This window comes from Budorcas taxicolor, chromosome X (assembly GCF_023091745.1).
Source record: "Budorcas taxicolor isolate Tak-1 chromosome X, Takin1.1, whole genome shotgun sequence".
Taxonomy (NCBI): domain Eukaryota; kingdom Metazoa; phylum Chordata; class Mammalia; order Artiodactyla; family Bovidae; genus Budorcas; species Budorcas taxicolor.
In genome coordinates this window covers 66,390,595-66,534,773 of record NC_068935.1, presented here as the reverse complement: position 1 = coordinate 66,534,773, position 144,179 = coordinate 66,390,595, and the positions used below count along the sequence as shown (strand labels likewise).

Here is a 144,179-nt window from a genome sequence, read left to right as displayed (position 1 = left end):
AAACTTGGCATGGTCGTGGGAAAGGGAGACTGATGCGGGAAGAGGGTTGCGTCCAAAGCTGCAATACTGCTAGTTGCCAGGGCTCCTTTGTCTCCTATCTCTGCTTATACTACTTTCACATTGTCTTTTTCTGCCGCCTTAGTATTTTTCTCCTGTCCCTCACCCTATTTACATCATCTAGAAGCTAGGCCCTGAAGAATCTGTTTAGAGGAGACGAATGAGAGTAAAATGTGTGTGTGTTGGGGGGGGGGGTTGTTTTTTATTTTTGTCTTGCTTTGATTTTTGTTTTGTGATTTCTGCTCCACATAAACTGAGGGAAAGATGTTTTCTTGAAGAGTATTTGGTGGTTACTTCCATTCAATAAGGATGTGAAATATACTCTTCAGAATACTGAGAAGCCTAGCTATATTGGCTACTGAATCCTTAACACACTGCTGTTCTCATACCCCATTCGTTATTGATCTTATTGAAACTTTCTATATGGGGAAAAAAAGGTGCTCCAGTTTATTTGATATTCTTACAGTGTGATAATTCCTGTAAGAGTTGCGCTATGTGTTAAAATTTTTACACTTCATTGAGCACTAGTGCAGATTTTTTTCCTATGGATTTGGCAAGAATAACGCTTGCCCTTGGTTGGTTCTCTTTTACTTTCCAAAATAAAATGTTGCTAGTGATTTTTTAAATATGCTTTAGGAAAGATTTTGGTTTAATCAGATGGTCGGATTCTAAGTGAAGTAACGTTGTAGGTAGTTATTTCTGTTGGAATCCCTTTGGTTGCTTTTTAGGTTAACAGTTTTGAGCCAATCTCATCCTGTACATTAAAGTGTAAAGAAAAATTCTTAAGTTGTGTCAGAGATTTGGTTTAAAATGTTTTAAGATATCTAATTGTGAATGTATTTTTACAATAGGTAAAAAGAACGTTCTTCCAAAGAAAATAACGTAGTTCAGAAGGAAAAATAACAAAAACAAAATGCTGCAGATTTTATTTTACAATATGTAAGAAAATCTACAGTTTCTTCAGGATACTCATATTAAGGTGATTAACAAATTACTTCATGTTTTATTTAATAATTAAGCAAAATTAACTGTTTAAAACATTTTAAAGACATTTGTAATTGTTCTGTTGGTTATGTGATAAAGCAGTTATTCTAATTAAATTTAAAATAGTACACTGTTTTAAATGTTTGAAATAAGTCATTATGGCATTTTAATTTATCTCTCTGAAGACCCAGGTAGTTTGTGAACTCTCTTGACTTCATTTTGAAGGCAGAAAACAATGTGGTGTTTAAAAAAGATAACAAAAATACAGCTCAGAATGTGCTCACACATAAAGTAATTTTGTTTGAATCATTGTAATATACAGAGATGTCACCTACTGCTGTAGGATTTTGAGATACATGACTCAAATGTTGATAAAGATTACTCTGTGAGACTTTCCTGCCTTCTGTACACCTATAGAACTTTGAGGCAAGGAAAAAAAAAATCTTAGTGGAGCTGTACTTAAGAATAGATTAAGCCAAATCTATTAAACATTTCTAATTAAAAATGAGGAAATGTTCTATAAAATTGACAGTTTTTTGGTTGATTTGCTTAGAAGCTTGTATCTGAGAGTAAAGTATACATATAATTTTAAGAAATAACATTAAGGTACAACCTAATTTTAGGTTCCATATTATTTGGTGATCTTAAATATAGTATAAGTCATTTGAAATGAAATAGGTTGAGCCCTTGCTTCCAAAACTAGCATGAGGCTAACATGGCTTTATTAATTATTAATGAAAAAATTTACAAGTTACAGTTACAAGTAAAAGCTATTCTGAAAGAACCAATTTGCTAAATGTTTGTATGTGATTGATCTTATCTCTACTACATTTAGGAAGCAGTCATGTTTCATGAGCCCTCAAAACTGTGAGCCAAGAGATTGTAGTAGAGTAAGGCAAGAAGTCCTTACTGGCTCAAAGAACTCCAGGGAAACTGGGATAGAACATTTTTCATTATAAGTAGAACCCCGGGAGCCAGAGGTGAAACACAAGTTTATCTGCAGAGCTACGCTGCAGAGCTGAGCTGGGTCTGGAAGAAATGGATGAGAGCCACTGGATGAAATTCACTAATACTAGACACCTGAGTCCTCTAGTAATGTATAAATACCCCAACTGTTGTCTGTTGTCATCTTGTTCCTTTTCTTCCTATTTAATAACCTATATTTTAACTGGAACCTCAATACTACAATTTTGTTCTTTTGCTTGCGTCTGTCACTTCCCTGTGGCTCATCACCCTTTGTGCTTCTTCTCCATTATCTTTGGTTTACTTCCACTGACCCTTCTTTTATTTATGGTTGTCACATAAAGCATAAAACAAGGTTTCTTTTGTTTGTTTGCTTTGTTTTCCTTTGTGATGAGATTTGCACACCTGGTTGAGAGGCACATTTTCAATTGCATTTTTCTCAAAACAATTGACTTTGACCTAAATGCATTTAAACTATTTTAAAAAAACACTTCTTTTACAGAGATTTGTGAATGAACTTTACTAAGTATGGATCCAGGTGGTGGAAGTCTTGGATTGCACACATCAGACTCTAGAATGGCCCATACCATGATTATGCAGGATTTTGGTAAAGCATTTTCTTTGTTGTATTTTTTTCTTTGTAACTAAATATCAAAACTCTATTGGGGAAGGGGATAATTACAATGAAAAATTGTTCCTTTACCAGGAAAATACATTTGTAGGGCTTATTTAAGTAAATCTATGTGTCAGTAGTCTAGTTAAAATCATTCTTATAATTTTGTGGGTAGATTGAAGTAAGGAAACTTGGAATATAGTGGTAATACATCATTGGAAATGAAAAACAATTTATATAAATACGGCAGTTCTCATGTTAGAAAATGTTAAAATATAAAATACATTTTAAGTTGCATTGTTAATAAAGCTGGAAATGGAAGTACTTTCATCATTTCAAAGAAGTTAGATGCTTATATAGTGATAGAGGAATATCTTGCACTAGGTGATTAATTATATTCTGATGCCATATACTTAGAAAGTTCTCATTGATAGCATTACCTTTTTCTTTTCTTGAAAAAAAAAAAATCCCTGTTTTTTTGTGACCAGATTTTTCAGCGGCCTCTTAACAGTAGTCATTTTGATGAAAATGATAAGGCACCCTTAACAGCAAATAATCTGAATTTGGGCAAAGTCAGTCTGAATGATAGAAGAGAGAGGTATCTGAAGTATAAGTGGCAGTGATAGGGTGGTAAGAATTACAGAAAAGATCAAAGTGAGAGTAGAAGAGACAAATGGTAAATTGGGATAAAAAGTAAATAGAAACATGAGATATTGTGGAATGTTAAAGATATAATTAGAAATGGGAGACTACAAAGAGTGATACTTTGCTCAATTAAGAAAAGGCTATACTATTTTTAGGTAATATGGTTGAATATGTTATTTTGTCTCATGTTGTAAAGCCCACTGTAATGAGACTCAGATCTAGTCTTGGCAGTCCTATTAATTATCTATGTAAACTTAGGCAAATTACTTAATTCACTTTTATGAGTGGGTTGGGCTAGATAACATTTAATGTCCTCTCCAGATTTAATGTGGTGGTAGTTGTAGTTAATTGACGATACCAAAAGGAATCATGGATTTACTCTGCTTAAAGAATTAGAAGTGAGTTGTTTGACTATAGATGACCTAGAAGTGATTTTAGGTGGAAAAAGTATGGGAGTGAACTCTAGAAGAAGGCAAAAGCCTGAGGTGTAAGAAATTTTAAAAAGAATTTTGTGAATTCCTTGCAAGAGATAAGTTTTTCAAATTGTGGAACACTTGAAATTCAGTATAATAAGTTTATAATTTCAGTATAATAAGCTTAACTTTTTACCTTTTAAAAATAAGGTAGTTTTTAATCTTTTTGTTTTGGGGTATAGTCGATTAACAATATTGTGATAGTTTCAGGTGAACAGCAAAGAGAATCAGCCATACATATACATGTTTCCATTCTCCGCCAAACTCCCCTCCCATCCAGGCTGCCAAATGGGCAGAGTTCCATGTGCTTTACAGTAGGTCCTTGTTGGTTATCCATTTTAAATGCAGCAGTGTGTATATGTCTATTCCAAACTCCCCAACTATGCCTTGCCTCCATCCTTCCCCCTGCCCCAGCAGCCATAAGTTCATTCTCTTAAGTGTGTGAGTCTCTATGAGTGAAGTCAGACAGAGAAGGAGAAATATTATATGACATCTTTTATATCTGGAATCTGAAAATAAATGATGCAAAATAAGATTTTTTTATGGAAGAAATACAGTGTTTTGTCCATTTTATACAAAATCTTACTTACCCTGTGGCATCTGATAAAGTGCCAGAAACCCCTCCCATCCCCACTCCTGAAGAAGTTGCCTATTAGCAAGCAAAGCTTGATTCCTTTCAAAGATTGAAAAAGTGTCTGGTGCTGGTAAATTTTTAATTGGTGTTCCTCTTAGCTTTCTTTCCATTGTTCCATCAATTAATTGAGGCTTAATTAATCCCTTATATCTAATACTAAGGTTTCCAAATTCTAAAATTTGATTAGAAATTAGATACGTTCTCTTTAAATTTTTGCTAGCTTAAAAACTTAGATATCTACAAACCTAGAAATTAATGATACTTGTGAAACATGAGTGTAGCATACATAGATAGAGCTAGCTAAGTAAACACACTATGTGGTATAGGATCTCTAAATTCTCTCCATTTTTGGTTGGTATGAAATGGCTACTATATTAAGAGTCTGAACTGTTAATTTAATTCAGAAATTTATTGGACCAGTTTCTTTTCAAGGATACTTTAAATTTTACAATAGTATGCTTTATGTGATAACTTGTGCATGTCTCAGTATAATAGTTGTCCTTGGACTCTGTGCTGTTGAATCTAATTGTTTAGGATTTTATTGCTAAAAAAAGTCCATACTGCTTTGGGCATGAGTGTGCATGTGTATTCAGTTGCTAAGTTGTGTCCAACTCTGTGACCTCATGGACTGTAGACCACCAGGCTCCTCTGTCCATGGGACTTACCAGGCAAGAATACCAGAGTAGGTTGCCCTTTCCTTCTTGAGGGAATCTTCCCAACCCAGGGATCAAATGTGGATTCATTACTACTGAGCCACCTAGGAAGCCCGTATTGCTTTGAGACTTAGTAGCAAAATAGCGGTATATGGTGGCCCAAGACAAACCCCCCAAATACTAAATATTATGCTTTCTGGTGAAATTCAGCTATTCACATTTAATTTAAGCAACTTTAGTAAGAAGGGAAATGCTTGGAATAATGACTTGTCTCTTACTGTTATCTGGTCATCTAATTGATTTCACACTTTTAAAAGATTTTTTTTTATATTGTTTATAGTTTGCTACCTAGTGAGATAAAATGTTAATGCCTTTTAATGCTGCTTACTAAATGCCTTGAATTTTAAATAAGTCACTCTATGGTAGGTCTTTTTATTCTTTCTCTTTAATCTATTCCTTTAGTAGTGACTCAGTTGATTAGTCCTATAAATTTCTTAAAAATAAGTCTCTAGAGTAAGTAAATTCTGTTCTCATTTAGGCAAGTTAAAAAAGCCAGTCTAGAGTAAAAAAAAATGCATTCAGTTCCCAGCTTGAACCTTGGGCAAATTTATTTAATCTCTCTAAACCGTCGTTTGTTTATGTTTAAAGTGGAGATAATAATACTCCCTTATTTCGAAGTTCTGGGGCTTAAATGAGATATTATATGTAAAATACTAGGTTGCTTGGTGCATAGTATTCAATAATAAATATAGCTAGTGTGTAGCTAAAATAAATAACTTTGTCTAGAAATTCAGTAGAATTTCAAATGAGTTGATAAGAGGAAAGAGCAAAATTTAATGAAAAGCATTTTGGATCATGGTCTTAGTTTCTGCCAGTACCCTGTGGGAACTCATCAATTCTTGGTCTAAGATTCTTAAATTATTTAGTTCAGGGTAAAGAAGCATGTTTGTATTTTTTTGGTTTAGATCTGATTTATTTTGACATGTGAGTTCCTGCTAGGTAAACTGAAAAACACTTATTCCATCTTATTAGAATCCTCCCAAACAGGTTAATCTGAACCCAAGCCAGCACTAGCATTATTCTGTCCTTCCATCCTTCTTTAGTGTCTACCTTTAGGAAACAAACTATCTTCTAGCTGTGTTCTTAAATAAATAGAATTTCCCACACTTTAGTCTAATTTATGAAAAAATTTTATACTGTATTAATGTTGTTATTCATATACATAGAATTTCAGTACTGTGAATTTTATAGGCTTAGCATTTAATTTTTCCTTGCTAAAAATCACATTTTCAGTCTGGTTGAATACTAAATTTGAACCCTCACCATCTCCCTGTCTACAAAAATGACCAGTGGAATAAAAAGTGAGTAGAAAGTTCTTATTGTATACACACTCCTTTTGTCTACTGATTTTCAAGGCTGAGGCTGTGTCCTTTGGGTAATGTGGTTTCGGTGAGAATTTGAGAATTGTGGGAAAACTTCAGAAGGGTTGAAAGGTAACTTTCCCTTCTCACCTTATTAGTGTGTTTACTGGTCTCCATCCTAATTTACCAGCAAACTTCCTTAATGAATTGGTTAATAATAGTGAACCATGTAACAAATTGCACTCTTTCAGATTATTACTGTATAGAAAGTGATCATTATGTAGAAAAGGCTTTGTACTGGATTCATGGAGTAATTTTCTTATAACTTGGTACATAAACTCTATTAATTTGTTTACTGCATCACTTCAGAGAGGCAGAATGTAACAGAATTACTCATGAAGGAGTTTTACAGTCTTATAATATTTACAAGAGGGTAGGAGTTGGTGTTTACCATGCTGCTCAAGATAAATGTTATTTAAAGCTTTATTCTTAAAATTTACTAGTTTAGAATTTAATAAAATTCAGAGTCTATATGTGTTTTTTTTTAATAAACCAAATCTTTATCTAAAATGACTTGTTTTCTTCTCCCCAAATCAGATGTTAAAAGATGCTTTACATTTTTGAATATAGTAATTCTTTTTTTTTTTTCAAATTCATATTTATTTATTTAGCTGTGCTTGGTTTTTGTTATGGCACTCACATCTCCTTAGATCTTATAGTTGTAGCATATGGGATCTAGTTCCCTGACTGGGGATCGAACCTGGGTCCCTTACACTGGGCGCACAAAGTCTTAGCCACTGGGCCACCGGGGAAGTCCCTGAATATAGTAATTCTTATAAAATAAAGAAGTTCAGAGACTTTCATGTTTATAACATGTATTGTCTAATGTATTAAGCTGTAATATTTTATTAACTCAATTTAACATATTGGCAACCTTTCATGGTTTTGTGTCCTTTTTATTTTAACTTTAACTTTTTGAAATGCTAGACTCACCGGAAATAGAAAAAATAGTGCATAGGGTCCCATAAACCCTTTACTCATGTTTCTGCAATGGTGACATCTTAGTACAATATTAAAAACAGGAAATTAACATTGGTGCATTACTATTATCTAGACTACAGACCTCATTCAGTTTTCGCCATTTGTGTGTGTGTGAGTGTATATGGGTCTGTGCAGTTTTGTTCCATATATAGATTTGTATAGACATCACCACAATGAAGATATACAGTGAGCATGTATTTATGATGTCCATCACTGTGTATGTGCTATGCCAAAATAGTCACATACACCCCCATCCTTGGCAACTGCTATCTGTACTCCATCTCTATGCTTTTAGAATTTTGAGAATGTTATATAAATGATTCCAGTTATACATTATGCAGTATATTGTATGTTGTAATTGAATTTTTTCACTCAGCACAATTTTCTGGCAGTTGATTCAGGTTGTTAATGTATCAATAGTTTGTCCTTTTTTATTGCTGAGTAGTATTCCATAGTGAGGATGTGCCAAAGATGGCTTAACCAATCATTTGCATGCTGTAAACATTTGAGTTGTATTTTTCTTTTGCTACTAGAAATAATATCTACTATGCATTGTTATGGATATTCATGTATATTTTTTTGTGTGTAAACATATTTTAGTAACTGTAGGAGAAATGCTGCAGAGTGCAATTGTTAGGTTGTATTGGTAAGTACATGTTTTTCGTCAGAAACTGCCAAATGATTTTCGGGTGGCTGCTACATTACGTATGAGAGATTCAGTTTCTCTGCATCCTCACCGACCTGTGGTGTTATTTATTTCTTTTTTTTAGCTGTTCAATATCTCACTGTGGCTTTTATGTTTTACTTCAAAATAAAGTATATTATTTTTAAGGTTTTAACTTAGATTTTACTAACATTATTTTCTTTCACTTCCCCCTCAGTTCCTGGTTGGTAGGGGTTTTTACTGCAGTTTAATTATCAGTAGTTCTTTAAAATTCTAATTTTCCCAGGACTATTTCTAATTTAAAAACTATTTTATGTCATCTGATATATAAATACTTTTAATTAATAAGATTACTTTCTTTGGATAATTTGTATTGTAGTTGCTGGAATGACTGGTACTGCGCATATCGATGGAGACCATATTGTTGTTTCAGTTCCTGAGGCTGTATTAGTTTCTGATGTTGTCACAGATGGTGGGATAACTCTTGATCATGGCCTTGCAGCTGAAGTTGTCCATGGGCCTGATATCATCACTGAGACTGATGTAGTAACAGAAGGTGTAATTGTTCCTGAAGCTGTACTTGAGGCTGATGTTGCTATTGAAGAAGATTTAGAGGAAGATGATGGTGATCACATCTTGACGTCTGAGCTAATTACAGAAACTGTTAGAGTACCTGAGCAGGTTTTTGTGGCTGATCTTGTTACTGGTCCTGATGGACACTTGGAACATGTGGTCCAAGATTGTGTTTCAGGAGTTGACTCTCCCACAATGGTTTCAGAGGAGGTTCTTGTAACTAATTCAGATACAGAAACTGTGATTCAAGCAGCTGGTGGTGTTCCTGGTTCTACAGTTACTATTAAAACTGAAGATGATGATGATGATGTCAAGAGCACTTCTGAAGACTACTTAATGATATCTTGTAAGTGACATTTAAGTTCCATAATTACTTGGTAGAAATTGGTTTATGTATAACATAAACAGGTTTTCTGGGATGGGGGATCTGTTCAATAAAAGTCATGGGGGTAATCTTTTTGAAAAATAATTTTTTTCAAAGCTGCGTTGTTCAGGTGGTTTTTTGAATTTGCTCATGTTTTTAATTTACTCTGAAAATTCATACCTACAATGGAGTAAACTAATGCAATTTACTGATATATTAGAATAAAAATATGAATTTGGAAGGTTCAAAAAGAATATTAAATGACACAAAATTTTAATAGTAAATATATGTATTTCAAAATGGGTAATTATGCAACCACCACTTTCTCTTTAATTTGACAAATAGTGGAGTTGTCATTTCAGTTTTGCTTAGGAATTTAAGCATAACATGTTAAGAAATGTATAATTAGTTTTTCTAATTAAATACTTGAAAAGTAAATAATCAACTCAGATTGTATTCTACAGTTCTGCCTGTGTTTATTTTCTGTTGTTTAGGTGTGTGTATAGTCTGTGCAAAATACTTAAATTTATATCAGACTGACTTTATGATGTTCTTAAGACATTCTACCTGAATGAAGAAGATAGAAGTGTCTTGTTCTCATTTCAAGTGGTAGGTTTGCCTGAATAGCAGCAATAATAAAAATGTTATGATAAGTTATTGGTGGAGCTTGAGGAAGAAGTGGATCTATTCCTTATAAAATTTGAAGGCATCATGCTAGAAGGAGTAAAGATTAGATGACAATTTCACTTTTCAAGGGAGGATTTTTGTTCTTTTATTTTTTAAAATAAAAAATGGTTGATTGAGAAGTGAATTAACAGGTAGAATATGTGTATGTGTATGTAAAATGATTGTATGTTATGTATGTGTATCAGTGAACTTAAAACTAAAAACAAATTACATTTAATTTGTAATTATGATTCTGAAGTCTGATGTGTTAATTTTTTTCCCTCTATAAGCACTTCAAAGTAAATATTTATATTGTTTTGAAGTGAATAATTTAAGCCACTAAAAGACTGTGCAAATGTTATTATTCTTTTTCAATTGATGTGGATTACTAAAGGAGCTCCATATTTACATCTTAACCTGACATTTTTTTCTTGTAAAAAGCAAAACTGTGATTATGGTTTTCTAAAACGGTACGGCAAAAGTCAAAAGTCTTTCTGTACCAAAACAAATTCATTATGCCTTTAAAAGGATACTTGTCAAATTAAACTCTTTGGTATTAAAACGGTCTAAAATTTAGACGTTATATGTATTGTGAATAGTCATATCTCAACATATCTTCTGTGATTTGATCCTGCAAAAGTTCTTTTAAGTTTCTAGAATATTTTAATTTAAAATATTTATCTTGATGTTACCATATGTGTCAAGTGCAAAAGACTTCTGTCCTTCTAGTCTAATAGAATTAGACTGATAAGGAACATTAAGGAACTGATAAGGAACTATAAGGAACATTGTGTTACTCAAATAATACTGGAACTGCTGTGGGGTCATTTCAGGGGAATTCAGACTGGAGATTAATTACCTCCTTAATCATTAGTAAAGAAACGAACAATTTTTAAATAAATACCTTTTAAACTTAAATAATTTTTTATTGTAGAAAATAGGATATGTAAAAATGAAATGTTTTATATAATTTATTTTCTTACCACCCAGATCCTTTTTTGTAATGGGTAGAATATTCAAATTGGGACTAATTACTCTATCTTACCATTTTCATTTATTTTATTTTACTCTAGTTTGATTTAGTTTGTCCTTTGTTTTCTTCATCTCTTAATTTTAATTCATGTTTTTACCTCTTGGGTTTTGTTGACCTTAAATCTTCAGAAGTTCAAGAATAAATTGCCTTGAGAGGCCGCAATGTTAATTTTAAAAGTTCTCTGGTTTTTTCCCAAGACATCTTCAACTACTCTAAGAGATAAAATTGAGAACTTAAAACAGACTTTTATCTTATTCCTGAATCCCTATAAGGAAATCTCATCAGCAGTTGGGTTTTAGTGGTAGGGAGTTTGTCTTCTCTCAGTCACTGAGTTACATCTTAAGTTTTTTCCACTTTCAGACCAAATGTCACAATTTCTTTATCTTAACAGATAGCTATTCCACTTGTGCTAAGTAACTTGGAAATTAATATAGGATAGCTATCTGTCTAAAGTTGTCCCAGGTGTTCTTTTCTTTAAAAATACCTAACACCCATGAGACACTTGTGGGTGATGATTTCCTTTATGAAAAACTTCATTGGAGAAAGGAGAGTCCTTTAAATAATCAACCAATATAATGCATTCAATGTTGTTTTTTACCTATAAAATCAGTTTTTATTTCTTTCAGGAAAATAGTTTTGTGTAAAGAAAAATATATTGGTAGGGTCATTATGGGAGATATCATGAAACCTCACCAACTTCAGGGATAAAAGGGAAAAGTTAACACCTTTGTATTTTTTAATACAACAACTTTATTGAGATATTCACATGCCATACAATTCTCTCATTTAAGGTGTTCATCAGTGATTTTTCATATATTCACAGAATTGTATCACCATAATCAATTTTAGATTTTTTTCTTACCCCCCAAATTTTTTCATGCCCTTGAGCAGACACTCCCCTAGTCCACTCACCCTCAGGCAACCACTAATCCAGTTTCTGTCTCTATAGATTTGCTGTTTTCAACATTTTATGTAAATGTAATGGTATAATATATGGCCTTTTGTGCGTGAATTCTTTTACTTAGTATAATGCTTTCAAGGATCATCCATGTTGTAGCATGTGTCAGTCCTTCATTTCTATATATTGATGAATATATCCATATATTTCATTATATGGATATATATTTTATCAGTTCATTGGTTAATAGACATTTGGGTTGTTTCCACTTTTGTGCTGTTGTGAGTAATGCTGCCCTGAACATTCATGGACAAGATTTTGTGCACATAGATTTTAGATCTCTTGGATATATACACATAGAAGTAGAACACCTTTGTGATTTAAATATTATTCATTTTTGTTGGTTTCATCATTGTGTAATGAAGTGAAATCACTCAGTCGTGTCCGACTCTTTGCGACTCCATGGACTGTAGCCTACCAGACTCCTCAGTCCATGGGATTTTCCAGGCAAGAGTACTGGAGTGGGTTGCCATTGCCTTCTGGATCCATTATACATTGCCTCATCCCATCCCTGTGGTACACCAGTATATAGTTGACCCTTGAACAACACAGCTTTGAACTGTGTGGATCCACTAATACAAGGATTCCTTTCAATAAATATATACTATAGTATTACATAATTTGAGGTTGATTGAGTCTGCAAATGCAGAACTACAGATACGGAGGGCCAACTCTAAAGGTATATATAATTTTCGACTGTGTATAGACTCAGTGCCCCTAAGCCCTGCATTGTTCAAGAGTCAGCTGTACTTTATACTAATAATATCATATTCACCATGTTAGTTTTTTGATAGATGTAACAAGAAGGGGGTACAGTAGAAAGCCTACTTAGTTTTTTAAAGGAATATTGTACATTTTACTAAAATGAAATTTTAATCAAATTGTACCAGTTGTCTATAGAAGAATGTTGAATGATACCACACTTTGTGGGGGCTGGTAAATAATGCACCTTACTATTTTAATGTTATACTTAGCACCAGTAGAATTTTGTGTTGTATGTAATATTACCCACTTATTACTAGCTGGGATGACATGTAGATTGAGAAACAACACTGTGGGACTTGAATGTTGTAAATCTTATAACAAACAAAAAGGTTAAGCTTGAATTTTAGGTATTTTGAGTATTATCTGCATTAAGAAAAGACTTAGAATCTATCTCTAAAGCCTGTTGATTGCCTGTTAGGTCTTTGTTAACTTTGTACTTTCTATAATGAAGAATATAGAATAAATCTTGGAAGTTGGTAATTCATCTCTAAAACTAAAACTGTACACTAACATATCTAATAACTTTATCATCTTCTATGAACATAAAATACAGAACAAGTTTACTCAGTACATTTCAAAATTGTTCATTCTGAGAAATCTAAGTACAAAATAAGGTACACATTAAACTGTGGACATTAAGGAAAGGTATGAATGGAATCAGAATAGCAACAGTAATTTCAATACTTAAAGTGAAATTCTGTTGAGAAGTGACCAAACAAATGTCTTATTTCATTTCATGAGCTTTAATTCTGTGAATTACAGTTTTAATTCAGTTGATCGTAGGAGGAACTGTGGTCACTTTAAACCACTAAAGTGTATAAAATAGTATTTATCATATGAGACTATTTTTTTCATTAATTTACTGTAAATTATTCCAACCTAAGAAATTCATATTTTGGACACTTTTAAAATTTTTAATATTCTATGTCTTTATTTCTAAGAATGAGAAAGTACTTTTTTCTGAAGACTTATTACTTGACTCTTGTAATGTTTTTAAAGATCTCATTGTTTTATTCAACATATTTTAAAAGAGAGATTGTTAAACCAATAATATTGGATTCTTCATCTTTTTCTTTAATTTTAACCTGCCCCATTGTCAAAAATCTGTTTACCAAAAAAGTGGGAATAGAATTAGGGTCTATGATAAAATGAAAAAAATTTTTTCTATTTATTTTGATAATGTAGGTGCTCTCTTTCATATACAGTAAACTATCTGAACTCTTAAATATTGTGGAATCATTTATACTTAGTCACAAAGTTAAAGTAGCTTTGCATTGTAGGAAGAATTTCTGAAGTGTGTTGTTTTTCACCATTGTGAAAGACCAAAAGAATAGTTTTGAATTTGTGCATATTGAATTTGAAACTGAGGTAAAGGCTAGACTTTGACCCATGTAGATCTTAACTGAAATACATATATTTAAGAGTACTGAGTTAAAAACTTTTAAATGTCACTGTTTTCAGTAGTTCTGGAATTGATTAGATGTAGTCAAGACTTCATGATTTTTTGTTTCATATGTGATACTATGATATATATAATAGGGAGGAGCAGATTCTCAACTTAGATTACATTTCAGTTTTTATAGGGACAGAAAAGGCATTGAAATAAAAAAATGGTAGGCATATGATGTTAATATTTTGGGGAATATATTGTTTAATATTTATGTCCAAAGAATAAACTCTATGAATATAATATATTCATTGCATTGTTTGTGCACAATATTTACTTGAAACTAAACACTATTCTTAAAAAATCAAAAATTTTAAGTATACTTTAAGTGTAAGTAATTATTGTTGCTTTTATGATGATTTTGAAGCAAAGCATACAACAGTTAAGTCTAGAAGAATACACAGTTTCTGATTTGAAGTTGTCTTCCATTGGCTCAACAGGAGTATTTACTAAGTATTTACTAAGGTTTTATTTTTATGATTTCTAAAAAGCCCTTTTTATAAGATAATTCAGGTGTTTTCTCTTTTTTAGATACGAGATTTCTTATGCTAATTGGTTTAGACAGGCTGCTACTTAATTTGGAAACTGTTGTTTATGTCAGCTTATTTTATGAGTACTATATATTTTATGTTCTAATTTTTGTTATTAATTTTGCTGTTAGGATTTAGCTTAAAATGTTGAACATGATGGAAGATTATTTAATTTTTTCACAAATCATTTTAATTAAAGCTGAAATATAAGTACTATCTGTGACTAGATTTTTATACAATTATGATCATGTAGTCTGTCTGTCTTGAATTCTTTTTTCATGAACTATACCACTTTCAATGGTTGCATAATAGGTTATTAATTGAATACAGTGGGTAAGTTGTTAACACATTATTTCACATTGCACTAATATTAATGCTTAACACCTACTAAATGTCACTGGTACTTTTTGGCTGAAATAGTTTCCTCTTTATATTTTACAGTAGATGATGTTGGGGAAAAATTAGAGCATATGGGGAACACACCATTAAAAATCAGCAGTGATGGTTCACAAGAAGATGTTAAAGAAGATGGATTTGGTTCAGAAGTAATAAAAGTGTATATATTTAAAGCCGAGGCTGAAGATGATGTTGAAATAGGTATAAATACTAAGTTTATTGTTATAATGGTTAGGAATTAGAACTTATCTTTTCTGGAAACTATTCTAATACTGCCTTCAAAGTGCAACTTTTTAATAGGTTTCTTTGGGGATAGAATATTTTAAAATTATATATACATATGTAATATATATATAATCGTATATAAATATGGTACAGAACAAGTCATTCTTGGATTCTTTCAAACGTGTAGAAGATTCCAGTTGAGATTTCAAAACATGAGTGGAGGGAGTTTGGTTTAGAATAGGAAATTGTGAGTATTTAAGGGTAGTCTAGAGGCAGGCTGCTTGGATTTTAATCCTAGTTCTACCATTTAAGTGGCCTTTGGTGAATTACTTAACCTTCTACATCAGTTTCCTCATCCATAAAATGGTCATAATGGTAGTAACTACCTTATAATACTATCACGAGGATTAAATGGATAAATATATGTGAAAGACAAAGTGCTTTGCACATATGTTGTTATTTCTTAGTAATGACTGATAATTTAAAGTGAAATTTATATGATAATTCTCTTGACACTTAAAATATATGGGGGGAGTATTTTTCTAAAGGAAAATATTTTAATATATCTTCCTTATTATGATATAAAGTATGCTCAGTCATGTCTGACTCTTTGTGACCCCAGGGGCTATAGCCCACCAGGCTCCTCTGTCCATGGGATTTTCTAGGCTAGAATACTTGAGTAGGTTGCCATTTCCTTCTCTAGGGGATCTTCCAAATCCAGGGATCAAACCTGGGTCTCCTGCATTGGCAGGCAGATTCTTTACCACTAGAGCCACCTGGGAGGAAATTATTCTATGATGCTTACTGATTTTGATACATGTTTTAACTTTTAAGGTGGAACAGAAATTGTCACAGAGAGTGAGTACACCAATGGACATTCTGTAGCTGGAGTGCTTGACCAGAGCCGAATGCAGCGGGAGAAGATGGTTTACATGGCAGTTAAAGATTCTTCTCAAGAAGAAGATGATATCAGTAAGAAAAAAATGCCACTGTAGTGACTCATCCATAGACATCATGCATTCTTTTCCAAAAAAAGCAATCTCAGATTTAAGCACTACATAGTAGCAAATATCAATAAAATAAGTCTGACCGTTTGCTATAATTAAGAAGGAAGGGTCCTTTTGACTATCCACGAATACGTGTATTGTTCAAGTGAGCAAACATATTGTGTCTCAGATACTTGGGATACAGAGATCAGCAACATATGGTTCCTGACTTTACTAGAGGTCACAAATACGTAGGTAATTACTGAGAATCTACTTTGTGTGTGTATTGCATATGTTGCATATATTATCTCATTTAATTATTATAACTCATTTCTGAGTTAGGTGGTATTATCCCTGTTTAATGGAAGCAGAAAATGCTCAAGGAAGTTAAGCAATTGCCCATGGTCATCTAATATTAAATGAGGAACATAGGATTTGAATTCATGTCTGCCTAACTCTGCTGCCGATGTTCTTTGCACATGGCAGTGAGCACTGTTGACCTCTTTCTGAGTTTAGCTGTAGAAGGGCTAACTGGTTGTTTCCTTTTGCTACTGAGGCATTGGCTGAATAAGTATTCTTCCAAGTCAAGCCACCAGGATTTTTACTTATTATGCTGTTGATGATCTCCAAGTAGTTGCTGCTTAAGGTTTCTTGGAGCTGAGTACCACACAGGGTGAAAAAAGCTCCTGACATTTGCTTTCCTGCCATAGTACACATTTCCTTAAGAAGACATTTTACTTTCTTCCTACTTTCTCCTCACCTCAGTATAGGAATGCAGCCCTTCCCTAAGGCTTTTTCTGTCTTCTTGCCATGCTGAAACAAAAACTACTTTGATTTACCCTAGAAGAGCAAAAGCCTCCCCTTGACTGCATTACCTTGACAATACTTAGCTTTACCTATACTGCACTATGATCCCCACTCCTCAAATTCCCTTCCCCAGAATTCATAGGGAGCTGAATTCCAATCCCAAACATGAATAATATACCACAGCTGAAAATGTCAAAAACAAATGAGTCTAGAGGACTTTATTAGAAAAAGAATTTCTACTTGATCTCTAAATTCTTTACTTTTTTTACTCATTGGTCAGTAAGAAGGGGCACAATGGAAGATGGGAGATTGAAGCTTAGGTTAGCTGATGCCAGAATTCCATGGGGATGTACAAAATTTAGACCAGTGTCTCTTTCTGGTTAATTGAAAGAAAGGAAACCTAGGAGAGGGATACTTTTGTCCCATATTTTTTCCACATTTTTCAAATGAGTAGAAAATACCACTGTGTAAATTAAAGGAAAAGCATAAATTCAAGCCAGCTTTCTGTTTAACAGATTAAGTGGATTATTTCACATAAAATAAACTTATTGACCCTCTAGGTTTAAATTCTTTTATACTAACGATATTTTTTAAAGTGTCTAACTTAATGTTTTTGTCTTCAGTAAGGTCTCTGAAAATCCTGCATCTTAATTGGTGTCCACATAGCTTTGAGCACCAGCATTTTATATTATAACCATGTATATATATGGTTTTACTTGCTTTAATTTTTAATTCTTTAGTTACTAGTATTTTTGACAATTTTTTCATTGCATGTACAGTACTGCATTTAAGTTACAATATGTGGGATAGCATGGACTGCTTTCTCATAATTGATTCTATGGGAAATGCTTCTGAGTTCCAAAGAATTATCATCCAGAATTATGGAATACAATTCTTCTTATAAATTTGTAGTGCCCAATGGACTGTAAAATCAGTCAGTATATTTTAAGCACACATGTTTTATATAAATTGAAAATCATTTTCATAGGATTAGGTTCTAAGAGGAGGATAAGAATTTTGATGAATTATTGTCTCCTGGTGGCACTAGCCTCCCAAATGCCTAATATAATTTTTAAATTTACCGAATTGAAATCTTGAAAAATAATCATTTGGAAATTTTTACCCATTTAGTAAATATTTGGGGTTATAAGCAAGCAATTATTTCTAAAATTTAGGTTGTGCTGAAATAGCAGATGAAATATACATGGAAGTCATTGTAGGGGAAGAGAAAGGAACTTTCCCTGAGACTCAACTTGAGGACTTTGATGTTAATAAAACAATTGTCCCTATTGTCTGGGCTGCGGTATATGGTCGGACACTGTCATTTTTTTAACCTAATAAGTACATAACATATATTTCATCAGCCTTTAGGTCATTAAATATGCTATGCTAATGCCCACCATGAGTTGGCTAATACTATGTTTTGCTGTGGACTGATTCATTTCAAGTTACTTACATGATTTTTATACCACATATCTTGTGTTTTTTAAAATGAACTTTGCTTAATGCATTTTTTTCAGTAGGGTTTATTTTATATCCTACCTGTATAAGTGAGCAGCTTGAAAGTTTAATTTTTCTTAAAATAGAAATGTCCTTTGAAAATTGGTCCTTCCTCTTTTGTACTAACACCATAAAAATAAGATATTGGGGTTTGAAAAGGAACAGAAATTCAGGTGTGCTCTTCTAGGAAGTATATGATGAAAGGTAAATTAATCAAGTTACTTTTGCCCTTTCTATTTGATCTCATTTCTACTTAATTTTCAGGATGATCTAGATATATTTTTTATTTTGAAAAATTTTGTTGTTCAAATGTGTTAACTTATCTTGATTTTTGTCAAAGTTTCATTCATTCAGCAGTCATTTGTTGAGCATCTTCAATTTTGAGGGTATTCTGCAGAAATATCTACTCTTTTTTAATTAAAAAATATAATTTAATTATAAATCAAGGAGTCTTGTTTTCATTTGCATAGTAAGAACAGCTCCCATTTCCAATCTTTTAATTTACTTTTTATTTGGAGGAAAATTGCTATACAATATTGTGTTGGTTTCTGCCATACAACAAAGCAAATCAATCATAATTATACATATATCACCTCCCCCTTCTCCCTCCCATTCCCCCACCCCACTCCTCTAGGTAATCACAGAGTACCAGGCTTGGTTCCCTGTGTTATATAGCAATTTCTCACCAGCTATCTCTTTTACACATGGCAGTATATATATGTCGAGGCTACTTTCTCTGTTCATCCCACTGTTTCCTTCTCCTACTGTGTCCACAAGTCTATTTTCTATGTCCGTGTCTCCATTCCTTCTCTGTTAATAGGTTCATCAATACCATTTTTATAGATTCCATATATACGCATGAATATACTGTATTTATTTTTCTCTTTCTGACTTACTTGACTCTGTGTAACAGGCTCTAGGTTCATCCACCTCACTAGAACTGACTCAAATTCATTTCTTTTTAAGGCTGAGTGATATTCCATTGTATATATGTACCACATCTTCTTTATCAATTCATCTGTCGATGGGCATATAGGTTGCTTCCATGTCCTAGCTATTGTAAATACTGCTGTTGTAAACATTGAGGGTATATGGGTCTTTCTGAACTGTGGGATTGCTGGGCTACATGGTAGTTTTATTCCTAATTTTTTAAGGAATCTCCATACTGTTCTCCATAGTGGCTGTATCAGCTTACATTCCCACCAACAGTGCAAGAGGGTTCCCTTTTCCCCACATTTCTCCAGCATTTGTTTGTGGATTTTCTGATGATGCCCACTCTGACTGGTGTGAGGTGATACACTTACTGTAGTTTTGATTTGAATTTCTATAATAGTGATGTTGAACATCTTTTCATGTGTTTTTTGGCCATCTATATGTATTCTTCGGAGAAGTATCTGTTTAGATCTTCTGCCCATTTTTTGACTGATCATTTTTCTAGTATTGAGCTATTTATACTGTTTATATGCTGTTTAACAGCTATATGCTGTTTATGTTTAACAGCTATATGCTGTTTATACACTTTGGAGATTAATCTTTTGTCAGTTGTTTCATTTAAAATTATTTTCTCTTATTCTGAAGGTTGACTTTTCATCTTGTTCATTGTTTCATTTGTGGTGCAAGAGCTTTTAAGTTTAATTAGGTCCCATTTGTTTGTTTTTGTCTTTATTTCCATTACTCTTGGAGGTAGATCAAAGAGGATCTTGCTGTGATTTATATTCGAGAGTGTACTTCCTATGTTCCTCTAAGAGCTTTATAGTTTCTTGCCTTACCTTTTAAGTCTTTAATCCATTTTGAGTTTATTTTTGTGTGTGGTGTTAGGAAGTATTGTAGTTTCATTCCAAGTAGCTGTTCAATTTTCCCAGTACCACTTACTAAAGAGACTATCCTTTCTCCATTGAATATGCTTGCCTCCTTTGTCAAAGACAAGGTGCTCATAGGTTCATGGGTTTATCTCTGTCTGGACTTTCTGTCTTATTCCATTGGTCTATATTTCTGTTTTTGTGCCAGTACTGTACTATCTTGATGACTATAGGTTTGTAGTATAGTCTGAAGTCAGGAAGGTTGATTCCTCCAGCTGTTTTTCTTTTTCAAGATTGCTTTGACTATTTAGGGTCTTTTGTGCTTCCATGCAAATTGTGAAATTGTTCGTTCTGGTTTTGTGAAAAATATATTGGTAGTTTGATAGGGATTACATTGAATCTGTAGATTACTTTGGGTAATATAATCACTTTCACATTGTATCTCTCCATCTGTTTGTGTCATCTTCAATTCATAGTTTTCTGCATACAGGTCTTTTGCCTCTTTAAAAGGCAGGTCTATTCCTAAGTATTTTATTCTTTTGTTGTAGTGGTGAATGGGTTTGTTTCATTAATTTCTCCTGATTTTTCATTGCTAGTACATAGGAATACAAGAGATTTTTGTGTATTAATTTTATATCCTGCAACTTTATTATATTCATTGATTAATTCTAGTATTTTCTGGTGACATCTTTAGGGTTTTCTATATGTAATATCATGTCATCAGCAAGCAGTGAGAATTTTACTTCTTTTCCAATCTAGATTCCTTTTATTTCTTTTTTTTCTGATTGCTGTGGCTAGGTCGTCCAAAACTATGTTGAATAATAGTGGCAAGAGTAGGCACCCTTGTCTTGTTCCTGGTCTTAGAGGAAATGCTTTCAGTTTTTCACCGCTGAGATTAATGTTTGCTGTGAGTTTGTCATGTATGGCCTTTATCATGTTGAGGTATGATCCTTCTTTACTTTCTAGAGAGTTTTTATCATAAATGAGTGATGATTTTTGTGAAAAGCTTTCTCTATATCTACTGAGATGATTATATGATTTTATCTTTCAATTAATAATATGTATCACATTGATTTGGGTATATTGAAGAATCCTTGCATCCCTGAGATCAAGCCCACTTGATCGTGGTGTATGATCCTTTTAAAATGTTGTTGGGTTCTGTTTGCTAGAATTTTGTTGAGGATTTTTCCATCTGTGTTCATCAGTGACGTGCTTAGTCACTCAGTTGTGTCTGACTCTTTGCAAACCCTTGGATTGTACCTGCCAGGCTCCTCTGCCATGGGGATTCTCAAGGCAAGAATACTGGAGTATGTTGCCATGCCCTCTTCCAGGGGATCTTCCCTACCCAGGGATTGAACCGAGGTCTCCCATATTGCAGGCAGATTCTTTACCATCTAAGGCACCAGGGAAGCCCAAGAACATTGGAGTAGGTAGCCTATCCTTTCTCCAGGGGATCTTCCCAGCCCAGGAATCAAACTAGGGTCTCCTGCATTGCAGGTAGATTTTTTACCAGCTGAGCTCCCAGGGAAGCCCATCATTAGTGACTGGCCTGTAATTTTCTTTTTTTGTGGGATCTTTGTCTGCTTTTGGTATCAGGGTGATGATGGCCTCATAGAATGTCTACTCAGGTTTTATATAGAAAGTAAGGTTTTCCTATAAGTTAGTTCCAAGGATACTCACAACAGCCCTTACTTTCAGTGTGTGAAATTATCTAATCTATGGGAGTGGAAGAACTCAACAACAAAAAGTTTAATCCAAGGAATGGTGATTGATGTAAGGTTTTGTAGATGCGATCCAATGATAATTGTTATACTCAGTCTATCAGTTTTTAATTTGTTTTTTTTTTTTTTAAGGAGATGAAAGAAGAGTTTCTCGAAGGTATGAAGATTGTCAGTCATCAGGTGAGAGAGCATTATATGTGAGATGTAAGTTAAATAGCTGGTTTTGTATACTACTTGGTATATAAAGAGTTATTAGTTTGTGTGTACAGACCCATTAGACTCTTATTTGCCTAGTCATATCTAGTTAGTTATAAGTTTATTTCTTCAAGGAATTTTATTTAGAGACATAATGTGTGTTATTCTGTGAATGCAGTTCATTTTAGATTTACCTCAGGATTTCCCTTGAGGTCCACTGGTTAAGACTCCATGTGTCCCCTGCAGGGGGTGCAGTTTTGATCCCTGATTGGGGAACTGAGATCCCACATGCCACATGATGTGGCCAAAAAGTAAAAATAAAAAAATTTCTTTTTCAAGATACAAATGTCAGGCCACTTACTGCATGGCCATAAAAGGTTACTATGGAAAAGATTATAAAATATAAATTTTTCTGACATGAAAGTAAAAATTGTCCATGATATCAACCACTTGTTAATGTTCTCCTTGGGATGGAACTATTTTCTTAATTTCTATGCAGCCAGTAGATTATATAGATGTTACATGAAACTCATGTGTCAGCTTAAGTATTTTTTAGTTTTAATATATTTCATATAGTGTTTTTTATTCCATGCTTGATAGTTCTTTTTATTTTCTTACACAGGGAGAATAAAGTATCTGACTATCTTGTTTCTAACCTTAGGAGGTTTTCACTCTCTAAATTTAAATATAGATTTCAGGTGAATTAATGAGAGACATACATATCATAGCATTTAAGCTAAACAATTTCTTGGGCTACGTTTTTAAACTAAATTGCATAACACAAGAGATTGTGAGAACGGATGTTAAAGTATTTTTTTTTAACTGTACAGATAATGTGATTTTATTTATTTTTTTTTAATTTTAAAATCTTTAATTCTTACATGTGTTCCCAAACATGAACCCCCCTCCCACCTCCCTAAAGTATTTTGTATACATTGATTCCATTGAAATTTTGGAAAATTACCTGTCACATTTATCTTAACTCTTAAAAAGTCAATCTTACTACTTTTAACATTAAGTAAACCATTTTGAAGCATAAATACAAGAAGTTGTTGTCACATATTACACAGTTACCATGATTGTATTGGTTATCTGACATGTATAAATTAATTCTTTGCTAAATCTCTTTAATTTCATCAGCCTTCATTGGTGGGAAAGTTGAACTGATGTCAAGATTTTGTTCATGGTCATAAAATTCAGTTTCTTATGTTTCATTTACCTGATCAGTTTGTTCCTTTAGGATAAATAAGCTGGATATTTTAGTTAATTTTGTATGGTATCATATTTTTGCATATTCACTTGAGAAATGAATGTACTTTGTGAAATTTAGCACTTCAGTGGCAACTGAATGCTAAGTTTTTTCTAGTAATTTAATCAAAATGAAAAGAGTATAAATATATATAGTTTAATGGTGTATTGATTTTTTTCAGGAAATACTTTAGACTCAACATTAGAAAACAGAAGTAATACAGCAGCACAATACCTTCAAATCTGTGATAGCATTAACACAAATAAAGTACTTAAACAAAAAACCAAGAAGAGGAGAAGGGGAGAAATGAGGCAGTGGCAAACAGGTAAAATACTAGTACATTGCTTTATGAATACTATAATTACTTGAAATGCAGTAGTATGTTTTGTAACCCGAGAATATAAGTCAGTTGTTCGTAGTGTAGTTAGTCCTACTCTCATATACTTGTGTTTGATCTAAGTAGTTGGGTTTTTTAAAAAATGTTTTACTGTTACTTAGCAAAACTGTGCTTGTTTGCTTTTTACCCAGATGATGTTTTTTAAAAGAGAATTTTCAGGTTGTTACAAAGTATATGTGATATAACATTTTGGCAGATGAATGGTCTATAGTAGAGTGCTGCTCATTATATTTTAGTGTGCTCAGTTCATTCGCTCAGTCATGTCTGACTTTGCGACACCATGGACTGCAGCACACCAGGCTTCTCTGTCCATCACTAAATCCTGGAGCTTTACTTTATTATAAATTGCTTTTAATCTACATCTTGTCTTACAGGGTTTTATTCCACTAGTATAGTTCTCACATTGTGAATGTCAGCTAATTTTGCTGCATTTGTTGTAAAACCCTTTTAAAACAGTCTGGCCAAATGTTACAACTTCCTTTTTTTTTTTAATCTAGCTGTTATAATAGGCCCTGATGGACAACCCCTGACAGTGTATCCTTGCCATATTTGCACAAAAAAGTTTAAATCCAGAGGATTCTTGAAAAGACACATGAAGAATCATCCTGATCATTTAATGAGAAAAAAATATCAGTGTACAGATTGTGACTTTACAACTAACAAGAAAGTGAGCTTCCATAACCATTTAGAAAGCCATAAGCTTATAAACAAAGTTGACAAAACCCATGAATTTACAGAATACACACGAAGATACAGAGAAGCTAGTCCATTGAGTTCAAATAAACTTATATTAAGAGACAAGGAGCCGAAGATGCACAAGTGCAAATACTGTGACTATGAAACTGCGGAACAAGGACTGTTAAACCGACATTTACTGGCTGTTCACAGCAAGAATTTTCCTCATGTTTGTGTTGAGTGTGGGAAGGGCTTTCGACATCCTTCTGAACTCAAGAAACATATGAGAACCCATACTGGTGAAAAGCCATATCAGTGTCAGTATTGTGTCTTCAGGTGTGCAGATCAATCAAATTTGAAAACTCACATTAAGTCTAAGCATGGTAACAATTTACCATATAAATGTGAGCATTGTCCCCAAGCATTTGGTGATGAGAGAGAACTTCAACGCCATCTGGATTTGTTTCAAGGACATAAGACACACCAGTGTCCTCATTGTGACCATAAGAGCACCAACTCAAGTGACCTTAAGCGGCACATCATATCTGTCCACACTAAGGATTTTCCTCACAAATGTGAGGTCTGTGATAAAGGTTTCCATCGCCCTTCTGAGCTCAAAAAGCATAGTGATATCCATAAGGGTAGGAAGATTCATCAGTGTAGGCACTGTGACTTTAAAACATCAGATCCATTTATTCTTAGTGGTCATATCCTTTCAGTTCATACTAAGGATCAGTCATTGAAGTGTAAAAGGTGCAAAAGAGGGTTCAGACAACAAAATGAGCTCAAAAAGCATATGAAGACTCACACTGGAAGGAAGATTTACCAATGTGAGTATTGTGAATACAGCACCACAGATGCATCTGGCTTTAAACGACATGTGATATCAATACATACAAAAGACTACCCACACAGGTGTGAATTCTGCAAGAAGGGATTCCGACGACCATCAGAAAAAAATCAGCATATTATGAGACACCACAAGGAGGCTCTTATATAGTAAGATTAATATAAAGAAAGAAGCTATTTAGAAAATATGACATGCTACATGGGAAGATAATTTCACAAACTTTCACCTGGTTACATAGCTTGATATTAAATTATAAATTTACATTCTTTTTATTAAAGATCTTCAAGTATTTGAATTGAGAGGGGATCTCATAGCCCTTTGAAATTACTTAAAGAATTTAAGGAGCACCATAGAATGGTTGCAGAAAACCTTATCTATTTAATGGTATAAACATAATTCAACCACAGAGGGGAAGAGCAAAGACAACCACTTTATTTGGCTGATCATACTAGAGACAAATCTTTCTGAAAAAAATCATATCTAATTAAGGCCTAGCAGTTTTATAAATGGGGTGGTAAAATAAAATCCAATCATCCATCAGTCACTTAGTCACTGAATCTTTATATGGTACCTGGAAATTGAATTCCAGAAATGGCAAAAGTTTTGTGTATTCATTGAAAGAAATTTCACTGGAAAACAGGCTAGATTAGTTCAGTACTATTTAGAAGGATTTCAGAGCTACTAAGGTTTTATTACAGGATAGGATGTTTAAAATACAGCATTCTGTACTGAAGTCTAAAGATTCAAGTTCCCCTTTTTTCTGATGTTCAAGTTGATTGATATTCAGTATGGCATATATGACAAAAGTATATTTGAGTCAAATGTGGCTTTCTAAAATTCATGCAACAGTAATGTTGCAAACAAAGCTAGCACTATATTTCTTAATGATACTAAGATTAAATTGAGAGAACACAGTTTTCTTAAATATTTAGTTTTTTTAGGACAGTCATAGCAAGTATGATTGTTCCAGTCTTACTTGCTCTAATGTTTAAAGGTGCAATTTTATGCCATTATTGAAATTTTTGATTTTTAAAATCTATATACCATATTATTAACATACATTTTCAATGTGAGGCAGTATTTATGCAGTATTTAACAAAACACTATGCTGCCAATAGAGCTTAGAGGTGGATATTCAGTTTACAGTGTATAAAATATGCATCCTTTTAACCACACTTTATGTTAGCATGCTGCAAATCAACATGGCGCTTAATATAAAAAGCTGGTTTAGGGAAATTTAATGAAAATCCTGTTCATAAATGTAATGCATATGATGTGTACTTTTAAGTTTTAGTTGCTTCATGTTTACACTCAGCTGTTCAGCATAATTAAAATGTAATTTTACTTCATGCTATATTGTGGCTTTGTGTTTTAAATAATGTTCACCTTTCTGTTTTTGCACCAGGTAAGAATCAGTTCCTTGAGAATAAATTTTTTATCTTTCTTAATTCAGAATATTAAATTTGGAAAATCTAAAGTTGTGTGTCATGTGGTTGTAAATGATGTACACGCTGTAAGATAAGATTGTCACTGTTAATGTGGGATTATTATTTCTAAATGTTACTCATTGAAATGAGCATACAATAAAAAGCATTTATTGCACTTAAAGGCCTTATGAGTTTATTTAAAGTTGTGTTTAATGTCCATTCTTAAAAGACTTTTTACTTAAAATTGCTCTTAGGCATTTTTTGCCTGCAATTTGATGTTTTATAGATGTTGTGCATTAACAACATGAGTTAGGAATTTCAACAGTTACAATGGTATAGCATGATTATTCCTCAAATTTTTTTTTTTATTAAAACCATGATGGAATGCTTTAAAGTTGCTCATCTTAAGACTTGAGACTTAGTATTATAGAGAAAAGTAAAAATTCTTGGCCTGCTTAAGTAACATGATCCTGAAAAATGAATCTAATTATGTTTCCTGTAGGCCAACATACATTCATTAAATCAAGGCTTTGGGAAAGATTCTGCAAATGAACTTAGTAGTCAGTGTTCGGTAGAATTCATGTACCTAGATATATAGCACTGTTGCTTAAGACTCTTTGTCAGTTGGGTTAATTATTCTTTAATGATCACTAAGAGAAAAAGCCATTACATGTTAGACCAATGCTTTAAGCTTTAATGTCTATGGAGTTTGTCTAGGGATAGTGTTAAAATACATATTCTAATTCTATAGGTGTGGACTGGGGTCTACTATTCTGCATTTCTATCAAGTTGCCAATGTGTTAACCACCATAGAAATAGTGAGGTGTTAGACAAAGCCCCCAGTGTAATTCTGGTACACTTTGGCAGCTTTGCTTAAACAACTACGAGTGAGTATAATGAGGAAATCCATACTGAGGACTTGGCATTTGAGCTGAGACTTGAGTGCCAAGAAAAAACCCGTCATGTGAAGATCTTGTGCAAGAGCATTCAAGGCAGAGAAATATACATGCAAATACAGACAACCTGAGATGGTACAAGCTTTGGCTGCATCATGGTGAAAGGAACTGATAATTGATGAGACCTGTGGGAATTTGAAATAAGAAGTCATTGGAGGGTTTTAAGGAAAGGAGTGATGTGATTTACATTTTGAAGATCATTTTGGAGGCTGTGTAAAGAATGTATTGTAGAGGAGCCAAGGGAAGCAGGGAGCCATGTGAAGAGGTTATTCTACTCATTCATGGCTACAATGGGTCTGAAGAAAAGCAAATAGATTCTCTTATTAATTGGATCTAGAAAACCTCAGCCAAGATAATACAGATAAGAATTCAGCCCATGTTACAAACAAAAGATTGCTCTTAAAAATGCAGATTTTACCTGGACAGGCCTATTTTATATGACCCCCCCCCCAAAAAAAAGGTAAGTCAAAGTACCTCCACAGGAAGGAGGAATCATTTTGCAATTACTAAAAGAATAGGAACTTTTCTAGAACAGTTCAGGGTCATTACATGGAAATGGATTTGTCTGATTGTCACTTCCATGTGGCCTATACCATGATAGGAAAATATTAAGAATTATTCAGGTAGAGCTCTCAAATTCAACTCATGTCTCATACAGGAAAACCACCAGTTTGAACCTTGACCTTCTTTTAAAGATATCTATGACATAACTTTTATTGCAGAAAACTTTTGACCATATACAATATAATGAACCCCTATATAGCCGTTACCCAACTTTAGCAATCATTACTTATATGGTCAATTTTGATTCATTTTTTACTTTTCCTTACTCCTGCTTTAACCCACCTATACCTCATTGGTTTATTTTTATTCCCTATTGTCTTATTGGCTTATTTTGAAGTAAGTCCCAGGCATAGTTTTAAGAATTTTTGAAGGAAGATATCACACAGTTTTTAAATACACTTACTTCCAGAAAAAGAAGACATCTCACAAGAAGGCAGGGGAACTAAACAATCTTCTTGGTCAGTTCTTCCTAGTTTCCTTTATTGTGAGAATTGGCTAGAACTGGAATTCTATCAAATAAAACTTTTAGGACTCATAAGATTTCATTTAGAGAAAATGCAGAACTAGATTAGAACCCTAGAATATCACAAGGTAATTCCACCCTGTCTTACCAAAAGAATTAGCTTGTAAATTTGATACTGGTTAACAAAGTTCTCTTAGAACCTTGGAACCTCTTAGATAGGAGCTGCCTATTGTTATTGGTAATCTAGAGGCCCTATAGAAGAACTAGATTTTGTAGGGTCAAGGCTCTAACACTAGGTATCAAAAATGTTTTCACCTGACTTGTTCCAGTTGCTTGGCCTCTCTTTTTTTTTTTTAAATTTTACTTTACAATACTGTATTGGTTTTGCCATACATCAACATGACTCTACCACGGGTGTACATGAGTTCCCAATCCTGAACCCCCCTCCCACCTCCCTCCCCATACCATCTCTCTGGGTCATCCCAGTGCACCAGCCCCAAGCATCCTGTATCCTTCATCGAACCTAGACTGGCAATTTGTTTCTTACATGATACTATACATGTTTCAATGCCATTCTCCCAAATCATCCCACCCTCTCCCTCTCCCACAGAGTCCAAAAGTCTGTTCTATACATCTGTGTCTCTTGCTCTCTCACATACAGTGTTATCATTACCATCTTTCTAAATTCCATATATATGTGTTAGTATACTATAATGGTGTTTTTCTTTCAGGCTTACTTCACTCTGTATAATAGGCTCCAGTTTCATCCACCTCATTAGAACTGATTGAAATGTATTCTTTTTAATGGCTGAGGAATACTCCATTGTGTATATGTACCACAGCTTTCTTATCCATTCATCTGCTGATGGACATCTAGGTTGCTTCCATGTCCTGGCTATTATAAACAGTGCTGTGATGAACATTGGGGTACACATGTCTCTTTCAATTCTGGTTTCCTCGGTGTGTATGCCCAGCAGAGGGATTGCTGGGTCATAAGGCAGTTCTATTTCCAGTTTTTTAAGGAATCTCCACACTGTTCTCCATAGCTAGGCCTCTCTCTTTGAGCATTACCCAAGTAACTATTCCAAAGGGAAACCCCCATTTTAAAATTTGGACCAATTGGCAGTATTAGAACTATTTAACCCAGAATGTAACTCCCAGCCACCCAGTCTAGATCCCAGCCTACCCATCATAACATAGCTGGCACATCAGACCCCTTTAGGAAACTACTTATAAAAGCTTATATAATGTCCCATTTTAAGAAATTGGTCTGATTTATTATATTTGGCACACTTGGGGAAGGAGTATTCAATATTGATTGTGTTAGCAAACCAGCTATTAAAGTAATATGTCATAAAGTCTATCCCTTGACATAAAGAATGTCTGGAACATAAACTTTAATAATAAAAAAATGGGAAGGAAGCCAAACATAAAGACCCTGGACTTAATATTTCATATACAAGAGACTGATCCAAGACTACCAAGACTGCCTGGCTATCATGTAATTATGTCATATTACTATTCCAGTGTTCCTCTGTAGGCTCAAAAGTGGTATGTCTTGTTTTGTCACTAAAGATTAATGGTTTTATAAGACAGATGTGGTGGTTTATTCTGGTATTTATTTTTAAAATTTATTTATCCTAAGATGGATAAGGAAAGTACTTTTGCCTTTTTTTACTGGATGAAAAAGTACTATGGACATCCAATAAATTTAGTAATGGTGTCTGGTGGGGGAGAGAGACCTTGCAGGGAAGTCTTTTCACAGCTTATTATTTGCTTTCATGGGTACTATGGCTACACGATGTTATCTTTGTGGATTATAATAATGAGAAAGAAATGAGAATGGCTTTTTGTTAAAGTTATCTAAATTGAGTGGTAACATGTAATTTTTTTAGCTTTATTTTATTCCTTTCGTACTGTTTCTGTAGACAAATTATTACAGTTAAAGCACAATTACAAAAATGGGAAGAATGTTTTATGGCATCTAGTTATGAACTTACTGAATTATGAAATTTAGAGGACTAGGTTTGTAAGTGAAGAAATTCTCATTTTAAGCAGAAACATGCATCAATGAGAGGTCCAACTATGTTAAAGTGTTGCCTCTAGTAGTCCACATCAGAGTTTTCTATTGTGGTGCTTATTAGCCTAACATAAACATTCATGTGAATAATAACCTTCTGACCAAAATGTACAGCTAAGCTAAACATCCATACTGCATGTTTCCTACTAGGACTTCCACAAAAACCATATAGATACATATTTTATTTATACACTTAAATTAACTTTGCATGTCATTGCACAATCTCCCATTTTATTCAACATGTAAAGTAAAATATGCTGAAACAAAAATTAGATAAACAGGCATTCCTCACCTGACAATATCTGCAGTTTTCAAAGATAAGCTGTGTGAAACTTAGGAAAACAACCACATGTTTCTATTGAACTTAATCAAAAATTAGAAAAGAAATACATACATATAACTTTGTTAAGTGTAATAATCACCTTGTTATGACTCCCATTCTCTCGCTATGCATGGATCAAATGAACCCAAATTTTGGGCACTGTTATTTTATATGAGTATTTTAGGAAAATCATATTTATTCTAATTTTAAAGCAGTTATAGTAGCACTTTTCTATCAGGCTACTAAACACTTCCACTTACATAATGTATAATGGGGAGATAACAAGGCATAATTTTGTTACAGTTACGTATATGAGTATTTAGCAAAGGAGAAATCTCCGTTGTTCCTATACTAAGGGAAAAAAGGTAAGGACTATATAGCTCATTCTGTTACAAAACACTAATAAGATTAGAATTGTACCAACCCACATTACAGACCTTCACATTTTAGTCAGAGTATTAAGAAAATAAGGCTTTTTGCTTCATATCAAGGCTAATTTGGATATTTATATAAATATTAAAAACATTTTTCTTTTCATTTGTGGTTTGATTCAGTATGCTGCTAAGTCACTTCAGTCATGTCCGACTCTGTGTGACCCCATAGACGGTAGCCCACCAGGCTCCCCCGTCCCTGGGATTCCCCAGGCAAGAATACTGGAGTGGGTTGCCATTTCCTTCTCCTTCTTGATTCAGTATAGTGCCTCATATGTTCCTATCTTAACAATTTCTTAGTATAATGGATAATTATTAGAATATAATTATAAAGAATGACAGAATTATATATAGATATTTGCAAAGACATTTCAGTGCAAAACCTCATTCACATATAAATCCAAATTTATTTGTTACCTGAATCTATACTTTGTCAAATACAAACATTTTAATTTTTGCTAATTCTTAACTTTAACCAAAGGGGTTGAAATTTTAAAAGTTCATTCATATCTACTAATATATTTAGAAAATACTTTAGTTCACTTTATAAGATCATTAGATCCCAGTTAATCAACCAACTTCAAAGTACATTAAATATTTTATGATAAGATCTCTTTCTCCCAAGTAGAATACAGATATCAAGTGTTTCACTTTTATACAGTATTTCAATGTTGTTTTGTCTACCACTGTTTTTTAAAAAAGACCACCTTCCTTCCACTCTCGACTGCAATATAGTGTTATTTGTATTTAAGAAAGTGGGTGTGATCATTTGGGGATGATATGTTTCAGAAGACAGATTTGCCAAGCCACTGACAAGTACTTAGACCCATAATACCATAATGTACAATCTAGTAGATTTAGGTATTTTAAAAAATATTATCCCACTTCCCTAATAAATGAAATTAACCATCACCTTTGATTTAGTTTTATCTCAAAGAAGTATAAATATAACTCCTTTGTACATGTAATAAATTATCTACTTTAATCACAAGGTTTAATATGAAAATAGCAAATATATTCTGTATATACCATGCATTAAACTGTTTTTTTAATTCAATAATATTGCTTTTTGTTGTTGTCATTAAAAAAAGAGTATTTACTCCTGCAGCTAAACTGCATTCTAATATCATAGGAAAACTTCTAGTGAGATAACTTGTAAAATTATTACCCCCACAAAATTAACCCTGTCTAGGAAGCACCCTATTGAAAAAGAGTGGATTAAGTCCTACAGTTTGTAATTGAGTTTTAAAAATTAGTATGTTGCTATACTGAATACAAAAATGTGATAGAAAGGATTCAAGCCTTATAAATGACTGGAGAAACTGTCATCTGTATAACTAATTAATTCCATTAGACTTGCAGGTTTGTAGCATAGTTTAAAATATTGATTGGCTTTTGTTATGAAAAAAAGTACTAATGAAGACACAAAAAAATTCCTTTGAGCTGGAGATTCATTCATGGCTAGAAAAGAAAAAAAAAATAGTTTAGAACTGGCTTATAATTAAGACATTATAATTATATGAACAAAGTTATAAAAACTGTGTACGTTGATATGAATAATACCAAAGGAAATGCATGGCACTGTTTGGCACTTTTTTATGTATATAGTCAATGACACAATGGTTTATCTGACTTTAGTCAAGGTATAGTTTTCAAAAGACTTTAAGCACAGGGGAGGAAGATTTAAGTAGATTTACTCCTTGGTGTCATATTTAGAGGTTAAATATATCCAAAAGTCTCCGTTGATAAATACACATCTATCATCTGTGAACTTAAATATATTTTGAACCTGCTAATAGTATCTAGTACCTTAAGATATCAAATTTGATGTTCATTGCCATATGCTATTAATGAAGGGAAAAGTAACTACTATTATTCTGTAGACCCTTTATTTGGCAGGTCCTCACATCCCAGGGACAGAGGAGCCTGGTGGGCTGCCGTCTATGGGGTCGCACAGAGTCGGACATGACTGACGCAACTTAGCAGCAGGAGCAGCAGCACATTTATGCCACCTCTGGGGAATAATAGTAATAAGTAATTCTCAATAATTAATGACCTAAGAAATGCAATATATTAAAATATATTTCAAAGTTCAAATTATTTTTATTTTAGGATTACTGAATGTTGGTTACTTCCACTGATGATAGATAATCATATATACATGATTAATGATTTGACCATAGTTAGAGAAGGGCTTCACAGCTAACAGCTTTCTGATTTTTTTTTTTAGTTTATTCAAATATTTGAGCTTGTTCAACCAAAAGATAATTGTTCAAAGTGGGTTAACAGATGTTTAATTTTATTAATTTATATCTGCAGTAATTTATTAATTATGCACCTGCAGTCTACATTTAAAATTTTCCTTGAAAGGTTCTACAGAAAAGTTGATTGATATATATTTATCTGTTGCTCATCATGATATACTTAGGCATTTTAAGACTTTTATTGAAATATAATAAACTTAGAAGTAGTACACACATAGGTGTACAACTAAATGAATTCTCCTAAACTCAACACATATATGCAACCATCAGATCAAGAAAGAGCATATTATTAGTACCCCAGTAGTCCTCCTTATGTTTCCTTCCAATCGGGTGTGAACCCTCAAAGAAAACCAACCACTTCCTGACTTTAAAAACCATAGATTAGTCTTACCTGCTTTCAGTACTTAAGATTTTAACATAAGAAAAAGGCAGTCATTATCATGGTGTTAAAAATCAGATTCTATATAGTTTTACAATGTCCTACAATGTGCAGGGCAGTCCCCCACATCAAATTATCCAGTCCCAAATATTAATAGTGCTGAGGCTGAGAAACTCTGCTAACAAAACGTAATGGCCTTAGGATTTTTTTCTCCCTAATTATATACTCTAGAAATGTCCCATGAACTTACACAAGTCCATTTGTCTTCTGTTTTCTCAATCACAATAGTTTGTGTATCACTACCTGGTGGTATATATTCATAGTCATCATACAAGAGGCCTAGGATTGGATACTGTGTCCTGTACCTATATAGAAAAACAAAAGTTAGTTTACAGGCTGGACAAGAAAATAATTTCATTGCTTTTTAGTCACTCCTACTTTGACTTTCCTTATTTAATTTGGCTCTGAATGACTTTTAACTTTTTCTAAAAAGAAAATCTCCTCTTAGATTTATTACTATTATTTTCAAGAGAATAAGAGGGAAGTATTTCTGCTTCTGGCAATGATGGACCACTGGCAGCATAAGACAGTGATCCCAAAGGGAAACAAATGACTTGAGCCCTACAAGTGCCTACCACACTGCCTGGAGTGAGAATTTGTAGAACAGAATACCAGACAGGAGAGAGCTATATAGTTGGAGAGAGAGGAAGGGATCTGTAGAGAATTCCCTTACAAGTCTTTGGTGAGTACTGATCAGTATAGGCGTGTGAAAAAGCTGCTGAGGCTGGGGTAAGAACCACTGAAAAGGAACAGTCTTAAAATTCCTGGAATTCACTTGGTGAAGGGAACTCTAGTCTGTGTTCCACTAACCAGAGTGAGAAGATTTCCTAATACTAGAGTGAAGTTAAGTCGCTCAGTCGTGTCCGACTCTTTGTGACCCGTGGACTATAGCTCACCAAGCTCCTCCATCCATGGGATTCTCCAGGCAAGAATACTGGAGTGGGTTGCCATTTCCTTCTCCATAATACTAGAGGGCATCAAGCAAATACTACAAAACACTACTACTGCCTTAGTAGTGGGATGACCTGGTCCTAGACTGCAAGTTGTTCTAAGTGTTTAAAAACAAAACTTGAAATTATTACACTGTTTCCAAATAGCCTAACCTCATCTCCGAACAAACCTCCTAAATTCTTAGTGTTATAAAAAATATCCAGAACTCAAGTATGTAAAATCAAAATATATGGCATTCAATAAGAAATTAGTAGGCATGGAATGAAGCAGGAATATGAGTAATGAAGAAGAAAAAGTGAATTAGTAGAAACAAACCAAGAAATGACAAATAAGCAAGGTTTCATCTACTAGAAATATAAAGAAATGTATAAAGTATATAATAAGTAAGTTGGAGGAAAGCATGAACACAGTGAGAAAGATTGAGAATATGATGATTTACATCAGATTTATAAAGATGAAATTAATGTTCTGTGGGATTAACAACAGATTAGGCACTGCAGAAAAAAAATACTACTAAATTTGAAGACATCAGGACAAATTCTCCAAAATAAAACACAAGAGAAAAAAAGACTGAAAAAGATATACAGAGTATGAGTTAGCCATGTAAAATATCAGGTGCCCTCATATATGCATAATTGAAGGATTACAAGATATAGGATTATATATTCTGGATTATAGGTTTAGCAGGAGACAAAAAAATAATTGAAGAAATAACGATCTAATTCTTTCCAAATTTGATAGAAACTAAACACAAAGGTCCAAGAAGCTCAATGAAGAACAAGAAAACTAAAGATGAAGAAAAACACACAGAGGCACATCATTATCAAATTGCTGAAAACCAGTGATAAAGTATCTCATAAACAGAAAAAAAGCATTACTCAGAGAAATAATCATAAAATTAACATCAAACTTCATAATAGACATAATGAAAGTCAGAAGACAGCAGAATGACAGCTTTAAAGTACTGGAAGAAAAAAAAATATCTCCAGTTACTATTCTACACACAGCAAAAATAACTTTGGATAATAAAGGCAAAATTACAACTGTTTTCAGACATAAAAAGCCAAGAAAAGTCTTCACCAGCAGAGCAGTATGGTGAGAAATAGTTCTAATGAGGTGGATGAAACTGGAACCTATTATACAGAGTGAAGTAAGCCAGAAAGAAAAACACCAATACAGTATACTAGCGCATATATATGGAATTTAGAAAGATGATAACAATAACCCTGTATGCGAGAGAGCAAAAGAGACACAGATGTATAGAACAGTCTTTTGGACTCTGTGGGAGAGGGAGAGGGTGGGATGATTTGGGAGAATGGCATTGAAACATGTATAATATCATATATGAAATAAGTCGCCAGCCCAGGTTCAATGCATGATACTAGATGCTTGGGGCTGGTGCACTGCAACGGCTCAGAGGGATGGTACAGGGAGGGAGGGGGGGGGGGGTTCAGGATGGGGAACACGTGTATACCTGTGGCAGATACGTGTTGATGTAAAGTAATTAACCTCCAATTAAATAAATTTACTAAAAAATAAAAAATAAAATAAATAAATGAAGCATGGAAAATGATTATCAGGTGGTAATTTTGGATCTAAGCAAAAGAATGAACAGCACTAGAAATGATGAATATGTGACTAAATTTAAAACATTGTTTTTCTTGTTTTAATATTTTAAAAATAATTTTACTATTTAGAGCAATATAATACTGTATTTGAAGGTTTATAATATATGTAAAAGTAAATATAGATAATAGAAATAGCAAAAAGATCATGGGAAAATGGAAATATACTACCATAAAATTTCTATGCTACATGTGATGAGATACATTATTTGAGGACAAACTGTGATAATATAAAAAAGAATAGTTTAAAACTTAGAGCAATCATAAAAAAAAGAAATATACTTAATAAACCAATAAAACAGATAAAATACAATAATGAAAATAACTTCAAGAATATCACTAAAATTGATATAGTTCTAACCAGATTGGTTAGCAAAGAAAGAAAGAGCACACAATTTAAAGATATCAAGAAAGATATCACCTCATACCTGTCTTAGAAGTCTATTATCAAAAAGACAAGAAATAGCAGATGTTGGCAAGTGTGTGGAATAAAGGGAAACTTTTGCACTGTTGGTGGGAATGCAAACTGGTACAGCTACTATAGAAAACAGTATTGAGGTTCCTCAAAAAATTAAAAATAGAACTATCAAATGATCTAGCAATTTAACTTCTGGGTATTTAGCAGAAGGAAGTAAAAACACTAAAAGGTATCTGCACTCTAATGTTCATTGTGACATTATTTACCAATAGTCAAGACATGAAATCAGTGTAAGTGTCCATCAATGTTGGAATGGATAAATAAAATATTATGTATTGTATATTCAATACACATACATACACACACACTGGAATATCATTAAGCCAAAAAATAAAGGAAATCCTACCATTTACAACAGAATGGATTGACCCTGAGGGCATTATGCAAAATGAAACAAGGCAGACAGAGACAGACAGATACCATATTATCTCACTTGATAAAAAAAAAATATATATATAGGTAAAGAGAACGTATTGCTGGTTGCCCGAGGTGGAGGAGTAGGGGGTGAGCAAAATGGGTGAAAGTGGTCAAAAGGTACAAACTTCCAGTTACAAAATAAATACATTGGGATGTAATGACCAGTATGGTAACTATAGTTAATAATACTGTATTGTATATTTGAAAGTTGCTAAAAGATTAGATCTTTAAAAGTTCTTATCACAAAAAATTTGTAACTATGGATGGTATTGGGTATTAACTAGACTTATTGTGGTGATGACTTAGAAATATACATATAGGGAACCACTGTGTTATATATCCAAAACTAAAATAATGTTATATGTTAATTATATCATAATTTTTAAAAATTTAAAGAGAAATCTTTTGTCTTGAAAACATAAGAAGGAGTATGATGACAAAAGAACAGTCACAGAAGACCTCAGACATCCCCCAAAAAGACTTAAAAAAAACCCTCTGCATACTTGGGTAGGACTAAAAGAAAAGGAAAAAGAAGAAATCAGAATGAGGCCTGCACCCTTGGGAGGGAGCTGTGAAGGAAGAAAGTTTCCCACACCTTGAGAAGTCTCCTCACCAGTGGAGAGATCATACTGGACAGAGGGAGACTATTGGAGCCTAAGAGGGAGAGAGCAGCAACAGGTTTGTGGAAGGCAAAATAGAGAGTAACCTGCACAGAGGGTCGGCACTGCCAATCTATGTTCCCCAACCTGAGACACTCTTCTGTCAGTGAGAGTGGGGCTCGGGTGCTGAAGTTCAGATTCCAGAGCTTAATCTCAGGGAGAGGACCAGGGTTAGGTGTGGAAACTACACCTAACTAGGTCTAGGTGTACTAGGAAGAACCCTGAGCCCACCAGAGAAAGAAGGCACCATTATTGGGAGGCACATGAGGAGAGGGGTGGGACCACCGTAAGAGCTTCTTTCCCTGTGAGTGCTCCCAGGCACAGGACACTGCCTAGAGGAGGCCTGGGGACTGGCATCAGTCACCATCACCATCTTGGGCTCCAGAGGCAGACACTGACCATCTCTTCCAGACCTGCAGGCAGATGCTGGAACTGCTCTGCTGTCCCAGGAGAGCACGGATAGCTCTTGCTACTAGGAAATCCACCAGTGAGTTCCAGGAGCTATCCCATTGTCCTGGGAGCATATAGGTAAATTTGCTCCTCCAGAAAATCCCTCAGTGGGAGTCAGGACCTGCCCATGCTGTCCTAGGAGGACACGGATAGCTCCCCCTACTAGGAAATCTGCCTAAAGGGGCTGAAACTAGGGGATATGTGACTAAGGAAGAAGTGGTGAAATCTCTCTTAGCAGCTGTGTAAACTTTAGTTACACCTCCACTGATGGCTTCCTAAATTCAGTGCATGTGAAACATCTGAAAGGACAAATGTTCTTGTAGCTGGGAGGGGTCTAACTTTAGCAGCTGTGGGCTTTGTGGGCACATACATGTGAAGGTTGGGGCAGACCAAAATATGAGCTACCTCTGTAGTTCCCATGGTGAGTCCAGGTGCATAGCTGATGCAGTCCTAGGACCTGACTTCAGTGGATCTGAGCCAATGGCCCGAGGAAAACAGTGCCTGGGAGTCACCAGGGCCAATTGCTGGCATGCCCACAGTTAAGGTGGGACCAAGAACACCACCAACAACATTGTACTTTGTAAGCTCATTAACAGGCAAAAGGGAACACAACAGAGCACACTGACAGGTGAACACCTGCAGAGGAGGAATACTCAGTGGCTTCTCTCCCAGTGGGAGTGCTTCAATCCTACCTATCTTATACCACAGATCAGAAACACAGCTAAGAAACAGATCTGGGGGTCTCTACTCTGACAACTAGGGAACAGACCCCACCCCTGACAGGGCAGTGACAACCAAATAGCAATATCTAGGGCATGCAACATGTAGGGCAAGCTCTGATCACCCTATCAAGGGGATAATGGAACAAGCCTCTGGACCAGCCTCACCCACAAGAAGGCAAGCACCAGAAGCAAGAGGAACCATGATCATGCAGACTTTGGGAAGGAGACCATAAACATAGTAAGTGACAAAATGAGATGACAAAGAAATATGTTACAGATGAAGAAGCAAGATAAACTTCTACGAAAACAACTAAATGAAGAGGAGACAAGCAATCTATCTAAAATAGAATTTGGAGTAATAATGATAGTAAAGATGTCCCAAGATCTCGGAAAAAGAATGGGGGCAGAGATCAAGAAGATGCAAAAAATGTTTACCAAAGACCTAGAAGAACTAAAGAACAAATAAACATAGATGAACAAGACAAGAACTGAAATGAATACACTAGAAGGAAAAAATAGCAGAGTAACTGAGGCATAAAAACAGTTCAGTGACCTGGAAGAGAGAATGGTGAAAATCTCTGCCACAAAGCAAAGAAAAAAGAATGAAAAGAAATTAGGACAGTCTCAGAGACTTTTGGGACAACATTAAATGCACTGACATTTGAATTAAAAGGATCCTGGAAGAAAAAGAGAAAGGGCCTGAGAAAATATTTGAAGAGATTATAGTTGAAAACTTTCCTAACATGGGAAAGGACATAGTCACCCAAGCCCAGGAAGTACAGAGTCACATATGGGATAAACCCAAGGAAGAACACACCAAGACACATATTAATCAAACAAACACAAATTAAATACAAAGAAAAAATATTCAAATAAACAAGGTGAAAATAACAAATGACATATAAGGGAATCCCCATAAGGTTATTAGCAGATTTTTCAGCAGAAACTCTGCAGGCCAGAAGGGAGTGGCAGGATATATTTGTAATGAAAGGGGGAAAAATCCTACAACCAAGAATACTCTACCCAGAAAGGCTCTGATTCAGACTCAACAGAGAAATCAAAAGCTTCACAGACAGACAAAAGCTAAAAGAATTCAGCACCACCAAACCAGCTTTGCAATAAATGCTAAAGGAAACTTTCTAGGCAAGAAACACAAGAGACAAGAACAAAGGAGGAAAGGAAGGGGGAAAAGACCTACAAAACAAACCCAAAACAATTTATAAAATGTCAGTAGGAACATAAAAGTTGATAATTACCATAAATGTAAATGGATTAAATGCTCCAACCAAAAAGACATAGACTGACTGAATGGATACAAAAACAAGACCCATATATATACTGTCTACAAGAGACTCACCTCATACCTAGGGACACATACAGACTGAAAGTGAGGGAGCAGAAAAAGATGATCCATGCAAATGGAAATCAAAAGAAAGCTGGAGTAGCAACACTCATATCAGACAAAACAGACTTTAAAATAAAGACTGTTACAAGAGACAAGGAAGGACACTACAAAATGATCAAGGGATCAATCCAAGAAGACATAACAATTGTATATATTTATGCACCCAATATAGGAGCAACTCAATATATAAGGCAAATGCTAATGGCTATAAAATGGTGCAGCTACTTTGGAAAAATTTAGGAGTTCTCCAAAAAATTAAATAGAGTTACTATGAGCTAAGCAATTCTACTCCTAGGTATATACTTAAAAGAAATGAACATATATTTATACACAAATTTGAACACAGATATTTACAATAGCATTGTTCAAAACTGAAAACAGCCCAAATTTCCATCAATTGATGAATGGATAAATAAAATGTTATATATATCCATAAAATGGAATACTATTTAGTAACAAAAATCAATGAAGTACTGACACATGCTAAACCACAGATGAATCTTGAAAACATCCCAAGTGAAAGATTTCAGTTTCCAAAGATTACATTTTGCATTATTCCATTTATATGAAATATCCAAACTTGATTGTTGCTGAATGTATTAATAAAGAGTCACTTTCTATTTTATTTTGCTAAATTGCTGCAATGTAAGTTATGGTCATATCAATTACACAAGAGATGCTGCCTAAGAATGATGATGCAAGAAAGAACAGAGCCAAAATATAAAGACAGATTTCTGAAGACATATTTTGATCACACAAATCCATTTGGACAACAAGCAATCCCAGTTAAGTGGATTAACCAATTCCCAGTTTAAGCTGCGTTTCTGGCATGTGCAACTGAAAGAGTCCTGACTAATATGGTTGGTTAAACAACGAATTATTTGCTTTTTACTTTCACTGTATTTAATGTATTATAAATACAGTGAAAGTGTGCTGTTGAATTTTATCATCTTTTTTTGAACATTCACTCCTCAGTAGAATTACTGGCCAGCAGAAAACACCAAATTCTGTCTTAGGGTGTATATATCAAGTAAACATGCTATAACTTGGATTATATCATAACCAAAATTATATCCAAATTTCATTAAAAATACATTACTTTCTAGTTGTAATAGTTGTCCTTCCACCACTGGAGGGTTGGTTATGAGATGAATATATTTCTTGTCTCAACTTTGAGAGTTCCTTACAAATAAAAGACAATATAACCATTTGAAAACAGTACAAACATGAGATAAAAGGTATTTCTGATCATTTAACAAGGTTCTAAGAATAATTTTTCCCTTCCTTTTTAGCCTTGAGGTAAGAATATTCCAATCCTACTTGTTGAATTCCATATAGTCTTGCTTCATGATACCTAATTAAGTTACATTATAAGTCTCTGCAAGAATTCACTAACTGGTATAGGATTTCTATACTTAAAGGATAACATGAGATAGAATGGGCATGATTCTCAAGGTGAATATGTGAAAATTTCTGTTGCAAAAGATTAAAAAGTATAACTATAGCAGAAAAGTATTGAAACTGCAATATGGGAACAGATATTGTTTCCTAAAAGATAATCTATTACTGAACATTACTACAAGTACCATTTGTTCAATAACAGCAATACGATATTAACCACCATTTTGGATACTTTCTTCCTTCAGTACCTATTTTATAACAGAACTTGGGCTATATACTATAGTCATAGAAAGGAATATAACACAGTCCCTTACTGAAGCAACTCAGTCTTATTGGAAGTTTCATTGCTAATGAGGTAGAAAATCAACATTTTAAAAAATATTAAAAGCATAACTTTTTTGCTTCAATTCTATCTTTCCTTTGAATTATTTCTCCTGAAATACAGCCTTCTACTTTTTCATAGTCATTCACATTCTTTTTTATGAATAAACTAAGTCTTGGAAATATGTCTTTTCTTAGTTTGTGGGAAGTATTTATCCCACATGGTTGAATTGTATGGTTCCTCTCCACCTTGACCCCTTCTCTGTTACCTCTGACTGACGCTTTATAAGGGAATCCTTCTCTTCCAGCAAACTTGTCAGTTCATGAATCTTGAATTGGAAATCACTGCAGCTTCCTTCTCTTCTTGAAACATCTTTTTGGTACTGATTTAATTGAGTCTAAGGATTTAAAAAGAACTTAGAACTATTATAATTCTCATTTAACAAAATGGATAACTGAGTTCCAAAGAGGTTAAGTGACAGAAAGTCATAAAGCTAGTTATGAAATGAAGAGTAAAATACCAATAGTTATAAACATTTGGAGATTTATGAATGTTGAAGATGAATTGAAATACCAATTAGGAATTTCTCACTTTTTAAAGTTGACTTTACTGTTTAGGCTTAGGCATTATATAAGTAAAAATCCTAGGCAACAGAATTAAAATGAAGCTAAGAAAACAGGTATTTTGTATTCCTTCAAATACTAATTAAGGAAAACTCAGTAACTAATATTATATCATGATTTGCACTTAACAACATATTCCTCCTGCCTGCATAACTTCTCTCAGTCCTCACAGCAGCCCTCTGAGATAAGTGTTATTATAAACCTTATTTACAAAACAGGTAAATGAGATCCAGAGATGTTAAATTATACAAAGGAGCAACAGCTAGTAAGCAACACAGCTGCAACTCCATGACAGGTCTTCTGACTCCAAATCCTGTTCATTTCCTTCTTTACTGTATTATGTATGCAGAGATGACTATTATGTTAAAGTGTTATTAGTAACATTCTGATATAAAAGAAACCAGTGGAGGAAATCTGCAAGAAAAGTCGATTTCCTTTTGAACAAATTCTATTTTGTTTCATTTTGATTTTTTTACTTAATTTATTTTTTAAAATATAAATTTATTTATTTTAATTGGAAGTTAATTACTTTACAATATTGTACTGATTTTTGGTAAAGACTATACCTTATATTTGGAAAAAAAACTCTGTGGTCAGTTTTTATATTAAAAGATTTGAGTTATATAACTACAATTAGGTATCAGTAATTTAAGGGTTAGTCAATTTGACCTAGAATGACAAAATAAGGCAATGTACAATTATTCTCACAAATATCACCTTGATTTTGATGCCAATTACAGGTACATAATTCAACAGTTTTATCCTTGTACTTCACAAAGCTGTTGCTATGTATCACCCCTCAAAGTCAAAGAAAGATTTTTATGAATTCAAATGTGGCTTCACTGGACAATCTTGAAAGTTGTTCTTGCCTGCATAGAGCAAGCTTCAGGTAGGATCATAAAGTGTTCCCTATCCTCCATCACCAAATAAATAAATTGAAATTAAAAAACCAACAACCCCAACTTAATGTCTTCTTTTTTTCTTTCCTAGAAAAGATGAAGCTAAATTACAAAACAATTTAACAATATTCTTTACACAATGATATGTATTTAGCAAAAAATTCTACAACATAGTCCTATCACTCTACCTTCAGTTGATTTTTCTTTGCAGCTTTAAACTTGAAAATAACATTATCTTATTAGAAAATCTGTGCTGACCTGTACATTTATGCAGCGTAGGATCTACATACCCTTAGTTTGCAGATCTCTCTGTCTTTCTCCATTCTTAAGTTTTTTACCATCTCCATGTAATGGTTGCCAATCTCATCCATTTTAGCCTGCAGCATCGGGCCTGTGCAAGTCTCAGAAACCTACACAAGGCAAAATAATTTTCTTTAATTAGACTGTTATGAAGGAAATGCATATTATATTATACAACATTAATAGATAAAAAACACATAATTAAACAAAACATTGAAATAATCAGAAGGATTTTTTTTTGTAAGTTCATTATACAGCTGAAATGGCATGGCAGTGAGTTAAGACATAACTTCATGTAAAATCATGAGAAAGCAGTCTATGTATTTTCTCGTGTTGAATTGGATACACACACAGACACACACACACACACACACACACATATGGGCTTTGCAGGTGGCACTAGTAGTTAAAGAACCCGCCTGCCAGTGCAGGCTAAAAGACACAGGTTCAATCCCTGGATCAGGAGGCTCCCATGGAGGAGGGCATGGCAATCCACTCAAGTATTCTTGCCTGGAGAATCCCATGGACAGAGGAGCCTGGGGGACTATGGTCTATAGAGTCGCAGAGAGTCAGACATGACTGTAGCAACTTAGCACAGCACATAGATATATATATAACCAGTGGTATAATTAAGGCAATAGCACATGCTTAAAACAAAATTTGAATACCTGCATTCTAAGATTTTTATTCTCTTGCTCTAAATTACGCTTACAGTATTCCAATTCTTTTAGTTTATATTCTATGTCTGATAGCGTATGGTGAAGAGAGAGATTGTCTTCTTCCAGTGCTTGGCATCTTGAGGTTGATTCTTGACATCCTTGCTGTAAAGAATACATAATAAATAAGACAAATGGATTTTACTTTTTAGGAGAGAGTGCTTTTAGTTGATTAATTCAATGAAACAAAGCAAATATTTTTCCATGCCAGTTTGCTTATATATTTATCCTTAAATGGTAAGTTAAGTCAGCTATGAAATTTATTACTCTCACTTACCTTCTTGAGTGAGAAGGAATCGAGATTAGATGAATTTTCAGTGTACCAATTTAGCAAACTCTTGCTACTCCTTGGCAATATGACTACCTATCTTCCGGTAGGCACCAAAACAACCCTATGCCTGATTACATAACAACTAGAAACTCAACCCAAATTTGGGATTGTCACAGGAGCCAATTTTAGGAATGGATCAGCCTCAGAGATTTATTATGATTTCCAAAGAATCATCTCTGCTCAGATATCTGTAGGAAACTTTTAGAGTTCATTCATTCAATTACTCATTGCACAAATGTGTTAAGATCTACAAAAACCTTTTTAGCAACACACTAGACCAAATGAGTGAGTGAACTTAGATATTCAATATTTATACAATTTTTGTCACTTAACAACATAGAAAATTGTGAATTGTTTATACTTCATACCTAAAATACTTGATATATATATATATACATATATATATATATATGTATATATATATATATACACCCATATATTTTTCTGAGAGGGCTTCAGTAACTGGAAATACCCAAGGCCTCTCAATTCTCAATAATATGAACAAATTATTTCATCATATTTTAATTGTCTGGATTGTATCTCATAACTCCAATGTGCTAACTGTGCATATGAAAAACTATCAATCTAAATTATTATCAATGAAAATGTCAATTTACCTGTTGTTTGCGATTATCAGCTCTCACTGATGCCAAGAGTTCTGCATACTCTTTTATTTGAGTTTCTTTGAATGTCAAGTCTTTCTCAAGCCTTATCTTATCATTTTCCAGTGACTAGAACCAAAATTATTTGTTATGACTGAGAATTACAGAAACTTGTCAACGGTTACACAAGACAAAGATCTGTTTTCATTGAAATGTTTAAATAAGCACTTATTTCATTTGCAATTGTTTAATAAAACAGAATTCTAAAAGTTAATCAAAATATGGGACACAAAATGATTGAAACTTTAAAACCTACATTGATAGACATTTTGATGAACTGATGAATCCTAAGTGCAATGAAGCAGAACCTTCTGAATTACTTAACATTTTTCCTTACATCCACAAAGACTCCTTGTTAAACCCAGTAGGTTTTGAATTTTCAAATTAAGAGTCTGAATGTATTCATCAGAACCCAGAAACAAAAAGCCCACTCCAAAGTCCTCAAGGAGTAATTTACTGTATGAAAAGTCTTCTGAATGTATCTAGCTGATGTCGTGAAGAACATCAATTAAAATAGAAATCAGAAAATGTTAGTTCTTAAAGATAGAAATTTTCAAACATTCAAAAAAATGCGAAGTATGCTTTATTATTACAGAAAAGGGGAAGTTCCCAATCAATTAGTCAGACTATTCTAATTTTACAAACTACTCCCTGGCTTTAAGCATTAAATTACCTTAGTGGTAAACTAAATAATAAGTGTGCACCCAAGTTTCTTTCATTTTCACACTGGACAGCTCTTTACTTCTCTCCTCCAACCGCAATTAACTGTTACAAGAAAATAACTATATCTGGGTGAGCAAAATATTATTGTATTAAATTTTTAAAAGGCAGACTGAATGCCTTGATTTATATGTTAGGAAGCTAAGAACTAGAAAATCTTTGGAAAGAAAAATCAAAATAAATGTTACTGTCAAGTCATTCTGAAGATGTCCAAGCTCTTCCCGTATGTTGCTGAATGTGGACAGCACTAGTCGAAGAGATTTATCAGACATATCCCTCATCTGGGGGAAGAAAACAATTGATGATTTATTTTTACTAGCATTTAAAACAAGCAATGTAAGTAATAGTAACCTAATTTTTCTGCTCTACAAGCAAACTTATTTACAACTTCATTTTTAATATGACAATATTAGAATAGTGATGCAGGGCATTTGGTCAATAACATGCATAAGTAATCCAAGGAATATTCCTGAAGAGATCATAGCTATGTTATTTGAAAAGGGTCTCTTTTTACCCATGATGAAGTATCACCTTTTTCATGATAGAAATATATCAGCATATTCTCAAATTTACTTTTTTTCTCTAAAGATTAGAAAAGATGAGACAGTCAATCTTCAAATAATAAATTGCATCTCCCTAAGTGTGCTGCCAAATGCATTGATTTTGGCTGAGTTGAGAACAATATAATACAAATTAAGTTTAAGCTTGAAGTATAAAAATATTTCAAATTTTAAAGAGGAAGAACAATCCTTTTACTAGGTTAAACTCAGTTCTTCAAAGAAAAATGATTTTAAAACAAGCAACTTCTGTTTCTGAATAGATGGAGCAGAAATACTTTTCTCTATTCTTCTTGCTAAATATAACTGAAAGCCCTGGAATTTATGCATAAAACATACATAAAAAGACTCTGAAAGGCGAAAAAAAGAGAATGAACTCTGGTTTAGAACATTGGGAGCTAAGGAAAAATACAGAAGTGATTTCCTAGGCTTTCTTTTTGCTTCATTTATCAGAGTGATGTTGGGGAAATCAGTAACCCAGAAACACCAGAGATATGGACAATGAAAGTCCCTAGGAAAGCCTGCTCTCTCTAGCCAAAGGACTATAAAAAGGGCAGCCTAGCAAAGCAGATAGCATTTAGATAACCACTCTACTCCAGCCAAACATCACAGAAAAAAAATGCAACTATATTCTACTCTAAAAGCATCAAAAGCCAAGAAGGGAAATTAGACTATCTCTCTTTCAATCTCCCTGCTTAGTCACATAATTGGAATTAGTGAATTCTTGGTGGCTCAGATGGTAAAGCGTCTGCCTGCAATGCGGGAGACCTGGGTTCGATTCCTGGGTCGGGAAGATCCCCTGGAGAAGGAAATGGCAATCCACTCCAGCACTCTTGCCTGGAAAATCCCACGGGCGGAGGAGCCTGATAGGCTACAGTCCATGGGGTCACAAAGAGTCAGACACGACTGAGCGACTTCGCTTTCACTTTCAGTGAAGAGTCAAGACTTTCATCATTGTCCAACAGAAGTGAAGCTACTCACCTTACAGTGTTTGTAGAGGCCAAGAGAGGAACATTACTACAACACTCTCTCCCATCGAAACCAGGGTGTTATCAGTAAGGACCTCCCTTCCCAGGAAGAACAATGAGATACTCCCCCAACCCGTGTCAACAGAAGCAGAGTAGGGAACCCTGGACTTTCATTCCCACCTGGCAGTAATAAGCTTTTGCTCCACTTCCTCTGTTTCTCAGTATCAGAGGAAGCCTGCTACAAAAGAAGATTTGAGCAGAATAAAAAGTCATAACATAATACTCAAAATATCCAGGCGTCAATAAAAAAATCACTTATTCTTAGAACAGGAAAATCTCAACTTGATAAAAAAAAAAGAGTTAATACATGCCAACATCAAGATACCAAAAATGTTAGAATTATCTGACAAGTATTTTAAAATAGCCATCTTTAAAACGTTTCAATAAGAATTTGCAAAGATTTATAACAAAAAATAGAAAGTCTCAGCAACACAATGGAAAATCTGAGAAAACAAATTAAGAGTAACTAAATGGAAATTTTAGAACCTAAAAGAGCAATAACTTAAAAAAAAAAAAAAAGCCCAATGGATGGACTAAAAAGCATAACGGAAAGGACAGAGCAAAGAATAAGTGAACTTGAAGATAGAACAACAAAAAATACTTAATTCTGAACATCAGAGAGAGAATAGATTAGAAGATTGAACAGGGCCTCAGTGTCCAATGGGAGTATAACATATATCTAATATTTATGTCATCAGAATCCTAGAAGGGGAAAAGAAAGAAGGTGGAGCTGAAAAAGTATATGAAAAAATAATGGCTGAAAATGCTTCCAAATTAGCAAAAAACCAAACATATACATTCAAGAAGTTGAAAAAACCTCAAGTAGGATAAATCCAAAGAAATCCACGCCTGGACATATCAGCCAAACTTTTTAAAACTGAAGATAAATTTAAAAATCTTAAAAGCAGCCAAAGAAACCTTAACTATTGGGAATAGCAATTCCAATGACAATCAATTTCTTATGAGAAACCACAGAAGCCAGAATGTTTTTTAAGTGATGAAACAAGAGAACTGCCAACTACAAATTCTGTATCCAGTGGGAAAAAAACCTTTAGGAATGAGGGGAAATCACAGATTAGATGAAACGAAAAATAATTTTTCACTAGCAGACCTACACTAAAAGAATGATTGAAGGAAGTTTTCTGAAGAGAAAGGAAAAGATAGAGGAAATTTGGACCCTGGTGGCTCAGATGGCAAAGAATCCACCTACAATGTGGGAGACCTGGGTTCGATCCCTGGGTTGGAAAGATTCCCTGGAGAAGGGATCAGCTACCCACTCCAGTATTCTGGCCTGGAGAATTCCATGGACTGAGGAACCCGGCAGGCTACATTCCATGGGGTTGCAAAGAGTCAGACACGACTGAGTGACTTTCAATCACTTGGACTATCAAGAAGGAAGAAGTAACACAGTAAGCAAAAATATGGGCAAATACAGTAGGTTTTCCTTCTCTTTTTGCATTTTCTAAATTAAAATTGATGATTCAAGCCATAAAAATTATAATGTTGTCTGACATGGCTTTCAATGTACTTAGAGGAAATATTTTAAAAGTCATAAATATGGAGGCTAAAAGAAAGATGAAATAAGAAAAATGTTCTGTAGTTAACTGGTACCAATAAAATATTGACACTAATACATGGGGATAAGTTATGGATATATAATACAGTGACCACTAAAAATTTTATACAAAACGACACACTTAAAAGCACTAGAGATAAATCAAAATGGAATTCTAAAATATACTTAAGTAACCTATATGAAAGCAAGACAAAGAAAACAAAGAAACAAAAGACAGAATGAACAGAAAACACAATGGCAGGTCTAGCCCTAACATACCAATAATTACAACTTGATCTAAATACACCAGTTAAAAGACAGAGATTGGCTTGACAGAGTGATAAGAAAAAAAAAATAACCTAACTATGTGTTTTCTACAAGAAACTCATTTCAAAGATAATGAAAATTAAAATATATATAATGAAAGGAAAAGATATATCATGCAAGCCTTAAAAGAAAGCAGGAGGGCTATATTGACATTAGATAAAAATGACTTTAGAGCAAAGAACATTACCAGGGACACAGAGAGACATTACAGAATAAGAGTCAATCCTCCAAGAAGACATAGCAATCCTAAATGTCTATGCACCAGACAACAGAGCTGCAAAACGTATCAGACAAAAACTAATAGAACTGAAAGGAGAAACCGACAAATCCACAGCTACAACTAAACACTTTTACACTCCTTTCTCAGCAACTGATAGAACTACTTAGCAGAAAATGAGCAAGAGTTTATAACAATTCAACAATATCATCAACCAAAGGATGTAATCAGCATTTACAGAATACTTTATCCAACAACAGATACATGTTCCTTTCATGTTTTCATGGAACATATACCCAAAATAGACCATATTCTTGACATAAAACTAAACCATTTCAAGAAAATTGATCTCATATCAAGTATATTTTCTGACCATTGTGGAATCAAACTAGAAATGAATAACAGAATGACAATAGGAAAATCTCTACACACTTGAAAACTAAACAATACACTTCTAAACATTAATAATCCACCATTCAAAACAGATATCAAAGAGAGATGAAAATACATAAAATTTAATGAAAATGAAAGTACATATTATAACTTGTGGGACACACTAAAGCTATGCTGCAAAGATATTTATAGCACTAAATGCTTACATTAGAAAATAGAAAAGATGTGAAATCAATCATCTAAATTTCCATATCAGGAAACTAGACAAAGAAAAGCAAAATAAACAAAAGCAAGCAAAGAAAGGAAATAATATAGATAAGAGCAAAAAAAATTCAATGGAAATTTAAAAGGAAAAAATAGAGATCAATAAAACTAAAATATAGTTCTTTGAAAAAAATCAATGAAATTGATAAACCTCCAACAAAACTAACAACAAAAACAGAAGACACAAATCACTAGTGTCAGAAATTAGAGGAGAGGAAAACAGACCCTGCAGATGTGAAAAGGATAGTCAGGAAATACTATGAATAATTATACACATAAAAATTTGACAATTTAGGTGAAATGGACTACCTCCTTGAGAAACACGGGCTATCGCAACTCATCCAATATGAAACAGATCATTTGAATAGATCTATAACTATTAAGGAATTGAATTTAGAATTTTTTAAACTAAAAAAAAATACATCCATGCCATCCATGCCCAGATATTTCACTGAAGGATTTTACCAAATGTTTCAAGAACAATTAAAGCCACTCCTTATACAGTTTCTTCCAGAAAATAGAAGAGACATTTCCCAATTCATTTCATGAAGCTAAATTATCCTGACACCAAAATCAAAGAGAATACAAAGAAAACTACAGACTAATGTCTCTCAGGAACTTAGATGCAAACATTCTCAGTTTTTCAAGGAAACAGGCCTTCATTACACTTTGGATGGACCTCATGCCACCAGAAATAATATCAAGGATATAGCCAAGATTCAGATTTTGCAGAGCATAAGTGTTCCCTATACCCCTGTCTGTTTATAATACACACTTATATTTCACTTAAGTTGCACAGATAAGATGCCAGGTCCAATATGTGAATGATCAATAAAGGCTTGAGATCAAATATCAAACTTAGAAATTTGCCTCACTAGACAAAACTGGATTATCTTTAGAATCTTTTCTTGCAAACACATGCACTCTTCTTTTTAGCTCTATTCTTTAGCACCATTTTGATCTATCTTGATCTGTTTCTCCCTTTAAATGTAGGGGAATTTATTGCTGCAGTGGTCTCTAACTTTCCACAATTCAGGAAAATCAGTGCAATGACCTTTCCATCTGCCAAGGGTAGGGTAGGGAGGTATAGAAAGTATAATGGAGAAGAGGAGGGTGAAGTCTGTAAGTCAGAGTCAGGTTGTGCTACAGCAGCGAGGAGAGAATAAGGGCATTCTTTTGGAATAATATTTCGATAACAATTTCCTGAATGTTAGTCATTCAATACTAGTCTTTGATAGTCTGACCAAACTATAATTCAGCCCTTGTTTAATCAAAGTGTAATTAACTCTTGTAAAACAGGATTTTTATTTAAATCTTTCTGTTATTAATTAAAGGAAACATCCTAGGCTAGGGGTTTTTCAGTTGTGAATTCACAGGCACTCTTCACCCCATCTCACCTGCAGAATATAGCGAATTTGCTGTTTTGTAAATTCTGACAATCCTTTTGGAATCAATGATTCAATGTCTTCTGACTGTAAGAAAAGATAGACTTATCCTTTAACAGATACAGATTAGTGTTTTAATCATAGGATCAGCAATCCACAAACTTTCATAGAGAGGGGCTTATTTTTAGAGACATCAAAAGATTATTTCACTTTTTAGGCAATAGTTCCTACAAACTTCAGTAGCCTTGTCAGTTCTTACTTGTAAAAATTGATGGTACTACATACACTATGGAAAGAACTGTGCATTCCAGGGATTTTAGAGGAAAGTTTGGGGCAATCAATCAGATGTTCCATTTCTATTTTTTAAAAGAGTAACTTAAAAACAAAAGTGTGGTCACTTAAATCCCATTAACACTTTTTTCCAGTGTATCTTTCAACAACTAGAAGTTTTGTTGGATGTTATAACATTCTAGAGGTGGATTTTTTAAAATAATAAAAATTTGGGGAAATAAAAACAAAGGTTTATTGAGAATCTGCAAATTGCATGAGTTTTGCATAATCTTTTGAAAGGTTATGATGTTGCCATAACAACATTAAGAAGCTTCAACAAATTTTAAGTGAGAAGCTAAATTGAAGTCAGTACTTCATAAAAGCAATTTAGGGCTACTGAATTATTGTAATGAATGCAGTTTATCAATCCTGGAAATAAGGATGAAAATTAACACAAAAGAAGCCATTGTGCTTTTCATTACATTGAAATCAGTTCTTTTTCTATTTGATGATTTATTCCATTAAAAGTAATTATTAACAAGATGTGTGTATATAATAGAATTGATACTTGAAAAATTTACTTCAATTCTCTGGCTATTTGGCAAGAGTAGCCAATAGTCGGAGAAGGTGATGGCACCCCACTCCAGTACTCCTGCCCGGAAAATCCCATGCGCGGAAGAGCCCGGTAGGCTGCAGTCCATGGGGTCGCAAAGAGTTGGACACGACTGAGCGACTTCACTTTCACTTTTCACTTTCATGCATTGGAGAAGGAAATGGCATCCCACTCCAGTGTTCTTGCCTGGAAAATCCCGGGGACGGGGGAGCCTGGTGGGCTGCCATCTATGGCAGTGTCGCACAGAGTTGGACATGACTCAAGCAACTTAGCAGCAGTGGCAGCAGCCAGGGACTTAACGTAAATTTTTCGTTAAAAAGGTTTAGTTTTTTACTAAAATTAAAATTTTGTTACTGTAGATTTCAATTTTCTAAAACAGAGTCAATGAATTTTTAAATGTTCTCATAAGGAAAGACAATTAAATCATAAGGTGACAGCTGATAAAACATTTTTGTGTGTGTGAATCATTTTTTTAACAATTATCACCTTTACAGCCATTACAAAGATATAAATGATTATATCATTTCAAAGGCAAAAGGATCATTGTATCTTTCACTAACCTGTGTGTCCAGTCTAGTAAAGATACCAAATTAAAACAATATTTTTAGTGTAAATATCAGAATCTGCTTTGTTATCAACTATATTTGATTTTCAGTTCTTAGCACTTACCTCATCTATAGACTCAAAGTCCTGTTTGCTGCAAGAATTAATAAAAAATAGACAATCTTAGGAAAATATATACATTGATCATATATAAATGTTAGTGTTATAAATATTTTATCTTACTTTTTGATATGTCATAATATATTCAAATGAAATTTATAATCCAAATGAAAAATTTAAAACTAACTAAAATGGCACTTGACAAAAATAAAGATAACTTTCATGGAATTAGCTGATCTATTAAATATAAAGAATAACAAACCAATAGAATATGCAGAATTAGTTAGTACTATCCATTAAACCAGTCTATTTGTGACTAGATGTAGAAGTCTTGAGTGTTTGGCAACAAATAACGTCTGAGTGAACAATAACAATAATAGTCAGTCATTCTCTATTTCCAACTCTTTTTCTCCTTGTATTGCTCCCTTTCAATGTTGATTTCAGCTTTTCCCTACAGTCTCTTTAAGCTATTCATACCATTTTAAGCAAAACCAAAACTTGTAAGACTACCTCATTCAATCTATACTACAGTGTGTATATATATATGTATATCAGTGACCAAGCTTAAAGGGTATTCAAATGCTTACATAGGGACATAGCCTTAAGCAACATGACCAAAATTTTAGTGAGATAATAGAATTTCCGGAATCAAAATGAGGGTTTGTCCATGAGTACTGGAAGGCCCTTTGTGGAACCATGTGAGGTAGACAAATGCTGCAAGATAATTATTAGTGGTTATACCAGTCTAGCACTGGCTTCTTGGGGAAATGGTGAAAGCTGGGATGGATACAGTTCTAACATTGTCAGTGGCAACAGACAAGACCTTATTCTTGCCTACTTGTTCCTTCTGCCCTTAGTGGAAATGTTGGACCCAAAATACATATGGTGAACATACTTCTCAAACAAACAAACAAAAAACAAGTATACACGTTCTGACAGCAAAACAAAATATTTTAAAGTAAAACAATCTTAGGAAATCATAGATATACAACTGCCATATTGTCAAGTACAATAGAAAAGTATTTTAGACATATAAGCTATTAATGTTAACTCCTACCTTTACCTTCTATGTAAGTGTTTATGAGTATTCCTTACAAAGGTAAGTGGATCCCTCACTGTGCAAAGCCTCTTGCATGCATTTATAAAAATACATAAGCTAATGTGGAGAATGAGACCTGAAGACTTCATTTCCCAAGGCATGACTGCCTATGTATGTATTGTACATATACAAAACTGTCTATGTATATATATGTGGTATTTCCTGGGTGGCCAAAATAGAAATTGTGGGGAGTCCCTTGTGAAAAAAATGAAATATCTTCTACTTTGTTGTTGTTGTTGTGTTGTGTTAATCTCTCAGTCATGTCCGACTCTTTGCTACCCCATGGGCTGTAGCCTGTCAGGCTCCTCTGTCCATGGGATTCTCAAGGCAAGAATACTGGAGTGAGTAGCCATTCCCTTCTCCAGGGGGTCTTCCCAAGTCAGGAATCGAACCCAGGTCTCCTGTATTATAGACAGATTCTTTACCATCTGAGCTCTCAGGGAAGCCCTTCTACCTTTTTTGTGTGTTACTAAAGCAGCTGCATGCATATGGAAGATTAAACAAGTTAAAATATGAGTCACAATGCTAACTGGAATTATCACAGACCTTTTATGTTTAAAACTATAATTCCAATGCCAACTTAGTAAACATGTCTCTAGTCACTTCTTACTACAAATAAGGAAACAAAACAAGGAACAATCAACAGCAAATAATACTGAAATTTACAAATGTAACCAAAATGGTTTCATAAGATAACCTTTCTTTATCCTGACCCTCCAGCTTACTCATTGCTGAATTACAATTTAGAAAGAGAAGAAAAGTGGAGACCAAAGGGGTGGGAAAAAGAGAGAGTGGAAACAAAGAGAACAGAGCTGGGAGGTGGAAAGGTCAATGTGTATTACATTTCCATTTAGTACAAGATAATAGTGGCTACAATTACAGTGGGCAGAAAAAAAAAGAAGTGGCACTCATTGTATGTCATCTCATCTCCTAGGATGGAAGGAATCTAATAAGGAAAAAACAAAGAAAGGAGAGGAAGAAGATGAAGAGGATGAAAGGAGGGGAAGGAATGAAGAGAAAGAAACTGACAACCTTCTGACAAGCAAACACTCTTAAGCCCCCAAATTTTATGAGATCCTCTCCACTCTGGAGTGTTTACTAATGTGGAGACACTAACTTTCTATTTTCTTTTTGATATTTTAGCTATAGGAATTAAATTCAATGTTTTGAAATATTTAATTACATATTTAGGTCACCCATGTATATTTATCAAAACCTTCAATGAGAGGAAGTTATTTCAAAACTCCAGATTATACTTTTAGCTGGAAGATCATTATAAAATATTTAACTTGCTTGCTCAGTTATTTTGTCTACTTCTAATTTGTGTGAGACTAATAAATTTGTAATTTATTTATTTCTCATTCTATAAGCCTTTATTGAGTAACAACTTTGTCAAGGCCATGACCTCTGAATGGGTATTGGACAATCTAAACACAAATGTTAACTTGTCCTATCCTTCACACAAACATAACTGATCTAACAGAAAATTTGACCAGTGTAAAATTGGTCTAAATCCTGCAACCTTTTCAAATTTGATGATTCAAAAAGTTGGTAATTTCTTTAAATTGTCTGCAATATATTTAACAATTCAGAGACACATAGCTAGTATAAAAGTGATTTGCCTAAGGTAAAAAGGTTCCCCCATATGTTCTAGTCCCAGATTTTGTCACTTTTGTAGCCTTAGGTCAGTGATTCTCAAATCTGAGCATGTATTAGAAGCCTCTGGAGGGTTTGTTACTCGGCCTTACCCCAGAGTTTTTGATTCTGTAGGTCAATTTCCAAGTTCTCACATGATGCTCTTGTTGCTTCTAAGCACATGTCTTATATAAATCATTTATGGCTTACAACAAATCTATGAAATGAGTATTATTATTATAATCCCTATTTTACAGATGAAGAAACTGAAGTACAGAGAGGTTAAACAAGTTGCCTGATACTACACATCTAGTATATAACAAAAGCTGGGACATGAACCCAGGATACGAACCCTAGATCTACAATCAGGGTACTTAAGAATGTCTCTATCTGCTGTTGATTTCACAATGTGATACTCTAACAGAAATATTCACAGGGCATGATTAACACACAGAAGAGGAACACCTAAACCAAACAGTATCTAGGGAAGGCTTTGCAGAAAAGCCAAGCCATGGCTTATAGGTATAAGAGTACTCAAAAATGTTTGAATCCATCTCAAGCACTTAGTAGCTATGTGATTTTAATAACTTATTCTCTTTGGGAATTCAATTTTAAATTTTCTATGGTTACTGTGAAAACTAGATAATATTTAAAAAGCACTTAGCACAGTGTCTGGCACAACAGTGAACACGCAATAGACTATTAAGAATGAGGGGGAAGCTTTTAAGGTAGTGACCTTATGCAAATGAATGAATGTGTGAAATAATTGGATAAAGGGAAAGGATATTTATTAGCATAAAACCTTGTTGAACTTTGCTAAAGATGGAAACCAATAATGATCCCAATTTAAATAAATAGCTGTGCTTGTCTCTAACTGTGCTCAACAGCATGGATGTAGCATAAAGAAAGCATTCTTTCATTTATTCATTCAACAAATATTTATTAAGTGCCACAGTAAACCAGTCATCACACTAAGCACCAAGGAAACAAGGGTAAATAAAACATCCCTCATGGGGTAGTGTTTGAATTCTAGGAGTAGTGGGCAATGAGCATTGAATAGAGGAAAAAAGAAGACAATAGATAAGGCAGAGAACTAGACCATCCAGAGTTGGAATTTTGCTAAGTGGGGGGACAATATAATAAAGAAGCAAGGCAGTTGAGGGTGAGGGTTAAGAGAATGGTTGCAATCATAAATACAAAATCAAGAAAAGTTGGGGAGGAGAAAGCTAATAAAACAATATTGTAAAGTAATTAGCCTCCAATTAAAATAAATAAATTTATATTAAAAAGTTGTAATAAGTAGAAAGAAATGAGATAGAGAAGAGATTAAAGATTTCTAAGAAGTAGAAGAATCTAAAGTTGGTGGAGTCTGAACTAGAAAAGAATTCTACTGACTTTCTTTTGTCCTCCAGGTTTTTTGGAATTTATGAAGCTTTCCTAAGTTTTGCCTGACAGATGACCACATATATGATGTGATTATGTAGTAAAGGCAACTTTTGGAGTATAGTTCATGAAATTCATTCCATGACATAATATGCTCTCACCTACACATGAACAGTTGATAAAATTGTTCATGTTTATATACCTAAATATCTATTATTGTATAATATGTTATCATATCAATTTATAAATAAATATTTGTACATTTATATAACATTTTAAAATAATATGTAATATTTATAAGAATATATAATCCTAAATGTATATCAAACTCTGGTCTTCATATGTTGAGCACACATCAATGGAAGATAAACAGTAGTGTGTTAGCAATTGGATTGAACCTTATATCATCAGTGTAATATCTTAAAATGTCATAGTATGCCATGCATTTTTTGAGCTCCGTGCCCAAGTGATTGCATTTGACATCAAAGAACATTAGAAAAGAAGGTTCACTTAATTATATTTTGACCCTAAAAGAGCTGGTATGATCTGTTCGATGATTTTCATAAAGTCCATTAACTCTTAAAATGAGGTATTTCCTGATATCTGCTCATATAAATAAAGCTAAGTGCCGAAGAATTGATGCTTTTGAACTGTGATGGTGGAGAAGACTCTTGAGAGTCCTTTGGACTGCAAGGAGATCCAACCACTCAATCTTAAAGGACATCAGTCCTGAATATTCATTGGAAGGACTGATGCTGAAGCTGAAACTCCAATACTTTAGCCACATGATGCAAAGAACTGACTCACTTGAAAAGACCCTGATGCTGGGAAAGACTGAAGGCAGCAGGAGAAGGGGACGACAGAGGATGAGATGGCTAGATGGCATCACCGACTTGATGGGCATGAGTTTGAGCAAGCTCCGGGAGTTGGTGATGGACAGGGAGGCCTGGCGTGCTGCAGTCCATGGGCTCGCAAAGAGTCGGACACGACTGAGCGACTGAACTGCTCATATAATTATCTTATTATGCCATTAAAAGTACTCAAGTTTTGCTGTGAACCTAAAGTTGCTTTAAAAAATAAAATCTATTAAAAAATACCAGGGTATTGTAAAGTTTTTGAAAGCTACAACATAAAGGCAAATGATATGTTTATAGTACCTTCCTCCAATTCTCTGCAAATGTTCTAATAAACAGTGATATAGATCCATATTTTTGCGGCTTAGATCAGCAAGCAATTCTCCAAAGTATTTCGGGTCCAATTTTTCAGGGCTGTCATCCTGAATTATCACCTAAAGAAAACATCAGTCACTATTATAAACAATATTAAGTGTTTCTAAGTTCACAGATATTTTGATGTGAAATGAAAAGAGTGAAATAGCCTATTAATACAAGTAACATCACAAAGTCATCACATAAATGAAGCCACTAAAATTTCTTTGCAGCTGTCATATGCATTTTTCAATATGGGAGGAATTTAAAGAAAAAAAAAACATTGTAATGGCATTTTCAGTTTTTCAGTCAAGTCTAAGTGATCTAATGAATGCAATATGAATAATCTACATGAAAATTTTTGAATATAGATGCTTAAATAAAAAGTAAAACAAGTAAATCAAAATCCCTGAATGGCTCAATATTATCACATGGCTTATTCATCTGTCCCTTGTTGGAAAAGAAAATGTGACTTACTTTAATTATACTGACTACAGATGAATTAATCTCATTTGGATTTGAATATGTCAATAAAATCTATTTGATTACTAGCACAGCTAAAAGAGTAAATAAACTTTCTCAATTCAATGTGTTTTTATTATTTCTTATTGGATTCACTGCATTTATTATTTGAGCTGAATATCTAGTCAACCTGACATGGGAAAAACTAGCTCACAGCCAAATGTAGAAAATTCATAGACCTCAGAGAGATTTGAAATCCTAAACACAAATTATTATCAATAGGGTCATAGATAAGATTGTTTGGTTTTCTCAGCAACCTCTGCTACCCAAAGAAATAAACTTAAGAGTAAAGAACGAATCATACTTTCTGGTATATTCCATAGTATCTAGCACATTGCTGATTGAACACCCTATAGTTGTTCAGTAAGTATCTTTGAAATGAAAGAAGTCATCTACTTGGTTATGAGACCCAAATGCCAAATGATTCTCAAAATAATTTTTAAAAGTTTCTATCTTAAAGTAACTAACTAAGAATGGCTAAAAAAGCCTAAAAGAGTATAAGCAGCATCCTCAAGAACATAATGGTGATCCCTTACAACCTCTTCCTAAATTCAGGTAAGTCTAATTGCAGCAACAAAATTGAACTTGTGGTAAGAGTTGGAGACAGACTTTTGAGGTCTACCTAGATTTCGAAATCTTGGCAGTGAGCTCTTCAGTGACAGACCCCTCTCAGGAAGTAAGGGTCAAAGTTAGGCAAGTTTTTATTCAGAATAATTGTTAACTTTTGATTTCATGTTTTATTCATGCATTTCTCCCTTATGGACCTTATGTATTCATCAAACTGGGAGTGGCCTAAAAACACAATTTCAAATATGATTTTAAAGATCAAAGTTAACTGGATAAAAAGAAAATTTAGCCGTCGTGTCAATGTCATTCCATTGACCCTCGGGTTATTTCATTGCTATGGCTAGCTAGTGAGATAACACCTTCCTGCCTTACCTCTCTGTGTCCCTCCCAAACCCGTTAGCATTCCCAAATAGAAAAAGGCATTTCTTTAGCCAAGAATATTCAAGTACTGAGCTCCTTGTTAAAATCTGCAGATTAATTTGATACACCTAGCACTTTGCCTATTTTTCTCTCTTAGCTGATTATAATGACCTAACAATGCTGTGAAAGCCTTGGAACTTTTTTTCCTTTCCATTTTATTTTAACTGATTTTATATTTCAATTTATCTTAAAGTATTTATTTCCTTTTTATTTTTACTCAAATATTCTCTTATCATTGCCTTGTATACTAGTAAACAGGCTGGGTATAGAATTATTTGCCCACATTAGTAATTAGTACCATTACTAAAACTTTTGCTCATATGATTTCAGTATGACATCAAAATAAAGAATCACAGAGTCCAGGACACAGAATTACTACACAGTATTACCTCTTCAGAAGACCTCTAGTGTTGGTGTTCTCAACCACTTGGCAATTACATTGTCCCTAACTGCATTATTTTGGAGGTTAGTTGGGCTAGGTATGGAAACAGTCAAGAATTTGATTTTCATATTGTGAAACTATGAAAAATATGACTCAAGTTCAGGTAGTAAATTTTAATCAGCTTGAGAAAAAGTGAGAGCATTAAAATTGTAGAATGGTTCTTTTGACAAAACAGCTGTCAGGGTAGAAAAGCAGGAATCAAAATTTTACTCCTTTGTGGGTATATTCCTCCTTAGTTTTATACAGTACACAAATTATGATAACTTTTAAGTAACACAGTTAAAACCAAAACCCAGTTGGTTTCAAAAGTATGGAGGAGAGGATAGACAGAAGGCATATTCTTATCTGCTATTAAGTTTTTGATGGAACTATGCTCAATAAAACGAAATTGCCCAACCAAAAACTATGATGCACCAGGTAGCAATATTTTCATTACTAAATCACAGGTTAGTAGATATTAGTTTTATTGGAACTGCTTGTTTTGCCATTTCTTTTAGAGTTGGCTCATAACCATGTTTTTGTTGACTTGAAAAAGCCAAGATGGAGAGCCTCCCAATGAAACAGGAATGTTTTCAGTCAGAATAATGGTAGCTCTAATGGATGGAAGTTTTCTCTCTGGGAAAATATTGAGTTAATAAGATATTTGAGATAAAAGTATCTCACACCAACTCTTCTGCCTGAAGAATGTTGAGTTTTAAGCTAACTTTTTCACTCTCCTCTTTCACTTTCAACAAGAGGCACTGCTCCAGAGCCTACCATCTTGCTGGGGCTTCTCTACCCTTGGACATGGGTATCTTCTCACAGTCACTCCTGCATCGCACAGAGGGCAGAACTATACCAGAAGTGGCCCCCATAGAGGTCATCCTCAGGCAGGGAAGGAATGGATACCTTTCCAACCTTGAAGTGGTGTGATGAGAAAAAGTAGACACCTCTCCATACTAAAGACCCAGACGGGTCAAACTTCAGAGGCAGCATCCTGCACTTTGAAGTGCAGGGAAGAGAGGAAGGGTTGGTGTTCTGAGCAGAATTCCCATGATTTGCCATAGGAAATGGTACAGACCAGACAGCACAAGTGCCAGCCTTTCCATGCCGTGTAGGGCCACCTAAGATGGACGGGTCATGGTGGAGAGGTCTGACAAAACGTGGTCCGTTGGAGAAGGGAATGCCAAACCACTTCAGTATTCTTACCTTGAGAATCCCATGAACAGTATGAAAAGGCAAAAAGATAGGATGCTGAAAGATGAACTCCCCAGGTCTGTAGGTGCCCAATATGCTACTGGAGATCAGTAGAGAAATAACTCCAGAAAGAATGAAGAGATGGAACCAAAGCAAAAGCAACACCCAGCTGTGGATGTGACTGATGATGGAAGTAAATTCCGATGCTGTAAAGAGCAATAATGCATAACAACCTGGAATGTCATGTTCATGAATCAAGGCAAATCGGAAGTGGTCAAACAGGAGATGGCAAGAGTGAACATCGACATTTTAGGAATCAGCGAATTAAAAAGGACTGGAATGGGTGAATTTAACTCAGATGACCATTATATCTACTACTGTGAGCAAGAATCCTTTAGAAGAAATGGAGTAGCCATCATAGTCAACAAAAGAGTCTGAAATGCAGTACTTGGATGCAACCTCAAAAACAGAATGATCCCTGTTCATTTCCAAGGCAAACCATTCAATATCACAGTAGTCCAAGTCTATGCCCCGACCACTAATGTTGAAGAAGCTTAAGTTGAACGGTCCTATGAAGACCTACAAGACCTAGAACTAATACCCCCAAAAATGTCAATTGGAATGCAAAAGTAGGAAGTCAAGAAATACCTGGAGTAACAGGCAAAGTTGGCCTTGGAGTACAGAATGAAGCAGGGCAAAGGCTAATAGAATTTTGCCAAGAGGATTCACTGGTCATAGCAAACACCCTCTTCCAACAACACAGAGAAGACTGTACACATGGACCAGATGGTCAATATCGAAATCAGATTGATTATATTCTTTGCAGCCAAAGATGGAGAAGCTCTATACAGTCAGCAAAAACAAGACCAGGAGCTAACTGTGGCACAGACCATGAACTCCTATTGCCCAATTCAGACTTAAATTGAAGAAAGTAGGGAAAACCACTATACCATTCAGGTATTTAGAATGGTTGCTTTAGCAGATTCAAAAGCCCTTAAAATGCCATATTATATAAAAGGAATTATATATGATTGCCTAACCCTCTAAAAGGTTAACAAGGTCTTCTGTGCTTAGACCCTCTTGTGTAGTAACTTTTTGCTATGTGACAACAGAAAACGTCACTATTAAGAAAAGCTTACAATGTATACATTACTATCCTGCAAACTTTATAATGATATGGTGACACTTGTAGATAAATAAGGTTACCACTTCATTAATTTTGCTTTAATTTGAGACATTTCATAGTTGTCAGACTGAAACTGTGAAGTGAAATTCATTTTATGTACCATGCCATATGGCTAACAAGGCAAGAAAGAAAACAGTAATTGTTCTCTTCCTATTTTGTAGCACAAAAAGAAATCCTAGCAGGAAAAACTGTGTCAGGATTTTAGGTCCTGAAAATCCTTAGTGCTATTTTAATCTCCACAGGTATTTTAGTAAAGAAATGTTGCATTTATAGTACCTGGTACATAGAAGATTTCCAATAAATGTTGTCACTGAATTGAATGTACTATACAACAATCACAACTCTAAAATGAAGTCTTGACTTATAACAACAATCCTATACTTGAAATAAAGATTTAATTTTCTATGAGTAACCCTAGGCAGCAAAGTGTTGTAATGAAAAAAGAATGGAAATTTGAGCCCAAAGTGGAGCTCCCATTTCCTAGTAGTGTATGTATTGCTTAATGTCTCTGAACCTCAGTTTTCTCAACTGTAAAATGTAGGTAATTTACTACCTATTTTGTAAAGTTGCTGGAGGTATTGCTTTAGTGGGGATGAGTAAATTATTAAACTCTCATGTAAAAATCATCATAAAGATAATATCTTTATTTAACCTAACACATATGGACAATTGGCTATTTGAATAATGATTATAAAAAAGGAGCAGGAGATGGTTATAAAGTATTTACAAACTCTCAGCTACCAGAGAGTAGAGACTCAGTTTTAATATCTTTATTTAATTCCAGCTCCTACTATAGCAACTGAGCATAGTAGAGGCTCAGTAAACATTTGTTGCATGAGGAAGTTGTCATAAAATATGCCATTGGGGCTAAATATTAACTATAGTAGATGGAAAAACACTAGTTGAAAGAGGTGCTTTAACAAAGCAACTAAAATTAACTTTATTGAAAGCTAGTCGATGTTGTCCTTGCCCCTCTTTTGGTGTATATTATAGGCTGGGCATTTTTTTTTTTTAATGAAATAAGATGATTCTTCCACTCCTAACCAGCTAAAATAAAGTAGATAGTCTGGACTGTCATTTTATAATGAATACCAGTGATTGAATTTGTAACATTTGTAACAGCTTAAATAATTTTGAGTGGAAAATAAAATATATTTTCCTATGATACAAGTGACTACTGAAAATTTATTAAGCTATTTCTTGTGAACAATGGGAATTTTGTCACTAATCATGTTTTTCTTTTTTTCCCTCCCTGCTGTTTCCAGAAATCTCAGAGCCAAGTTTTTAGCCCACTTTTACTAATGGCATGGAACTCTGTGGCCTGCATTTCTGTGTGCTCTTTTCTTTCTGGAATTATTGTTCCTTTATATTTATACTGTTCTTGATATTTCTTTTTCTGATCTATTACAGCTTATTTGTTCTTTTAAGCCACTCTAAATACTTCTTGCAATGAAATGGGAGATACATATCCCAAAGAAATTAATTTTAAATGAATATGTATTTTTAATGCATAACTTCTTGGAACCATCTTTGTTTTGACTTTTTCTCTTCTCCACCTCTCTTTCATTTCTTTATTCTGCCGTTCCTTAGTATGTAATTTATTCAAGGAATGGAACCACTTCTTTATTATGTAAGCAGAGTCAGTGGAGGAACTCACTACACATATGAAATAGCTCTTTCAATGTAATTTATCTTACATTCTAACTTTTTCCTTAACCCAAAGGCTAAAAGCTATACCCACAAGACACAGGAAGTACTTAAAAGGTCTCAGTGGCATGATGCTTTCATTCATTCAGCACACATTTATTGAGAACTTACTAAGTACTGTTTTAAGGTACAGTTTTAAGTGCTACTGAAAAAAAGACATAAGATACTCTCTCAAGGTCCTTATGGTCTTTTAGAAGAGCTAAGATAAGTGTCTAAATAACTTTGATGTATATAATAGATTGACCAGTTGATAAGAGCTCCAAAGCAGATCAAATGGTAAAAGAGTTATACAAAGGAAACACAACTTCAGCTATGTAAGAGTGATTTTATGTAGGAAGAATCTTGACAACTGATTAGTTGTGAGGTGGAAAGGAGAGGGAAAGTAAATTTTAAGTCTTTTAATTAGAGCACTGAAGATATCATTAATAGAGGGAATAAAATGAAAAGCTATATGTGGTTAATTGGAGATGACTGTGGGACAGCCAAGTCGAGAGATCAATTAGTAAAAAATAATGGATTAGACTGACTTCCCTGATGGTCCAATGGTTAAGAATCTGCCTTGCAATGCAGGGGAAACCAGTTTGATCCCTAATCAGAGAAGATCCCCTTAGATGCTTTGGGGCAACTAAGCCTGCAGTCCACAACTACTGAGTCCATGTGCCACAACTACTGAAGCTCACATGCTCTAGAGCCCATGCTCCCCAACAAGAGAAACCACTGCAATGAGAAGCCTGCACACCACAACTAGAGTAGCCCTTTCTTGCCACAACTAGAGAAATCCCAAACACAGCAATGAAGATCCAGCACAGCCAAAAACAAATAAATAAATAAATTATGGATTAGAGCTTAGCAGAGAAATTTTGACAGTTGTCCATGTAAAGGTGATCATGTAAAAGTCATAGAAGTCAAGATTTTATACCATATAGTCAAGGGAGAAGAGGTAGAGAAAGGAAAAGAAGGCCAAGGATGGGTTTCTGGGGAAGATCTGATGAAAGAATGAAGAAGAGTTTGAGAATTAGAAGCAGCAGTATAGTATAATGGGAAGAAACAATATCAAGAATACAATGGATCAACAGAATAACTTATCATCAAATTGGAGTAAGATGAAAATGAAACCAAAAAAGAAAGTGAAATTTGCAAACTTGAGATCAATAAAAGCAGTTTCAGGAGAAAGTTGAAACTAAAATCTGGTTTTCAAAGCATTCAGGAATGTGTGAGTAGTGAGGAAATGGCAGGCAGTGAGTATGCCTTCCTGCTTCAGGGTTTTTGCAGATGAAGGGAACAAAGACTGAGATCATAAATCAATAGATTGATAGGGTTGCTAAGGGAGTCACTTGAAGATGAAGTTAGATTCTTAATTCTTAAAGATCCAAAGAATCAAAAGTTTGCTCCAAGTACAGAGAAATTTTTCAAAGAAGTAGTGTTGAAGGAGCTCACTTAGTGAACTCAAATCATGGTACCTGGACCAAGTAAACTTTGGATAACCATTGAACTTGGAAATGCACATTGTCAGGTCTCACCAATCTTTATTTAAACAGGCCTGCCAACTGATTCTAGTGCACAATAAAATCTTACTTCCACTGCCCATTCTCAGTAGAAGGCAAGGCCACCTGCAGAGAGTAAGAGAATAGCAGTGGGACCTGGAGTCTGAAGAGGGTGGAAAAAGTAAGGATTAGATATTGAGGACCATGGTGGCAAAACAATTAAAATTAACTAAAATGACTGCCTAGCAACAGAAGGCGGAGAAGACAATGGCACCCCACTCCAGTACTCTAGTCTGGAAAATCCTATGGATGGAGGAGCCTGGTAGGTTGCAGTCCATGGGATCGCGAAGAATTGGACACGACTGAAGCAACTTAGCAGCAGCAGCAGCAGCAGCAACAGAAGGAGTCCAGCAAGATAGAGACAATATATATGAGATTAAATTGGCCTAGTTTGTGAACTTTAACACATGAAGCAGTCAAAATCTAGGGGCAAAGAAAGTGGATGGCAGTTTATCCAAAGTAAGGGATCAGTGAAGTGAGGATTAATCAGAGAAGGCAACAACAATTTTAAGGTTTTCTAGCAAGAGCATTGTTGAATCAGCTGACAAGGGACACCAGCCTGGTTTGGAACTAAGGGTGAGAAAGCTTTCTAAGGGCAAGGTTCAATGGGAATTGGGGAGTAGGAGATGCAAGAAAGTGATGAGACATTCAGAATTCCAGATGAAATACAGTTTCAAGTGATGAGAAGGTTCAAGGAGTGGCCAACGTCTATGAGAGTTGAAGATGTAGTAGAAATGAAGAAATTAACAGTGATGAAGAATCATGAGGGCAGAGCATGGGAAAGATCACATGGTGATCTTTCATGGTGGTGAAGTTCTCACAGATGATTCCAGGGCAGGGGATAGGCAAAAGTGGGAAGAAGCCTATAAGCCTGCCAGTGAAACTGTTGAAGGATGGAAAGAGTGACTAGAAAATCAGTAGTAGTGATAATATGAGCAAAGAGGAGCAGTGTATATGGATTGCAAGGTTTTAAAGAGAGGAAACGGTCGATCACTTAGCTGTATAAAATTGTACTGAGAAAAGAATTAGCAATAGATACATAGAAAATAAAACAAATGAAAAACTTAGGGAATTATTAACACCAGCAAATAATAGTTGTACTAATAAAAATAGCAAAACAGTACACAAATCGGTTCAGCAGTAAATAATTTTTTCATAAGCAATAATAGAATAATATAAACATTGAACAACGATTTAGCCCCCCAAATGGCAGTTTAACTATATTGAGATGATGAAAGGGATAGAAACAGGTAGATGGGGGATTTATAGAACTAAATCCTTATGTATCAGAATTACCAACAGATAATATACAATATTGATAAATTAAAAAATAGCAGCATTGGTATATTCATACTACTTAGCTATATGAAGGTAAACACCAGAAGAAAAAAAGCTAAGAGTTGAAAATGGTTCTCTGGGGATCGGGCAGGCATGGAAAGAGTTGGGACAGGAAATTGCTGTTTGTTTTACGCCATTTAATACTATTTGAACTTTTAAGCTATCTATATGCATGCTCTGATTAAAAAAAAAAAACCATATTTTTAAGAGTAAAAATAAAAGAACAATTTTTGTTTGTCACAGAACAAGAGTTCAAAAGGGCACAAGAGCAAGAGGTAACAGGAGATAGACAAGGCTGGTATTGGAGAAAAAAATGAGTCCAAAACAGACACCAGTTAAATTTGGGGAAAGGATAGCAGTGAAGAGAATTTTGCACAGAAGATGCTCATTTTCAATAATGAGATGAAGAAGGCAATAAAGATGGAGAAGGACTGGAACCACATGTGACTGAGTGAGGGAACAGGCAGAACTGCTGAGTTTATTGAGCTAAGCAGCCCTAAATTTCCATCATTAGTGAATGACTTATGTTAAATAAATATTGTAACAAGCTTCCTGGACACTTGTCAGAAACAGGAGAGAGAGTGGGATGAATTGAGAAAGTAGCATAAACATATATACACTACCATGTGTAAAACAGATAGCTGGTAAGAAGTTGCTGTTTCACACAGGAAGCCCAGCCAGGCTGCTCTGTGATGATCTAAAGGGGTAGGATGGGGGTAGGGGAGGAAGGCTCAAAAGGGAGGGGAATATAAGTATAATTATGGCAGAAACCAACACAACATTGTAAAGTAATTTTCCTCCAATTAAAAAATAAATTAAAAAGAAAGTGCCTGACACTAAGATTTATGCAGTCCTGATATTGACAAAAATTAAATTTTTAAATGATGGAAGAAAGACACTAGAGGTTGGAGAGTTTTTCTTTGGCAATAGCACTAAGTGAGCAGGACTCTTCCCTTTACATCTTCTCATGACTCTAAAAGTTTCCTTGGAAGTCTCAAGCCAAGTGCAAAAGAGTTGTGTGTGCTATATATATAATTATTTGAGCCTTTCTTTAAACACCACCTGTATGACAACTTCTAAAAAATACTAATAAAATAAAATAAAAAACAAGTTCAGCTGATCTTTTTCCTGTTGCTAACATATGTGGAATTATCTGTTCCTTGCTAATGGCAGGAAAATGATCACAGCATGTTATTTTCAATGTCCTCGAGAAAGGAAATATGATCAGTGATGTTCTGAATTTGAAACCAAAATGATGATGTTTCTAAGGAGAACCATGGAAAACATACAAAAATTAGTTTTATTTGAAATATTTTGAAGCCAGGTTTTTGGACACCTGATTTTTAAAAAAATATTTTAATGCTTCTGAGAACACACTTTAAAGGTGATTTCGTCATGGCAAATAGATGGGGAAACAATGGAAACAGTGACAGACTTTATATTTTTGGGCTCCAAAATCACTGCAGATAGTGACTGTGGCCATAAAATTAAAAGACACTTGCTCCTTGGAAGAAAAGGTATGACCAACCTAGACAATATATTAAAAAGCAGAGACATTACTTTGTCAACAAAGGTCCGTTTAGTTAAAACTATGGCTTTTCCAGTAGTCATGTATGAATGTGAGAGTTGAACTATAAAGAAAGCTGAGCACCAAAGAACTGACGCTTTTGAACTGTGATGTTGGAGAAGACTCTTGAGAGTCCCTTAGACAGCCAGCCAGAGATCCAACCAATCCATCCTAAAGGAAATCAGTCCTAAATATTCATTCATTGCAAGGGCTGATGTTGAAGCTGAAACTCCAATACTTTGGCCACGTGATGCAAAAAACTGACTCACTTGAAAAGACCCTGATGCTGGGAAAGACTGAGGGTGGGAGGAGAAGGGAATGACAGAGGATGAGATGGTTGGATGGCACCATCAACTCAATGGACATGAGTTTGAGTAAACTCCGGGAGTTGGTTATGGACAGGGAGGCCTGGCGTGCTGCATTCCATGGGGTTGAAAAGAGTCAGACACAACTGAGAGACTGAACTGAACTGAAAACTATTAAAATGGGAACTAATTTCCTATTTTGATGCTTTGAAGGATTTGGGGCCTGAGTTTGAGGAGGGAAAGGTAAAGATTCAAACATTCGTTTGAACATCTACTATGTGCTTGGCACTAAGCTGGATACTTTACATATTTTATCTCATTTAATTCTATTGTAGATACACTGCACGTTAAGTGTGATTCTCCCTGTTTATAGATACGGAAACTGATGTTCAGTCCAGTTAAAGTCAATTACCTAGGATCACGCAGCTCAGCAGAATCAGGTTTTATCAGTTCAGTTCAGTCGCTCAGTCATGTCTGACCCTTTGCGACCCCAGGCCTCCGCACACCAGGCCTCCCTGTCCATCACCAACTGCCAGAGTTCACTCAGACCCACGTCCATCGAGTCAGTGATGCCATCCAGCCATCTCATCCTCTGTCGTCCCCTTCTCCTCCTGCCCCCAATCCCTCTCAGCATCAGAGTCTTTTCCAATGAGTCAACTCTTCGCATGAGGTGGCCAAAGTACTGGAGTTTCAGCTTTAGCATCAAGTTTTATAAACCCAAATAATTTTATTTAAAGTCTGTGTTCCTTGACCTCTGAATTGCAATTTAACTCTAAACACAAACTAAAAATGGGTCAACCTTTAGTATAAGAAAAAAAGCCTAACTGACATCTCCTCTATTACTCTTCAAAGACTCTTCCACTCATGTGAAAGACTAATGTGTAAACACCAAAGAGCTTAGGTAAGACAATTCATTTTCTACCCTGCTTTGGCCATGGGATCTGCACAATGAGGTTACCCCATCCTCACTTTGACCAGAAATGGAACCAATTCTATATTATCCACATAGGTGAAAATTACTAGCTCTAAGCTTCCCAGGGCTATTCTGTTTTCAGCAGCACTTCAACTTAATCCACATAAAATACTGAAAAAAAAACAGAAAAAAAAAAGTATACAAAAAGCCTCCAGCCTTTACCAGAGCTAAATCCAAATCTCAAACTAAAGGATGAATAATAAAATAGAAACTAATATATTAGTTACCTAACTCTGCCCATTTTATAAACAGACAATATCTGCTTTGGTCAAATATATTATTATTTGCACTAAGCTGATAAAAGTATATCATAGCATTACCATTGCCTTTGGATAAGATGCTTAATCTTGTGATATTGTTCCCATCTCTGATAATTGTCCCTCACTTCATTCCTACTGTCGTTATCTTAGCTTAAGTTTTACACTTTGTATGGCAAAATATTACAATATCATAAAGTAATTATCCTCCAATTAAAATAAATAAATTAATTAAAATCAAAACAAAAACAACTTTTACACTTTGCTGACATATCTTCTAATAATCTTCTCTCTGCAAATCCTTCTCTGTGGTATTTTTCATGTTGTAGACTTATAGTTTATGAAGCACATCAAATATATTTTCATTTAGTCTTTATATCAACTCTGTGAGGTAGACATTGCTAACAGAATTTTATGGATGAAGATATTTCTGAGAGATTAAATATTTATTAAGAACACACAGCTTGAAAAGACATAGCTGGGACTTGAACTCAGATCTTCCTACCCTGAAGCTAGTCCACTTTCTGTTTTAGCACTAAAGCCTTTCCAGTGGCAGACTCTTAATCCATTGGCCTACTCGTGTTTACATTATTGACCAAGGACTCTCCACACTGCTGACTCAGCTTCCAGAAGGAACTCTCAGTAAACTCTGGAGTCAAGCTAACTATGTACAAATCCTGGCTCTACCACATGCTAGCTATGCAAAGCCTTTGCAAGTAACAACTTCTACGAACCTCAGTTTTCTTCTCTTAACAACAAAGGATGCTTGGGGCTGGTGCACTGAGATGACCCAGAGCGATGGTAAGGGGAAGTAGGTGGGAGGGGTGTTCAGGATGGGGAACACGTGTATACCTGTGGCAGATTCATATTGATGTATAGCAAAACCAATACAATATTGTAAAGCTATTAAATTAAAAAAACAATAAAGGCAATAACGATATCTTCTTCATTCTGATCACTGTGAAGAGAAAACTAATCAATATTTCAATTTATCTTACACAAAGCTTCTAGAATTAATCTAATCATACCTATCAATATTTTCCTACTTAATAACCTTCAATCATTCTCCATTGCCTGCCAAATAAAGTTCAAAATTTTAAACTTAACCTTCAGAAATTATCTGGTTGTCCAGTGATTATGTTTCCATGATTTCACAGCTGAAGGCCCAGGTTCAATCCTTGGTCAAGAAACTAAGATCGTGCCATGGCAATGGCCTCGCGATCTGGACTTAATATATCATTTAAATCTTACACTCTAATAGTCTTAATCCCATATCTCCTTTGTCATACAAACCAAACCACTATTCCTGAAACCCAAAATGTACTTTCCAAAATATATCAATTTTTCATGTGACTCCCTGTTCTTAGGATGTCCATGTCACACACCACCATACCACATATGGAAATTCTATTCACTCTTCAATACCCAGGTCAATCTCTTCCTCCTCAACAAAGCTTTCCTACATCTTCCTTTGAAATTAATTTCATCTTTCTTCTATTCCCAAAGCTCATTGCATGTTCCTTTTATAACAGACATACTTTGCTTTGTATAATATTTTATATGTTTGCCACTTTCCCCTATTATACAATAAGTACCTAAGAGAAATGTGACAATGTCTTACTGATGTTTGTATTTTTCATAGTACCTGGTGTGAAGATTTAATGCTTACAAATAATAATTATTACTGTAAACTAGTAATTACCATTTGTTAAGTACTTACAGTCAGTACTCAACAATCGTTAAGTTCTTAACATACAAGACATGATTTATTCTTACAATAACCCTGTAAGAAATGGATGATGAATCTTATGATGAGGAAACAGAAGCAAAGCAAAGTAACATATTGAACAGATGAACTTTGACCTACAAAATGAAAATTTCAAATAATTTAACCTAGAAAAATGTCTTTCTAATTGTCATTACTAACCCATTTAAGAAATTCAACATCATCTGGACCATGTTAGAGTAATTCTAAAGCCAGTATTTCCATACATGATATGATATTCAGGGAAAAGATAATTTTAGGCTTTATCAGTTGAAAAAAAAAATGTGTTTTAAATCTTTCATGGTTCTTTTTTGTTTGTTTTTACCAATATTGCCAAAGTGCATATCTCAAAGTTTCAGTCTTTAGAAATAACCTCATGCATATTTGATATAAAACAATCATATTTTTATATGGGCAGGGTCCTTTATTTTTTCTTATTCTTTTTTATTTTGTCTTTCAGTTGCATATGAGTTGCCTATGAGAGAGGTCAGTTGAACAAATTATTTTTTACTGGGAAAAATATGAAAACATACAAATTATTTATTTTCCATAGTTCCAGTTATTATTTCTAGTTTTCCCAAGATTCAAGACCATCTTTTTCTCCTTTAACACCTATATAACAGATGTTTACAAAGTTCCAAAGTATTCAGAACATAAATTAGTCACTGATGATTGCATTCTAACAGATTTCTTCTTAGCAACTAAGTTTTAGTTTCTGTCTTGTTAATGAAACACACAATAAAATGTATTCCTATTATAACCTGAGTTAATATACCAAATTTGCAAAGAAAACATAAAAGTTACCAGCTTGTGAAATGTGACCATTACAATCATCTTAGAAATATCAACTCTAATTCATTTTTCATTTAAATATCATATGTCATGAAAATATTTAATGTTGTACAACTGTTGGATCCATTCAGCTAGAAATTAGATATTCATTTATCAGTTCCTAACTTCCCTCATAGATTTAATGTATTAATATACCTGAATTATTTTGTGTTCTGAGAAGAGATAGAAAATTTTATTTTAAAAGTGCCATAATAAAACACAAATCCCCATGGTATAACCCCTCAATATTTTGATGAAAATTTAATGTGGGTATCTCTACTGAAGTGTGAGAAGGGTTTAAGAGATTATTTCAATTTTACAAGGAATCATTTCATTAATCTTACCTGCTCATGTGTATGGTTTGAGCCACCATGACACAGTTCAATTCCAGTGTTTGTAGAAACTGAATCACTTCCTGTGATGGTTTGGATTTTCTGACTAGAATGGGATTGTTCACAGTGTGGAGAGTGGATGATCTGGGGCTGTTGAACAATGTGATGATTGCACTGAACCTGAGGATAGCATTCCTAAAATACATACACAAGCCAAAAATATTTAGAATAAAAATTATCAATAAAAGAAAATCCATTTTAAAAAATTGAATGTGTTCTTTCACAAGATAAATTAAGCCCTAGGATTTATAGTTTTAATAAGTGATATATTAGTTTTCCAATTATTCCGTTGGAAAAAAGTTGTATTGAACTCTATTTTTATTTGATCAGGTGGCTGTGACAATCCAAATACTTACCTAAGTTGGCCATGGAGTTGCATGTTCTGATTAAGTTAATATTCCAGTTATACTTAACACTAAAACTAAAATGAATATTAATATTAATTAATTAATATTTAGTTAATCCACTCAATATTCATGATTCAATAGGCACTTCAGGATCTAATTGCATAATATTATAATACTGAAGATATTGATGGATATAAATTAGAAAATAAAATATTGTAGTGACTTTCAGTGTCAGAAGCATAATAGAGTCACAGTGGGGGCAAGTGAAGTTCTTACACTTACGAAAATCAAGCATAAATTAAGAAAAAAGATTGGAAAAAAAAAAGAACAAAGATTGGAAAACAGTAACTGAACCTTCAGATCCTGAAAACATAGATTCTAACTCTGATTCTACCATTAACTCTGTGATCTTGAGAAACTGTGTATACAATTTTATAAGCCTCAGTTTCCTCATGTGTGAAAGGGGAGATAGTATGTACCTCATTCGGTTGCTGTGAGAAGTAAATTAACTAATGTTTGCAAAGTGCCAAGTATAAAGTAGGTGGGAATTAACGTTTACTATTATCATTATCAAATTTTATCATTGTCACCATCACCATCATCAACTTAATCATCAACCACCCATTAGTTTTGCAGGTTAAAAAAAAACAAAAACAGAAACAAAAACCATGAGGTCCAGAGAGGTAGGATAATTTACTTATGATGGTATAATTAACGGCAAAATTGGGTCTGAAACTTATGATGTTTTGCTCAGAGTTCATTCAGACCATTAGACAGAATTTGTATTGTCTTCAAAATATTTTGGAACTTGTTTTTAAACTAAATCTTTGTTAGCTGTTTGCTTATTTACTGTGATTTTGTTTCTGGTAAGTGTTGAGCACAGACTAAGAAAAGATATCTGGTTATTTCAGTTTTGAAGATTTCAGGTATGTTTGAATTTTCTATGTTATTTTGTTCTATTCTACTTTGAAAACAGATACCTTAAAGCCAGTTTTCAAAAAAAACTTTCACCCAGAATAAAAATACTCTGCTTGAACCATAATGCTACATTCATGCACATAAAATTAACCTTGAAAGTATAAATTCAATGCTCTATTTCCTTTTGACTGTGGAAAGGTGAACTATGTTAATGAAGTAAGGCACTTCAAATTTTAAAATTTTTATATGGAATAATTTTCAAACTGTATTAATTGAAGAAACAAGATGCATAAGAATGAATATAGTATACTCCTTGTGTATAATATTTTTAATGTACACACATGTATACTTACAAACATATACAATTGCTTTTAAATATATGCATGGAACAAAAACACTGAGAATGACTGCTTCTGGGAAGAGGAACTGAGGGAAAAGAAGATCAGGACAGAGAAGATTTTTTGCACTCTTTTTGTACCTTTTATATTTTTATGCTTTGAAATTTTTATCATGTATACAAATATCTTTTCATGTATATAAAAATATTTTGGAAAAAATATGTATTAAGAGACACATTTTACAAGTAGGAACTGCCTTGTTAAACATATAAATAAAGGTCACAGAATCAGTTCATAGAATAATTTTCTCCAAGCTGCTTTCAAATAGAATCTTTCTCTCTCTCTCTTTTTTTTTTTTTTTCTCTTCTTCTTCTCTACAAATATACTAGCACTAAGTAAGATCTGCACAGTTTAGAAGTCTGACTGTGTATTATCTAGCTTTTGTACAAATTTTTGGTATGAAAATTTTGTTCTTTTATGTTACAAAATACCTTCATACACTAGATTAGGAAAAGTCAGGGTGATAGTTGGAGAAAACTTTCACCCAATGAGGAGCTAGTACATTACTGAAATAAAATTCCTTCGGAGGGGGGGAGGAGGGGAATGTGTCCTTTAACAGATGAGGAAAAACTCTGAAACGACAATAAAGAAAACAAAACCCATTTCTCAACCATCTTTTCTTATTAATGTATCAGTTGACTCTTGAATGGAATGCTGACAGTCTCTCCATCTGAGATGTCTTGCAGTTTTCCTAAACCTATTTGACCTGTGAACCACTAACTGGTACCACTGAAGTCTTAGCAGGTTTTCAGTTTTCAGTCCTCATACCTGACTGCTAAAATTATTTTTCCAAAGCAAGATATTCATGTTTCTCATACTTTTGTGACATATCACAAGCTGAGTTTTTAATGTACAAAGTTCAAACATTTCTGATTTACCAAATATCTTACCATATATTTCTCTTCTTTACTTAAGAAAAATATACACAGGGTACAATTTATAGACTTCCCTTGTGGCTCTGATGGTAAAGAATCTGCCTGCAATGCAGGAGACCCAGGTTTGATCCATATGAATTGGATAATTATCTTGCCACTGGCATTACTTTACCATCCTTCTACTATAAAGACCTCTTTTTTGGACAGGTTCCATCCCCTAAAAGCTAGTCCTATTTGAATTAGTCTCATGATGACATTTTTTTTAAAATTAGTCTCATGATGACATTGGCTTCCCTGATAGCTCAGTTTGGTAAAGAATCCACCTGCAATGCAGAAAACTCAAGTTCAATTCCTGGGTCGGGAAGATCTGCTGGAGAAGGGATAGGCTACCCACTCCAGGATCCCTGGGCTTTCCTTGTGGCTCAGCTGGTAAAGAATCTGCCTGCAATGTGGGAGAACTGGGTCAGATCTTTGGATTGGGAAGATCCCCTGGAGAAGGGAAAGGCTACCCACTCCATTATTCTGGCCTGGAGAATTCCATGGACTGTATAGTCCATGGGCTTGCAAAGAGTCAAACATGACTGAGTGACTTTCACTTCACTTCATGATGGCATTAAGCAGGTTCATCCAGACTTTAGTTTTATCCAGTTCATCCCATTATGTTTCTGTCACTGAGGAAACTAAGCTAGGTCAGAGCAGTTGTATTTTCATATGCATGGTTCCTTTAAGCCTTAGGCAGTCTCCTATGGCAGTTCCCAAACTCCCAAATCATTTAAGTTATTAATAAGAATAGTGGACATATAAAAGTAAATAGTCAAGTTAATAGTTATTTAGCTATTGATATTATAGTAAATAGCAGCAATGTTCACTGAAAACATCTTTAATTGTTACAGATATGTAGCAACAATAATGTACAGGATATTCAATATTTTTTCTAGGGCCAAGATTTAGAAAGCTGTTTACTCTCTTTGAAACAAGAAGTTAGAAGCAGTGTGAAATGATGTATCTCAAAAATTCCTTACTATTTAAAACTGTCAAGCTTACTGTTTTGGGAGTTTAGTTAGATAAAGGACAGATGTTATAACCTAGTAGCTTGAAGAAAGTGTCTTTTGAAAAACTGACATTTCATGAAGTTTTTCTATTTTGTATCATAATGTACAGAAACTGGAAAATATATGTTTAATATGTACTATACTAACTCCTTCAGACTATATCCAATTTTTGAAGCAGACCAGAATCTTAAAAGATTTGGATGTTTATGATTCTGAGAGCTTACTCTATTTCATTATTACTGGGTATCAAATGAGTAAATAATATATTAGTTCCAATGAACTGGGTAACAACTGCCCATAAATACTAATAAAAACAAGATATGTTCTCATGCCAAGAAAAATGAAAAAGGAGAATTTAATATGTTTTAATGTTTCATTTGCATATGCAAAAAAATGATTTTGTGATCAAAATTCGTTTGATAGTATTTAACTATCTGTTTTGGGTTGAATTACACCTCTCCCCCCCCAAATCACTTAAGTCTTAACTCCCAGTACTCCCAGTACTTCAGAATGTGAACTTACTTGGAAACAGGGTCTTTACAGAGGTAATCAAGTTAAAATGAGGTTATTAGAATAAATCTTAATCAAGAATGACTAGTGTCCTCATGAAAAGGGGAAATTTGGACACGAGACAAACATGCACAGAGGGAAGACCACATGAAGACACACAGGAAGGATGCTATGTAACAATGGAGAATTAAAATTATGCATTTACAAGCCTGAGGCCACCAGAAACTAGGAGATAGGAAGGGAAGAGTTCCTTCCATAGAGGTTTTAGAGGAGGCATGGCCCTTTCAATATGGTTATTTCATAGTTCTGGCCTCCAGAACTGCAAGACAATAAATTTCTGTTGTTTCAAGCCATTCAGATTGTAGTACTTTGCTACCAAAGGCTTAAGAAGCTATTGCACTAATATAGTTCAAGAGATAAATCCCAGGCTTTGTCTGGCCTGAACATGCTTGTACCCATTGAGCATATCAATGTGAAATGTCTACTGGTTTCAGTAACAACTCTGTTTGAAGGATGGAAGGGCACAAGGAGGGAGAAGCTCTAAATGCCATGGAGTTACCATCACCCTGCTGTAGTTTTGTACTCTGTACATGGTCTCGGCTAAGCTTAATGGAATTTCAAAAACCTGACTTCAAGATTTCATTTTCTAGATCTTTTACAGTTTAGAGTATTTTGCCCATCTGTTCATAGTGTTCATTTAGAAATTCATTTCATATTAAATTAATTAAGAAAAAATTACAATGTTTTAAATTATTATTTTTGTGAGCTTAGTTTAAAAGAAATGTACAAAACACTGAGATATCTATATTAAGTTCAGATTCTACCATTAATTTTCTCCATGACTGGGCATCTCTTCATTTCAATTTCTCTTTCAGTAAAATGGGGACAATACTTCAAATGAAGAAATCTAAATGAAATTGTTAAGGATGATATGAAGGGCTGTAAATATAAAGAAGTATTATTATGACTCATAGTGGTCTCACCTGACACTTGAAAATTGAATGTCATTTTAACTCTATTAAAATATTTATAATTCAAAAGCATACACTTATAAACCTTAAAACAAATTTCACATACCTGATCCATATTTAGTTTCTCCACTTTTCTTATGGTTTTTTCATAAATAACATTATTTCCTGGAAAGAAATGGCCTCCTCTTAGGAATGGTGACAGAGGTTCCTACAAAGACAGTAAAAGTTGCATTTTGCTTTGCAAGTTAGCTTTTTGGAGGAAATTGAACTTAAGCAAATATGCATTCTCCAATAAACACTGAGGTAGTGGCAGACATTAGGAAAAAAGGAAATGACATCCCAATAAAGTTCTGAGAAATATAAGGATGTATTAATAAAAATAATATATTTTCTCAAACAGAATAATCTGTATTTCCCACTACATTTTACTAGGCCTAACAGTGTTTGGGGGAAATTGGAAAGGGGTGGGAAAGACTTTTTTCTGTTCCTAAGGAGAAGTATAATGTTTCCTATAGAGGTAGACAGGCATGAGGTCAACCACACCTAAACTGGGTTTACTGGAAAGTTTCTTTTGATGTGAAACTATCATTGGGGAAATGTAAAATAAACATAATTTGGCACCACTGAGCCTATATTAAAGAATTTTTTTTTTTTTGTAATTCAATCTGGGTGCCCTTGAAATGAAGTGCAGTATACAATTCTTTCTTATGATTACAATGTGTCAGGCAATGAAATAATGGCTGGTGACATGTCCAAGATCTGAAAGAAACCAGGGAAGGGCTAATAAAAATCAGACCAGGAGTCCAAAATAATTGTAATGTGTACTATACTCCTCTCTTCTTTTGGCTTTCATGACTTTTCACTTATATGGCGGGATGGGTGGGTGTGGTTATTTTGTTACAAACGAAAAATTGCATTCTTGTTATTATTATTATTTTTTTTGCAATACAGAGGAAAAGTATAGAAGGGGATTGGCTAAACTATTACCAGTTAATGTGTTTAGGACCATTTCAAAATCAACAAAATATGATAGCATTTTTGTAGTCGGCTACTTAAAAATTTTTTAGAACAATTGAACTAAAATACTGGTTGTTCTGGTTATTGAGAAGGCAAGGCACTCCTGAACCCAAAATATATATTTCTTGTATTCAAGTTTGGATAAAGAGTGCTCTAACTAAATGTTCCTGAGATACTTTGGCAAAACAAACATAAGTGATTCATTTTGGCTAACTAATGAATTATTAAATCTAAAAATGGATATTATTAAATAAAAAAAAATGGATATGGTCCAACACAGCCGGTGCAGGAGGACCAGAGGGGTGGCTGTGAGGAGATACCCCTTGTCCAAGGTAAGGACCAGCAGCTGTGCTTTGCTGGAGAAGCCATGAAGAGATACCCCATGTCCAAGGTGTTGCGAGAGGCATCAGAGGGCAGACACACAAACCATAATCACAGAAAACTAGTCAATCTAATCACACGGACCACAGCCTTGTCTAACTCAATCAAACTAAGCCAAGCTGTGTGGGGTCACCCAGGACGGGTGGGTCATGGTGGAGAGCTATGACAGAATGTGGTCAACTGGAGAAGGGAATGGCAAACCACTTCAATATTCTTGCCTTGAGAACCCTGTGAACAGTATGAAAAGGCAAAAAGATAGGATACTGAAAGAGGAACTCCACAGGTCTGTAGGTGCCCAATATGCTACTGGAGATCAGTGGAAAAATAACTCCAGAAAGAATGAAGAGATGGAACCAAAGCAAAAACAATACCCAGCTGTGGATGTGACTGGTGACAGAAGCAAGGTCTGATGCTGTAAAGAGCAATATTGCATAGGAACCTGGAATGTTAGATCCATGAATCAAGGCAGATTGGAAGTAGTCTAACAGGAGATGGCAAGAGCGAACGTCACCATTCTAGGAATCAGCGAACTAAAAGGGACTGGATTGGATGAATTTAACTCAGATGACCGTTATATCTACTACTGTGGGCAGGAATCCCTTAGAAGAAATGGAGTAGCCATCATGGTCAACAAAAGAGTCTGAACTGCAGTACTTGGATGCAGTCTCAAAAATTATAGAATGATCTCTATTTTCAAGGCAAACCATTCAGTATCACAGTAATCCAAGTCTATGCCCCAACCAGTAATGCTGAAGAAACTGAAGTTGAACGGTTTTATGAAGACCGACAAGACCTTTTAGAACTAACACCCCCAAAAGATGTCCTTTTCTTTATACGGGACTGGAATGCAAAAGTAGGAAGTCAAGAAACACCTGGGGTAACAGGCAAATTTAGCCTTGGAATATGGAATGAAGCATGGCAAAGGCTAATAGAGTTTTGCCAAAAGAATGCATTGGTTATAGCAAACACCCTCTTCCAAAAACACAAGAAAAGACTCTACACATGGACATCACCAGATGGTCAACACCGAAATCAGATTGATTATATTGTTTGCAGCCAAAGATGGAGAAGCTATATGCAGTCAGCAAAAATGACCGGGAGCTGACTGGCTCAGACCATGAACTCCTTATTGCCAAATTCAGACTTAAATTGAAGAAAGTAGGGAAAACTGCTAGACCATTCAGGTATGACCTAAATCAAATCCCTTATGATTACACAGTGGAAGTGATAAATAGATTTAAGGGCCTAGATCTGATAGATATAGTGCCTGATGCACTATGGATGGAGATTCGTGACATTGTACAGGAGACAGGGATCAAGACCATCCCCATGGAAAAGAAATGCAAAAACGCAAAATGGCTGTCTGGGGAGGCCTTACAAATAGCTGTGAAAAGAAGAGAAGGGAAAAGCAAAGGAGAAAAGGAAAGATATAAGCATCTGAATGCAGAGTTCCAAAGAATAGCAAAGGGAGATAAGAAAGCCTTCCTCAGCGATCAATGCAAAGAAATAGAGGAAAAGAACAGAATGGGAAAGACTAGAGATCTCTTCAAGAAAATGAGAGATACCAAGGGAACATTTCTTGCAAAGATGGGATCGATAAAGGACAGAAATGGTATGGACCTAACAGAAGCAGAAGATATTAAGAAGAGGTGGCAAGAATACACAGAAGAACTGTACAAAAAAGATCTTCACGACCAAGATAATCAGGATGGTGTGATCACTCACCTAGAGCCAGACATCCTGGAATGTGAAGTCAAGTGGGGCTTAGAAAGCATCACTACAAACAAAGCTAGTGGAGGTGATGGAATTCCTGTTGAGCTATTTCAAATTCTAAAAGATGATGCTGTTAAAGTGCTGCACTCAGTATGCCAGCAAATTTGGAAAACTCAGCAGTGGCCACAGGACTGGAATAGGTCAGTTTTCATTCCAATCCCAAAGAAAGGCAATGCCAAAGAATGCTCAAACTACCGCACAATTGCACTCATCTCACACACCAGTAAAGTAATGCTCAAAATTCTCCAAGCCAGGCTTCAGCAATATGTGAACTGTGAACTCCCTGATGTTCAAGCTGGTTTTAGAAAAGGCAGAGGAACCAGAGATCAAATTGCCAACATATGCAGAGTACATCATGAGAAACGCTGGGCTGGAAGAAGCACAAGCTGGAATCAAGATTGCTGCGAGAAATATCAATCACCTCAGATATGCAGACGACACCACCCTTATGGCAGAAAGTGAAGAGGAACTAAAAAGCCTCTTGATGAAAGTGAAAGAGGAGGAAAAATTTGGCTTAAAGCTCAACATTCAGAAAACTAAGATCATGACATTTGGTCCCATCACTTCATGGGAAATAGATTGGGAAACAGTGGGAACAGTGTCAGACTTTATTTTTGGGGGGCGGGGGGGCTCTAAAATCACTGCAGATGGTGATTGCAGCCATGAAATTAAAAGACACTTACTCCTTGGAAAGAAAGTTATGTAAAAAGCAGAGACATTACTTTGCCAACAAACGTCCATGTAGTCAAGGCTATGATTTTTCCAGTGGTCATGTATGGATGTGAAAGTTGGACTGTGAAGAAAGCTGAGCACCGAAGAATTGATGCTTTTGAACTGTGGTGTTGAAGAAGAGTCTTGAGAGTTCCTCGGACTGCAAAAAGATCCAACCAGTCCATCCTAAAGGAGATCAGTCTGGGTGTTCTTTGGAAGGACTGATGCTAAAGCTGAAACTCCAATACTTTGGCCATGTGAAGAGTTGACTTATTGAAAAAGACTCTGATGCTGGGAGGGATTGGGGGCAGGAGGAGAAGGTAACAGACGATGAGATGGCTGGATAGCATCACCGACTCGATGGACATGAGTTTGGGTAAACTACAGGAGTTGGTGATGGACAGGGAGGCCTGGAGTGCTGCAATTCATGGGGTTGCAAAGAGTCAGACATGACTGAGTAACTGAACTGAACTGAACTGAACTGAAAAATGGATATATTTTTAAAAATTACCCTAGGAACTATTTTGTGTTTGTTTTTTGTAAAACAAACAAACAAAAAAAAAACTCTTTGGTAATACACATAACACATGTTTACATTCATGTAACACATGTTTCAGTGCTTACTGTGCACAATATACTTTGCTAAGTATTACAAGGAATGAATCAAAGTTAGATTATTACTAGGAGGATTGAATATTGATCAGGGTTCATACTATAGCCAGCGGCCTATATTTGTAATGGGCTTCCCTGGTGGCTCAGATGGTAAAGAATCTGCCTGCAATGCAGGAGACCCAGATTTGATCTCTGGGTTGGGGATATCCCCAAGAGAAAAGAATGACAACCGACTCTAGCATTCTTGCCTAGAGATTCCCATGGAGCCTGGTGGGTGACAGTCCATGGAGGTGCAAAGAGTCAGACACGACAGAAGTAACTTTGAGTGCATGCATGTAGGTTGAAGTAACTTAGAGTGCGTGCATGTAAGTAAAAAATGTTATTTATATTTTAAATGACTATGAGTAAAAAGAAAGAAGACCAAGACCCTATGTGGGCAACAAAGCCTGGAATATATACTATATGGCCTTTTATAGGAAAAGTTTGCTAATCCCTGGTCTAGATAATATGTAAGCACAAATATTTGTAATACAAGGTAAAAAGAGACAAGTGACAATAAAAAGTACAGAGAAATAATATGGGATGGAATTCAGGAGAAAAAAAATTAAGTTGCATCTGGTAGTGGTTATTTGGATCAGATAGCATTTGAGAGAAGGTTTAGGTGGGCTTTGAATATAAGGAGATGAAAGAAAATGGTATTTGAAATGAAGATAATAGAGTAAGTCAAGACACCAAGGTTGGAAAAGTGTAAATTTACATGTAGGGGATATACTTGGCAGATGAAGCATGGTTCTGCAAACAGTGAGATACCTTTGAATGCTTTTAAACAGGGGTGTGATTTGAACAGGAGAAGGAAATGGCAACCCACTCCAGTATTCTTGCCTGGAGAATCCCAGGGACAGAGGAGCCTAGTGGGCTGCCGTCTATGGGGTCGCACAGAGTCGGACATAAGTCCACTTTAGAAAGAGTAATTGGTAAATGGAAAGAATATAGGTAAAGAAACCAGTTAGAAAATTATCCTACATAATTAAGTACAGTACTTTTCAACCATGACTCCGAGATCTTGAACCTGAGGAGTCTACTATATGGCCAACAGTCTCAACAACAACAACAACAACAACAACAACAAACAGTAAATGTGGAGACATATGGAGTTTTATGTGCTCCAGGTAAGAATCTAGGTCTGATTCATGTTTGTATTCCTCATATGCACGTGCGTGCTAAGTCGCTTCAGTCCTGTTCGATTCTCCAGGTAAGAGTACTGGAGTGGGTTGCCATGCATGCCCTCTTCCAGGGGATCTTCCCAACTCAGGGATCAAACCTGCGTTTCCTGCATTGTAGGCAGGTTTTTTTTACCTCTGAGCCACAGGGGAAGCCCAAACACATGTTAACTTACTGCGAATAACTAGTAAAAAGACTTTTTTACAGCACACAGTTGAAAACACATGTCTGGAACTGGGTGGGGATTTCATGACTACTGTTCTATATTTCAGAATCATATGCATAGAAGTTGTAGTTAAAACCATGCAATTGCTGAGAAGGCAAAAGAATATCAAGGACAGAACTAGACAAATCTTCAGAAGTATGAGAATCATAAGTAAAAAATGCCATATAGTCAAAAGAAGAGAAGTTTTCAAGAATCAATAAGGTGAGTGAAGGTATAAATGCTTCATGGAGGTCAAGAATTACAAAGTAGGTTGGATTTGAACTACTACAAATTGGATTTGATTATTAAAATTAGTGAAAATATCCCTGGTAGCTCAGACTGTAAAGAATCTGCCTACAATGCAGGAGACCCAGGTTCAATCCCTGGGTTGGGAAGACCCCCTGGAGAAGGGAATGGCAACACACTCCAGTATTCTTGCCTGGAGAATTCCATGGATAGAGAAGCCTGGCAGGCTCTTTTTGCAAAGAGTTGGATGTGACTAAGTGACTAACACTTTCACACTTTCACTTTCAAAGTATAATAGAAAAAATTCTGGACTAATAAAACATGTATTCAGCTCTGCTTCTATTACCTACATTACCTTCTCTGAGGCTCAGTCCCTTTTCCATTGGGATCGTAATGCAAGGTACTTTATGCTAAACAAAATAATGTATGCTAAATTACCTTTAATCAGTCATTGCAATGTACAAAAGCATTGATTTTGATTAATACAGTAATATTTGAAATCAATGTTGAATTTTAAAATAATTTATGAGAATCTTGATAGAACTTTTCTAGGTTATCAAGTTTAAAAATATACAAAAGTAAGCTTGTTGAGGGTAGGAACTTTATCCATCTTGAACACCCTATAGTGAATGAACAAATAATTAGATGAAAAGAGATGATATGAACTTCTATCTTAAGAATATAAGCATCTGCTAAAAGGGGGAAAATTTAGCAAAATTATAAATTTTCTTCTCTGTGAACTAAAATTTACTCTGAAGGCTGAGCCATTATTATTTTTTAAGAAGAAAAATGACTTGGGTGCTAGCAGTGTTGAGTCTCCCTAAACTGTGAGTTGGACTTATTTTAAATGACATACTGAAAGAAAAACGTCTAAATTTATGGAAATATATTTTCGTCAAATCAATCAGAGTATGTGCATGCATGTTCAGTCATTTCTGACTCTGTGATCCCATGGACTGTAGCCTGCCAGTCTCCTCTGACCATGGAATTTAACCTAGCAGTGATACTGGAGTGGTTGCCATTTTCTTCTCCAGGGGATCTTCCCGACCCAGGGATTTAAGCTGCATCTCCTCGGCTCCTGCATTGGCAAGCAGATAGATTCTTTCCCACAGAGCCACCTGGGAAGTCCAAATCTATCAGAAAAACCAAAAAATAATATGGATAAATCACTTTGCATAAAACAGGTATGCAAAATTAATCAAAGTCTTGGATTTCTAACAGATGAGCTAATAGTTTTACTATTTAGGCAGCTTTTTTTTTCCTACCTGTACATTTGAATTGGTGCCAAATCCACCTGAAAAATTAACAGGTGTTTTCAAAGATGGCTGATCTTATAATTTAATTGTTACTTTTAGAACCTCTGAGAATAGTTCTCACATCTAACAAAGTACATAATCCCCAGCATCTACTTTACTGTCCCCAGGCCATCAAACCTTGCTGGAGAACATTTTAAAAAAAGATTTGCTGATGTGGCTCAGTACAAAGTTATCCAATTTAAAAGGCTCTCCAATATTCATGGTCATACTTGTATTCACTAAGTTCTCTGTAACTATGGTTACAAATCATTTTCTTTTCCTCAGTGCCCCATGTTCATGTTCCTTCATTCTCCTTATACTCACTGAGAAAACCAAGACAATCTATCGTTAAGGGAAGCACACTGAAACCGCCCACCCTAGCCAGGCACCATAGTAACTATTTGCATGAGCTGTTTTAAGACAGGAGGTCCTGGTAAGGAACATGTAGCTAATAAGCCACCACCAACTGGAAGAATTTGGAAAAGGTCAATAGGAGACACAACATGTCCGACCAGCTCCCAGAATCCTTCTTGCTGGCATCCATCTTAGCTGCATCACCAGGAAGGACTCTGAGTTAGAATGATGGGCTAAAGACAACCAGGAAACTAATCCCATCATCATAAAACCCGAGACTGTGAGCCACGTGGCAGAGCTGTTCTCCTGGGTTCTCCTGCTCTCTACCTGGGTGCCTTTTCCCAATAAAATGTCTTGCTTTGTCAGCACATGTGTCTCCTTGGACAATTTATTTCCAAATGTTAGACAAGAGCCCAGTTTCGGGCCCTGGAAGGGGTCCCCCTTCCTGCAACATATCCAGTGAAATTCCTCCATTTTCTGCCCCACTTCAAAATCTCAGTTTCTGCTCCTTATGTAATAACATATGCCTCTTTTATCTGAAAGTCACTTCTCTATCTGTACCTGGAATCCTATCCAATCTTGACTCTTCCAGAATTGTATCACCTTTCTTCCCTTTTTCTGTTGCATCTTTACTTTTCCTTCCTATTAGTTATTTCTTTCTGTCTATAAATCTCTTAGGTCTCCAAGATTATATTTACTCCTTTAGCTACCATCTTGTCTCTTACTTTGACCAATATCCTTTTTAGGAAAGTAACCTCACTTATTATCTCCATTTCCTGATTTACTCATCCACTAACATTTTGCATCTCGACTTTGCCTCCATATATGTACCAAAACTGCTCTCTCAAACATCACAATTACTTTCTTAATGGTCAAACTCTATTTTCAAGCTTCACCCTTCTTGGTCCTTCAGTCATTTGAGATGGTCGACCACTCCTTTACTCTATTTGTTTCAATTATTCAGAGTTCACATTCTTCTCTGACAGCTTCTCTGCCTGTGAAAGTGTCTCCTTCCTTCTGTTCCTTTAGAGTAGACATTTTAGGTTCTGACCTCAACCCTTTCTATTACCCCTCATTGATATCACTCATTCCCATAGCTATGAAGGTAACTTTAAGAGGAATAACTCCTATGTCTCTATCACAAATGTGACCTTTCTCAAGTCACTTTTTAACTGTCTGTTGGGCATCTTCCCTGGCATGCACCTCAAATGCTACTGGTCCAAACAGAGCTGACAATCTCCCCTTTTTCCAAACCAGATTCTCCTCTCCCATACTTCTTACTTTTTAACTGGGCTACCATGTTCCCAGTGTCTCAGACTGAAAAACTTGTCATATTTGACTTTCTTCTTTTAATCCCAAATCCAGTATCAGTTATCAAAATTTGTCAAAACTACCTTGAGTATGACTATCAGAAAAGATAAGAGATATTTAGTCAGAAGACCTAAGCAAGTCACATTTACTTAAGCCTTTGTTTCCATACTAGTAAAATGATACTAATAATAATGTTCATTGTAATAATTCTGTAAATACCACAATAAATCCTTCTCTGATTCCCCCCAAACAAATATTACCTCCAGCCTCTGAACTTCAATAAGACGTCATTTGTATTTCTCTCATGGAATCTATCATACACCCCACCATATACTTTATGGAGTTGTGTATGGACATATCTTAGTCCCTTTCTGAGAGGAAATGTAAGTGCCTTTGGTTCAGGAACCATGTTTTATTTCCTTGTATTTTCCAATTTGAAGTCTATATAAACCTTTCCCACAGTAGGAGCTCTGCAAGTGGAAAATTAATGAAATTGATTAACATCAATTGGATTCTATATACTGACAGAACAAACATATCCCCCCATTTCTGAGTCTGATATATACCAGAATAGATAAATCACTTGACTAAAATGACAAGAAATGGAAAATAAGAAAGATCAGGTACAATCAAAAATAAAAAGGCTGAACAGAATTAAAAGGAACTTATGAGACAACCGATTGATATCAGTTTAATTACAGGGAGAAGAAGTAAAGATTAGACAAACTGGAAGGTGAAAGAGAATGAAGTTACCATTTAAGAGGCTCAGATCATTATAAATATTGTAATTAAGCAAGAATCTTCTCCTGAAGGAATTTAAAAGAACAAACAAAAAAGTATATACTTAGATAAATAAAATATATCTAGACAGGATTTTCACGCTGCTCTGCAAAACCAGTTAGATTATTTTTGTATACAAAGTATGGGGATTAAATTTTTTTTTATCTCTCAATAATGGAAAGAGTTAAAACTAAAATGAACATTTTTATTTAACCTGCTGCTGTATCTTCTCCCTGAGCAACTATTTACTTCTTTACAGTTGAACACAACCATAATGAGAGGCAGGCTTCATTTTACAAATATGCGCTTGCATACATTCTTTGAATTTATCTGCTTTTTTGATTATGCTGTAGCTGGGGAAGATGGGGGAGGGAGATGGTACATGTGTGAGTCTCTGACTCTTAATTCACTTAGATCATCAACGGTCTTTAATTTGCAAATGTTTCTTTGTTTTTTCTTTTATCTTTTTTAAAAATTTATTATTATTATTATTATTATTTTACTTTACAATATTGTATTGACTTTGCTACACATCAACATGAATCTGCCATGGGTGTACACGTGTTCCCAATCCTGGACCCCCCTCCCACCTACCCCCCCACACCATCCCTCTAGGTCATCCCTGTGCACCAGCCCCAAGCATCATGCACCCTACATCGAACCTAGACTGGCAATTTGTTTTTTATATGATATTATACATGTTTCAATGCCATTCTCTCAAATCATCCCACCCTCTCCCTCTCCCACAGAGTCCAAAAGACTGTTCTATACATCTCTGTCTCTTTTGCTGTCTTGCATACAGGGTTATCATTACTATCTTTCTAAATTCCATATATATGCATTAGTATACTGTATTGGTGTTTTTCTATCTGGCTTACTTCACTCTGTATAATCAGCTCCAGTTTCATCCACCTTATTAGAACTGATTCAAATGTATTCTTTTTAATGGCTGAGTAATACTCCATTGTGTATATGTACCACAGCTTTCTTATCCATTTATCTGTTGATGGACATCTAGGTTTCCTTTCCTACATCTTCATTGTTCAATTTCAGTTGCAACTCTGCTGTTCTCTAACTAATGCTTTGGGTCCAGTTAAGAACTTTAGTTCCAAGAAGGTCGAGACCTTGTTTTGTTCACTGCTCTGTCTCCAGGGCTTGGGGCAATTGTTGGTACATACTAGGCAATTGATAAAAATTCACCAAATAACTGTCAACCTCTCTGCTTCTGTCTTCTCACTTTTTTATGACCAAATGGGATAAAATATGTAAATTGCAGAGCATGGAATATATAGCCAATAAATATTAATTCTTTAACTAAAGAACAAGAATGCATTCAGAGTCACATAAGAATTGCTGGCAAAGAGCATTGGAATTCAAATGATTCAATATTTAAAACGTCTCTGTGGCTATGTCTTAGGCAAACACAACAGTTCTCACATCATGAAAAAAAAAAGTGCTATCTAGAACTAATTCTTTGTGAACCAGGGGTATCAAGTATAATATGCATCCAAGTATGCATATTCCCCAGTTTGTTTGTGAAAAGAAAATAGAGTGAGAGGAAAAAGAGGAAAGCGTAAAGTGACTGGCCAATTTGTAGAAAGAAGCACAGTCTAATCTCCAAGGCCCTCCTTTCCCCACACATATTTTTCAGATTTGTTGCTTAAACACTTGATTCTGCAAAATGAGAAAGCAGATGCTTTACTGTAATCACATTCTCTCTTGATATTTACATAGATATTTGAAAACTCAAGCAAATATCCAAAACAGTCACCCCTTCCAAAGCCTGTATGCTGGTAGACTCACACAAACACACATGCACAACTAACAACCTCTCTAGCTAAAGAGACATGAGAAGATGATTTTTAAATGAATAAAGAAGAGAGGAGATAGAAACAAGCAGAAGAGTAGTACATTCTCCCCTCCCAACTAGACTAGTACCAACTGTATTACCTTGATTTAACCCCTTGCTTTCCACAGCTGAAGCAAATGATCAGTTTTCTTTTGTGAGAGAATTATTTCCCACAGTAGTAGGAAAATAAAGAGAAAAGCAAAAAACTCCTACAGTATTATCTGGGTCACTCTGTTTCTAATGTGAACCTTATGCCCTTATAACTCTATAGTAGAACTCACTGTTGCAGCTAAAGTAAGGCTGTGTGTGTCTGTGTGTGTGTTGAGCAAGGTTTATTACTGTGGGGAAGATTTTTTCCTTAATTTTCTCCCCAAAATGAGACTGAAAATAATATCCTAGTTTGTATAATATAAAGTTATATATCTTTATAGAAAATATAATAATGTAATTTTCAGAAGACCTCATTGCTAGGCACAAAAGTTCATACACCATAAAAAACAAACACATGGAGATATTTTTGAATTTTTGAATTTTCATTTTCTTCTTCCTAGCAAATATCTCAATGGCAAATCTAATTAGACTAAATACTGCAACCCCCAATGCAACCGGTGATAATTTTACATGAAGCCTGTGAACCATTTTGTCCCTTTTTACTTTGATTCAAAGTGCACAAAAACCCTTAGTAATACAATAATATAGAATATAGAAGCAGAAAACTTTATAACCCAAGAATTTCCATGCTATTTGGAACTGTTGCATCTCTGAGGCAAATGGTTGTCTGGAGCTAATGATGGATTTTTTATAATAATAATTAGAAATTAACTTTATAACTGAAAGAAAGCCCAACAATCTGATTTTAGGAATCTAGTAACTAACTCATCCTTCTTGTTTAAGTTATCAACTTCTGAGGAATTATAGGTTGGGATAAGAGTTTGCATGATATAGTTTACCTGTTCAGGATTTTGCACTATATATTGCCTTATAGTGGTTTGAGGATATGTAGTAACTTTCACTGTTGGAGAATGGATTTCCTGTGAAGAAAAGATAAAAGCTGCATATAATCAGAGTTATTTAGTGACCTTGAAGCCATGAATAATAATAGAGAGCAATTTTCAGAGTGAAATTTTAAAAATTGCTTACACGAATGATGAAATATGAATTCATATTTTGGTTAAATTTGGTCTCAAAAACATACATGAAAGAAAATGTTTATGGGCTCAGCAACATGCTAGGTATTTCTGCTATACTTACTGCATAGTAATTCATCACACATTTCAAACTATTGATATGTTTGATGAGAGTTTTAAAATATTCTTTTCATTGTAAATGCCCCCACATGATTAGAAAAAAATATAGTTTAATATGATCTTCTGTTTGGAAAGGACATGAAAGGAGACACAAACAAAAAACTGACTGTGTGTACTCTGAAACATTAAAATCTTCAATGTGGTGACAAGGGAAGGCCACAAATAAAGTTAAAAGGGAGACAAAACATTAGAACAAAGTAATTTGTAAGCTTTTGAAGGAAAAAGAGTTGGTATCAATATAAAGAAAGTTTTTATACCTTGGTGAGAAAAAAATCTTCACACTATTAGAAAAATGAACAGATGGTATGAAAACAAAATAGAAAAAAGCAAATGATTAACAAACAACAAAAATAAGCTATATTCCAAGCTATAACAAACAATATTCAAACAAGCTAGGAATCAAATTATCATAACAAAAGAATACCATATTTTAACTGGAAATGTTAAAATAATAATGTTGATGAGAGTGCAGTAGAAGGTGCATTTTCCTAACAAACAGGAAAGATTAAATAATCATTCTCAAGCTGAAATATGTAGCCATCAAAATAATGGTCTTGATAATACAAATTTACATTAAAAAGCTCATGGCATATAAAGCTAAGTGAGAATGAAGATATAAAACTACATATAAGGTATGATCTTAATTTTTTATTTGAACAGAAGGAAACACAGCAAAATACTGAGAGTAGTATCTCTGAGCAGGGGAGGGAATCATAAGTGAATTATATTCTTTCTTTATATGCTTTTGTATTTCCTAATTTTTCTATCATAAACATTTTTGTTATCAGAAGTAAAATAAACAGCAAACCTAATTCTAAAGTCCTTCATTATGAAAAATAACAATAAATGCAGTCTTATGACTGGGTTTGAGTGTAGTAAACAGCTCTGTTGGAGAAGGCAATGGCACCCCACTCCAGTACTCTTGCCTGGAAAATCCCATGGACAGAGGAGCCTGGTAGGCTGCAGTCCATGGGGTAGCGAAGAGTTGGACACGACTGAGTGACTTCACTTTGACTTTTCACTTTCATGCATTGGAGAAGGAAATGGCAACCCACTCCAGTATTCTTGCCTAGAGAATCCCAGGGATGGGGAAGCCTGGTGGGCTGCCGTCTATGGGGTCGCACAGAGTTGGACACGACTGAAGAGACTTAGCAGTAGCATCAGTAGCAGTAGACAGCTCTGTGATTTAAGTGGACTTAGTTTTCTGAGCTAATCCTATCTAGGTGGTCCTGTGGGGCTAAACTTCTAACTCAACTGTGGCCTTTATTCCACTGCTATATGTTTTGTTAGATGTGTGACCCATCCTAGTCTGTGAGTTCTTTGAGAATAGTGACTGGTTCTAATTCATCTTTGTGCAGTATTTAGTACATATTTGGCACTCAGCAAATGTTCGCTGAATAAATACATGACTCTAACTGACCTAGTTCTAAGCTAGACTGAATTGGGACATGGTAAGAAAACTTTTCCTCAATAATCTTATGTGTTCTGCATAATATCACCTTTTCCATACTGTATCCCAGACCTAGAGACCAGTTTTTGTCTATTTGTCCCTTCACTATTCAAGTTCACATCGTGATACCTCAAGCTGGGTAGGCATGTTTTTTGGAACAGTATCTTTCTCCTTCCTATCTTCCAAATCCTGAAAGCTTTATACTCCCCTCCTATATACTAACAAACCTAGGATCTTTTATAGTTTATTTACTTAGAATTTACTTTTTAATATATGGGACTCACTAGTTAAACACATATTTGTTAATACAGTATTTAATTATTATTACAGATACCTTTTACAGATATAATATATACATTCAAAAATAATCTTAAAAAGTATGATTATTAGGTCATAAAGATTAAGGGAACTTGATCTTGTGTGTCTTTCAAATCATGCACCTTGGAGAAGGGCAAGTTCTGATCCTGTGAATTATTCTCTCTGGATGTCAAAGTACAGTAGTATCATTCACAAAGCCACACCCTCAATCAATCCAACATCTAGGTACTTTTTTTCTGCTCAAATCAAGGATCCTTAAAATATACATAACCAATGGAATATCATTGGCTAAAAATAAACTTCGCTCAAACCAAAAGCAATCAGATTGAGTAGACAATAAAGTTGAAAAATATCAATTCACGAATTTTTTAGCACTTGTTTCACATTTCTTTAAAATAGGTTGAACAGATTTTCATATGTAACTCTCCTTTCCAGTTTATGCTCCTAATTTTTGGTGAATGTGTAAAGCTTTATAGAGGCCTAAAGATCAATTAAACATTCAAGCAGGGTTTATGCAAAAAGAAAATAATCTAACATAATACATAATTTATTTTACCTGTTCAGTATTTGAGGTTATATGTAGAGTGCCTGGGACACCAGTGGATATTTTCAGAGTTGGAGAATGAAGTTCCTGTTGAGAGAAACAAAAGAGGGTTCAGAAATCATTACTGAGCAGTGCCATTTAAACGTCTTATGTTTTTAAAGTATTATTATTATTTCCTTTATTTTTACAATAACACAGTTTGCCAGAAATAAGAACTTTATTAAGTGCTTACATAGACGATGTCTATCTTTACAAAAGCACATTACTGAATTCCTTTATCAGTATTGCAAGTAACTTAATGAAATATAATTTCTAGAATGCTTTCATAACAATACACACTTCTTGCACTTTTAGTTTGCATCCTTTTTTTTTGCTTTTTTGAGAACTCTGCTGATACATCCATCGATGTTATTGTATGTCTGCAATTAACAACATTTAAAATTTATCAAAAATATTAAATGTAAAAAAATCCAAAAGCCAATATAGGAAATTATCTTTGAAAACTCAACTAAGACTACTGCTTTTAGAGTACTTCAAGCTAATTTTAAATTATGTTTTGCGTGATCTGCTTCTAGTTTAATCTCAAAGAGTAGGTTCTGATGTTAAAAAATGATCCATAAAAATAAGAGTATGATTTTTAATTATGATTAGATAAAATTGTCACTCCATCGATTATGCTGGTATTCATTACATTTTTCCCAAGTCAACAAACTGCATAACTTTATCAGTGTGCAAAGAATTGATAGCATTACTCGATTTCAACTAATTGACACAACTCCAGGATATATTCCTAAAATGATTAAAAATATATATTTTTTCAGATCAGAAGGTATTAAAACTTAGAATCACAGACTTACAAGGGGAAAACTGACAAACTCATACCAAAGTATAACTATATTATATATTTATATTGGGGCTTCCCTGGTGGCTCAGAGGTTAAATCATTTGCCTCCAATGCGGGAGACCTGGGTTTGATCCCTGGGTCGGGAAGATCCCTTGGAGAAGGAAATGGTAACCCACTCCAGTATTTTTGCCTGGAGAATCCCATGGACGGAGAAGCCTGGTAAGCTACAGTCCATGGGATCGCAGAGAGTTGGACACAACTGAGTGACTTCACTCAGTACATAATATATATAATGTATATATATATTATATATATATATATATAATGTTTAACATTCTGCTCTTAAAACTGTTCTATAAACATCTGTTTATATAAACATATAATATCTGTTCTATAAACATATAATATATATAAACATATGCTTTTCTTAAAACAAAACTATGTTATATATACCATGCTGTTCTTAAAACAAAACGATGTATTTACTCAAAGGGCCAAACTTTCCACACACTATGGTTTTTTTTTTTGGTTCAACTTGTAACATTTTCATGCCTCCTCCCTCTGTTACATCAACAGCAATACTGCTAGCTTAATGCTTCAAGGAAGCCTTTTAATATATTCCCAGATTTCCTGCTGGTAGCTAAGGATAATTGCTCAGACAAATGCTGAGAATTAAAGATTGCAGATCAAACAGGTACATGGTCTTCACTTTAGGAAAATGGTTACAAATACAACCAAGTACAGGTGGATGTGGCACACAGATCAAACAGGAGCAGGTTCAGAAAGACAAAAAACGGTGATTTTTAGTTACACAATAGTACATGAAAACATTCCAACATAAAAATTACACAAATAAAGTCAAAGATCTTCCCTTAACCATCCTCCCTTCATTCAAATTTCTTACCCGGATGTAATTATTGTCAGGTGTATGCTTATATAAATATATATGTATAAATAATATATACTGCTTTTATTATTCTGCAATGTAAGCCAAACCATATATCTTATAGATTAGATGTGTCTTAATTCATTATTACTCAGCCATTAAAAAGAATACATTTGAATCAGTTCTAATGAGGTGGATGAAACTGGAGCCTATTATACAGAGTGAAGTAAGCCAGAAAGGAAAACACCAATACAGTATACTAATGCATATATATGGAATTTAGAAAGATGGTAACGATAACCCTGTATGTGAGACAGCGAAAGAGACACAGATGTATAGAACGGTCTTTTGGACTCTGTGGGAGAGGGAGAGGGTGGGGCGATTTGGGGGAATGGCACTGAAATATGTATAATATCATATAAGAAACGAATTGCCAGTCCAGGTTCGATACAGGATGCTTGGGGCTGGTGTACTGGGAGGACCTGGAGGGATGGTATGGGGAGGGAGGTAGGAGGGGGGTTCAGAATGGGGAACACGTGTATGCCCGTGGCAGATTCATGTGGATGTGTGGCAGAACCAATACAATATTTTTTAAGTAAATAATAATAATAATAATAATAATAATAATAAAGATTTTAAAATCTTAAAATTTAATTAATATATATATATATTTTTATTATAGTGTTCCATAATGTTCGTTTGATAGTTTGTTTACCTATGCATCTTCTTAAAATTGTGCTATGGTGAGTATTTCTCTAGAATCCCACAAAGTGGGATTGCTAGGACACAGAGTATGTGCATTATTCATTTTAATATGTACTGTCCAAGTGATTTCCCAAAAGGCCATGCCAATTACACATCCATCAGCAGTGTAGAAATGCTCTCATGTCTGAAAGATGCTTTTGTGCCAACTTTTAGTGTTTTTAGGCTGGAGCTAATAATACTAGAATCATTTTGAGAATATAATTAATGCACACTGTCTTGTTCCTGGTTCTGTATATAGGCTAGTATTTTTCCCCTTCCCTTTACCTTATTCAAGTCTGATGACATCAGCAAATGAAACAGAATGAAACTTACTAGGTAAATGGATTAGCTTTTAAGATAAAAGAGTGTACTGAGAAGTTTTATAAACTGGCTGAAATTCACCCAAGTAGGAATATACACACACACATACACACATATATCTTACATCTTTAGGACCCGTATTGATAGTAATATAGGCAGTTACTTGATTCAGATGTCCAGATGGTAGATATTCAAAAGGCAAATCGCTGTATTTGCATAAAGACTTGTCTGGTACTACCATAAAGAAATTATTCAGTCTTATTATATTTGGAAGACTTGTAAATTAATTTAATAAATTATGCTTTATTTAGTTGCTTTGAGCCTTCATTATTAGAACTGACCTAGGCAAATATGGATTTCCCATACAACCCTTATGGAAACAAAGGGAAAATGGAATAACTATAAAAAGTAAAATATTAAAGTGGTAGCTTGCTGCTGCTAAGTCACTTCAGTTGTGTCCGACTCTGTGTGACCCCCATAGACGGCAGCCCACCAGGCTCCCCCATCTCTGGGATTCTCCAGGCAAGAACACGGGAGTGGGTTGCCATTTCCTTCTCCAATGCATGAAAATGAAAAGTGAAAGAGAAGTCGCTCAGCCGTGTCCGACTCTTTGCAACCCCATGGACTGCAGCTTACCAGGCTCCTCTGTCCATGGGATTTTCCAGGCAAGAGTACTGGAGTGGGGTGCCATCACCTTCTCCGGTAGCTTAGTATGGGTCAAAGAGATTAAGACATATGGTAGTGATCAGCATGAATTTAAATTTCAGCAGTATTAAATTGTCATAAAGGGGAAAAGCCTATCTGAATATAAGGTTTATTAATTAAAGAAAGACTTGCTAAAGAAAACCCTTTCCCCTTGAAAGTCTATAGAATTAGGTAAGTATTGTGAGTAAATGTCCAAAATGAACAATGTCTTGATGATGAAAGTTATTTTCAGTGGCATCTAGCTCTAGGCAGAATTGCAACAAGTCATTCCACTAGTGGTCATTGCCTATTTTAAAGGAAGTAATCAAAAATGTTTATAAATTAATGAATGAAGATGTCAATTTTAAAGGCATCTCAGGAATAGAAATATAAATCTCTGTCTTGATAGCCTACATTAATATTTGATTTTCAATATCACTTATTTGTATATAGTTAACATAAATCCTTCAAGTTGGAATCATTAAATTCAATGAATAGTTACATCTTTAGTGCTTATGTCCTCTATGCCATAACCCCGTGTTCCTTAAAACAAAATAATTGAAAGCTGGGGAAGGAGTGGTGGTGATTATCACAATATATTGAAAGAGTCCTGGACTTGGGGCTTCCCTGGTGGCTCAGAGGTTAAGGCGTCTACCTCCAATGTGGTAGACCTGGGTTCGATCCCTGGGTTCGATCCCTGAGTCAGGAAAATCCCCTGGAGAAGGAAATGGCAACCCACTCCAGTATTCTTGCCTGGAGAATCCCATGGATGGAGGAGCCTGGTAGGCTACAGGGTCTCAAAGAGTCGGACATGACTGAGTGACTTCATGTCACTTCCTGGACTTGAGAAACCCTGCTCTTCAAGTAGACTTCTATTATAACACTGTACCATTAGTTAGCTGTGTGATAATGAATAACTCATGCTGTGTGTATGTGAAAGTGTGGATTAGAGGATCTTTAAGCTCCTTTATATTTCTGATACTCTGTGAATATAGGAGGTCACTCTCAGTTTATTTTTCCAAACAGACAAAATAACTTCAAATCCTTTAAACTTGTCTTATTTTCTTTTGATGATGATGATATGACATCACTTATTAAGAACTTTCTATGCCAAATATGTTACATAGATCATCTTATTTAACAGTCAGAAAAACTGCCATCAGAAAGCTACTACTATAACCCCATTTAACATATGAACAAAGTGGTCATGTATAGATGTGAGAGTCAGACTATAAAGAAAGCTAAGTGCCAAAGAATTGATGCTTTTGAACTGTGGTGTTGGAGAAGACTCTTGAGAGTCCCTTGGACTGCAAGGAGATCCGACCAGTCCATCCTAAAGGAAATCAGTCCTGAATATTCATTGGAAGGACTGATGCTGAAGCTGAAACTCCAATACTTTGGCCACCTGATGCAAAAAGAACTGACTCATTTGAAAAGACCTTGATACTGGGAAAGATTGAAGGTGGGAGGAGAAGGGGACAACAAAGGATGAGATGGTTGGATGGCATCACTGACTCAGTGGACTTGAGTTTGAGTAAACTCTGGAGTTGGTGGACAGGGAGGCCTGGCGTGCTACAGTCTATGAGGTCACAAAGAGCTTGACATGACTGAGCGACTGAACTGAACAGAACTGAACTGAAAGTTAGACAAAGATGTTTAAGTAACTAGCTGCAGATCGTACAGCTAATACTAACGTGTTGGGATTTCAACTCAAGTAGCATGATCCTACTTAATCACTTACTCCAAAACTTATGTTCTTAATCACTATACTTTGCCACACCTATAGTCTGCATCATTATATTTTGTTTTTCAAGTTGTAGAACATAATTCTACTGTTATATTTGACTAGTTTTTATAAAAGAAGGCTAGATATTTGTCTCTTTTTATTATTTACCATCAAAGGCAACTTTTTGTTGCCTGAAAACAAGAAATGTGCCCATAACTGACCATGTGAGAGAATAGTCCTGATTAATAACCCTGTTGGCAACATTCTTTATGTAAACTTTTGTCAGAAAATAATTATGTTTATAATTAAGTAGGTTCAGGCTTAATATGAAAGCCAAGACTGTTTTCCCCACAAAGTCTAAAGTTATTTTCTACTTTGGGAAAGTTGTAGCAGTTCTCTACCCTTTCCTGCTCCTCCCTACCCTTTTCCTTCTCCTTCTCTTCCTCACTCCTCCCTCTTCCCCTCTTTCTTCTCCTCCTCCTCTTATAAAGTACAGATGGGATTACCAATTTTTGATCAGAGTGGATTAAAATAAATCTGCTCTTTTGGAGCTTTGTAGACAAGCAAAAGTTAAAAGAATTCAGCAAGATCAAACCACTTTTACAGTAAATGCTAAAGGAACTTCTCTAGGCAGAAAATAAGGAAAAGCCCTATTTACAGAAAATAAACACTAAACAATGGAGAAAATGGTAATAAGATCATAGTTGTTGATAATTACCTTAAATATAAATGATTAAATGTGCCAACCAAAAACACAGACCAGCAGAATGGAAAAAAAAAATGTGCATGTAGGCACTTCCACATACCACATCACCCTGCTTGACCACCCAAATTGTATGTAATTATTTTATATTGTTAGGTGAATCATGTTCCCACTATGGCTTGCAATTGTAACTTATCTTTTATTTTTTATCTTGTCATTGACTGTGAAAACAGATAAATATCTTTCACTATTGTGAATATGCAACTGTTACTCACTTAATACCACTGTATCATGATTGGCCAACAGAAAAATTACAGAATTCTATAACTCCGAAACTACCATTTAATAGAAAAATCCATAATAGAAAAAACTTCTTAAAATTCATATGTATATCAGGATTATCTTGGAATTTTTTGAAAGATACAAATGCCCAGGTAATACTCTTCTTTGGCCAGAACTCCAGATATATTTCTTTTTTTTTTTTTTTTTTTTTTTTTTTTTTTTTTTTTTTAGCTGAAAATGTTTATTTCAAGCTTCAGGTTCTGTTTTATACTTTGACAAAAGCATTAGGTTTTTAGTTTCCTCCACCCAGATTTACTGTACTTGTGATTACAGTGTAACTCATGCTACATTTCTCAGTTTATTTCTTATCTTTCTAAATTCTGTTTGCCCCTAGCATCTTAAGATCACTATCTCCTAAAAAGGCTTCTAGCTATTCTTAATTATTCCTAAACCCTAAACTCAACAAATTTCTTTTGCCATAAACATTTTCCTCATAAACAGGTCTCAGACAATAATCCTTCCCATGGCCTCAAGCTGTGGCCTATGTGCTCCTTCTGGGACATTCTTTGTAAAGATCCTTGAACAAATGTCAATGGTTACTTCATAGATTATTTTCTGGGCCCAACTGTAGAAGGCTTTGTGCTTTCTCATGTTTCTCTCAAGCACCTTAACATTCTTTCCAGCCAACTAGGAAAGAACAAGTCAGAATCACAAGGCGTAACTCCTTCATCCCAGGGCCATGCCTGCGAGATGAGGAGAGGGGGTTGGGGCTGTGCCTCCATTTTGTCAGTAATGCCTCATGCAGCTCCCGACGTAAAAGGTCACATGGGTGACAAGGAGACAACACAACTATGTGCTTTGCTGTCGGAACAAACTGAGTAATAGATGTGCAGTGACGATTCACTAGCAGGATTTGAGAAGTAATCTGACTAGTCACTGATCTTGAAGTACATGTGTTACATACTGATTTGAAAGCTTAACAGCTAGCAGGAAGTTCGTACTTCATGGAACTACTCACAGTTAACATACCACAGTAACTGAAATTTGAAGTGTTGCTGTTAAGGAACTGGTTTATTTAACTGTATCAGTGCCATGGAAATTTATGGACATGGGAGTTGTAAAGAGGACTGCCTATACATTACTTTTTTACATTGACCCAGAAAGGCTTGAAGAGCTGACTGCCGAGTAATAGAAAAGTCCATCTAAATTTACATCAAATAATTCTTCTTAAAGTACCCAAAAGGCAGTGTTAGTGCACACTGAGTACATATGTGTCATTTGGCAAAACAAACTTTAACATGTATCTTAGAATTATAGAACTTTAGAAATACAGAAAGGGTCACAATCAGACACCACAAATTATCCAGCATGTTTGTTATGAATTATTTCTCCTCCTTCTATTTCAATTTGCTCATACAGCCACTTTCGATCACAGCGGCATTCGGCACCACATTTGGTAGAACCGCAGGCAGGACAAGCATAGAAACAGCCTAAGCAGTCTTCATCGAGGCAGTCACAGAGGTCCATTCCACTGAAAATCAGGAGACCCTGGCTATCGTAGACCTTACTCTTTGCCGGGATCACTTGTCTGTCTGAACCAGCTGTTGCATTTTTGGTAAGCCTTCTTTTTTCCCTTTTACCAGTTTCTGGAGCAAATTCAGTCTGCTTTCCTGGGTTTGCAAATTGTAATGACCTCAAAGCTTTAGCAGTTCTTCCATCTGAGTCAGGTTTTCTTTTCTGCCGGTCTTCAGAATCAACATCCACACTTCCATTGATTATCTGTGTACATTTTGGACAAAGTTTCCAACCAGGTACAAGCTGTCTTCCAAATTTTGCACTCAGAAAAGTGGCATCATCTAAATCAATTACATGTAAATTTTTTTTGGCTAGTTTTTTGTGTATGTTAAATGGGTCACAACATGACTTCTGCAAATCCTCAAATCTGTCGATGTAAACTTTTGCATGATGGAAGCAAATTGTATTGTTCCCAGAAAGTGTCATTCCAGTTCTCAGTTGAAGTAGAAGCATGTCATTTGATGACAATTCTTGCAAAGTCTTGAAACCTGTATGACGAGTATAATAGGTTTTATGGCACTCATTTGTGGTCCGAAGCTGGACTCCAACTGAACATGGATCCATCATGCTTGATTCAAGTAAATTTCCTCTTCCTGATTTTCGCCTAGAGATCACTCTCTAGCAGATCACCCTTTAACTCGAGCTCTCCACGAACCCAGGGCGCACCACACCCGCCGCCTCTCCCAGATATATTTCTAATGAGCAGTGATGTTTAAAAACAATTGGACTATATGAGCATCCTTTACTTTCATCTAGATTGTTTAACTTTTTCTATTTCATAGTCAGTGCTCCCATTTCACTTAGTTTATGTTCTCTAATTTCTCCATCTCTTTTTTTTAATGTTATTTCTCAAAACTTTATCAACCATAGTAGAAAAGTTTTTGTATACAAATATATAAATAATATGTATAATATATGTACTTTAGAAAAGGTATGAATTTTTGCCTAAGTAATAAATGTGACATTTGATTCCACTTGTTTGACTTCATATGAAAATAGTGCTACTTTCTTATTTCTAATTTTAAAGTATATATAGAGGGGGCGATCCTAAGATGGCAGAGGAATAGGACAGGAAGACCACTTTCTCCCCCACAAATTCATCAAAAGAACATTTAAACGCTGAGTAAATTCCACAAAACAACTTCTGAATGCTGGCAGAGGACATCAGACACCCAGAAAAGGAACCCATTGTCTTTGAAAGGAGGTAGGAAAAAATATAAAAGACAAAAAAAGAGACAAAAGAGGTAGGGATGGAGCTCCATCCCAGGAAGGGAGTTGTAAAAAGAGAGAAGTTTCCAAACACCAGGAAACACTCTCACTGCCAAGTCTGTGGCGAGCCTTGGAACCACAGAGGGCAACATAACAGGGAGGAAAAATAAATAAATAATTAAAACCCACAGATTATGTTCCCAATGGTAAGTGGAGAAATAGTGCAGATGCTTGCACCTGTCACTAGCAAGCAGGGGCTGGGCAGGGGGGCACTGGCTGCATTGCTTAGAGTAAGGACCGGGCCTGAATGCCCCGAGGGCAATCTGAGGGAACTAACTTGGGCTAGCAAAACCAGACTGTGGGATAGCAACCACGTGAAAAGCCCTAACCTAAGACACCGCCAGGCCCACTCACAGAACAAAGGACTGAACAGAGCTAGCCCACTGCAGGCCATCCCCCTCTGCTGACAGGCAGCCAGAGCTGGAAGGGAGCAATCGCAGCCCCAGAGAGACATTATCTACCAAACTGCAAGCAGGCTTCTTTGCTAACTAAGACTTCTTGGATTCTGGACAGTCAACATCCGCCTGATGAAGGTGTGCTGGTTGTACACCCAGAAAACCGAGCTGCAGGGACGGGGCAGGTGATAAGTCGCAGAGACCACACTCACCAAACACCTCATCATCTGAGCTGCTCAGACCTGGGAAGGGCACAAAACGTAGGTCCAAGCGAGTCTGCGCCTCTGAGGACTACCTGTGTTTCTGAACCTGAGCGGCTTAGACCTGGGAGGTGCATGCACCCCAGGGCTGGCCTCGGATGGTTCCTGGCGGAGCAACCTAGAGTCTGAGCAGGGTGGGAAGGGAGGGCACACACGCCATGAGTGGGGGCAGGGTCAGTGTGGCTGAGGCACTGCGAGCACACGCCAGTGTTATTTGTTTGCAGAGTCCCTCCCTCCCCAGAGTGCGACTGAACAAGTGAGCCTAAAAAAGTGTCCACCACTGCTCCCTTGTGTCAGGGTGGAAATCAGACACTGAAGAGACCAACAAAGAGAAGAAGCTAAAACAGAGGGAACCACCTTGGAAGTGACAGGTGCAATAGATTAAAACCCTGTAGTTAGTACCAACTACATAGGAAGGGGCCTATAGATCTTGAGAAATATAAGCCAGACCAAGGAACTATCCAAAAATGAACTGACCCCACACTGCCCACAACACCACCAGAGAAAATCCTAGATATATATTTTACTATTTTTGCTATCATTCTTTTTTTTTACTTTTATGTCCTCTATTACTCCTCTAATTTTCTTTCCTTTTTAAAATTTATTTATTTTTACTTCACAATATTGTATTGGTTCTGCCACACATCAACATGAATCCGCCACAGGCATACACATGTTCCCCATCCTGAACCCCCCTCCCACCTCCCTCCCCAGACCCTCCCTCTGGGTCATCCCAGTGCACCAGCCCCAAGCATCTTGTATCCTGCTTTATAACCTACTATTACTTTGCAAAAAAAAAAAAAAAAATGAGAGAGAGAGAGAGACCCTATTTTTTTAAAGCAAACTTCATATATATATATATATATATATATATATATATTATAATTTTTCTGACTTTTTTTTTCTTTTCTTTAATATTGTATTTTTGAAAATCCAACCTCTACTTTAGATTTTTAATCATTGCTTTTTGGTATTTGTTATCAATTTTGTACATTTAAGAGCTCAATCTTCATACCCATTTTTAATTGGGAGCGAGATTACTGGCTTGACTGCTCTCTCCCCCTTTGGACTCTCCTTTTTCTCCACCAAGTTGCCTCTATCTGCTCCCTCCCCCTTCTCTTCTCTACCCAACTCCGTGAATCTCTTTGTGTGTTCCAGATGGTGGAGAACACTTAGGGAACTGATTGCTAGCTGTATCTGTCTTGTTCCTTTTGATTTCCCCCTTTTTATCCTCCTGGCCACCTCTGTCTCCTTCCTCCCTCTTCTCTTCTCTGTGTAAATCTGTGAACATTTCTGAGTGGTCCAGACTGTGGAGCGCACATAAGGAAGTGGCTAGCTTGCTCTCTCCTCTTTTGATTCCACCTCATCTCATTCGGGTCACCTCTAACTCCCTCCTCCCTCTTCTCTTCTCCATGTAATTCTGTGAACCTCTCTGGGTGTCCCTCACTGTGGAGAAACTTTTCATGTTTAACCTAGATGTTTTATCAATGGTGCTGTATAGATGGAGAAGTCTTGAGACTACTGAAAAAATAAGACTGAAAACCAGAAGCAGCAGGCTTAAGTCCAAATCCTAAGAACACTAGAGAACGCCTGATTCCAGGGAATATTAATTGACAGAAGCTCATCAAATGCCTCCATACCTACACTGAAACCAAGCACCACCCAAGGGCCAACAAGTTCCAGAAAAAGACATATCATGCAAATTCTCCAGGAACACAGGAACACAGCCCTGAGCTTGAATATAGAGGCTGCCTGAAGTTACTCCAAACCCATTGACATCTCATAACTCATTACTGGACACTTCATTGCACTCCAAAGAGAAGAAATCCTGCTCCACTCACCAGAACGATGACACAAGTTTCCCTAACCAGGAAACCATGACAAGCCAATGGTACTACTCCACCCACAGTGAGGAAACTCCACAATAAAGATAACTCTACAAACTGCCAAAATACAGAAAGGCCACCCCAAACTCAGCAATATAAACAAGATGAAGAGACAGAGGAATACCCAGCAGGTAAAGGAACAAGATAAATGCTCACCAAACCAAACAAAAGAGGAAGAGATAAAGAATCTAACTGATAAAGAAGTCCAAATAATGATAGTGAAAATGATCCAAAATCTTGAAATCAAAATGGAATCACAGATAAATAGCCTGAAGACAAGGATTGTGAAGATGCAAGAAAGGTTTAACAAGGACCTAGAAGAAATAAAAAAGAGTCAATATATAGTGAATAATGCAATAAATGAGATAAAAAACACCCTGGAGGCAACAAATAGTAGAATAATGGAGACAGAAGATAGGATTAGTGAAGTAGAAGATAGAATGGTAGAAATAAATGAATCAGAGAGGAAAAAAGAAAAACAAATTAAAAGAAATGAGGACAATCCCAGAGACCTCCAAGAGAGTGGTAAGCGCCCCAACATTCGAATCATAGGAGTCCCAGAAGAAGAAAACAAAAGAAAGACCATGAGAAAATACTTGAAAACTTCCCCAAAATGGGAAAGGAAATAATCACCCAAGTCCAAGGAACCCAGAGAGTTCCAAACAGGATAAACCCAAGGCGAAACACCCCAAGACACATATTAATCAAATTAACAAAGATAAAACACAAAGAACAAATATTAAAAGCAACAAGGGAAAAGAAAAAATTACACACAAGGGTATTCCCATAAGGATAACAGCTGATCTTTCAATAGAAACTCTTCAGGCCAGGAGGGAATGGCAAGACACACTTAAAGTGATGAAAGAAAATAATCCACAGCCCAGATTACTGTACCCAGCAGGGATCTCATTCAAATATGAAGGAGAAATCAAAGCTCTACAGACAAGCAAAAGCTGAGAATTCAGCACCACCAAACCAGCTCTCCAACAAATGTTAAAGGATCTTCTCTAGACAGGAAACATAGAAAATGATTATAAAATTGAACCCAAAACAATAAAGTAAATGGCAATGGGATCATACTTATCAATAATTACCTTAAACGTAAATGGGTTGAATGCCCCAACCAAAAGGCAAAGACTGGCTGAATGGATACAAAAACAAGACCCCTATATATGTTGTCTACAAGAGAACCATCTCAAAACAGGGGACACATACAGACTGAAAGTGAAGGGCTGGAAAAAGATGTTTCACACAAATAGAGACCAAAAGAAAGCAGAGTAGCAATACTCATATCAGATGAAATAGACTTTAAAACAAAGGCTGTGAAAAGAGACAAAGGACACTACATAATGATCAAAGGATCAATCCAAGAAGAAAACATAACACTTATAAATATATATGCACCCAAGATAGGAGCACCACAACATGTAAGACAAATGCTAACAAGTATGAAAGGGGAAATTAACAATAACACAATAATAGTGGAAGACTTTAGTACCCCACTCACACCTATGGATAGATCAACTAAACAGAAAATTAACAAGGAAACACAAACTTTAAATCATACAATAGACCAGTTAGACCTAATTGATATCTATAGGACATTTCACACAAAAACAATGAATTTCACCCTTTTCTCAAGTGCACACGGAACCTTCTCCAGGATAGATCACATCCTGGGCCATAAATCTAGCCTTGGTAAATTCAAAAAATTGAAATCATTCCAAGCATCTTTTCTTACCACAATGCAGTAAGATTAGATGCCAATTACAGGTGAAAAACTATTAAAAATTCCAACATATGGAGGCTGAACAACACGCTGCTGAATAACCAACAAATCACAGAAGAAATTTAAAAAAAAATCAAAATATGCATAGAAACGAGTGAAAATGAAAACACAACAATCCCAAACTTGTGGGACACTGTAAAAGCAGCACTAAGGGGAAAGTTCATAGCAATAGAGGCCATAACTCAAGAAATAAGAAAAAAGTCAAATAAATAACCTAACTCTACACCTAAAGCAACTAGAAAAGGAAGAAATGAAGAACCCCAGGGTTAGTAGAAGGAAAGAAATCTTAAAAATTAGGGCAGAAATAAATGCAAAAGAAACAAAAGAGACCATAGCAAAAATCAACAAAGCCAAAAAGCTGGTTCTTTGAGAGGATAAATAAAATTGACAAACCATTATACAGACTTATCAAGAAACAAAAGCAGAAAAATGAAACCAATAAATTTAGAAATAAAAATGGAGAGATCACAACAGACAACACAGAAATACACAAGATCATATGAGACTACTATCAGTAATTATGCCAATAAAATGGACAACTTGGAAAAAACGGACAAATTCTTAGAAAAGTACAACTTTCCAAAACTGAACCAGGAAGAAATAGAAAATCTTAACAGACCCATCACAAGCATGGAAATTGAAACTGTAATCCTAAATCTTCCAGCAAACAAAAGCCAAGGTCCAGATGGCTTCACAGCTGAATTCTACCAAAGATTTAGATAAGAGCTAACACCTATCCTACTCAACCTCTTCCAGAAAACTGCAGAGCAACTTAAACTTCCAAACTCATTCTATGAGGCCACCATCACCCTAATACCAAAACCTGACAGAGATGCCACAAAAAAAGAAAACTACAGGCAAATATCACTGATGAACATAGATGCAAAAATCCTAAACAAAATTCTAGCAATCAGAATCCAACAACACATTAAAAAGATCATACACCATGGCCAAGTGGGCTGTATCCCAGGGATGCAAGTATTCTTCAATATCCACAAATCAATCAATGTAATACACCACATTAACAAATTGAAAAATAAAAGCCATATGATTATCTCCATAGATGCAGACAAAATTCAACATCCATTTATGATAAAAAGTCTCCAGAAAGCAGGAATAGAAGGAACATACCTCAACATAATAAAAGGTATATATGACAAACCCACAGCAAACATTATCCTCAATGGTGAAAAATTGAAAGCATTTCCCCTAAAGTCAGGAACAAGACAAGGGTGCCCACTTTCACCACTGCTATTCAACATAGTTTTGGAAGTTTGGGCCATAGCAATCAGAGCAGAAAAAGAATTTAAAGGAATTCAGATTGGAAAAGAAGCAAAACTCTCACTGTTTGTAGATGACATGATCCTCTACAGAGAAAACCCTAAAGACTCCATCAAAAAATTACTAGAGCTAATCAATGAATATAGTAAAATTGCAGGATATAAAATCAACACATAGAAATCCCTTGCATACCTATACACTAATAATGAGAAATAGAAAGAAAAATTAAGGAAACAATTCCATTGACCATTGCAACAAAAAGAATAAAATACTTAGGTATGTATCTACGTAAAGATACTAAAGACCTATATATATATATGGAAAGCTATGAAACACTGGTGAAAAAAATCAAAAAGGACACTAATAGATGGAGAAATGTACCTTGTTCATGGATCAGAAAAACCAATATAGTGAAAACGGGTATACTACCGAAAGCAATCTATAGATTCAATGCAATCCCTATCAAGCTCCCAACGGTATTTTTCATAGAGCTAGAACAAATAATTTCACAATTCGTATGGAAATACAAAAAACCTCAAATAGCCAAAGCAATCTTGAGAAAGGAGAATGGAACTGGAGGAATAAACCTGCCTGACTTCAGGCTCTACTACAAAGCTACAGTCATCAAGACAGTATGGTACTGGCACAAAGACAGAAATATAGATCAGTGGAACAAAATAGAAAGCCCAGAGATAAATCCATGCACCTATGGACACCTTATCTTTGACAAAGGAGGCAAGAATATACAATGGAGAAAAGACAATCTCTTTAACAACTGGTGCTGGGAAAACTGGTCAACCACTTGTAAAAGAATGAAACTAGAACACCATACACAAAAATAAGCTAAAAATGGTTTAAAGATCTAAATGTAAGACCAAAAACTATAAAACTTCTAGAGGAGAACATAGGTAAAATACTCTCTGATAAATCACAGCAGGATCCTCTATGACCCACCTCCCAGAGTAATGGACATAAAAGCAAAAATAAACAAATGGCACCTAATTAAAGTTAAAACCTGCACAACAAAGGAAACTCTAAGCAAGGTGAAAAGAAAGCCTTCAGAATGGGAGAAAATAATAACAAATGAAGCAACTGACAAACGACAAATCTCAAAAATATACAAGCAACTCCTACAGCTCAATTCCAGAGAAATAAACAACCCAATCAAAAAAAAAAAAAAAAGGGGGGGGCCAAAGAACTACATAGACATTTCTCCAAAGAAGACATACAGATGGCTAACAAACACATGAAAAGATATTCAACATCACTCATTATCAGAGAAATGCAAATCAAGACCACAATGAGGTACCATTTCACGCCAGTCAGAATGGCTGCAATCCAAAAGTCGACAAGCAATAATGGTGGAGAGGGTGTGGAGAAAAGGGAACCCTCTTACACTGTTGGTGGGAATGCAAACTAGTATAGCCACTATGGAGAACAGTGTGGAGATTCCTTAAAAAACTGGAAATAGAACTGCCTTATGACCCAGCAATCCCACTGCTGGGCATACACACCAAGGAAACCAGAACTGAAAGAGACACATGTACCCCAATATTCATTGCAGCACTGTTTATAATAGCAAAGACATGGAAGTAACCTAGATGTCCATCAGCAGACAAATGGATAAGAAAGCTGTGGTACATATACACAATGGAGTATTACTCAGCCATTAAAAAGAATACATTTGAATCAGTTCTAATGAGGTGGATGAAACTGGAGCCTATTATACAGAGTGAAGTAAGCCTGAAAGAAAAACACCAATACAGTATACGAACGCATATATATGGAATTTAGAAAGATCATAATGATAACCCTGTATGCGAGACAGCAAAAGAGACACAGATGTATAGAACAGTCTTTTGGACTCTGTGGGAGAGGGAGAGGGTGGGATGATTTGGGAGCATGGCATTGAAGCATGTATAATATCGTATAAGAAATGAATCACCAGTCCAGGTTCGATGCAGGATATAGGATGCTTGGGGCTGGTGCACTGGGATGACCCAGAGGGATGGTACATGGAGGGGGGTGGGAGGTGGTTTCAGGATGGGGAACATGTATACACCTATGGCAGATTCATATTGATGTATCGCAAAACCAGTACAATATTGTAAATTAATTGGCCTCCAATTAAATAAATAAATTTAAACTAAAAAAAATAAAAATAAAATATATGCAACAAGCCACAAAAGTTTACCATATAGCACAGGGAACTATAGTAAATATCCTGTAATAACTTATAATGGAAAATAATTTCAAAAATATTATATGTATATATATATATAACTAAATCACACACACACAAAAAGAATTATACTTTTTAAATTTAGTAATATTTATCTTTTTGCTAGTTTTTCTAAATACCCTTCAGTTCAGTTACTCAGTCATGTCCGACTTTGCCACCCCATGAACTTCAGCCTGCCAGGCCTCCCTGTCCATCACCAACTCCCAGAGTTTACCCAAACTCATGTCCATTGAGTCGGTGATGTCATCCAACCGTCTCATCCTCTGTCATCCCCTTCTCCTCCCTCCTTCAATCTTTCCCAGCATCAGGGTCTTTTCAAATGAGTCAGGTCTCCTCATTAGGTGGCCAAAGTATTGGGGTTTCAGCTTCAACATCTGTCCTTCCAATGAACACCCAGGACTGATTTCCTTTAGGATGGACTGGTTGAATCTCCTTGCAGTCCAAGGGACTCTCAAGAGTCTTCTCCAATGCCACAGTTCAAAAGCATCAATTCTTTGGCACTCAGCTTTCTTTATAGTCCAACTTTCACATCTATACATGACTACTGGAAAAACCATTGCCTTAAATATAGGGCTTTGTTGGCAAAGTAATGTCTCTGCTTTTTAATATGCTGTCTAGGTTGGTCATAACTTTCCTTCCAAGGAGTAAACGTCTTTTAATTTCATGGCTGCAATCACCATCTGCAGTGACTTTGGAGCCCCAAAAAATAAAGTCAGCAGCCACTGTTTCTACTGTTTTCCCATCTATTTGCCATGAAGTGATGGGACCAGAAGAAGTATAAGAGAAAGAAAAATATAATCATAGTGAGACATATTAACATTTCTCTGAGAATATTTTATCAAGTGCAGAAAAAATAAGAATAGGAGCATCTTGAATGATGTCACTAATAGTTTAAATATAATGGATTTATATTTAATTAACTATATTAATCATATCCTACACAAATACGTTTTAAATTTTGTATCTCATACTTTCTTAGTAGATGTCCATAAGGCTTATTTAACTTACATGCAGACTACGTCATGAGAAACATTGGGCAGGATGAAGCACAAGCTGAAATCAAGAATGCTGGGAGAAATATCAGTAACCTCAGATATGCAGATGACACCACTCTTATGGCAAAAAGTGAAGATGAACTAAAGAGCCTCTTGAAGGAACTAAAAGAGGAGAGTGAAAAAGTTTGCTTAAAGCTCAACATTCAGAAAACCAAGATCATGGCATCTGGTTCCATCTTCTTTGTGAATTGTACCTTTTAGCATTAAAAATATTCATCTTTGTTTCATTTAAAATAAATAATTTTTTTAAAATAAAAGACAAGAAAAGAGAGGAGAAAATTCTAAAAAGAAAATTAAATTTCGAATGAGAAAGAAAATATTTAAAAGCATCAGAAATGTAATAAAGTATCCAATACTCTTAGGTAGTACTCTAAGACAGCAAATTGTTAAAATAAGCTATTGCCATCTGAAAAAAAAAAAGATCAGTTTGCTTTTGAGGTATTATTTCTCTACATCCTTGGATAATTGTTCATACTTAAATGAGAGCTGGGAAACTAGTCATCTTAGGGAGAATTCGTGAGTCAGAAAACATGTATTTTATTTCTGTATGTTAAAATAGCTATTAATTTAGAGTTTAAAAATCACATGAAATGCAAATAGTGCTGATTTCTTACTTACCTCAATGAAATAGCTTCTGAATATTTCAGTGCAGTGGAGAAAAAAAGGAAAGCAGAAGCTGGAGAGGTGTTATTTTCTTTAAGGTTAGAAGGGAAACTTTAAAATCTTAAAACATACTCTGAATTCCCATTCATGGAACACTGCTTTGTCTTGGCAAAGGGACTTGAGTAACTCAATGAAGCTATGAGGTATGACATGCATGGCCATCCAAGATGGATAGGTCCTAGTCAGGAGTTCTGAAAAAAATGGCTCACTGGAGGACGGAATGGCAAACCACTCCAGTATTCTTGCCATGAGAACACCATGAACAGTATGAAAAGGCAAAAAGATAGAACACCAGAAGATGAGACCTAAGGTCAGAAGGTGTTCAATATGCTACTGGGGAAGAGTGGAGGGAAATTACAAACAGCTCCAGAAAGAATGAAGCATCTAAGCCAAAGTGGAAACAATGATCAGTTGTGGATGAATGTTAGGTCCATGAATCAAGGTAAATTGGAAGTGGTCAAATAGGAGATGGCAAGAGTGAACATCAACATTTTAGAAGTGAGTAAACTAAAATGGATGGTGGTGGTGGTTTAGTTGCTATGTCATGTCTGACTCTTGTGAGCTCCCTGGACTGTAGCCTGCTAGGCTCTTCTGTCCATGAGATTCTCCAGGCAAGAATACTGGAGTGGGTTGCCATTTCCTTTTCCAGGGGATTTTCCTGACCCAGGAATCGAAACCAGGTCTCCTACACTGCAGGCAGATTCTTTACAAACTGAGATATGAGGGAAACCCAAAATGGATGGGAATGGGCAAAATTTAATTCAGATGACCATTATATCTACTACTGTGAACAAAAATCCATTAGAAGAAATGGAGTAGCCCTCAGAGTCAACAAGAGTCTGAAATGTAGTACTTAGATGCAATCTCAAAAATGACAGAATGAGATTGGTTTGTTTCCATGGCAAAACATTCAACATCACAGTAATCCAAGTCTATGCTCCAACTATCAATGCCAAAGAAGCTGAAGTTACCTGGTTCTAGGAAGACCCAAAACATCTTCTAGAACTAATGTTAAAAAAAGATATCCTTCTCATCATGTGTGTGAAGTCGCTCAGTCGTGTCTGACTCTTTGTGACCCCATGGACTGTAGCCCACCAGGCTCCTCTGTCCATGGTATTCTCCAGGCAAGAATACTGGCGTGGGTTGCCATTTCCTTCTCCAGGGGATCTTCCCAACCCAGGGATCAACCTGTGTCTCCTGCATTGCAGGCAGATGCTTTATCCTCTGAGCCACCAGGGAAGCCTTTTCATCATATGGGATTGTAATGCAGAAGTAGAAGTCAAGAGATACCTGGAGTAACAGGCAAGTTTGGCCTTAGAGTATAAAATTAAGCAGGGCAAAGGCTAATAGAGTTTTCTCAAGAGAACACACTAGTCATAACAAACACCCTCTTTCAACAACCCAAGAGATGACTCTACATATGGACATCACCAGATGGTCAATATTGAAATCGGATTGACTATATTTTTTGCAGCCGAAGATGGAGAAGCTCTATACAGGCAGTAAAAACAAGACCTGAAGCCAACTGTGGCGTAGATCATAAGTGCCTTATGGCAAAATGCAGGCTTAAACTGAGAAAGTAGGGAAAACCACTAGGCATTTCAGGTATGACCTAAATCAAATCCCTTATGATTATAGAGTGGAGGTGACAAATAAGGGATTAGATCTGGTAGACGGAGTGTCTGAAGAGCTAAGGACAGAGGTTCCTAACATTGTACAGGAGTCATTGACCAAAAGCATCCCCAAGAAAAAGAAATGCAAGAAGTCAAAATGGTTGTCTGAAGAGGCTTTATAAATAGCTGAGGAAAGAAGAAAAGTGAAAGGCAAGGGAGAAAGGGAAAAATATACTCAACTGAATGCAGAGTTCCATAGTACAGCAAGAAGAGTTAAGAAAGCCTTCTTAAATGAACACTGCAAAGAAATAGAGGAAAACAATAGAATGGGAAAGACTAGATATTTCTTCAAGAAAACTGGAGATATCAAAAGAACATATCATGTAAAAATGGGCACAATAAAGGACAGAAACAATAAAGACCTAATAGAAGCAGAAGAGATTAAGTAGAGGTGGCAAGAATACACAGAACTATATTAAAAAGTTCTTAATGACCCAGATAACCACAATGGTGTGATCATTCACCTAGAGCCAGACATCCTGGAGTGTGAAGTCAAGTGGGCCTTAGCTTCCTAAGCATTACTACGAGCAACACTAGTGGACATGATGGAATCCCAGTTCAATTATTTAAAATCCTAAAAGATGATGCTGCAAATTAGGAAAACTCAGCAGTGATCACAGGGCTGGAAAAGGTTAGTTTTCATTTCAATCCCAAAGAAAGGCAATGCCAAAGAATGTTCAAATTACTGCACAATTGTACTCATTTCACATGCTAGCGTGATAGTGCTCAAAATCCTTCAAGTCAGGCTTCAACAGTACATGAACCAATAATTTCCACATATACAAGCTGGGTCTCGAAGAGGTGAGGAACCAGAGATCAAATTGGCAAAATCTGTTCGATCATAGAGAAAGCAAATGTATTCCAGACAAACACCTAGTTCTGCTTCATCAACTACGTGGAAGCCTTTGAATGTAAAGATCACAACAAACTGTGGAAAATTCTTAAATAGATGGGAACATCAGACCATCTTACCTATCTCCTGAGAAACCTGTATGGGGGGTAGGAAGCAACAGTTAGAATTGGGCATGGAACAACAGACTGGTTCCAGATTGAGAAAGGAGTACAACAAGGCTGTATATTGTCACCCTGCTTATTTAACTTATATGCAGACTACATCATTGGAAAAGACCCTGATGCTGGGAAATATTGAAGCCAGGAGGAGAAGGGGATGACAGAGGATGAGATGGTTGGATTTCATCACCAACTTGATGGACATGAATTTGAGCAAGCTCTGGGAGTTGGTGATGGACAGGGAAGCCTGGTGTGCTGCAGTCCATGGGGTCACAAAGAGTTGGACACAACTGAATGACTGAACTGACTAACTGACTGAGAGACATCATTCAAAATGCTGGGCTGGATGAACCACAAGCTGGAATTTAGATTGCCTAGAGAAATATCAACAACCTTAGATATTCAGGTAATACCACTCTAATGGCAGAAAGTGAAGAGGAACTAGAGAGTCTCTTGATGAGGGCGAACGAGGAGAGAGAAAATACCAGCTTAAAACTCAACATTCAAAAAACTAAGATCATGGCATCCGGTCCCATCACTTCTTGCAAATAGAAAATGAAAAAGTGGAAGCATTTACATGTTTTATTTTCTTGGCTCCAAAATCACCTCAGACGGTGACTGCAGCCATGAAATTAAAAAAGCGTTATTCCTTGGAAGGAAAGCTATGATAAACCAAGACAGTGTGTTAGAAAGCAGAGATATCACCTTGCCAACAAAGGTCCATGTAGTGAAAGCTGTGGTTTTTCCAGTAGTCATGTACAGATATGAGACTTGGACCATAAAGAAGGTTGAACACTGAAGAACTGATGGTTTTGAACTGTGGTGCTAAAGAAGATTCTCGAGTCTCTTGGACTGCAAGATGATGAAATCAGTCAATCTAAAGGAAATCAACCCAGAATATTCATTGAAAGGGCTGATGTTGAAGCTGAAACTCCAATACTTTGGCCACCTGATGAGAAGAACTGACTCATTCAAAAAGACTCTGATGCTGGGAAAAATTGAAGACAAAAGGAGAAGGGGGTGGCAGAGGATGAGATGGTTGGATGGCATCACCAACTCAATGGACATGAGTATGAGCAAACTCTGGGACATAGTTTAGAGCAGTGGAGCCTGGCATGCTGCATGCAGTCCATGAGGTGGCAAGTCATTCACGACCTAACGGCTGAACAACAATATAAGGGAAACCTTAAAAAGTTAAAACATACTCTAAATTCCAGGATTATTTCAGGGCAACACCTTGAAAGTCAGAACAAAATCTACTTTGTCTTCTAATATATTTTTGATACTTTCCCTTCTGATAACAAAACATTAGAATGGAAAAAATACAGTAATGGTAACTATGAAATGATCTGCTGAAACTAAAAAATATTAACTTGTTTTAACTAAAAATTCTTTAATATCTGACTAAGGTTAATTAAGGGAGATCGCTGATAAAGAGCTAATATTTAAACTCAGGGCATTCATTAACTAGCTTTTCTAACTTGGACAAGTTATTTTGAGCTGTTTACACTTCAATTTCTTATTTGTACAACAAATAATACCCAATGTATGTTTTCATTTGTACACTGTACAATTTGCACAATAGATGCAATAAAGCTTTTTCTATTTATTTTTTGGAGTTCTAATAAGTAATGTATATAAAATTTTTGAAAAATAAAATATAGCATCTATTAATATGAGGCATTATTTTTAATAGATTGGTAACATATGTAACTAAGATATTTGTTCATTACTTGTTATGTAGTGGTAATGAACGAGACAGAAAAGACAGAATACACTTTCTACCCTCACCAAAGTTACAATCAGTTAGGGGTAAATAACAATAAAGTATAATATCATAAGAGCTACAAGGAACTTACTCTGGGAGTTTCCATGGCTAAGAGGTAACTTCAGCCTGGGACAACTTAAGATTTCATCACAGGTTACACTTCAGGAAAACTTTCTGAAAAATTACTATGATTTCAACATATCTAGATTGGTGAGAATAGAGAATAGGGACATTTCAAGTGTAAGAGTATCATGCACAAAGACATAGTTGTGGAAAAGGAGGGGCTATATTTAAAGAACAACAGTTTACATTTTGGCTGAAACATAGAACACTAGAAGAGGGGTTCCCGGAAGTAAGGTCCCTGAGAGCCAAATAATTGGAGGGCTTTGAAAGTCAGACTAAGAAATTCATAGACACTGAGTGTCCTTGAAGTTTTTTTTGAGCAGTAGAGTAATATGAGGTGTTTATAGAGAATTTAAATAACTAAAATATTCTTAGGTGCAATAGAGTTTATGAAGATTTTAAAATAATTTTATTTAGAGATGTATACATCCAAGCTGAAGTCTATGCTAAGGAGAAATGGGTAAATACTATGCTTGAAGATAAAAATATTTCCTTGGAGAGTTCTAAATGTATTTTCATATGTGGATGAGTACTGAACAGTAGTAGTAGTTTTTATGAAACAATCTCAGGGCACATAACCGATATGCTAAACCAATTACAAGGTCATTGAGTAAGATTCAGTAAATGAAAACATTTCCCTTAAATATACAGGAGAGGTAGAAAGAATATTTCTATAAGCAGTGTAATTAACAGCTCTAAGTTAATTTGGTTAAAGGAAGAATCACAACAATATTCCAGGGAAATTATATGACAAATCAGAATGACAAACCCTTCAACAACATTTGGCATATTAAATAATGATAAATATTTGTCCAAAGGGAAAAAGTTTTAACTAAATATAAACAAGTCAAATCCAGATGCTTAATAAAATCCAAGAACTAAAATAGAAAACTGATTGACTTATTAAATAGCTTTCTTATATTTCTGTGTTGTTCATGTTTTTAAAGAGGCAATTTGTTCCCTACTTTCCATTTTCATTTCAAAGAGAGGGCACAGAGGAGTGAAATCTACAAAACAGTGCCAGTCATGTATCTTATTAAAACCACTGCTGACAGCCACATTCAGGAATTTTTGTGTCATAATCACAAAGAGAGAGGGGAGAGAGGAGAGGAAGTATTTGAAGTTTCATTCTATTCCCCCAAACACTTTTTTTTTTTTGACTTTGAGTTTTGATTAAAACAAACAAACAAACAAACAAACCTCAACCATCAACAAGTGTATAGTCCATGGTGGAGGGGAATAAGAAATAAAGAAATAATATACTACTCAGTATTATGCTATCTTGCAATACTTTAGCTAAACGATGAAAAGTGATACTGGATTTAAAAGGAGACCACACCTGGGATGGAGGTTGGGGTGGAGTACTACATTGAGGAGAGAGTAAGAAGATCCAGGGTTGAAGATGTTTTGGTGGAAGAAGACTTTCCAAATGCATATTGATGGATAGGTAGGAATCCAACAGAAATGTGAGGGAAGGGTAGATGTTGCCAGAGCAGGCAATGGAATGAACAAAGGAAGGGGTGAGAGGGAAGCAAAATGTTCAAGAAACAGACAGCAGTGAAGTGCATCTGGAATACAAGACGTAAGGAGGTGGGTAGTGACAGATAAGACTACAAAATAGAGTGAGGCTGTCCTAAAGAGTGTCTTTAATAACATCAAAGTCTAGGAGTTTGACCTAACTTGGGAACTCGATTATCAAAGTTTTTAAAAAGATTCTAAATTGCAAATTAAATGCCATTTTATTGCTGAGTTAATAAATTCCATAAAAAGTTACAAGCCAACATTAATTCTTCATGATACTTCTATCAAAGCATTTATGAGTTTTTAAATAACTAAAATTTAATCAACTTATTACCCAGTGCTGAAGGTTTATATGTTTTGATACAAAGCAATCAATAAAATTTATGAGAGAAATGCAAAAAAGAATTCTGGACAGTAACAAAATATATCTGCCTCCTTGGTAAACAACATAATGTTTTAAAAGCACTGACATGTTTATTGACATTATTTATTTATGCCCTGGATTGTGTCCCAAAAAATTTCGGGTGGTTCATAATGGAGTACATACAGGAAAATGATCATGAAGCATATACAGGAATCAGGTATCAGAGACAGTATAACACAGATAAGAGTCAAATGTGTAGACCAGGAATATCCAGTATAACATGGTGGTGATAAGCATAGACTGGAAACTAGACTGTTTAGATTTAAATCCCAAAAAAGAAAAAAAAAAAGAAAGAAATACCCAAAAAGAGGGGATATATGTATACATATAGCTGATTCACTGTGCTGTACAGTAGAAAGTAACACAACACTGTAAAGCAATTATACTTCAATATTTTTTTTAAATATTCAAACCCCAGTTCTACCACATACTAGCCGTATGAACTTGAGCAAGTCTCATAGCACCCCTGTGCCTTGATTATCTCATCTGTAAAAATGGAAATGATATTTGAACTTTACTTGCTATTGTTCAGTTGCTAAGTTGCAGTCACTGAGCTGCAACACACCAGACTCCTCTATCCTTCACTATCTCTCAGAGTTTGCTCAAACTCATGCCCATTGAGTCAGTGATGCCATTCAACCATCTCATCCTCTGTCGCCCCTTTCTTCTTTTGCCTTCAATCTTTCCCAGCATTGGAGTCTTTTCCAATGAGTCAGCTCTTCACATCAGGTAGCCAAAGTATTGGAACTTCAGCTTCAGGATCAGTTCTTCCAATGAATATTCAGGGTTGATTTCCTTTAGTAATGACTGGTTTGATCTTGCAGTTCAAGGGACTCTCGAGTCCTCTCCACCACAATCTGAAAGTATCAGTTCTTCTGTGCTTAGCCTTCTTTATGGTCCAACTCTCAGATCCATACATGACTACTGGAAAAAGCATAGCTTTAACTATATGGGCCTTTGTCAGAAAAATGATGTCTCTGCTTTTTAATAAGCTAAGTTTGTCATAGCTTTTCTTCCAAGGAGCAAGTGTCTTTTAATTTCATGGCTGCAGTCACCACTCACAGTGATTTTGGAGCCCAAGAAAATAAAGTCTGTCACTGTTTCTATTTTTCCCCATCTATTTGCATGAAGCAATGGCACCAGATACCATGATCTTAGTTTACTTTACTTACTAAGGTTTAAAATTAATTCAATAAGCTAAGGGAGATAGGAAGTTCCAGAGAGGCTATGAAACCCAGATCATGTGCTAAAGAAAGGAAGATGCATTTTGATTGAGGGGGGTTATTTTTTCATCTTTTTTCCTCTTAAATATTTACTGGACTTCCCTGGTGGTTCAGTGGTTAGGAATCTGCCTGCCAATGCAGAGGCCACAGGTCAGTCCCTGGTCTGGTAAGATTCCACATGCCATGCTGTGGAGCAATGAGGCCGGTGCACCACAACTACTGAGCCCACACTCTAGATGCCACACACCACAACTAGAGAAAGCCTGCACACAGCAATGAAGACCCAGCACAGCCAAAAAATGAATAAATAAATAATTTTTAAAATTTTTCTCTCAAAAAGTAAGGTTCTGGGGAAATTATATAAAAGAAAGATACAATCAGCCCTCCATATGCATGGCTTCTGCATCTGCAAATTCAACCAACAGAGGACTGAAAATATTAGAAAAATAAAAATCTGGAAAGCTTCAAAAAGCAAAACTTGAATTTGATGTGTTCTGACAACTATTTATACAACATTTATATTGTATTTACAGATCTAAAGATGATTTAAAATACATGGAATGCTATGCATAGGTTATACGTAAATACTAGGCCATTTTACATAAGATATTTGAGCATCTGTGGATTTTGGTATCTGGAGCGGGGATCCAGGTACCAATCCCCCTTGGATAACAAAGGATGACTGTATATACATATATAAATAAAAATATTTAATTTCACCTTTTAAAGAAGGTTCATGAATTTAATTCTCCTTCTACTGAAATAGTCTTTCTAAACATATACTTTGAAAGTTCATGGCTTCATACTCTGTTTCATTCCTATGTGTCCATTAAAGCTGATCAGGTACATTGGCAGCAGTTTGATAGCACATCTGCACCATCATGAATTTCTTTGAATGTGAGGATTTTAGATATATTTTCATATTTTAATGAGTAGCTTGAATATATATATATCTGCAGTGTCCAGTAGAACTCTCTGCAGTGGTGGAAATACCTTATATATTTGCTGTACAGATAGTAGTCATTAGCCACCTGTGGCTGTTGAGCGCTTAAACATGGCTATTGTGACTGAGGAACTGAAAATTAGTTTTAATTTTAATTAATTTAAATTTGAAAAGAAAAAGAAAGAAAGTGAAGTCACTCAGTTGTGTCCGACTCTTTGTGACCCCTATGGACTGTAGCCTACCAGGCTCCTCAGTCCATGGAAATTTTCCAGGCAAGAGTACTGGAGTGGGTTGCCATTTCCTTCTCCAGGGTATCTTCCCGACCCAGGGATCAAACCCAGGTCTCGAGCATTGAAGGCATACGTTTTACTGTCTGAGCCACCAGGGAAGCTCATATTTATGATAGACTATTCATATATTATTTAATTTATTATCATATTTTGTCTGTGCAGCTAGTGGTTTTTGTTGGCTATATTTTTATAAATCAATAATATGAATGGAAAGAATTATAAAGTGATAACTCTGTGCTGGACACCTTCACGTGTTCTCATTTGATACTCATTATAACTCTGCTTGCTTCCCTGGTGGCTCAGATGGTAAAGTGCCTGTCTGCAATGCAGGAGACCTGGGTTCGATCCCTGAGTTGGGAAGACTCCTGGGTTGTGAAGCTACTTATTTGTAGCTCTCCCTGAGACATTACACATAGATTCACTTGTACAGGCATTTTCTCCACGCAATGTTCTCTGTGACTGATCTTTAGGCTCCACAAAATATAAACATCTTTAGTCAATACCTATTGACTTTTATTTTCCTATTGATAGGTCCTATCAAATAGTTCAAGACTTTGGTGCAATGCATAAAGGAGAGACAGCAAGACTGTTGGGATGAGAATTAAATAATAAAAATTACATACATAGTGCAGGATTTTGTTCACTAAATATTGGAAACTTGTTGAACACAACTCTTTAATGTTACCTAATTTGAATTTTAAAACTTTACTTAAAATTAATAAGTAATACACTGTTCCAAGAAAGAAAACCATGGGAGCCTTATAGGTGCTTCAGTTTTAATGACTATGAGAATCACTGACTGTAATAATGGTGACTGAACAGTTTCAAAAGAAGTAGTATCTTTAAAAACCACCTGACATTTATGCTGACAGAATTTTCCAAGGCAAACTGCCATTTGAATAAATTTTCTGAATAGTATGGGAGATGCTTTACCTAGAACCTTTTAAAGCCAGCAACATGGTTAAACACCTGCCTTAGGTTATTGTTGAGATGCTGTTCTGAACTTTGTACAGAAAGAAACAGGTTAAGTTGTAGTGATCTCTCTTTAGATGAAACAAACACTTCTTCAATCTAGGATAAAATTTGTGATTCTGTTCCCATGTAAAGAAAGCTATAGAATGTAAGGGTAATGGAACTCCTTCCCCTCACTGCTTCCCTCCAAGGAAACCCTCTCACTCAAGAGACCCATTCTTGGATTCCTTCTCTTTTACTGAAGGAAAAACTAGGAGAGAAAATAAAGTATCCAGTCACTTTGCAGTGCATGATTTTTGTTTTTAAGAATTAGAAATGTATCTGTTCCATTGGAAGTAAAAAAGGGATGCTATTAAAATGGCTTCTGTTGTGAAGAAAATGTTAGCTCAAATATACTTGTTTAAAAAAGTTTTCACTTTTAAATAGGGTTTAAGAGCATGGCAAATCTGGCAGTTATTTTACCAAGAATTTTCAAGAAAAAAAAATTGAATCACAACAGTTAAAACAAAGTTCACCTCCCTCCCCATTTCCCCCACCACCTTCACACACACACACACACACACACACACACACACACACACACACACACATAATTATAGCTTGTTAGTGCTATTGACTGAAAACAGGCCCAGCAATTTATCAGACTTCCCTTAAACAAAAGACAATTGGCAAGGGCATTTTCACCTAGCAATTAGTTGTACTCAATTTCTATAGCTTCATTTAATTATAAGCACAAAAGGGATGACTAAAGCTGAAAACTCAGGGTTCTTTATCCTATGACCTTATTCCTTTTTCAGGCAACCTACTTCCCTGAACAATCATTCACTTTAGTGACCACACCTTTGAACAACAATTTATCAAAACAACACACCCATCCCCACAGAACAGGAAATTTTTCTGATAGTGTACAGAAATCCTGGCATAGTAAAGGAGCTATCAACAATCTTTGTAACCTAAGAAAAAGAAAAAAAATCATGTAAACAAAGAAAAGCCCAAGTTGAATAATTCTGAGAGCAGAGATCATTCATAAACTCATATTCTTCCCCGGGTTGCTTTCTGGAGTTAAATTTTGTTGCGAGCTTAAAATTTAAAAGAATGGTCATCCATATAACACAATCTCTAAGAGGTCTCTTCTTCCATCAGAACATTTTATTCAGTAAAATATTGATGGCTAACGCACAAAATCATATTTTAAAATGAAATATAGACATACAGAACACCTACAGACTAGATCATGTATGCATGCATGAATGCTAAGTTGCTTCCGTCTTGTTCGACTCTTTGTAACCCTATGGAATGTAGCTGGCCAGGCTTCTTTGTCCATGAGATTCTCCAGGCAAGAATACTGGAGTGGGTTGCCATGCCCTCCTCCAGGGGATCTTCCCAACTCAGGGATCAAACCCACATCTGTTATGTCTTCTGCATTGGCAGCAGGTTCTTTACCACTAGCACCACCTAGGAAGCCCCCAGATCTTGTTTTTCTGTCCTCAATATGGACTCTCCCTAGATAAGCAAATGGGTATTTAGATAATCATGGTGCTTCCTACATAACAGGCACTTAATAAATATGTGCTCAGTGAATGATGGGTATTAAGAATATTTTATTTTGATCAATTTCTCTGTTATAACAGAACTGTTCTGTATGCATGGAAAATAACTTGAACATCATAAAAAGATGAAATTAATGAAAGAGAAATATTCATGTCCAATGTGTATTAATATCAATGCTGTTCATTTGAGGCAGTATTTCATTTTGAATTAATGATGGGTGTTTAACATTCAGGCCTTTTAAAAGGTTGAACCAAAAGGTTTTTGTTCTCTTTAGTTTCATGTAGTTTCTAGAACTCCATTTACTTATAAGACTACATTCAGTTCTAAAATTCACTTATGACCTTGATTATACCTGCTTCTAATTCTTCCAGTTCATATGAATAAACTTAGTAATTTTAATTCTATCATCAATTTAGATAATTTCACCCACAACTGGTTTCTATATTCAATTTTCTCTGAGAAACATTCTGTCAGAAAAAATAATACTGAGAGAATCATAAAATATATCTAATCAATTGTAGATAAGAAACAAAGAAACATTATATCTGGAGAAATTTAAACTATGTTTATGTCTATAAACACTATTTTAGTTCATAAGAAAGCAATAAAGGAAAAACATGTGCTAAAAAGCCAGAAATAGAAAATACTAAAGTGCTGCACAAAGCATTTGTTTAAATCTAAAATGTCTACTACACAAACTAAAAAAGAAAAGCAGTGCAATATCATTTCAGTTTCTCAAAGAGATCATATTTTACTACTGGCAATGATATATATTTTTAATCTTATGAATTCTTTTAATATCATCCAAACACAAAAATGCTAAAAACAATTAAAGTAAAAATTTAATTGAATTCATGATAACCAATCCATTTTCCTAGCTGCCATGGTCACAAATTCGAGCATCAGAATAATTGCTATATACCAACTCAAAATATCTTTGAAACATGGCAATTAAGGAGAGAATTTTAAAAATAAAGCTAAATGAAAAAGGTATTAAGTAATGTGTACTTCTTGCTTGTGCTAGGCATGGTATATAATAAAGCTGCTACTACATCTTACCCATTTCATTAACATGAAGGTAATTTCAGATCAATTTTAGGTCTTACCTTATACAATGCCTTCCTGCCACTAAACAGAGAAAGTAAATAAAATAATAGTTTCTTAGTCATATTCTTTGTGACAGCTATCTTAAAGCTTTCTTGCCAAATTATCTTTTAGCAGATTTATGAATGCCCTCTGATATGTAACTCAGTTTGAAATTTTACCCCCCTCTTCCTCACCCAGCCCTTTTCTTTCTTGTCAACTATAAATAACTTCAGACTTCACCTTCTATTCCAATCTCTTTTCCCAGTTTCTGTGGTGATACTTTCTGTCCTTAAGGCTCTTTGTAAATTCCTTTGGGGAACTACATTTCAGGATGGAGCTAGTCCTATGAGGATCACTTAGCAAATATCTGGTAGAAAGAAGGTGATCCTTGTAAAAAGCTCAACCAGCGTGGTCCAGGTTTATTTAAAAGGAAAGTTGAACTATGGAGTATACAATAAAGTGTGACCCTAAAAGCTCTTCTGTGGTCAATGTTTATAACTTGCCAAATTTCAGCTTTAATTTTTTTTCCTATTTATTTTTCTTTTAGTAGGAAATTGATAAGAGGTTAATAATAATGTCAGGGTAATTTTAGCATACCCATGATAATGGTAACTTGCTGTTTACAACCTTTGCATTGTTTTGAGGCTACTCAGGAACATAGGTGACAGCTACTATTGTTGTTCATTAACATCCTAATGCTTAATATTGGAATGCACATTTGCATTATTATTATCACAAACTAGTAGTTTTGACTTTTTATTTTTCTTCCCTTTAACTTCAATGCAGGTGGCATTTTTCTCAAATAGGTAATTATTGCCAGTAAATGCTTGAGTTTTTCTTCTTAATGTTCCCCTCAATTTAAGCTAGGAGTGAAGTAAAACAGTAAAATTGTGGCCCTTATAGTTGTTCACTTACCTATATTTTTCAAAAATTCTTTTTAAAACAGCTTTATTATATCCCTTATACATGTTGCTTCATATCCAACTTAAAATTGTTAATTTGGGGAAAATAATCCATATTATTCCAAATCAGCATGACAATGCAGCATAGGATATCATTCCGAAGGTTACTTTCTGAGCTGTACTTTTTGATACAGTACTACTTATATCTTTGAAGCATAATTTCAGTTTGGACAGAAGTTTCCAGAAAGCTTTAAGACATGCAAATTTAATGCAAAGACAGTCAAAAATGAAAACAGACATAGAGCTGTTATTTTTATATTGTCTTTCAATGTTCTTTCACATTCATTGGCAAGATTATTAGCACAGATACTAAACTAACCCCTTTAAAAACAAATTTATTTTATTTTAAAGGGTGTCTTAGGCTTCCACTATTTTTAGCTTTCATTTAACAACTGCTTATATCTTGCCTTCCTCAATTCTATATTCACTTTCAATATTCCTTCTACTAAGACATAAATTATCCACCTTGACTATACAAGAACCAGTGTGTCATTATCAGAAGACTAAACGCATATAACAATTCAAATAGACATTTGTGCCTGTCAGTTATCCTGGAGCAGTATACTATTTGCTAAAAACAAATAACTGCTTGTCACTCCGTACATACCATTTTCCCTGCGCCACCATATTTGATTTTTTAAAAAAGCTGTTTACTTTGGATATGAAGTGAACCGGTGAGAATTTATTTTATAAAAAGTTGAGGATTGCTTTATGGTAGCAGTAAAAGAATACCTCAGATTAGATATTCCAATCTAATTCCACAAAAATAAGCCATCCTATATTCTAGTTAGATTGTGAAAATCATTGAAACTGATAAACAAATGGTTACAAGCATTAGTAAACTGATAAACAAATGGCTAGAAAAGGACAGCACTAGAAAAGGACAGCCAGGAGATGGAATTTGGAAGACCTTATATTGCATATAAAAGTGCAATCCAAGAGATAATATTCTGTAGAATAGAGCCAGAGAAGCAGGAAGAAAATAAATGAGTTTGACATTTCCCCCTCTTTGACATAGCTGCCTTTGTGGTACCTGGGAATGGTCACTCCAAACCAAGCTTTGGTAGGAGGAGGCAGTTTTGAGAGGGGAGAGCACTTCTCCTGAGCCGACAGGGTCCAAAGGCTGAACCACCTTGTTCATGGGCCCACTGTAAGTCCTCACTCGCTGGTACACTACAGTTTTTTCTGGAGGCTGCTGGGCTTGGCTTGACTGACGGTAGCAGTGGTAATGCTGGGGCTGGCATGGCAGCACCTCTGGGGACTGCTGAGTCCCACAGCTGCTGCTGCTCTTCTCACTCCAATAGCTTGAGCTCATCATCTTCCCAGTGGTCTGCAAGGTAATGCCCAAGATGTTCTCCCTAAGGAACAAACAGAGAGAGATCATGAAAGAAAGGGGCAGGAAAGCAGACAGGCAGGCACATGTTGAAACCTTTTATTAACCACTGCGGCCTATTCTGGTGCCAACAAGAGACTAGAGTTACCTGAGCAGCAGCAGAAGCAGGTCAGGCAGCTGCAGAGGAGGCAGCAAAGTAGTCGAGTGCAAAAGCAAAGTGGAGCCACCCCAGTGAGATTGCTCCAGGAAATAGTACTGCCACGCCCCTGAGGGGCGGAATCACCAGGCAGGTTTACCTGCCAGGAGAGGCCCTGCTTTGCTACGGAGATAGCTACAAGGCCGCTCAGTAGGCTAGGAAGTCTAGGAAGAGCAGGAATGTGGAATTTCAGGGCTAAAGTCAGAGCTTCCAAATTCCACTGTCTTGGAAATTCACTTGAACTGTAAATAGGTAAAGACATACCCATGCCAAAATTTACTACAGAAAAAAAGTCACAGAAGTCACATGAAGGTGACTTTCCCATGGTTCTTAACCTTAGGAAAGCTAATTACAAGCACGAATATTACCATTCCAGAGTCTCAGACCAAAATAAGGGATATTAGCATAGGCACCATACTAGTTTTTCCAGATAAATTTGCATTCTTTGTAAAACCCAGCTGGTAACTGCAGTTAAGGGGGATTGCTGTGGGGTCTCCTTCTAGCAACTCTCTCTAATTTTGGACCTGTTTAATTTGCTCCAGGCCTCATGTGGCTTTCTAATTTAAATTGAGGAAGATTTGTCTAAATGATGAGATCTGTCAAGAAAAATCTAACCAGTACATAAAATGCTTTGCATTTTAGCATTTATATATTGTTTTGCATTTTTAATATGAATTTATTTATTTTAATTGGAGGTTAATTGCTTTACAATATTGTATTGGTTTTGCCATACATCAACATGATGTATAAAACAGTTTTTTGTTTTGCATTTTTACAAAGAACTGTATCCTGACTTTATGCTTTTTAAATATCTAGTTCTTAAGGGAGCTGCAAGTCTTAAGAGGTGCCTTAATTGATATAATGAGATTTAAATATCCTTAGCACTTATATTTATCACTACTTGAAATCACAATCATATTGCCTACTTATCCACCAGGTTTTGCCTTGCAAGATATTTCAGCACTAAAGAATTCTAGAATACTCTCACTGAGGGTGTCTTCAGATAATGGATGTCTTCATAGTGTGTATATATACCATAGAACCCAGAACACCACCACCATTCTGGAGAGGAAGAAAATATCAAACTGGCTAGCCAGATTTTTAACTGCTGAGTGTACAAAAGGCAGTGATTTATTGGTCATTCACTCTGACTACGTGAGTACGTGGAATATCTTCATTCTCACAAATGTATGAGGGCTTAGAGGGGAGGAAATGAGGCAGAAACACAGAGCGGCTGAAAATCTTCCCAAAGTCAAACTATTAGTAAATAATGAGTCTGTGATTTGAGCAGACAGCTAACTTTAAGCTCTTAGCTACTGTATTATAATGCTAAGTAAAATTTTAAATTATGTTCTGTATCTGGACATCCAATACATCTTCCAAGTAGAAAAATAAAATAGTTTTGAACCATTAGTACATAAGTGATTTTAAAAATAATCTTTGTTTTTTATGGGGGAGAGGTAAGCAAAATACTGAAAATGGACCTTAAAACTTTAAAACAATTAAAATAATTTATTGTATATTTACATTTATATTTATATGCTGTGTGCAGAGCTTTCGAATCTAATCCTTGTTCATTATAATGCTGTTTCTCAAGGCTTAAAATTTAATTAGGAACACGTGATCTGCCAAACAGCCTGGCAAAATGTCATATCAATAACTTGTTAATATCATTAATAGTATCATTTTGAATCAGCTTTATATGTGAATGGGGAATGGATATTACATAAGGTCATCCAGTCAGCTCTGATTGTTGAAATCTGAATTTGAAATACACACAAACACATACAGACAGTGCCATTAATGTCTGCATCCAGTGCTGCTAATATCTCTATTCTAATAACTAAAGTAAGAGATTGAGATGAAAAATAAAAATGCTTTCATCCATACCTGCTCACCATATTTCTTGGATATATGGCATTTTGAGGCAACCACCTTAATGCAATCAGTAAAAATTAATGTGTGAAGTAGACACCTTCTTTTAATTCCTGAGCCTCATCCATCAGTTTTCTACATGCTTAGGTATGAAGAAGAGAGAGCCTGAAGCTCAGGGATAGTATTAATACAAAGAAAGGAAATTAGACACTCTCTGGCAGACAAACCACATCTAAATATGAAACAGATGTTGACCACCCTTGCTCACCTCAGGGAGGTTTATCAATCATTCTCACCAAAGTTTCTGCTCCCTTTCTGAGACGTCATTGTGCCTTCATTGATCTGCTTCTACAATTGTTTTATTTCTCCTTTATGAAGATAATGTTAAAACTCACCTATTTTGATTAATAAATGCATATAAATATATTTGACCATTTACTAACAGTACTTGTTCTGTTTTATACTGGAAAACCCAAGGAATTAACACTTAAGCTTCATGATTGTGCTATGCTTCTTACATTCAGTTCAGTTCAGTTCAGTTCAGTCGCTCAGTCGTGTCCGACTATTTGCGACCCCATGAATCGCAGCATGCCAGGCCTCCCTGTCCATCACCAGCTCCCGGAGTTCACTCAGACTCACGTCCATTGAATCCGTGATACCATCCAGGCATCTCATCCTCGGTCGTCCCCTTCTCCTCCTGCCCCCAATCCCTCCCAGCATCAGAGTCTTTTCCAATGAGTCAACTCTTTGCATGAGGTGGCCAAAGTACTGGAACTTTAGCTTTAGCATCATTCCTTCCAAAGTAATACCAGGGTTGATCTCTTTTAGAATGGACTGGGTGGATCACCTTGCACTCCAAGGAACTCTCAAGACTCTTCTCCAACACCACAGTTCAAAAGCATCAATACTTCTGTGCTCTTCCTTCTTCACAGTCCAACTCTCACATCCATACATGACCACAGGAAAAACCATAGCCTTGACTAGACGGACCTTAGTCGGATGAGTAATGTCTCTGCTTTTGAATATATTATCTAGGTTGGTCATAACTTTTCTTCCAAGGAGTAAGTGTCTTTTAATTTCATGGCTGCAGTCACCATCTGCAGTGATTTTGGAGCCCCCCAAAATAAAGTCTGACACTGTTTCCACTGTTTCCCCATCTATTTCCCATGAAGTGATGGGACCGGATGCCATGATCTTCGTTTTCTCAATGTTGACCTTTAAGCCAACTTTTTCACTCTCCTCTTTCACTTTCATCAAAGGCTTTTTAGTTCCTCTTCACTTTCTGCCATAAGGGTGCTGTCATCTGCATATCTGGGGATATTGATACTTCTCCTGGTAATCTTGATTTCAGCTTGTGTTTCTTCCAGTCCAGCGTTTCTCATGATGTACTTTGCATAGAAGTTAAATAAGCAGGGTGACAATATACAGCCTTGACATACTCCTTTTCCTATTTGGAACCAGTCGGTTGTTCCATGTCCAGTTCTAATTGTTGCTTCCTGACCTGCATACAGATTTCTCAAGAGGCAGGTCAGGTGGTCTGGTATTCCCATCTCTTTCAGAATTTTCCACAGTTTATTGTGATCCAGAAAATCAAAGGCTTTGGCATAGTCAATAAAGCAGAAATAGATGTTTTTCTGGAACTCTCTCGCTTTTTCCATGATCCAGCGGTTGTTGGCAATTTGATCTCTGGTTCCTCTGCCTTTTCTAAAACCAGCTTGAACATCAGGAAGTTCATGGTTCATGTATTGCTGAAGCCTGGATGTAGAATTTCGAGCATTACTTTACTAGCATGTGAAATGAGTGAAGCTGTTTGGTAGTTTGAGCATTCTTTTGCATTGCCTTTATTTGGAATTGGAATGAAAATTAACCTTTTCCAGTCCTGTGGCCACTGCTGAGTTTTCCAAACTTGCTGGCATATTGAGTGCAGCACTTTCACAGCGTCATCTTTCAGGATTTGAAATAGCTCAACTGGAATTCTATCACCTCCACTAGCTTTGTTCATAGTGATGCTTTCTAAGGCCCACTTGACTTCACATTCCAAGATGTCTGGCTCTAGATTAGTGATCACATCATCATGATTATCTGGGTCGTGAAGATCTTTTTTGTACAGTTCTTCCATGTATTCTTGCCACCTCTTCTTAATATCTTCTGCTTCTGTTAGATCCAGACCATTTCTCTCCTTTATTGAGCCCATCTTTGCATGAAATGTTCCCTTGGTATCTCTCATTTTCTTGAAGAGACCTCTAGTCTTTCCCATTCTGTTCTTTTCCTCTATTTCTTTGCATTGATCACTGAAGAAGGCTTTCTTATCTCTTCTTGATATTCTTTGGAACTCTGCATTCAGATCCTTATATCTTTCCTTTTCTCCTTTGCTTTTTGCTTCTTTTCTTTTCACATCTATTTGTAAGGCCTCCCCAGACAGCCATTTTGCTTTTTTGCATTTCTTTTCCATGGGGATATTCTTGATCCCTGTCTTCTGTACAATGTTACAAACCTCATTCCATAGTTCATCAGGCACTCTATCTATCAGATCTAGGCCCTTAAATCTATTTCTCACTTCCACTATATAATCATAAGGGATTTGATTTAGGTCATACCTGAATGGTCTAGTGGTTTTCCCGACTTTCTTCAATATGAGTCTGAATTTGGTAATAAGGAGTTCATGATCTGAGCCACAGTCAGCTCCTGGTCTTGTTTTTGTTGACTGTATAGAGCTTCTCCATTTTTGGCTGCAAAGAATATAATCAATCTGATTTCAGTGTTGACCATCTGGTGATGTCCATGTATAGAGCCTTCTCTTATGTAGTTGGAAGAGGGTGTTTGCTATTACCAGTGCATTTTCTTGGCAAAACTCTTATTAGTTTTTGCCCTGCTTCATTCTGCATTCCAAGGACAAATTTGCCTGTTACTCCAGGTGTTTCTTGACTTCCTACTTTTGCATTCCAGTCCCCTATAATGAAAAGGACATCTTTTTTGGGTGTTAGTTCTAAAAGGTCTTGTAGCTCTTCATAAAACCGTTCAACTTCAGTTTCTTCACTGTTACGGTTGGGGCATAGACTTGGATAACTGTGAGATTGAATGGTTTGCCTTGGAGATGAACAGAGATCATTCTGTCTTTTTTGAGATTGCATCCAAGTACTGTATTTCAGACTCTTTTGTTGACCATGATGGCTACTCCATTTTTTCTGAGGGATTCCTGCCCACAGTAGTAGATATAATGGTCATCTGAGTTAAATTCACCCATTCCAGTCCATTTTAGTTCGCTGATTCCTAGAATGTCAATGTTCACTCTTGCCATCTCCTGTTTGACCACTTCCAATTTGCCTTGATTCATGGACCTGACATTCCAGGTTCCTATGCAATATTGCTCTTACAGCAACAGATCTTCCTTCTATCACCAGTCACATCTACAACTGGGTATTGCTTTTGGTTTGGCTCCGTGCCTTCATTCTTTCTCGAGTTATTTCTCCACTGATCTCCAGTAACGTATTGGGCACCTAATGACCTGGGGAGTTCCTCTTTCAGTATCCTATCATTTTGCCTTTTCATACTGTAAATGGGGTTCTCAAGGCAAAAATACTGAAGTGGCTTGCCATTCCCTTCACCAGTGGACCACATTCTGTCAGACCTCTTCCCCATGACCCACCCCTCTTGGGTTGCCCTGCAGGCATGGCTTGGTTTCATTGAGTTAGACAAGGCTGTGGTCCTAGTGTGATTAGATTGTCTAGTTTTCTGTTAGTATGGTTTCAGTTTTTCTGACCTCTGATGCCCTCTTGCAACACCTACCATCTTACTTGGGTTTCTCTTACTTTGGGCGTGGGGTATCTCTTCACGGCTGCTCCAGCAAAGCACAGCCGCTGCTCCTTACCTTGGACGAGGGGTATCTCCTTACCACCTCCGTTCCTGACCTTCAAAGTGGAATAGCTCCTCTATGCCCTCTTGTGCCTGCTCAGCAGATGAAATAGTAAGAGTTGAGTTCTTTTCTCAGCTGCAGACTTATTCAGAGAATACTTAATTATATTTCTAGCAGTTTTTTTTTTCACTCGGTAATATAGATGCTTTATATTTAGTGCTGAAAAAACTTCATTTATCATGATGGATTCGATTTCCCCTTAGAAGCTAATTTTGTTCTAACAGATCTTTAAAAATCTTTAGTGTTTTTTAGTATAAAGATAATATATTCATTCTTTATAAAATAAAATAACTAAAGATGTGAAAAAGTAGAAAATGAAACTTCCCATATTGATGGTAAGAGCTAGGGAGTAAGGATGAAGAATGTCTACTTTATGTATTATTGGTAATAAAGAAAGTGATTTACATCTTGACTAAGCTGTTTTGACAACCATTTGAAAATTTCCTGATTTTACCTTCTGCATAAAATTGTTACTAGATTTTAATACCTGCTAACTGTAATATGCTACCCAGATATAAAATTTTAAAATATATTATTCACAGTCTATGTGGTGTGAATTTTGTGAAATAGTAGTCATGGAAAAGCAAGTATGAATGTCCCGAGAGGTTATAGGTCTGATTTCTTTAAAGCTTAGCTACCTAAAACCATTATGATAAAATAGTTCAGTAATTTATCAAAATTGATGTACAGAATCTTAGAATATTAAATAATAAAACTAATTATAAATTTAACACCAAATGAGTTTAATCAGCATCAGCTTAGAATATTAAATAATCTTAGGATATTAAATAATAAAACTAATTATAAATTTAACACCAAATGAGTTTAATCAGCATCAGCAGTGGGGTTTTTGTGTGTAAAACTAATCCTGAAACTCCTGTTTCATGGGGCCGGTGCTCAAGTCTATTTTTAGCACTGGCACATTGCTTCAGGTTAATGTTGTAATGGCAAAAGATAAAGTTAAAAGCAAAGTTATTTAGGTCTTTTTACTTTTGGTTATTCTATGATTAGGGAGAAGTATGTTCATAAAGGGTCAATGAACAATGATCAGAGGAAGCTAAAGGCCAAGATAGTGAGATGATTGTGGGAAAGCACCTATGTTTTCCTAAATGGGTCCAAGTCACTTGATTCAACAGAACTCTTTTCCACCCTTTGACAGAACTTACAGTAGAGCTTGCTTAACTGCTGTTAGGAAGCTTTAGACTAGGTAATATTTCAGAATATCAGATAGGAAAAATCATTTTCTTGATTTTTAAAAAATGAATGGTAAAGTTTACATACTGAACAGTTTTGTCTGATATCAAGTCAAAAGTCTATATCAGATTATCAAGTGTCTGATGATGTACATACTTAGAATAGAGATAGTCAGTCCTTGAAAGCCCCTTGATATCTCCTACTATGATATCTGAATCTCTATCCATAAGTAAATTTTAAGTGTGCATAATTTGCTCAGAACTAACTAATTCCAATGTTCCAAGAGCCACACTAGAGAAAATCAGACTTGGATTCAACACAGATTAAATAACTCCTCTGTATGATTTGAATGCTGCAGAACAGGCAACAAACCTCTATGATTCTGGCAGATCCCCAGCGATACCTGACCTTTCCTGTAAAAAAGATTACTTTAGAGGAGCATTTCTCAATGTGTCCTAAATAACACTAGTCTACTGTGTTATATCTGGAAAAGTGATTTATGACCAAGTAAGTTGCCGGGATCCAGCCCCGGTGGATCCAGGGTAATTCGAAGGTGGGGACAGGATCGGCGTCCTAGGGAAAAACTTATTTAATTACAGATGTATAGAGAGATTAGAAACAGATAGTGTAGTAGGAAAATTAGTGGAGAAAAAGAGGCTGAATAACTTGGTTTACGTGGAATACCAATCACCACCTATGTAGGCCACAAACATTTTCCGTTCTCCTGAAGGAGAGGAGGCACTGAGGCCTCCCCTGTCCGATCTTAGAAGCCCAGGCAGAATTAGCAGGCTTGGTGAGTACCCACATTCCAGATGGAAATTCAGCCAGAAAAACGGGGAGCAAGAAAGAATGACACGGGGGAATCAGTCTTTCCAGAAACTGATCCCATTTCTTTATTTTTTAGGTTTGCTTATATACCTTTTGTTACACATAGAGAAAGCCACAAGGGGGTCAGCAGTCCTGACCTTTATCAAAATCAGGTGCTTCGCATAAATGTATTAAAAAAGGTCTTAGGGGTTTTACATCAGCTTCTGGCCATGAGGCCTGCTGACGTTTTATGATCCTTTCTTTCTGATAACCAAAAAACTTATTTTTTCCAAGGGTGTTTTTTCTTAAACCAGCACCACCCTCTGAAGGTACCAGATAAAGTTGCATTCCTATAGGGTGAGGGTGTAGTGGGTTACAATCAAGAAAGGAATTTATTTAACCTAAGGTTAACATGATCAATCTTAAAGGTTAATACTTATTTCTCTTATATGCTAGTTATATTCATTATAAGGGCAGGGAATATGGAGATTTAGCAGCAAACATCAGCCCAACAAATGAAAACCCTTCACCAATGTTCCCCTTAAGATCTATTTAGTCTTAAGACAGTGATAAAGTTACATTTTTACATAGCAAGGACACAGTAATTTATAACAAAGTACAGTGATCTATAACAAAAGAGAAAATTCATTAACTCAAAAGTTCTAGTATTGCTAACATCAAAAACTACTATATTTCCTTTTCTATATTCCAAATACATTGATTAACATATTCCTAGGTGCCTAAGGATATGGAGGCCTGGTGGCAATCATTGACTCAACAATGAGAAAAGCCCTATGCTAATTAAGACTTTCAAGATACTCCAAACTCTCTGTGCTGTTTATGGTTGAGAGGTAGTAAACAATCATGTGCTAGTGGCAGGAGTATGGATAATCCTGTCACACAAACTAGTCTACCAGCAGAGAGGTTTGACCTGAAACACCCTTGTCACGCCCAGGAATTTTTATTGACTTAGAGCTGTAAGTTAACTCCTTCTCCAAGAGAGGTAATGGGGGTCAGCCCCCCGTAAAGTCAGAGGTATAAGTGAGAGCATAAAACAGTAAAGTAGGCAGACCCTGGTTTTGGGGGTAGATGCTTGGGAACAGGGGGTTTTCTGAGGCTCGATCCTGCGTTTGCATATGCCGAAGCCTCCTTCCTCCTTGACCTTTGCCATGGGTGGAGTTCCTCATGCTGGCTCCCGGCAGTAAGTCTAAGAAATACTTGATGTAGGGAAAGAGCAAATTAGCCAAGATAGTGTGATCAGGCTCTCTCACTCCACAGCCTCCTGCTCTTGCCCCACATTTTGTAAATAATTTTTATCTAACAGCTAAGATCACTTATAGAACTGCATGCACGTTACTAGGTACTCACTTGACCATGAGCTGCTTTGTGTGGTAGGCCTGTATGATCTTCACCATGAAAGCACTGGCTACTGCTCCACTGGGGCTACATTGGGAGACATCATGATTATGTTATATAAGGTAATGTTATGGCTCCGTTATGGTTATCCTGTGGCTGCTGCTATGGCTGCTGGGTCAGCCAAAAGAGAGGCTGTGTAATGGTTGCCCTGCCAACCAGGAGAGAATAAATGTGTCTGCAGTTCCTACGGCTCTTCAAGTCTCCTTCCAGCCTCTTAGCCCACACTTTGCCTACCCTGGGTTCAGCAAACAGTGCAAACAGCATGAACAGAGAGACAATCAGTGTCACGAACAGGATGAAGAGCAATGATACACTTGGTTAACTATAATTTGAGAAGTAGCTTTACTGACATGGGCTTCCCTGTAGCTTAGCTGGTAAAGAATCTGCCTGCAGTGTGGGAGACCTTGGTTCAATCCCTGGGTTGAGAAGATCCCCTGGAAAAGGGAACTGCTACACACTACAGTATTTTGGCCTGGATAATTCCATGGACTGTATACAGGGGTTTCAAAGAATCTGAAATGACTGAGTGACTTTCACTTTCACTTTACTGACATAATTCTTATAGCCTTTCATAAGCTAATGGACATTGTAATCTTTTTAGTGGATCAGTGATGCATAGAAAATTTCAAGTTTTGTTGGTGATGAAATACATTTTGTGTGGAATAACTTTAGTGACCAGTGCTCTTCAGACTTTTTCCTTCCATATGTTTCAAGCTAAGCTCATTAAGTGGGAATTCATAACTAGCTTATAATTCTACAATATCATGAAAACATACAAAGACCATTTGATCAGTCATATAACTATACCAGTGGTACTTGAACCAGAAGCAGCAGCTTCACTGGCAGACTTTTTAGAAATGGAAATTATTTTCTTTAAAATGTATTTATTTTAATTAGAGGTCAATTACTTTACAATAATTTAGTGTTTTTTGCCATACATTGACCCCACCCCACATCTACTGAGTCAGAGATTCTAGGAGTATGGACCAACAATCTATTTATCTGGTGATTCTGGGCTTCTCTGGTGGCTCAGATGGTAAAAAATCTGCCAACAATTCTGGAGACCTGGGTGTGATCCCTGGGTTGGGAAAATCCGTTAGAGAAGGGAATGGCTACCCAATCCAGTATTCCTGCCTGGAGAATTCCATGGACAGAGAAGCCTGGCAGTAGGCTACAGTTCATGGGGTCACAAAGATCTGGACACTATTTGGACACTACTAAGTGACTTTCACTTTTTCACTTTTTCTGGTGATTCTGTTGCACAATACAGTTTGAAAATCCCTGAATTATATCAGTGTGTTGGGGACAGGCTTGGACAAAAGAGGAAGGTGGTAGTGCCAGAGATATGAGACTTCCTATGTATTGGATAAGAAATTGTAAACATCTCAGGAGTGAGTGACATAGAGGTGAGCTACAACCCTGGGTAAGGGTTACGTTGTTCTATATATAGGAAGAAGGTAGGATGAGAATGAACTACAGTGTAGTACATTAATTATAGCTAAGATGTTTTGATATTAAGAATATTTTCATTTTAATAAAAAGAGAATATTGAAGGCTAAGTGGTATAGTGTCAATGAGCATAGCTTAGCAGTCAGACAGACCTGGATTTAAATTTTTACTCCATCACATTTTAGCTCCATGGCCTGGAAAATTATGTTACTTTTCTTAGCTTTTATGATTCTCAGTGAAATGGATAATAGCCCCTAACAACTTGCTTGTAGTGTAGATTAGATACAATGCATGTAAAGAGTTTAGCATGCTGTCTGGTACCTAGTAGCTACACAATAAATGGGAGTTCTTAACATTATGCTCTAGATTTGGCTTGGGATAAAGAAAGGACTTGCTGTGGTTTTGCAGATATAAATCTTCCTAGAGTAGAAAGTATCATATGAAACAGGTCTGACTTGAGAAACGGGAAAACATCAGAAGTGGGGCAATGTCAGATGACACAGTTACAGAGAAGCCTCAACCAAATTAACGAGAAGGAAAGATAGAATGAAGCTTGATTGCAAGGCTTTCACTTATAATTTTAAAAGCTTGGCTAAGATGGAAGAGCTTAGTTAGAAGGTAAAGTCCCGTGGTGTCTGCTCTAGGTATCTGTGTTGTAATGTAGAGAAGTTTTAAGGAGTAATTTTAATGTAATTGAATTTAAAAATAAGTTACAAAAGTAGCCAAAGCAAATATAAGAAGGGAAATAATAAGTATAAGAACTGAAATAAATGAGATTGAGAACAGAGAAAGAATAGAGAAAATAAATTAAAAAAAATAAAAGATGGTTCTTTGAAAAAAAATCAATAAAAATTGATAATCCTCTAACAAATGAAGGGGAAAAAAAGCACAAATAACCAAAATCATGAATTAAAGAGGAAAATCACTACTGATTCTACAACCATTAATAGGATATTAAAGTACCTTATGAACATGCACATACATCCTCCAACTTAGATAAAATGGACCAGTTTCTTGAAAACCATAAGCTACCACAATGCACACAAGGTCAATTCTATATCTATAAAAGAACCAGAATTCATAATACTAAACCTTCCAAAATGAAAAATGCTGAGTTTCAACAAATATTTAGGGGGAAAAATCAATATATTTTCTATACAATCTCTTCATAAAACAGAAGGGGAAGGAACTAATGTGTTTTAAGACCAGCATTAAAAGCAAAATACAAAAATAACTATAAAATATTAACCAATATGAGCATAAACTCAAAAATCCTCAATGAAATATTAACAATTCAAATCCAACAATAATATAAAAACAATAATATATTATCAATAAGTGGAATTTATCTCAGGAATGCAAGACTTTTCAACATTTGAAACTCAATCAATATAATTCACCATATCAACAAGTCAAAAAAAAAAAAAGAAAAAATATGTATAATCATTTCAGTTGATGAGATAAAGCAGTTAACAGAATCCCACATTCATGACTGATGATAAATCTGATGGCGGACATCTGAAAAAAAAAAATAAACTACAGCAAATGGTGAATAACTGTTTTCCACTACAATCAGAAACTAGGGTTTCCCGGGTGGCACTAATGGTAAAGAACCTGCCTAACAATGCAGGAGAGGCTGAAGACAAGTGTTCAATCCCTGTGTTGGAAAGATCCACTGGAGGAGGGCATGGCAACCCACTCCAGTATTCTTGCCTGGAGAATCCCATGGATAGAGAAGTCTGGCAGCTACAGTCCATAGGTCACAAAGAGTCAGACACGACTAAGGTGACCTATGCACACACACAATCAAAAACTAGCAAAGATGTCTGCTCCTACCACTTCTTGAAGCCCTTGACAGTGAAAAAGGGAATAAAACAAAATAAAAGGATTTCAAATTTGAAAGGAAAACAATAATAAAACTACCCTTATCTGCAAATGACATGTTTGTCTATGTACACAATCCGAAGTAGTATACAAAAAACCTCTGAAACTAATATAAGTGAGTTTGGGATGGCTGCAGGTTATAAGATGGACATGTAATAGTCGATAATATTTCTACACACCAATATCAATACACACCAATGAACAAATGGAAATTGAAATAAAAATAAACAATATCTTCCACAATATACCCCAGGAAAATATTAAAGTATATATCAAAAAAAAACATGAGCTGTATGATAAAAACTACAAAACATTAATGAAAGAAATAAAATAAGGCAGATTCTTTACTGTTTAAGCCACCAGGGAAGCTCAAATAAGGCCTAAGAAAACAGAAAACACTCCATACTCATGGACTGGAAGTTTCCATACAGTGATAATGCCAATTCTCTCGAAATTTGTCTGTGAATATAATGCAATACCAATAAAAAATCCCCAAAATATTTTTTTGTATATATAAACAAGTAGTTTCTAATCATTACATTGAAGGATAAGGGTACTAGAATAGCCATAGTCAAATTAATTTTGAAAAAAAAAAAAAACAAAGTTGAAGGACACACACTACTCAATATGAAGATCTACTGTAAAGCTACAATAATCAAGACTATGTGGTATTGGAGAAAAGATCGATACTTAGATCAGTGAAATCAGAAGAGAGATTCCAGATACAGCCAGATAAAGACCCACACAAATATGGTCATCCAACTTTTGACAAAGATGTAAAGACAATTCAATGGAGAAAGGCAAGTCTTTACAACAAATGGTATTGAAAAAACTGAACATACACATGCAAAAAAAAAAAAAAAAGATTAACCTAATCCTAAACATTTCACCATATACAAAAGAGCCCATAATAGAGCATAGTTGTTGTTGTTCAGTCTCCAAGTCATGTCTGACTCTTCACTACCCTGTGGACTGCAGGATTGCCAGGGCTCCCTACCCCTCACCATCTCCCAGAGTTTGCCCAAATTTATGTCCATTGCATCGGTGATGCCATCCAACCATCTCATAGATCATAGACCTAAATTTAATACTATAAAACTCATAGAAGAACACATAGGCACAAATTTTCATACCCTTGGGTTAAATAAAGACCTCTTAATTATGACATCAAAAGCAAAATTCATAAAATCCTCACTAACTTGTATTTCACCAGAATGAATTACTTTGCTCTGCTATGGACACCATAAATAAAGTTAGAAGACAAGCTACAGTCTGGCAAACAATGTTTACAAATTGCTTATCTGATAAAGGGGCTTCCCTGGTGGCTCAAATGGTAAAGCATCTGCCAGCAATGTGGGAGGCTTGGATTCGATCCCTGGGTTGTGAAGATACCCTGGAGAAGGAAATGGCAACCCACTCCAGTACTCTTGCCTGGAAAATCTCAAGGATGGAGGAGCCTGGTAGGCTACAGTCAATGGGGTTGCAAAGAGTCTGACACAATTGAGCGACTTCACTTTCACTTTTATCTGAAAAAAGACTTGTAATCAGAATAGACTTTTAAAACTCCCAAACCTAAACAATAAGAAACCAGCCAATTTCTTTTTAAAAAATCTCAGTTTTATTTATTTATTTTACTTTACAATACTGTATTGGTTTTGCCATACATTGATATGAATCCACCATGGGTGTACATATGTTCTGCATCCTGAACCCCCCTCCCACCCTCCTCCCCATTCCATCCCTCTGGGTCATCCTAGTGCACCAGCCCCAAGCACCCTGTATCATGCATCGAACCTGGACTGGCAATTCGTTTCACATGTGATAATTTACATCTTTCAATGCCATTCTCCCATATCATCCCACCCTCACCCCCTCCCACAGAGTCCAAAAGTGTTCTATACATCTGTGTCTCTTTTGCTGTCTCAAATACAGGGTTATCATTACCATCTTTCTAAATTCCATATATATGCGTTAGTATACTGTATTGGCGTTTTTCTTTCTGGCCTACTTCACTCTGCATAATAGGCTCCAGTTTCATCCACCTCATTAGAACTGATTCAAATGTATTCTTTTTAATGGCTGGGTAATATTCCACTGTGTATATGTACCACAGCTTTCTTATCCATTCATCTGCTGATGGACATCTAGGTTGCTTCCATGTCCTGGCTATTATAAACAGTGCTGCAATGAACATTGGGTTACACATGTCTCTTTCAATTCTGGTTTCCTTGGTGTGTATGCCCAGCAGTGGGATTGCTGGGTCATAAGGCAGTTCTATTTCCAGTTTTGTAAGGAATCTCCACACTGTTCTCCATAGTGGCTGTACTAGTTTGCATTCCCACCAACAGTGTAACAGGGTTCCCTTTTCTCCATATCCTCTCCAGCATTTATTGAACAAGCCAATTTCTAAAAACGGATAAAAGATTTTGACAAACACATCACCAAAGAAGATAAATGGATTACAAGCAAGCATACAAAATGTCTCTGCTTTTCAATAGGCTGTCTATGTTTGTCATAGCTTTTCTTCCAAGGAGGAAGCGTCTGTTAATTTTGTGGCTACAGTCAACATCTGCAGTGATTTTGGAGCCCAAGAAAATAAAGTCTCCAGGGGCGGTCCTAAGATGGTGGAGGAATAGGACAGGGGGACCACTTTCTCCCACACAAATTCATCAAAAGATCATTTGAACGCTGAGAAAATACCACAAAACAACTTCTGAACACTGGAGGAGGACATCAGACACTCAGAAAGGCAGCCCATTGTCTTTGAAAGGAGGTAGGACAATGCATAAAAGATAAAAAGATGGACAAAAGAGTTAGGGATGGAGACCAATCCCAGAGAGGGAGTCTTAAAAGAGAAGTTTCCAAGCACCAGGAGACCCTCTCACTGGCCAGTCTGTGGGGAGTTTTGGAATCTCAGAGGGCAACATTACCAGGAGGAAAAAATAAATAAATGAAACCCACAGATTACACGCCTAACTGCAACTTCCAGCAGAGAAGCAGCCCAGATGTTCGTGTCACCAGCAAGTGGGGGCTGAATAGGGAGGTGCAGGCTGCACTGCTTAGGGTAAAGACTGG

The 144,179-nt window shown here is 35.6% G+C and overlaps 3 protein-coding genes across 3 annotated transcripts; 1 reads left to right on the top strand and 2 right to left on the bottom strand.

Annotated features, from left to right (window-relative positions):
* The first annotated feature begins 2,532 nt into the window (after positions 1-2,532).
* Positions 2,533-25,374, top strand: ZNF711 (zinc finger protein 711). The gene is made up of 8 exons (XM_052663478.1): positions 2,533-2,611; positions 8,468-9,007; positions 14,866-15,021; positions 15,880-16,017; positions 18,014-18,148; positions 21,991-22,038; positions 23,484-23,627; positions 24,197-25,374. The coding sequence occupies exons 1-8, from the start codon at positions 2,533-2,535 to the stop codon at positions 25,372-25,374; spliced, it is 2,418 nt and encodes an 805-aa protein (XP_052519438.1).
* Positions 25,375-27,477: 2,103 nt separating this feature from the next.
* On the bottom strand, positions 27,478-128,355 carry POF1B (POF1B actin binding protein). The gene is made up of 17 exons (XM_052662674.1): positions 128,071-128,355; positions 94,898-94,972; positions 92,831-92,854; positions 92,217-92,297; positions 79,618-79,719; positions 74,393-74,575; positions 59,398-59,528; positions 54,130-54,157; positions 52,590-52,664; positions 47,040-47,132; positions 46,087-46,200; positions 45,091-45,243; positions 44,413-44,532; positions 42,869-42,997; positions 41,977-42,059; positions 34,361-34,475; positions 27,478-27,732 (listed from the first exon to the last, which is right to left on the bottom strand). Exons 1-17 carry the CDS (start codon positions 128,353-128,355, stop codon positions 27,478-27,480), a joined length of 2,046 nt encoding a protein of 681 aa, XP_052518634.1.
* LOC128069921 (ARL14 effector protein) lies at positions 102,053-103,322 on the bottom strand. Its single transcript, XM_052663164.1, has one exon. It carries the CDS (start codon positions 103,215-103,217, stop codon positions 102,435-102,437), a length of 783 nt encoding a protein of 260 aa, XP_052519124.1. The 5' UTR covers positions 103,218-103,322; the 3' UTR covers positions 102,053-102,434.
* Positions 128,356-144,179: the final 15,824 nt, after the last annotated feature.

Coding starts and splice junctions, on each gene's coding strand:
- ZNF711 (XM_052663478.1), top strand. CDS start 2,533: ATGGATCCAGGTGGTGGAAGTCTTGGATTGCACACATCAGACTCTAGA. Junction 2,612..8,467: donor CATGATTATGCAGGATTTTG/GTAAAGCATTTT, acceptor TTTGTATTGTAG/TTGCTGGAATGACTGGTACT. Junction 16,018..18,013: donor TCAAGAAGAAGATGATATCA/GTAAGAAAAAAA, acceptor TCTAAAATTTAG/GTTGTGCTGAAATAGCAGAT.
- LOC128069921 (XM_052663164.1), bottom strand. CDS start 103,217: ATGATGGATCCATGTTCAGTTGGAGTCCAGCTTCGGACCACAAATGAG.
- POF1B (XM_052662674.1), bottom strand. CDS start 128,355: ATGATGAGCTCAAGCTATTGGAGTGAGAAGAGCAGCAGCAGCTGTGGG. Junction 52,665..54,129: donor ACTTTGAGTCTATAGATGAG/GTAAGTGCTAAG, acceptor CTTTTCTTACAG/TCAGAAGACATTGAATCATT. Junction 46,201..47,039: donor ATCTTCAGAATGACTTGACA/GTAACATTTATT, acceptor TTTTGGTTCTAG/TCACTGGAAAATGATAAGAT.